General features: G+C 35.6%; 29 protein-coding genes and 1 pseudogene across 37 annotated transcripts in view; 15 read left to right on the top strand and 15 right to left on the bottom strand.

The window, feature by feature from the left end:
* LOC106373417 (EPIDERMAL PATTERNING FACTOR-like protein 2) overlaps positions 1–868 on the top strand; it is a 3,123-nt gene extending 2,255 nt beyond the window's left edge. The window contains exon 3 of the mRNA XM_013813594.3: positions 1–868. This exon is cut by the window's left edge and continues 1,916 nt beyond it. The gene's annotated coding sequence lies outside the window, so the exon portion shown is untranslated.
* Positions 869–2,609: 1,741 nt separating this feature from the next.
* LOC106373402 (probable hexokinase-like 2 protein) lies at positions 2,610–6,487 on the bottom strand. Of its 3 annotated transcripts, none has more exons than XM_048777924.1 (11): positions 6,076–6,487; positions 5,865–6,015; positions 5,528–5,782; positions 5,302–5,460; positions 5,136–5,234; positions 4,931–5,061; positions 4,759–4,840; positions 3,247–4,520; positions 3,046–3,090; positions 2,916–2,958; positions 2,610–2,806 (listed from the first exon to the last, which is right to left on the bottom strand). In XM_048777924.1, exons 1-8 carry the CDS (start codon positions 6,351–6,353, stop codon positions 4,203–4,205), a joined length of 1,473 nt encoding a protein of 490 aa, XP_048633881.1. In that variant the 5' UTR covers positions 6,354–6,487; the 3' UTR covers positions 2,610–2,806; positions 2,916–2,958; positions 3,046–3,090; positions 3,247–4,202. The 3 variants fall into 3 exon arrangements, with proteins under 3 accessions (XP_048633881.1, XP_048633876.1, XP_013669033.2); XM_048777919.1 differs by having other exon boundaries at positions 3,301–4,520; XM_013813579.3 differs by having other exon boundaries at positions 2,916–3,090.
* A 6,712-nt stretch (positions 6,488–13,199) lies between these two features.
* On the bottom strand, positions 13,200–19,508 carry LOC106373391 (transcription factor bHLH25-like). Its single transcript, XM_048777917.1, has 4 exons — positions 18,848–19,508; positions 18,222–18,752; positions 17,771–18,145; positions 13,200–17,642 (listed from the first exon to the last, which is right to left on the bottom strand). Exons 1-4 carry the CDS (start codon positions 18,875–18,877, stop codon positions 17,568–17,570), a joined length of 1,011 nt encoding a protein of 336 aa, XP_048633874.1. The 5' UTR covers positions 18,878–19,508; the 3' UTR covers positions 13,200–17,567.
* Positions 19,509–24,505: 4,997 nt separating this feature from the next.
* Positions 24,506–27,069, bottom strand: BNAA01G00220D. The gene is made up of 6 exons (XM_013797655.3): positions 26,825–27,069; positions 26,379–26,549; positions 26,167–26,284; positions 26,022–26,066; positions 25,376–25,938; positions 24,506–25,267 (listed from the first exon to the last, which is right to left on the bottom strand). The coding sequence occupies exons 2-6, from the start codon at positions 26,537–26,539 to the stop codon at positions 25,159–25,161; spliced, it is 996 nt and encodes a 331-aa protein (XP_013653109.1). The 5' UTR covers positions 26,540–26,549; positions 26,825–27,069; the 3' UTR covers positions 24,506–25,158.
* Positions 27,070–27,276: 207 nt separating this feature from the next.
* On the bottom strand, positions 27,277–30,949 carry LOC106436992 (phosphoenolpyruvate carboxykinase (ATP) 1). The gene is made up of 10 exons (XM_048777910.1): positions 30,710–30,949; positions 30,331–30,615; positions 29,594–29,944; positions 29,416–29,500; positions 29,231–29,331; positions 28,858–29,156; positions 28,602–28,775; positions 28,311–28,376; positions 27,698–28,215; positions 27,277–27,622 (listed from the first exon to the last, which is right to left on the bottom strand). The coding sequence occupies exons 2-10, from the start codon at positions 30,600–30,602 to the stop codon at positions 27,479–27,481; spliced, it is 2,010 nt and encodes a 669-aa protein (XP_048633867.1). The 5' UTR covers positions 30,603–30,615; positions 30,710–30,949; the 3' UTR covers positions 27,277–27,478.
* A 3,195-nt stretch (positions 30,950–34,144) lies between these two features.
* LOC106436853 (protein RMD5 homolog) lies at positions 34,145–35,849 on the top strand. 2 transcript variants are annotated; one of them, XM_013877833.3, is made up of 2 exons: positions 34,145–34,329; positions 34,527–35,849. In XM_013877833.3, the coding sequence occupies exon 2, from the start codon at positions 34,541–34,543 to the stop codon at positions 35,684–35,686; it is 1,146 nt and encodes a 381-aa protein (XP_013733287.2). In that variant the 5' UTR covers positions 34,145–34,329; positions 34,527–34,540; the 3' UTR covers positions 35,687–35,849. The 2 variants fall into 2 exon arrangements, with proteins under 2 accessions (XP_013733287.2, XP_048633863.1); XM_048777906.1 differs by having other exon boundaries at positions 34,242–34,329; positions 34,440–35,849.
* Positions 35,850–36,036: 187 nt separating this feature from the next.
* On the bottom strand, positions 36,037–38,882 carry LOC106436763 (heat shock 70 kDa protein 9, mitochondrial-like). Its single transcript, XM_022716385.2, has 5 exons — positions 38,653–38,882; positions 38,433–38,494; positions 38,287–38,365; positions 37,028–38,215; positions 36,037–36,947 (listed from the first exon to the last, which is right to left on the bottom strand). Exons 1-5 carry the CDS (start codon positions 38,725–38,727, stop codon positions 36,303–36,305), a joined length of 2,049 nt encoding a protein of 682 aa, XP_022572106.2. The 5' UTR covers positions 38,728–38,882; the 3' UTR covers positions 36,037–36,302.
* LOC106357919 (uncharacterized protein At4g37920-like) lies at positions 38,869–40,773 on the bottom strand. 2 transcript variants are annotated; one of them, XM_048777891.1, is made up of 6 exons: positions 40,515–40,773; positions 40,087–40,367; positions 39,852–40,017; positions 39,540–39,784; positions 39,277–39,464; positions 38,869–39,200 (listed from the first exon to the last, which is right to left on the bottom strand). In XM_048777891.1, exons 1-6 carry the CDS (start codon positions 40,690–40,692, stop codon positions 38,939–38,941), a joined length of 1,320 nt encoding a protein of 439 aa, XP_048633848.1. In that variant the 5' UTR covers positions 40,693–40,773; the 3' UTR covers positions 38,869–38,938. The 2 variants fall into 2 exon arrangements, with proteins under 2 accessions (XP_048633848.1, XP_048633852.1); XM_048777895.1 differs by having other exon boundaries at positions 40,521–40,762.
* Positions 40,774–41,089: 316 nt separating this feature from the next.
* On the bottom strand, positions 41,090–50,567 carry LOC106436527 (serine hydroxymethyltransferase 1, mitochondrial-like). Its single transcript, XM_048777886.1, has 15 exons — positions 50,312–50,567; positions 50,192–50,242; positions 49,973–50,059; positions 49,772–49,893; positions 49,587–49,663; positions 49,381–49,505; positions 49,197–49,289; positions 49,027–49,119; positions 48,756–48,953; positions 48,566–48,670; positions 48,427–48,492; positions 48,266–48,343; positions 41,653–41,764; positions 41,479–41,589; positions 41,090–41,382 (listed from the first exon to the last, which is right to left on the bottom strand). Exons 1-15 carry the CDS (start codon positions 50,396–50,398, stop codon positions 41,234–41,236), a joined length of 1,554 nt encoding a protein of 517 aa, XP_048633843.1. The 5' UTR covers positions 50,399–50,567; the 3' UTR covers positions 41,090–41,233.
* Positions 50,568–50,648: 81 nt separating this feature from the next.
* LOC106436609 (agamous-like MADS-box protein AGL21) lies at positions 50,649–55,254 on the bottom strand. The gene is made up of 8 exons (XM_013877657.3): positions 53,794–55,254; positions 52,155–52,233; positions 51,798–51,859; positions 51,551–51,650; positions 51,398–51,439; positions 51,221–51,304; positions 50,981–51,127; positions 50,649–50,899 (listed from the first exon to the last, which is right to left on the bottom strand). Exons 1-7 carry the CDS (start codon positions 53,973–53,975, stop codon positions 50,990–50,992), a joined length of 687 nt encoding a protein of 228 aa, XP_013733111.1. The 5' UTR covers positions 53,976–55,254; the 3' UTR covers positions 50,649–50,899; positions 50,981–50,989.
* A 5,457-nt stretch (positions 55,255–60,711) lies between these two features.
* On the top strand, positions 60,712–64,179 carry LOC106373382 (probable cinnamyl alcohol dehydrogenase 6). Its single transcript, XM_013813561.3, has 6 exons — positions 60,712–60,874; positions 60,979–61,092; positions 62,594–62,883; positions 63,206–63,429; positions 63,503–63,656; positions 63,748–64,179. Exons 1-6 carry the CDS (start codon positions 60,777–60,779, stop codon positions 63,954–63,956), a joined length of 1,089 nt encoding a protein of 362 aa, XP_013669015.2. The 5' UTR covers positions 60,712–60,776; the 3' UTR covers positions 63,957–64,179.
* A 1,352-nt stretch (positions 64,180–65,531) lies between these two features.
* LOC106436256 (cinnamyl alcohol dehydrogenase 7) lies at positions 65,532–67,330 on the top strand. Its single transcript, XM_013877432.3, has 4 exons — positions 65,532–65,787; positions 65,888–66,001; positions 66,170–66,837; positions 66,977–67,330. Exons 1-4 carry the CDS (start codon positions 65,702–65,704, stop codon positions 67,180–67,182), a joined length of 1,074 nt encoding a protein of 357 aa, XP_013732886.1. The 5' UTR covers positions 65,532–65,701; the 3' UTR covers positions 67,183–67,330.
* A 3,434-nt stretch (positions 67,331–70,764) lies between these two features.
* LOC106436165 (dof zinc finger protein DOF4.7) lies at positions 70,765–71,774 on the top strand. The gene has a single exon (XM_013877156.3). The coding sequence runs from the start codon at positions 70,891–70,893 to the stop codon at positions 71,617–71,619; it is 729 nt and encodes a 242-aa protein (XP_013732610.2). The 5' UTR covers positions 70,765–70,890; the 3' UTR covers positions 71,620–71,774.
* A 773-nt stretch (positions 71,775–72,547) lies between these two features.
* Positions 72,548–73,817, top strand: LOC106436073 (uncharacterized tRNA/rRNA methyltransferase YsgA). The gene is made up of 3 exons (XM_048777855.1): positions 72,548–72,878; positions 72,948–73,299; positions 73,389–73,817. Exons 1-3 carry the CDS (start codon positions 72,586–72,588, stop codon positions 73,758–73,760), a joined length of 1,017 nt encoding a protein of 338 aa, XP_048633812.1. The 5' UTR covers positions 72,548–72,585; the 3' UTR covers positions 73,761–73,817.
* Positions 73,818–73,843: 26 nt separating this feature from the next.
* On the bottom strand, positions 73,844–80,802 carry LOC106373374 (annotated as a pseudogene).
* Positions 80,803–80,988: 186 nt separating this feature from the next.
* LOC106435885 (probable glycosyltransferase At5g03795) lies at positions 80,989–83,016 on the top strand. The gene is made up of 5 exons (XM_013876853.3): positions 80,989–81,755; positions 81,823–82,109; positions 82,224–82,456; positions 82,528–82,685; positions 82,766–83,016. Exons 1-5 carry the CDS (start codon positions 81,291–81,293, stop codon positions 82,865–82,867), a joined length of 1,245 nt encoding a protein of 414 aa, XP_013732307.2. The 5' UTR covers positions 80,989–81,290; the 3' UTR covers positions 82,868–83,016.
* LOC106435983 (nucleobase-ascorbate transporter 11-like) lies at positions 82,883–86,325 on the bottom strand. Of its 2 annotated transcripts, XM_048777842.1 has the most exons (8): positions 85,671–86,324; positions 85,494–85,591; positions 85,260–85,430; positions 85,085–85,185; positions 84,876–85,011; positions 84,314–84,364; positions 83,942–84,229; positions 82,883–83,862 (listed from the first exon to the last, which is right to left on the bottom strand). In XM_048777842.1, exons 1-8 carry the CDS (start codon positions 86,188–86,190, stop codon positions 83,134–83,136), a joined length of 2,094 nt encoding a protein of 697 aa, XP_048633799.1. In that variant the 5' UTR covers positions 86,191–86,324; the 3' UTR covers positions 82,883–83,133. The 2 variants fall into 2 exon arrangements, with proteins under 2 accessions (XP_048633799.1, XP_048633804.1); XM_048777847.1 differs by lacking the exon at positions 84,314–84,364 and having other exon boundaries at positions 85,671–86,325.
* Positions 86,326–86,752: 427 nt separating this feature from the next.
* Positions 86,753–88,356, bottom strand: LOC106435796. Its single transcript, XM_013876754.3, has 2 exons — positions 87,748–88,356; positions 86,753–87,591 (listed from the first exon to the last, which is right to left on the bottom strand). The coding sequence occupies exons 1-2, from the start codon at positions 88,097–88,099 to the stop codon at positions 87,542–87,544; spliced, it is 402 nt and encodes a 133-aa protein (XP_013732208.2). The 5' UTR covers positions 88,100–88,356; the 3' UTR covers positions 86,753–87,541.
* Positions 88,075–89,621, bottom strand: LOC106419441. Its single transcript, XM_048777863.1, has 4 exons — positions 89,542–89,621; positions 89,288–89,468; positions 89,073–89,203; positions 88,075–88,860 (listed from the first exon to the last, which is right to left on the bottom strand). The coding sequence occupies exons 2-4, from the start codon at positions 89,306–89,308 to the stop codon at positions 88,551–88,553; spliced, it is 462 nt and encodes a 153-aa protein (XP_048633820.1). The 5' UTR covers positions 89,309–89,468; positions 89,542–89,621; the 3' UTR covers positions 88,075–88,550.
* Positions 89,622–93,257: 3,636 nt separating this feature from the next.
* On the top strand, positions 93,258–94,017 carry LOC106373365 (classical arabinogalactan protein 3-like). Its single transcript, XM_013813550.3, has one exon. It carries the CDS (start codon positions 93,348–93,350, stop codon positions 93,777–93,779), a length of 432 nt encoding a protein of 143 aa, XP_013669004.2. The 5' UTR covers positions 93,258–93,347; the 3' UTR covers positions 93,780–94,017.
* Positions 94,018–94,249: 232 nt separating this feature from the next.
* On the bottom strand, positions 94,250–95,713 carry LOC106435706 (putative clathrin assembly protein At4g40080). Its single transcript, XM_013876653.3, has 2 exons — positions 95,131–95,713; positions 94,250–95,028 (listed from the first exon to the last, which is right to left on the bottom strand). The coding sequence occupies exons 1-2, from the start codon at positions 95,562–95,564 to the stop codon at positions 94,386–94,388; spliced, it is 1,077 nt and encodes a 358-aa protein (XP_013732107.2). The 5' UTR covers positions 95,565–95,713; the 3' UTR covers positions 94,250–94,385.
* A 3,940-nt stretch (positions 95,714–99,653) lies between these two features.
* LOC106435248 (homeobox-leucine zipper protein ATHB-16) lies at positions 99,654–101,235 on the top strand. 2 transcript variants are annotated; one of them, XM_013876209.3, is made up of 3 exons: positions 99,654–99,948; positions 100,107–100,492; positions 100,573–101,235. In XM_013876209.3, exons 1-3 carry the CDS (start codon positions 99,891–99,893, stop codon positions 101,014–101,016), a joined length of 888 nt encoding a protein of 295 aa, XP_013731663.2. In that variant the 5' UTR covers positions 99,654–99,890; the 3' UTR covers positions 101,017–101,235. The 2 variants fall into 2 exon arrangements, with proteins under 2 accessions (XP_013731663.2, XP_013731599.2); XM_013876145.3 differs by having other exon boundaries at positions 100,089–100,492.
* A 4,708-nt stretch (positions 101,236–105,943) lies between these two features.
* Positions 105,944–107,146, bottom strand: LOC106435172 (F-box/kelch-repeat protein At4g39560-like). The gene has a single exon (XM_013876064.2). It carries the CDS (start codon positions 107,144–107,146, stop codon positions 105,944–105,946), a length of 1,203 nt encoding a protein of 400 aa, XP_013731518.2.
* Positions 107,147–110,183: 3,037 nt separating this feature from the next.
* Positions 110,184–113,103, top strand: LOC106435092 (protein SCAI-like). Of its 2 annotated transcripts, none has more exons than XM_013875966.3 (9): positions 110,184–110,823; positions 110,901–111,107; positions 111,176–111,418; positions 111,498–111,564; positions 111,628–111,822; positions 111,896–111,987; positions 112,086–112,277; positions 112,361–112,497; positions 112,578–113,103. In XM_013875966.3, exons 1-9 carry the CDS (start codon positions 110,335–110,337, stop codon positions 112,762–112,764), a joined length of 1,809 nt encoding a protein of 602 aa, XP_013731420.2. In that variant the 5' UTR covers positions 110,184–110,334; the 3' UTR covers positions 112,765–113,103. The 2 variants fall into 2 exon arrangements, 1 of the variants encoding a protein (XP_013731420.2); XR_007339068.1 differs by having other exon boundaries at positions 110,185–110,823; positions 111,896–111,991.
* Positions 113,104–113,805: 702 nt separating this feature from the next.
* On the top strand, positions 113,806–114,925 carry LOC106435388. Of its 2 annotated transcripts, none has more exons than XM_013876369.3 (2): positions 113,806–114,057; positions 114,308–114,925. In XM_013876369.3, exons 1-2 carry the CDS (start codon positions 113,821–113,823, stop codon positions 114,785–114,787), a joined length of 717 nt encoding a protein of 238 aa, XP_013731823.2. In that variant the 5' UTR covers positions 113,806–113,820; the 3' UTR covers positions 114,788–114,925. The 2 variants fall into 2 exon arrangements, with proteins under 2 accessions (XP_013731823.2, XP_013731756.2); XM_013876302.3 differs by having other exon boundaries at positions 114,028–114,178.
* A 40-nt stretch (positions 114,926–114,965) lies between these two features.
* LOC106435624 (signal peptidase complex subunit 1-like) lies at positions 114,966–115,586 on the bottom strand. The gene is made up of 2 exons (XM_013876561.3): positions 115,516–115,586; positions 114,966–115,360 (listed from the first exon to the last, which is right to left on the bottom strand). The coding sequence occupies exon 2, from the start codon at positions 115,356–115,358 to the stop codon at positions 115,083–115,085; it is 276 nt and encodes a 91-aa protein (XP_013732015.1). The 5' UTR covers positions 115,359–115,360; positions 115,516–115,586; the 3' UTR covers positions 114,966–115,082.
* Positions 115,587–115,848: 262 nt separating this feature from the next.
* Positions 115,849–117,167, top strand: LOC106435535 (histone H3.3). The gene is made up of 5 exons (XM_013876470.3): positions 115,849–116,021; positions 116,238–116,309; positions 116,409–116,485; positions 116,558–116,648; positions 116,737–117,167. The coding sequence occupies exons 2-5, from the start codon at positions 116,238–116,240 to the stop codon at positions 116,905–116,907; spliced, it is 411 nt and encodes a 136-aa protein (XP_013731924.1). The 5' UTR covers positions 115,849–116,021; the 3' UTR covers positions 116,908–117,167.
* Positions 117,168–117,486: 319 nt separating this feature from the next.
* On the top strand, positions 117,487–119,724 carry LOC106435007 (WEB family protein At5g16730, chloroplastic). Its single transcript, XM_013875888.3, has one exon. It carries the CDS (start codon positions 117,780–117,782, stop codon positions 119,538–119,540), a length of 1,761 nt encoding a protein of 586 aa, XP_013731342.2. The 5' UTR covers positions 117,487–117,779; the 3' UTR covers positions 119,541–119,724.
* A 4,507-nt stretch (positions 119,725–124,231) lies between these two features.
* On the top strand, positions 124,232–127,042 carry LOC111215815 (serine/threonine-protein kinase SRK2F). Its single transcript, XM_022719946.2, has 9 exons — positions 124,232–124,500; positions 124,648–124,722; positions 125,288–125,389; positions 125,475–125,528; positions 125,624–125,716; positions 125,808–125,900; positions 126,006–126,110; positions 126,218–126,316; positions 126,543–127,042. The coding sequence occupies exons 1-9, from the start codon at positions 124,381–124,383 to the stop codon at positions 126,843–126,845; spliced, it is 1,044 nt and encodes a 347-aa protein (XP_022575667.1). The 5' UTR covers positions 124,232–124,380; the 3' UTR covers positions 126,846–127,042.
* Positions 127,043–127,476: 434 nt separating this feature from the next.
* On the top strand, positions 127,477–130,891 carry LOC111215813 (RNA cytosine-C(5)-methyltransferase NSUN2). The gene is made up of 15 exons (XM_022719941.2): positions 127,477–127,731; positions 127,803–127,891; positions 127,980–128,046; positions 128,111–128,226; positions 128,311–128,377; positions 128,454–128,502; positions 128,576–128,661; positions 128,743–128,972; positions 129,041–129,096; positions 129,166–129,251; positions 129,319–129,411; positions 129,488–129,755; positions 129,825–130,225; positions 130,306–130,540; positions 130,614–130,891. The coding sequence occupies exons 1-15, from the start codon at positions 127,576–127,578 to the stop codon at positions 130,751–130,753; spliced, it is 2,139 nt and encodes a 712-aa protein (XP_022575662.2). The 5' UTR covers positions 127,477–127,575; the 3' UTR covers positions 130,754–130,891.
* The last annotated feature ends 2,080 nt before the right edge of the window (positions 130,892–132,971 follow it).

Genomic DNA, 132,971 nt, shown 5'->3' with positions numbered 1-132,971 from the left:
TAACAAATAATATATAATATTACTTTTGGTGTAAGATTTAGTGTTATTGTTGGAGGTGACAAAAAAAATTAACACCAAAACACCAAATTTGGTGTGATTTCAACACCAAATTTGATGTCATTGTTGGAGATGCCCTAATACCAACTAATGAAAAGACTCGAAAGAAGAGACAGAAAACTTCCACCTTACAATTGTATTATATAACATTCTGAGTATGTCTTTGTTAAATCAATTTTGCTAGTATGTGTACCGCCGACATGATATGTTTATACTTTGTAGAAGATTGATTGCACACTGTCGCACGATCGTTAAACCCATTAAAAGCAAAGTGACAAAATGAAAAGACTCGAAAGAAGAGACAGAGAAGGAAAAAATGAGAGTTCCAAAGCATAAAATACAATGGCCATTCCCATCTCTTTTTGTTTCTGTTTCTTACCGTTTGTTTAACTGTTTTTAATCTCTTCTTTGTTGCATCACTTCCTTGGAACTATGGATGCAATAAAAAGGTTAGAGATTTAGCCATTGGAGATAAAATCGTTAAAGCACACAGTTGACAAGGTACAATCACGTGGATGCACTTTGGACATATCCATAATCACTTTCTCTGTTTCAATGATCTATTTTGACGTCCATTGCTCCATACCTAATTTATTGTTCTTGTACGATACATACCTTTGTTCATCATAATATATGAGATGGTTAATGCTTCCACGTGCGATAGAAGTAATATTATGAGATCGTATATGAGATCGTGAATAGATTATTTCATTACTTCAAATAATATGGATGAATGGTCAACCATATTTCGTCGTGACCTAAAAGTTAGGCAGAGTTGATCACTCTGATACGTACTATATATATATATATATATCCAGTTTTGAATCCAGTATTTCACAGGATAAAGTTAAAATTTTGCAGCATAGAATTTTACCAAAAAAAATTTTGCAGCATAGAAGTTCATTTAAGCATATATTTATATATTTGTAGTCTAGACAAAACTGATTTAAATAATGCAGAGAATAATTATTTTGAAAGAGTTGAAGACAAATCTTACGTACAGGAAATAAATGGAGGAGATTCCAATGGTCCAATATAGATTTTGGAAAGTTCAAAAAAAAAATATATATAGATTTTGGTCTTTAATTTGGAAAATAGCAAACACATCCCAAATGTGTCTTCTTTTGTCAACATCTCAAATGTTTATATTCATATTGGTTTTATGTATATTAATAAACAATGCTTTCTTTTTTATCAATACCCTACACATATATTTTTTTTTTCTTTGTTTCTTTGTTGAAGGATATATATATATCTTGTCGGTTAATATGTATATGCACCAATTCGTTGATTCATTCCCAAGTTTACATTATTAGTGGACACACCTGTGGTTAATTAAATATATGAACACAACATGATAAAACTTGGAACTAATGGTATAGCCTCCATGACATTTTTACAACTATACCATCACAGCATGGCTCAACTCATATTGAAAAATGTCCAACAATGTGACAATATTAGATCGGTCTGTCTACTGTTATAAACTTACATGGGTTGGAATTTGAAAGAAGCTCCATGAAGGGTTCTTAAATTAGTTCAAAGTTTATATTGGACGGAGAAAATAAAACCTGCATGAGTACTATATCACTGTAAGATGAAAAATCCTTACAACTTTAATAAAATATGAGTATACTGTATACGTAATTTGGTTAGACTGAAGCAATTGGTTTATATTTATAATTTGGTTTAGGTTGTACTTTTATGCAGTTGATCCTTAAAAAAATCAGTGTAACGGGTCAGAAATGTTATTCATCGTAATATTTTCTTTAATCTCCGATATCTCCTTGATCCTTGATCTAATCGGATAAAATAATGATGTAAAATACATTTTAAAGCTGAATTTTAAATAAATGAAAAAAAAAACTAGACATTTGCGTGAGTGGAGCAAATAGGTCATTGTAAGGGCACTTTCATGGGGACCATTACGGCTTGACGAAGAGTCGTTGCTTAGAAGCGTCAATACGAGCTGAAACTTGCAGTGCGATCCGGTCTGGTCCAGTATTTTACTGGCTATGGTGTATAAGTTTTTTTTTAAAAAATCTATGTAATAAATGAGTTACACGGCCTAATTCTTGTGATAGATAGATCACACGAGTAAATGGTCCAAAATTTGTATAGTCGTTTTTCAAAATAAATTTGAAAAAACTACAGGGACCAGTATGAAGAAGCTACAGAGAAGAATTACATCAACAGTGAGAAAAAAAAAGAGCTGGTGGAATCTACTAATTAGTCAAATAATACCCAAGACAAGAGTGATGAGCAAAAATACTGATGAAAGCAAGAGTGAATCTAGCAAACCAGCAAAGCAAATCACATTCTGATATAAAGGAAGCAGAGGATGACACTTCAAAACAGTCGGATAGAGAGTTAAAATTTACAAAATTACTGACACAGACTTGACCCACATGGATCAAGAACATATCAAGTCCACTATGTAAAATAGTGTTCCTCAAGATTTACTGATCTAAAAATTTCTTCCTCAGTATACACTTATCACTAGTTCTGCATCAATATCTTGTTTACTGAGATTGAATCAGAGTCTTTAATGATGACACAAAACAAAGTAGCATATTCTTATATTCCAGCACATGAAAGGAGATTAGAATAGCAAATATCTGACAAAAGTTATAAAACAAATCCGATAAAGCATATTAAGTCCTAACAAGTGAACTAAGACGAGACTATTGCAAAGACGCAACATCTCAGTGCCCTTCGTTGTGCTTCACCTCAAACAGACCGTCTGGACCTAAGAACAGTAAAACAGAACAGAGTAACTTAAGAACCAAGACTTACGGAAAAAAAAAAAACATTCTTTGTCACATCTAAAACCCAATATAAACAAAAAAGTTACATACCCCAAGGAAACTCCTTGTTACGGATGTGCATATAAGGATACGTCTGTAAACAAAGAAAACAGAATGTGAAATGAGATAAAGCCATCAAAAGAGCTCCAATACAAGTGTTGTTAGCTTATAAGAGTGCAACTGAAAATGCCCAAGTATGTTATGCTCCCCCACTTTCCAGATTCATCTGTTAAACAACAACAACAAAAAAATCAAGACTTTGGTTTTACAAAAATAAAAAAAATCGAAGATTTGTTGAACAGAGAAACTGATTGATTCACAGAGTCTAAGAAAGTTTCAAACTTTTTGAATCTTATGTAAGAGTCAGAACAGGGGAATCTACCAAATCGTCTGGATTAAGTGAAATCGAGACGAATCTAAGAAACCCGGAGCTTACAAGCATCGTCAAGGCCGGCAGAAGATGAGAATCTTCGCTTGGGGGCAAGGGATGTCTTCGGAGCTGCGGTGATCGCTGCTCGGGAAAGAGCTGAGCGTATAATCGCCGTCGCCATTCTCCTGATCTCTCTCTCTCTCTCTGGAAGTGTTGTGAAAGGAACAGTGAGACTCAAGTGTAGAGTCAAGGGCTGACCCTAAGACAAACATTACTTGAAAAGCCCAATGGGCTTTGTGTTATGTGGGCTGTTTCATCTCACCATTATACTTGCAGTTACATATTATTACTTTTGTTACAACAGAGTGGGCTCTAGCATCATCAAAGCGCCCAAGATCATATGTTTTTTAACTCTGATCATTGATCAATATGTGGAATCTCACTTAGTCTAGTAATGGTTTTATTACCGAAAGTTTATTTAATGTTTCTATATCCAAAAAATCTAAGTTCTAGAGAAAACAGTTTATTACTCCTTACATTCCTTTAAAAAGTCACTTTACCATTTTTTCTTGTTACAAAAATAGTGTTGTTTTATAATTTTAGTGCAATTTATACTTATTTATTGATCTAATAAATAAATTTATATATCTCAAATATAGACGTAGTTAAATAAAACATTAGTGTATTTTAATCATTTTTTCATATGTGTGAAAAGTGTGTAACTGACACATTTTATGAATAGAAAAGAATAATAATTATATAAATTAATGATTGATAGTAGACTTTTAATATAGTGCAAGTGGACAAGTAGAAATACTAAAGAAGAAATGTGAAACTAACTATTTAAATAGCATTTAGTTTCTTGCAAGTGATGCAACAGATCGAAAAATAATATTTAGAAGCTAACATTAAAATAGAATTTAAATAAATAATGATATTCGCTCTGATTGTCATTTTTTGTTTCACATCTAGATTTTGACGTTACCGCAAGCGGCAAAGAAAAGGGCTCCGGCACCAGATCCACCGTGAGAATGTTCGATGACGACATGATCTGATAACTCGTCGCCAAGCATTTCCCAAACACTGCTATGAAGATAGTTTCTAAATACCCTGTAATGATCATAAAGTCCTCCTTCAACTATTACAATGCTCATCTTCTTCTCCAACCTTCCCAGCTTCTTTATCATCCCAACTATTCCTGCTCCTGCCACACGAGCCGCTCTTTCCGCTACTACATCGCACACTTCAACCACCACTTCTCTCGCCGCAAGAGTTGAGTCCATGATCTGCATGTTATATACATATGCGGGTAGTTCATACAAAAAATATTCAAGGTTTGCTTGTTTTCAGCACAATCTTTTTTCTTGATATCAATCAACATTGTTTACACATTGTAACATCTTCCCTTCAGTTTTTTATTTAGAGTTTGCGCTTACAAATTGCAAAAAGAACTTTGTTAAACATAAAAGCCAATACGTTTTAAATAAAATGACTTCAAATACAAGCAAGTCTTATGATACTTACCCCGAAAACTTCCTTGAGCTTTTTGTTTACGATGTCTCGGTCTTCAGATATATCTTGATGCATGGCAGCCATATCCGGCGACCTAAACACGTTAGGAAAATCTTGCATTATGTCACAATGATTGTTATAATCTATAGTTTTGTATAAGAGTCTTAGAAAGTATAGTAGGTACCCTAAAATGTAAGGAGTTTTGAGCTTTGGAGGCAGTATATCTCCAAATAGAGCAGATTCTTCAGACATTCTTAGCAAAACTCTTCTCACTATGTCCCCTAAGTATCCTCCAGACACCATCTTCTCAAATACCTTGAAGAAGCATAACCAAAAATATTCTCAAAACACACAAAACATGACTTTGTTTAACCAATAAGTGTTCTTACGTGGCTTCCTGGATTCAAGCTTTCCGCATCAAGAGCAGCATCAAATTCAGTTAGAGGAAGATGACAAGATCTGAAATCTCCCCACTCGGTGCTAATAACCTATACAATCGTACCATGCACAATCACTTGATGGTTATCAATGTGTGATGAAAGTATCTTAACTTACAATCTCTTGTTGCTCGTTTGGTATCGTTGATTTCCATCTCAAAACCTCTTGAGCTTGTTCGATGTAAGCAGCGTTGGTTCCCATACCTAAAGTAACCGCAGCCACAGTATCCTTGTGATAGTACCTTCCTCCAGCTAATATTCCTATTGTGTCATCCACCTGATCTCAAAACCAATATGCTCATTACATCATCGAAAAATAGTTATACATCTTTAGACCGGCTTACCAGCGCCATGTTCATCCGAATTTTCAGACCGTGTCTATCCAATGATTCATTCATATCATTCACAAACTCCTTCAAAACCTTGTCATCATCACCATCTGCTAAACTCTTTCTATGTATAGCCGAGATTGAACCTGATCTAATCTCCTCGACATAGCGTGTTAACGTAAACCCTAGATTCTTAACGTCTTCAGTTTCTTCGCCAGGATTCATCCCACGGAATTTAACTTGCTCCAAGGATATGAAATCGCACAACTCCTAAAACAAAAAAATAACTTCAGTTTCAACTTTCAAGTAACCTAGCGTGTAATCCAAGGAACCATCTAGATATATTGTATACCTTGAAAGAACCATTTAAAACATCCTTAGGGATCGAAATCTCCTGCTTATGTATATCGGAAATAGGCTCTTCGTTACCTCCTAAAGTTCCACGTAACAATAGAAGTTCCTTGCCTCGCAAGTTTGCTCCATAATGTAACCCCTTCTCATCACTACAAGTTAAAACACGTTACCATCTAATACTCTCAGTCTAAAACAGAGATTCTTCTTACCCTGAAGGGAGAGAACCGGCGAACGAAACGAGCATGTTGAGGGAACCGCGACTCTCGGCGGCGGTGGTGGCTGCGAGAGAGGCGGCCATATCGGCGACCATGGCTTCCGCCACCGTCCACAGCTTCGAAACCGGCGTAGCACATTCTCTAGCAAATTTCCTCAAAATGCGCTGCGTCTGTTTCCGCCGCCGCTCCTTCCTACGCATCCACCGACCTATTATTACAGCCGCTGCAACCGTTGCAGCAGTGACGGCCACAACCACCACTTTCCTACTCATTTTACCTATGCAGTTTTTTTTTCGTTATCCGATCAATACATTAATGATCTCACGAAGATAAGGTGCGTTCTCTTCATGTAGTATTATTGTTAGCATGTTTTACGTATCAAGTTTGAATCATTCAACTTTTTTTATTATTTACTTTTTCTTATAAATCGGTTTACTAAATTTTATTTTCGGGTCATCAATATAGTTGGTCTTTCTCTATTTTAAGCAAAGAGTAACTTATTAATTGTAATCAAACACATAGCAGTATATTATTAAAATTTGGTTTGATATCGATTTGTCTATAGTCCTGTTGGAGCTGGCATTATGTAATTTTTCTTCGGTTACAATTACAAACACCGTCTATTCTCCCGCGCGAGAAATTTATTTTGACCACCTCAAAATGTAATGTTTCCTCTTGTAAGAACATCCACTAAAAACTTCTTTAAATTAATCAAACTTAAATGACAAAACCAACTGTTGTAGTAAATCAAGCCCAACCTACTACTGATTAAACTTAAATGACTTAAACAAGCATCAAATTACAAAAGTCACATTGGTTGTTCATCTGTAACAAATTTAATTTATCATTTAAAGATGTTTATATTTTCAATTAGTTTGTACTCCCTCCGTTCCTAAAAGATCTATGTTTTAGAAAACAAAATATTTCAAAAAGATATATTTTTTACATTTTCAATACATTAATTAATAAAAAATTGTATTTTTCAAAAAATACAATTGTGTTTAATAAAATGTCATTGGTTAAAAGTTATTGGAAATAGTTAATTAAGAAAAACAATGTATTGAAAAATACAATTTTATATATGTTCTTAATAAATGTGAAAAAACTATAACATGGATCTTTTAGGAACAAAGAGAATATTAATCATTATTCATTCGTTTTTTTTTCAGTTTTGTGTCTTTCCTGTTGAGCTAATGTTTACATCCTAATCTACCCATTAGCTCAATAAGAGATACAGAAAACTGAAACAAAAAAATATAAATAATGAGAAATGCTTAACATTTTTAAATGACAATAGCATATGGATATGGGTGTTTTTCAAAACCAACCCATATTTTCAAGTCAAATCCAAAACCAACCCCTTTTTTTTTGTTCATACTATTCATCAATAAAATTTCTATACTATCCTTATGTTTTTGAATTATTCACAAAATTGCCATTTTTATTTATTTTTTTTATTAATTTCGAAATTAACAAAAAACCAAATACACCCTAACCATTTCTTCTTATTTACAAAAATGCCATCATCATCAATTTTTCCAACCACCATGAACCACCATTTTTGAGCTCTAAAGCTCTAGAATTCAATTTTCAACCACTTTTTTTCTCATTCTAACCCAAAAAACTTCATTTCCTCTCATTTCCTCTACATTTCCATCTAAAAAACTCTCATAACTATCATTTTCATAATCACAAACTTCATATTTTCGAGTTTCTTCATTAGTGAATCGTTAAAGATGCTTCTTTTTGCTCATATTTGGAGTTTGGACGGTTGAAAAGGTTGGAAACGAGCTTTACACATGAAAAATGTAACTATTTACATGGTTTTCGTTCTTTTTTCAGATCTGTGTCGCGACGGTAGACTGTTTTGTATGTCTACGCCTCCGTGGAGACTTACGATGCAGTCTATTTGTCAACGCACGGGTTAGTTTTGCAATTGACCAGACAAATTTTTTTTCTAACGCAGACTTCCCCAGTAGTCTCCGTCTTTACCTTTGACAACAAAAATAAAACTTTCGGTAGACTTACTAAGACGTCTACCTAAAAGAGGTTAGTTTTTCATTTGACCGAACTTTTGACTTTTCAAAATAGACTTCAACGGAACTCTACAGAATGTAGACTGCCACCGAAGTCTATAAAAGGTCAGTTTTGCATTTGACCAAAACTTTGACTTCGTGGAATAGGTTAGTTTTGTGTTTGACCAAAAAGTTTAAAAAGCAATCAAAAATTTATTAAATTGTAGACTTCATATGCAGTCTTCTTATCTTAAAAAAAAAATGTAGACTGCGTATAAAGTCTACTTTTTTATTTTGGTCAAATGCAAAACCAACCCGTCGGATTTGAGAGTAGACTTCACAAGAAGTCTACACACCCGTAGACGTTCATTTCAATCTACTGATTTGAAGTCAAACTTGGTCAATTGCAAAACTAACCTCTTTCAAAAAAATTCAAACATGTAGACTGCATATGAAGTCTAGTTCTGAAAGTCAAATCTTGGATGAATTCTGGTCAATTACAAAAAGTAACCTTTTTAAATTGTAGACCGAAAAGAAAGTCTACATGTACAAAATCACAACTTTTATTCAACTATAGAAAGCAACCCGTAAAATGGTCAATTGCAAAAACCAACCCAAAGAGTAGACCTATTTGACAGTCTACGTCTGTAAACTGAAAAGAACGTCTACATCTTCAGAGACTGAATATTAAGTTTGCATAGAAAAATCTATAAAAATGTGAATTTGTGTATTATTCATTAAATTTTTTCTAGATTTTTTGTTTGACAGTGTGTGTTAGTTAATCCTAATGGGTTTGAGTGATTTTGAAAAGAATTTTTTTTATAATTATGAAGGTATAATTCATTTGATTTGACAATGTTGTTAGCTAATAATTGTAGACGTATTTGTAAGTCTTCGTTTATAGTTTTGCTAGTAAGGCTGAGCTTGTTTCAAAGCTGAAGTCGGTGACTGTGGAATATAAATTTACATTCTCAGCATATAAGACAACGAAAACTCTGTATGTGGCTAAGTGTCGTGTTCAAGGATGTGGTTGGAAACTTAGAGCGAGTGTGAAGCATGGGCCAAAGACATTTTAGATGACAAAATATTCGAAAAGGATGAAGAATCAGAAAGGTTGAAGAATGTTCATTATGCATGATGGCTGTACACATGGTAAACTTCTTGAAATGACACAAGAAAATTATGATCTGGACAACAAAATTGAGAAGATGGTGCTAACCTATTTCTTACCAAACATCATTTAAAACAAATGACTCCGAATAGGAAAATACTCCTCTTATGCCTGTCACGAATAATCGACAAGTACGAAACTTGATCGAGTTATCTAAGACACACTTTGTACGCCTTTGTGTATCAAGCCTGCGCCAAATACACTAAAATTTTTTGGATTGACTATATGTTAGATAATAAGTGTAGACGTTTTTGTAAATCTACAAATGTAGACTGCAGTTGAAGTCTACGTCGTAAAATCTATTAAAAGTGTATTTGTGTATTATTCATCATATTTTTTCATGATTTAATTATTTTACAGTGTATGTTAGTAAAATTTTAATGGTCTTGGATGAATTTCACAATTTAATGTGTTATAATTATACACTTGATACTTATTGCAAATTGTTTTGATTAGTGTTATTCTTGAAAAATTTTGGGAAAATTTTGTATAGATTTTCTTCTTCTCACATGTGTGTTAGTTATTATTTTAGCTTATGGTGGTTTTACTTGTTTGGTTGGTTAGATCTTGTGAAAAAATTGATATCTAACAAAAAATTAATAATATCATACAAGTGAAAACAACTAAAAATGAATACAATGTTTATAGATTATGCATTAAAAAATTATTTAAAAATTAATATTTTATTATGAAAGTTATTACAGAGCAATATATTAAAAAGTATTCTTGAGTATGTTTGATTTTTCATAATCTTGATGCTTCAAATAAAGTCTTGGAAAAAGTACCTGCAAAATAAGATAGAGTTATGAGAAAAACATAAGATAAAAAATAAAATCATATTTTAGTAGACTTTTTATTAAGTCTACGTAAAGTTATTGTTTAGTAGACTTTAGTTGAAGTCTACACTAATGGAAAATTTTCATATCTAAAAGTGTGCATTTAGAAAATTTGAAAATACTTTGTTCTGGAAAATATTTCAAAAATGGTTTTTTGTCATCCTTGTAACAAAGCAAAAAGATAATGTATGAATCTATAAATTTAGTTCATTATAAACACAAAATATCTTATAATGAATATATGGAAAGCTTACATTTTTGGGAAGATGATTTGAAAACATTGGAAGAGAATACCTGCAAAATAAAATAAAATTATGAAAAATAAGATAAAAACTAAAATCATATTTGAGTAAACTTCTAATGAAATATGCTTAAAAGTCAAGGGTAGTAGACTTCATTTGAAGTCTACCAGCCGTAAGTTTTAAGTAGATTTCAAATGAAGTCTACTCTATAAAAAAAAAATAGATCTGAAAAATAAATACATTAAAAATATGAAATAAGTTTAAATCTAAAAAACTTTTAAAAATATGATTTAATAGACAAAATAGTTATAAATTAAAGACATATTAATATGAATTTTAATATGTAACTTTATTTGAATATAAATACTAGAACACATATTTTAAATCTATAGATGTAAACCTTACATTTCTAGGAGGAGAAGAGAACAACTATGGAAGAAAATACCTGCAAAATAAGATAAAATTATTAAAAAACATTGAAAAAAAAATTAAAGTCATATTTTTGTAGACTTCCAATGAAGTCTGCTTAAACTTTGTGGTTTAGTAAACTTCATATGAAGTCTGCAAGCTTTAATAAACTTCTTTAGAAGTCTACACTGTCTAATAATTTTCAGATCTGAAAAAATTTATATATTTTGAAATGTGAAAATAATTTTAAATCTGAAAATACTTTACATAATAGAATTTATAAGGTAAACTAGTAGCAAATTAATGTAGAGAGCTTGATCTATAAATTTATTTGAATATAAACATGTAAATACATATTTAAAATCTATTAATCTAAAACTTACATTTTTAGAGGAGATGATGAAATCCATGAGTGATAATACCTACCAAAAAAAGATAATATTGTGAGAAATAAACATAAAAATACACATTTAAAATCTATAGATCTAAAACTTACATTTTTTAAAGGAGAAGATGAAAACCATGAATCATAATATCTAAAATGACAAGATAATATTGTGAGAAAGACTTGAGAAAATTTTAGAGAGAAAGAAGATAATGAGAGAGATTTAGAAACAATTGAGAGAATTTTAGAGAGAAGAGAGAAAGTTTTAGAGAGAAGGGAGAGAGTTTTAAAAACTTGTGCAGCCACTTTAGAGAGAGATTGTATAAATTTTGTTTATATAGGGAGACAAAAATGTAACTAGGTTAAAATTTACGATACTGTAGACTTCGTTTGAAGTCTACTAAAATTAAAATTTTGGAGTAGATCTTACCTTAACATAGTAGACCTTTTTGGAAGTCTACTATAATAATTTAATTATTGTTGTTTATTCTTTATTATTTTAATAATTTTAATATATGATTTATTAAATTTATTTTTTTATTTTTTAATAGTTATAGTATATGATTTCACTTTTTTATTCGTAAGGAACTTAACTTAGTTTAAATATAATGATTTTTTGTAAAACAAATTGAAAAATATAGACTGAAAAAGACGTCTTCAGATAAATAGACTTTATTGTAGGTCTACGAAACCCTAAACCACAAATCTCAAACCCTAAATGTTTTGCTTGATAATCAAAAAGTCTCATTTATACAAAATATAAACCACTAAACATTAATATGCAGATTTAAGTTAATAAAACAAAAAAAAAACAAAATCTAAAATCTAACCTTTGAAATCAACTACTAAAAGACATAACATGTTAGAACCTTTTGTTTGTAAACTATGAACATAGTCTAACACATGATAACCAAATTAGTATATATTCTTCAAAATTGTTCGATTATATGAAATTTTAATTTATTTACTTCATATTATCCATTATATTGATGATTAGTTAAAAATATCACAATAATTATTTTTTATACATTTTTAAAATTAAATTATTAGATCAAATTAGAGTGTAGACTACAAAACAAGTATATAAAGTAGACTTCGTAGGAAGTCTATATATATGTAGACTTCTTTTTACGTGTAGACTTTCAAAGGATAGAAACGTAAAATACATTTCTGTTTTTTGTTTGGTCATAAGGGTTAAATAGTACTTTCACTACACATTTAGGTTGGTTTTGCATTTGACTGAAAGTGGGGTATACTTTTACATTTGACTTGAATATTTGGGTTGGTTTTAGCAAATGTCCCTATGGATATGGAGTTAATTATATGCACGTGATCTCACGTGATGTAGCACACATGGTGCGATGCCTGCCACATTTTCATTTTCAATAAAAATGAAATTTTTTTTTTGTAACTTAAAAAAATGACAAAGTTGAAGGAGAGGAAAACCTAATTTTTGAAGTTCTATGTAAATGTGAATATATTATCATAAAAGCAAAACTTTCATTTTTTAGTCGAGTAGTATGATTTTTTTTTTTAACTAGAAAAGCTATGCATCAGCATGCATGGTCAAAATCATACCACTAGAAATCATATCATTGATATTAATGTATAGTTTCACATTATTTAAATTGATACATATATAGAGCAAAAAGTGCCCCGGTTTGATAATGATAATTATAGGCAATTCCCACGTTTTAATTCCATCTTTATATATTGCGAAATAGTACTTCCCTATTTTCAACATTATTTCAGTAATGCGATTGGCTACTGCAGTACGTAATATGTCTTATTGAGCGTGTCGTCATACCATGTGGATGTCGACATTTAGAAACATATATATATTCAGATGATAATGTCACTATATAGTGTTTTATAATTTTGATCAGGTCTTAAGTCCTAACTAAAAAAATGTTCTGCATTGATTTTAACTAGAGTCACGTGAAACACGCGATTCTTTGTTACAACTTAACACCACAACGGTTTACTCCTTACCAGTTTATTGATTGCTACACATTAGCTACCAAGTTTTCGTTTTCTGGAGGAAAATGATGATCAACTAGTGAAACTGTAATTTTTTTTTTTTTTGAAATGTCGCCTGTCTGTTACTACTTAACATGTGTAATAAACAGCTTCTTATTAAACTCATTACGAAAAAAAAGAAACAACATAAATGATTTGATATCAAATATACCTCCACTTTATGGAGTCCATACAATTTACGATACGAAATTTTATCGTATTTTCCCTATGTGATACCTACATTTAGAACAATCATTCTATCGCTTCACGCCTAACTAAGGACATAAATATTTCTTGAGTTATAGAGTTGTGGTCAGCACAGATTCAGGGAGAGGAAATAAGAAAAGGCGTTAAGGTATTAGAGAATTGATCAACCCAAACAAACTCATTACTTCAAATATTATACCGTTCTTTAATATCCTCTACCTTTGCACCCATTAATACCATATGCAATAGGTAAATACTCTGAACAACATTGTTAGACCATACCTGGTACGATAACATTTAATTTAGTTTGAAAATATTTTTGTAATGGCTGCCATTTCAAGTTCAGTTGAAATGTTATTTCTCTAGCTAGTCTTAGATCGACAAAGACAAACACTACTAGACCATAACTTTAATATATATATATATATATATATATATATATATTGTTGGTTAAAGTGATGTAATGGTTACGGATTGGTAGTGCGATCTGGATAGGATATGCCGTCCAAAGAACCATATAACAATAAGGACAAATCTCGACGGTGCGTCATGTTCTTGCTTAATTATATTTTATCATCATATAATTATAATTTTTACATCTTAATTAAGTATTGGTAAGATTACTTCGTCATTGAGTTGAACCACTCTTTTCCATTTTTGGGTTATATATTACCACCATTGAGTTGTCTGGACCAACAACGGAATATCCGAACTCGGCAGATGTATTATTGGTTTCACCTTAATTTGACATCATCGAGCCTGCAAACAAGAATATACTAAAATAGTGATATCCCACGTTTTAGATTCAATTTAATATGTATTTGGTAACCCGGTTCTTAAGGAATTTTCCTTTTTTATTTGTCTATTCTATTTCACTTAAATCAAATTAGTTGTTTTAATATCAAAAGGCAGAGAGAGAAACAGAGAGTTATCACAACTGACGACAGAAAAAAAGATAGGTGAGTTGTCACGTGAAGGATGAACAATGGGTTTAGACAGCAACCCAGATTCCATGAAACACGTGAAGGATGGAGTCAACAACTTAAGATTATGAATTGTAAACTTGAAAGAGTCATGTAAAATTCTTCTAAACATAATTTCCTTCTAACGAAAACTTAATTTCTTGCTTCTATTTTGTAAAACTTATAGAATTATATTTTACTCCATAGAATTCTAGTAACTATATAAAATTCCAAGTCCTTTCTCAAAAAAAAAAAAAAAAAATTCTATCCAGTTATATTAAATTCTAATAAGAGCATTTTTAATCCTAAGAGTCCATTAGATATTTTTTTTTTCTTTTTTATCTGATTTAAAAAACAAAAAAAATATATTAAAAACTAACCAATCGCGGATCACCACGTGTCAGTGAAACCCGCAAATATTACAAGAACTTTACGAAACTTCCTCTTGCAGAAAAAAGAGGAAGGGGTGGGTTTTAGTTTTTTGTGGGACCCACACCCCTTAAGAACCCCTTAAAAACCAGGGTTAAAGGTGCCTTAAGTAACATAGCTATATAAATTCTAATAACTACATATAATTTTTCAATAAACATAGATCATGCATTATGTTTTATATGTTATTCTTGTTATATCTAAAACTGTCTTACATTTATGTGCATCAATAAAATCACATCATTCATATGTGTAAAGAAGATAGACTTGTTATCAAAGTTGACATTTAGGGGAGTGGGGACTGAAAGCCCTTGATGTATTTTTTAGGATTAGAAAAATCACTTTTAGGATAAATATGTATTATTGAAAAGAAAAGTTTTGAGATTGATATAAATATGAATCTAAAATATTATAAAATTATTCATTCATATAATAATATATAAACTCTAAATAGGTATTTGCTTCAAAACATTTTGTTTGTTCTTTGCTTTCTTTTAGTCTGATTAGCATTTGTTCGTAACACTTATGTATGTATGAAGAGTCGCAATGTCCTTGACCCTGCTCAAGCAATCCACAAATAGCTCTAAATTGTTTAACACACTAATTTACGGTATTATTGCAAAAATGGAGATGATACGGTTAAATATTTTTGGATAATATATCTCTAATAATAGTTATAGTTAAATTGTTATTTTTCTAAAAAGAAAGTCAATAATGATAATAGCCACAGTAGCAATAATTATAAGAATAATAAGAAAATAACAGAAAAACAAACATCATAACTAAACATTATTTATTAGTAATTTTGAGCATAGTTCCTAATAGATTTGACAGTAGATTTATTATGTCCAGCATGTCAGTATCTTCTTTTAACTATAAAGTAGTGTACTTTCTGCTGTATACATCTATCGGGTTAGCTAGATTCACCTAAATCTTCACTAGATCATAATATATATTGGGACAAATGTATACACATCTACAGTTCAGTTCCACTTGGATGTAGTTTTCACTTTTCAGATGATAACAGTAAGCATATTAGATGAATCAAACGTAAATATAATTCTTACGGTGACAAACGATAAGAAACGAAAATAACAATACAATACTTAAAACACACAAATATCAAATTTGACCAATTGTATTTATGTTTCTGAACGACACAAACAAATAATTTCTGATAATTTATACTTATTAATAAGTTTAGGTTTTTCACTTTAAAATCAAAAGAAAACTCGCTTATACACCATAGACTACTAAACTATTACTTATTGTTTTGGAGTTACATATTTAAAACGTTTTTTATATAACAGATATATAAAGATATTTAATAACTATAACTGAAATAAAGAGAGGTTATCCACATTCCTAATCCATGATCTTTGCCCAATTTGTTAGTGGCATCCTCTTATCTTCTTGTCCTAACACGGAAGAAAAGACTTGGTCGTCCTATAGCACGCATTTCTTGACTACATTATCCAGTTGAGAAAGTATCTCGTACATATTAATTTTTTTTATAAATATAATACTATTATCTACAATGATTAGATGTTAATATTTATTCATTTAAATAAAATCATATAATTAACTACTATAATTTTAAATAAAATAAATAATAAAGATTCGTTATTGATATGTATATTCTTTATCATTTTTATTTTTTATTATTAAAATAAATTTAAAAATTCACTAAAATAACTATTTTTAATTTATTTACACAAAAAAACTCTTAAAAAGGAAAATGACGAAAAATGGTTTTATGAAATAAAAAATATACACTTATATACTAAAAGTTAATAATTTAAATTTAGGGTTTGGAGTTAAGTAGAAAAGTTTCAAATTTAAAAAATTAAAAATAAAAATTAAAAATTTCAAAATAAAAATGACTATTTGGTCATTTTCTTTTCTGAAAACTATTTTGATGATAAAAATTTAATAAAGACTATTTAAGAGAATTAATCATAAATTAATTAATCACATTTACTATATAATATTACCTCGGAACATATACCAATATTATTATTATATTTTGAAGGAGTGGATATGTATTAATTCTTCCATCGGCCTGATGATCTTGAATTAATCTTGAAGCTTAATGATTTTTAAGTGATTGTTCTATTTTATTTTATTTTATTTTATTCTTCGCCCTATTTCTTATTTTATTTTATATTTTATCAAATAAAATACACAGAGCATTCTGCAAAAAAAAATGAATGATAGCTACTTTAGTCTTTATCCATCAAAATTGACTGAACAAAAACATATTATTATCTTGCCGCGTGGGTTATACTTATAGCTTCATAAAGAAAAAAAAAAAAAGAAGAAGATCATTTCCCCTAAAAATTTATAGAAGAAAAATGTAAATATTACAGATAATAATAAAAAATTATGATAATATGTACTGTATGTTTCTTTTTTTTTCCAAAATGTGAATTTCATATTAATATGGGAAGAGTTTAGTAAATTTTACAAAAGTTTTAAGACCGCTGATACATCACAAAATATTAACACAAGCGTAAGTAATTTGTTATAACATTAAAAAAACATACAATACACAAGAGGAAACATATATAACATGAAAGATAGATGTCAAAAGAAAAATCAACATTGTCTCACACTGAATTAGACAAATGAAAGTGCTTTACATCTTTATAAATTCAGATAACAATACGTATGAGAGAAATGATTCTTCAACTTTCCAAATCACTTATCAATACAAACAACTTTCTCATGGCAAAAGTCACTTACGATTTTTTCGATATGTAAAATAAGTCTCCCAAAGAAATCAACGTTTTAGCATGAAATTTGAAACAAATCACAAGAACTTCGATAAAGCGGACCTTAAGCTCTTTACAACATCCATGAGTGTCATGTCGAAATCACTCTCCTTCTGCAAAAATACATTTACACTAAGCGGTGTTACTCTAAAACTAAGACCTTTTTTTTTGTCACGAACTCTAAAACTAAGACCAAGTTCTTCGTTTATATATGCGTGTGCCCGATTATATTAATGCATACCTTAGCTATAATGGTGATATCAAGTGTTGGTCCAAAGGGCAAAACACTTGAGTTGGTTATTGAGAAATTAAATTTCTCAATCTCGGCCATAATCTTCGCAACATGGCCCTTTTGCTTCTCGCAAAGGATCTTGATTAGAACATCTTTATCCGAGAACTTTACTTCGATCTCGGGAAGTTCTAAGCCCGAGGAGCCGTCTTCACAACACGAAGACGAAGATGATTGATTATTATCGTCCAAAATCAACTTAGACTTCTTCACAAGAACCACTGATTCTAATCTTCTTTCTCTTTTTTGTTCCTCAAACTCTCCCACTCTTTCTTGGAGATACTTTATATGCTTTAGTGCATCTCCCAACACAGAAGCCTTGTCCATCTAATACACATAATTTCAAAGAATTAACAATAATATTCTCTTGAATAATATAAGAGAGATTTGATGTGGCATGTACCTTTTTAAGGCCAGGAACTAGAGCAGAAAGAGCTACAAATCGTTGAGTAAGTTTCTCTCTACGTTTTCTTTCGGCGATTATGTGGTCTTGCGCGTTAGTTTGGTTTCTACACAAAGGTTGAGCCCTCTTTGTCCCTTTTCGATTAATCGGCTCATTCATCCGGTTTGGCGGCACTCCATCCTCAACTTTGGGGTTAATGAATGAGTCTAGATAGGTGGGAGCGTACTCATGATCCATACCATTTGGAGAGGCATTCTCGAAGGAGAGAATTCTTGAGGAAGGCTGATGATGAAGATAAGTTTTTGAGTTAGGAGGAAGAGGAAAAGAGGGTGGTGGTGGCAGTTTTGGTGATATGTAAGTTGTCTTGAGGATCTTTGATGGTTTTATTTCGATCAAATCATCGTAAGAAGGATCATTAGTGGGGGCCATAAGAGTTGAGAAAGAGTGTGGAAGATTGTGTTGAGCTTCATGGATCTCTCCCACTCTTGAGTTCATCTGGTATTGTTGAATGATGCTATTTTCTTCTAATTCCTATATCATCACAACAAAACATAATAATATGGTGATTTGATAGATGACCACATATGATTTTTGATATATATAGACGTTTGTGTCTGTATGTATACCTGCTCAGAAAACCATCTTGTGGAGAACATATTATCTTCTTATCAGTGAATCAAAATCTGGAATAGACAAAAAATTGTATTTAAGTTAAAAAAAAACGTAAGTAAACCAATAGATCTTGGTTTATTCATATACATGATCTGACATTTCTAAACCCAGGATCAAGAAACATTAATAAGTGGTGTGATTTATTTTTCTTGAATTCTAAAGAAAGGCGTTTAGTTGGTCTAGCCCTAGAAAATTGAAGAAGGTTATATCCAAAACAAAAAAAGTTGGAGAATGTTGAATTGAAACTCACCTTCTTCTTGTAAGTGGAGAGAGAGACAGAGGTATTGAGGGGTTTGTGTGTGAAGTTGTATATATGTATATATAGACACAAGTATGGAGTAATTTGCACGTGTGAAGGGCCTAAATTTACTATATAGAATTTATATATAAGAATATTCCGTTTTTTCCCATTTTTGGGGTTTCATAACTAATAAACCAGAGATATGCATGTGTGAGCTATATTACCTCTAATAACAACTGTATTAGTAGTTTTATACACATTTGGTTTGATTAGTAAACCCAGTACTGAATTTACGATACAGTATCCTTTACCATTATCCTTTTTATCTTTTTTTTTTTGAAACACACCATTATCCTTTTTATCTTTTGACACCATTATCCTTTACCATTATCCTTTTTATCTTTTGATACAATTTTAAGCAGTTACCACCCGGAACTCTATTGTTCAGTTTTGTATCATCAATCACCGGTTGTACATATGAAACCGTAGTAAAACAAATGTTATATTTTTGTTCCTAAAAGAACCAATAAGAAGGAATGCATTACCTGATCAAATATCAAACATTCTTATCATAAGAGATTAAGAGAAAATAAACAGATGAGGACTGAGAAACTCTACATTAATCCAAAGCAAATGGTGGGTCCAATACCATTGAATATATTCTAAACTTATAAACCAATCTTCAGTAATCTCTACTTTGTTGTGCAAAACTAAATGTGGCAGGCACCAACCAAAGATCTCCCTGGGATTTTATGGGAATTTTCTATGGTATTGGTTAGACATTGTTAAGTTATATAGTTTCAATTATTTTCTTTTCAAAAAAATAAATAAAAGAATACTATATATAGGGCAACAACAAAACAGTAATTTTAATTTCCAAGTATAATCATATATGATTGAGTATATGTGTAACCTTTTACTTTTGATGAAAATTAGTGTCTCTAGAAAATGAATCTACACACAACTTCTTAAGCACTAAGTTTTCAATCAGCTCTAGTATTCCATACACGGCTAGGTTAAACATGACAGTACACAAAGATTGAGTATCTCGCTAATCAGACGTTACATGGATCATAGATAGTCGATTATCTATCTTATTAAAACTCAAGTACAAAATTGGAGTGTTTGGAAACTTGAATAGGACTTTTAAAAATTTGGAGTGTTTGGAAACATGGATTGCAGTCTTTAAAAAAAAATATTTTTGTTTGAAAACAAGGATAGTAGTATTAAGAAAAAAAGTAATGGGCTTATGTTTTTTTAAAAAATTGAAAGTTATCTAGGCCACTTTTAAAATATACCAAAATGGGTCAATCTAATTCCCTAAAAAAATTTTTCTAAACTAACCATAAAACAAAATTTAAACTTTATATACATATTTCAAATCAAAATAATAATTCAAATTTGATTTATATCAAAAATTGATTCAAAAATATACATATATTCAAAAATGGATTTTTACTAAACTATTTTTCAATAACCATTATAAAAAAATATTGTCAATATATATAAGAAAAATATAATACAAAGCCCAATTTAAAATACCAACTCAAATTATGGTTTTCATATTTCATATTAAGTTTTAAGAATATAATATATGTAATTATTTATATGATGGTATGTATAAAATACTATTAATTATATGATTACTTATATGATGGTACATATAAAATACGATTAATTATATGATGATAAAATACGATATATAATAATGACTAGGGATGGGCTTTTGGATACCCATACGGGTTTAGTTCTGATCGGTTTGTATTTTGGGTTTTCGGGGTCAAAGATTTCAGCCTTATTAGAATGTTTCTAAATTTTGGTTTGAGTTCGATTTGGATCTTTGCGGGTTTGGTTTGGGTTTGGATAACTAATTTAAATTATTTTTAAAGTCTTAAATCATTATATATTTTAAATTTCTCAAAATGTATAAATAAAATAATATATTACGTATAAATTTGAATAACATATGTCATAATACTTAAGCTTAACATATCAATTGGCTTGCTTTAAAATTTTGGATATGAAATCAATAATTATTTTAAGTATTTTTGGTGATTTGAGTATACTTTAACTATTTCAGATATTTACTTTTGACTATCTATATATATTTTCAAGTATTTAAACCAATTTAAAAGTATCATTTTTGATGTTTTATATACGTTAAATCTAAAAATAATTAATATATATAAGTATATAAATCTATTTTTAGATAAATTCGGATACCCAAATACTTCGGTTCAGATCAGATTCGGTTCTCTAAATAACAAAATTTTGAATAATTAGAATATTTAATCAATTTATGTTTGGGTTTGGTACTATATCTTTGGATCGGTATCGGTTATGTTCCTCGGATTCATTTTTTCAAATCCTAATAATTACATGAAAAACAAATATCAACATATTTTTCAAAATATACACCCGCGCGCCTGCGCGGGTCAAAATCTAGTATATATTAAAGATACAAGCACTTGCTTTTTTCAAGCGACGCCCAACGAGCTTGAATTGAGTTTTGGTGCGCCACGAAACTTCATGCGTAGCAGCGGAAGATATCAGGATATTGATTCTCCATTAAGGTATTAATTAAGTTTAAAAAATAATTTAATTGAGCTTAGAAAATTTCACCTATTGATTATTGAGTGGGATCATAATAATAAAAGATGCCACTGAGTTTAAATAATGAAATGACATGTACAAAAGAATATATATATATATATGCTTATCATATAAAAGTAGCATATATATGTGCGTCAGTTAAACGTTATCGCCGCTCAAAAATTCCTAATACTTCCTTAAGGATTGTTTGATCAAAATCATCATTTGAGTTTAGCTTGATCTATATAGACCAATATAAATCATTGACATGTTATTGTTTGTATTGTATATAGTCGTTAACAGAGAGACAAGACACATGTGGACAGTTTCTTGAGCTCTTGTGTCTTGTGCAAACGTGCTAGTCTGAATATAGTTTAAAAAGGTTTCCATATATCATGACATCACTTAGGTAAAAAATGTTAAGATTCTTGTATTATTTAATATTAAATATTTATCGAAAATGTTAAACTTCATAGAAATGCTAAGCTAGGCAAACAAAATTAAAAGGCACGTGAGCTATTAATTATTGAACTAGAACTGCCAGTTCAGTTTCAGACTTACAGGCTAATCTCTCTCGCTCTTTGCCTCCCCCATTCATTTACTCAGGCCCATGATAGAAGCATTTTGGCTACTGCATAAAAAAAGGTTTACACTTACTATTTACAATTTTAAATCAGTTTTATTCCTTTTCAAAAGCTTCAAGTACATATACATTTTTTGGGTGCAAGTACATACACATGATTACGATATGTTTTTAAATTTCATTTCATATCTCCAGATCTATATACTAAATTACTTCTGATATATAATATATTTCTCTGGATCCGTATCATTGGCTAACGTGGGCGCCTAATTATTTTTGAAGTCAAACCCTAAATGGAAACGAAAGAAAACAAACAGATACAGACAAATGTGTATAGAATTAAAACAGATAAACATTATTATAAAAGCTTTAAGATACCTTTTAGTGAGACTACACCGTTTAACTATTTATTTTCTCAGCCATTATGTGTTGGTTGATGAATTTAGAGCAAGTTGGCCCTATAATTGATGGATTTGCTGTAGATTTGTTGTGGTTTGATAGCAATGTTTAATCATAATCCTTAGTTTTTTACCTAACAAACTTATTAACGAACCAAAAGAAATCTTCAGAACACAGTTTCAGAATGAAACCTACCCTAAAACATTGTTTTGGTCCATATGACAGAGAAAAAATCATATCATAAGAGCTGTGATATAGATGAACAAAACTTGAATATGCAAATACAATTACCAGCATGAAGCACCCAAGGCCGCTTAGGGCATAAGGCAAAGGAGCATGGCCCCGGCGCTCAAACATTTTTTTTAAATAATTAGGAATAAACACTCAAAATTTTTAAGTTATCTATAGATAAATACAAAAACTATTTTTTTTAATCCAATGGCTCATTAATACCTTAAGCCGGCCCTGGAAGCAGCGTGCTTTTATTCATGTGATCATGTCTTCTGTGCATAGAAATATTCAAACCCATTTTTGTCCTTTATTCTCTTTCATTGTACTGATGCCTTCACTTTGCCTGCTTCATTACAAAGACAACCCACTTGCAACAAGATCCTTAAATGGAGCTACACATGAGACATTGGATTCTGCTATATACTTGCATCTCATTGGCTTCCTTAAACTGTCACACATATCAACCAAACAAGAGTGATCTATAACCTGATTTTTTTTTTTTTTGCTAAGAATCTATAACCTGAAATTGCCGTGTAAACATTCTTCAACTTATCAGATTATTCTATATATACTACCCCCTTTCTTTCAACTTGCAGTGTAAATATTCTTTTTGAGCATGACCTCTGTTCAGCGCACATCACTATTCAAATGATCTCTGGTTTAATTTCTATAAGCTTTCTTTTAACTGGATCCTCAAAAGCGCCTTGGCAGCGTTAACAATAACCTCGAATCTTTATCTACCATAGATCATCAAAGCTTCAACGAGCAAAACCATATTTTGAATACATATACAACAACCAAACAAGCAATAGCCGCATGTAAACTGAGTAACAATAAAATTTGAATCAACCAAAGCACTGATCAATAAACTTATTGGAATTTGAGTCCAAACTCAATAAGATCGGGTGAAACAGCATTGCTTATATGTAAACTATTTTATGTCTCGTCACAAATGCGTAACTCTTTCTCAAACATTGGTTTTATGATTATCTGATAACCATCATTTGAGTTAGTTTGATCTTTTTTCTTTCAGAACCCTAGACATAAAAAAATTGGAATGTCACTGTTTGTAAATAGTACACGTTATCAAGAGAGAGACACAGGCCTGGAGACACATGTGGACACTTGCATGGGTCTCTTGTGTCTTGTGCAAACGTGCTATTCTGAATACAGTAAAAGAGGTGAGTTATATATAATAATTTAAAGAACAATCGAAAGCGTTGAAGAACCACGTAGAAATGCTAAGATAGGCAAAGAAATAACACGTGGGCTATTACATAATCAACTAATAGAGAACAAAAGCCAGTTAATTTACAGCTAATCTCCTCTCTTCTCCATTACTAAGCCCCATGATAGAAGCATCTTGGCTACTGCAATCAAGATCTCGTATTTACTACAATTTACATAAAATTTCAATATAATATCCCAGTACCATAACTTTTCAACGCTCCAACTATATATATACATTATTAGGGTATGATTTGGAAATTTTATTTCATTTCTCAAGAATTAATCCGTATCGTTGGTTAAACTACGAGAGCGTAATAAATTTTTAAAGTCAAACCCTAACATGGAAACGAGTTGTTAAAAAAAAAACATGGAAACGAAAAAGAACAAACAGATACAGACAAATGGGTAATAGAATCAAACAGAGAACCTTATCTGCATATGTCATGCAAGAAACCCTTCAGTGAGACTTGATTCTTTCATTATTATTATTATTTTCCACAGCCATTATATGTTGGTTATGAATTTAGAGTACATTGACAATACAATTGATGGATTTGCTATGGATATGATGGCACTGTTTCATCCTAATCCACAAATGTTAAACCTAACAAACTTGAAAATGACCTCCAATCAGCTGCTAGTGGATAACATAAAATTTGATCGCTATAATTAATAGAGAAAGAAAAAAATGGTATAGCATTCCAGAGCTGTGACACGGGAACAAAAATCTGACTTGTAGCTAATATACTGCAATATTGATCAATCAATTAAACCAAAAAGTGTTTCTTCTTCATTCTCTTTTTTTTGTTGTATTAATCTCATTGACCAACATTTATAACTGAGCATCCCACAAGATCCCAAATTTGAAAAATTCTACGTGTCATTTGATGAGCTCCTATGGCTTTGTTTCGGCTATAACAATCATATTAACAAGAAAATAAAAGTGATGATGTATAACTAATAATAACCCTGTAATAAACACTAAATGATCAATGGCTCAGCTTCTGTTTCTTCTCCTTTCTCAAGACTCTTTCTCGCCTTTCCTCTTCTTCTATCAACCGTAGTTGTTCCGCGTCTTCTTTCTTCGCAAGTTTCTCACTGTTATCAATCAAACAAACAAACATGAACTTTGGTTTCCCGGGAAAATATTCAAAAACATCTTAACCATTGCTGGTAATAGAAAGTTAAAGATATGTAAATATGTACCTTCGTTTCTCTTCCTTGATGATATCTTCTAAGGTAGCTTCCATGCCTCTATCATCATAATCATCTAAATCACGCCCGGCAAAACGATCAGTCTTGCACATCTCTCTAACCATTCTCAACGCCTCTTCATCTTCTTCTGACACTTTCTTCTTCTTTAGTTGATGAGCTTGCTTCAATGGTGGTTTGCTAATCATCCGGTGGTGTTTCAAAGAACTTTCGGTTTCGTTGGAATGAACCTTCCTCTGTTCTATCCTTTGTTCTTTAGGAACAGATGTCAATGGCTTTGATGAGGAATGTGGCTTCTTAGTTAGCTTCTTTCTATGGTCCACTGGTACAGATTTTCTTGTAGGTAGTTTGGAACCTTGTTTATGCGTTTTAGAGCTTATTACAGAACCAGGCTTTGTTTGTGCTTGACCTTTAGTAGATGAACCTGGTCTTGAATGGCTTCCTCTGGAAGTTGGTAGAGAGCTTGGAACCTTTATGGGAACAGGAAGCTCGGCATCATCAGAGAAAAGGAAAGAGTAGTCTCTTGATTCTTTAAGTTCCTTAGCTTTTCTTTTCAACTGTTACAATAATAAAAGGCAATTTATATTAGCAAAAAGTATATACCTCATCAAACATCAATGATTGCGTTTGGAAAGTTTACCTCCTTAGCCTCTGAACCACTCGTTTGACTAGAACTCTTCTTCTGCTGCACGCATTACACAAAAGCAATTTTATTAGCATGTTAACAAGACTTGCAAAAAAGTATGAAACAGAAACAGTTTCAATGTAAATGTGATGAGACTTACAGTTTGGATCGAGTCTAGCGCTTTAGTGGCAAGAAGCTCGTCTTTTAAGAGTAGTTTGCTTTCTTGTAATACTCTTGAAGCAATGCCAGGCTGAGAAGGACCAAAGAAGGAACCAAACCTATAAGACAAAAAAGAATCAGAGTTAAAGAAATATTCAATTCTTGCTTAATTATATAACACACAAAGTAGAGCATCGAGGAAATATAACTTACTCATACGGGAGTTTTCTTTTTCTTGGCATTGAGTCTGAGGTTGGAGGACGATCGTTTCCGTTTTGAGTCTTGTTCCTGATGGATTCCTTAATACGTTGACGAAATTCAAGAAACTCTGCTTCAGAACGTTGCTTAAGTTCTCTAAGATAGCTTGTTGACATAATGATTGACCTGCAAGTAAGTAGAAACCTAATTAAGAGAGATCCTTTGATTTTCAATACGTGTGTGTTTTCACATTAAACATCATCAAACAAGCAAAGCAAGTTTATAAAAAAAATTAATCTACGAGTAGAAGATCAAACAAAAGAGAATTAGGGTTTTCTACGTGTTTCTGTTTCCTCAACACATAAAGCTCGAATACGAGTTAACAAACTAATGTTAGTGTTTAACGTATGTACGAGAAGTGCGATACAATAAAGAAACGAACACTGGAAAGACTAACTTACTTTGAGAAACGACTTGCACACAAAGGATGTGACGGTCTCCGAGGAAGATCGAATAAGCTTCTTCTTTTGTTTTCTTTGGAGAGATGAGATTATATTAGTCGAGACTCGAGAGAGTGAGCGAGATAACAAGAAAATACAAAAAGGTATATGGTGAAGCTTTTATTTATAGGCCCAAGAATTTCCTTTTCACTAAAACTTACATCTGTTTTCAATTTCCTTTTCTTTTCTTTAGTGATAATAACGTTATAAATCACTTTTATATATTTTAATTATACAAGTTTACATAATATAATGTGATTAATAAATTATATATATACTTATACTATCTATTTTTGCATTTATTAAAATGGACCAGAACTTAATACTTTGTGCACGGTGAAACTAATTTCCTCTTAAATTTTTCTTGTTCATTGGAAAATAAAACAGAAGAATATCTCTCGTAAGAGACTAAGGAAAAAATAAATGACGACAATATATGAAAATCAAATAACATAAGGTCATATTTCATATCCACCATATTTGGAAGTTCTTTTGCTCGAAAGTAACCACTTCATATAAAATAACTCGGACAAAGAGATACAACACACAAGTCACATTTTATTCTTGATAATATCTTCTTCTTGTTTGTTTCGACAACATCATAGTAGTTCTCTCTTAAAAGATAGGACCAGCAGCGAGAATCTCCTCCGTGAGCTTACCATCCACACCAATCTTGTGGTTAGCGAACGTCTCAAAGTTCTTCTTGAACAAACCTCCCAGCTTCAACAGAGTCTCCTTATGTGCTTTCTTATCAGACCACTGCAAAAACAAATATCATTCATCATCAGCTACCAATTCTAACAAGTTAAAGAGAGTTTTTTGGCAGAAACTAACCGAGTTGATCGGATCCAAGATCTCTGAAGGTATCCCTTCGATCTCAGTTGGGATTTCAAACCCAAATATCTCCGTCTTCTTGTAGTTCGCCTTCAACAAGCTACCTGAATGGATTGCATCGATGATCTTCCTAGTATACGCCAGCTTGATCCTGTTTCCAACTCCATAGCTGCCACCGGACCAACCAGTGTTAACGAGCCATCCAGTAGCGCCTTGCGTCTTCATCTTCTCGGCCAACATAGCTGCGTACTTTGTAGGATGCAGCATTATGAAAGCTGCACCAAAGCATGCTGAGAATGTAGCTGTTGGCTCCTTGATACCGTCCTCTGTCCCAGCAACCAGAGCAGTGTAACCACTAATGAAGTGGTACATGGTTTGCGCCAGGTTCAGCTTGCTCACAGGTGGGAGAACACCAAAGGCATCACATGCCAGAAGAATCACATTCTTGGGGTGTGGACCAACGCAAGGTATTTTCGCGTTTGGAATGAACTCAATAGGGTAAGCAGCACGTGTGTTCTCTGCAAGACAAGGAGAATCAACGATGATCATTCGGTTGATTGTTAAAAAAAAAAGTTGAGAAAAAAAATAAGAAAAACATTATTTATTTTTTTACCGGTAACGGATTTATCAGAATAATCCACTTCTCTGGTGTGCTCATCAAACACAACATTTTCCAAAACTGCATACAAAGATAAACAAAAAAACTCTATTGTTATCTCCAATGTTCTAAAAATCGCTAGCCGCTTTATAGAGGACTACCGGCTAGGCATGCGTTAGCAAATTGTAGATTTGTTTTATATATTTTATACATTTATATGACATTTTTAGTTTTTAAGTTTAATTATAAAGTTATTGTGATGAATTATCAAAATTAAACAATCCAATAGATTTGTGTGTTCTTTACCTGTTCCAAACTTGATAGCGTTCCAGATATCAGGCTCCTTCTCCCTAGAAAGATCAACGCACTTAGCATAGCATCCACCCTCAATGTTCGAGACACCAGTCTCAGTCCAACAGTGCTCATCATCTCCTATCAGGTACCTGTTGTGATCAGTAGACAGCGTTGTCTTCCCAGTCCCTGAAACAAAAAAACAAAACAACCATCAATCTCAACCGCAGTCCCTTATCTTCTTCCCTTCACCACCACACTACCACTATACCTGAGAGTCCAAAGAAGAGAGCAACATCTCCCTCTTTGCCCATATTGCAACCAGAGTGAAGGGAGAGGATCCGACGCTTAGGCATAAGGTAATGCATCACGCTGAAGAGACCCTTCTTCATCTCACCAGCATACTGAGTTCCCAGTATAACCATCTCCCTCCTACTGAGATTCAGGTCTACGCTAGTGGAGGAAGTCATGTAGTGAGTGTAACGGTTACACGGAAACTGCCCAGCGTTGTATATAGTGAAGTCCGGAGTACCGAAGCTCTCAAGCTCCTCGGGAGTTGGTCGGATACACCTGCCCAACGGCGGAATCAAGAGGGGGACACATTGTTGTTTGTAAACAATAAAAGGAAAGGTGTTTTGACTTACATGTTGTGCATGAAGAGAGAGTGGTAAGCTCTAGCTGAGACGATTCTGACTTTGATTCTGTTCTCCGGGTCCCAGTTCAAGAACTGATCATTCACAAACACCTAACAACCCCAAACAGTAACAGCTAGTTCATTAACTAAGACCAAAACTCAAAAGCTTACAGAGGTTGTGTTTCAAGTTTATACCTTTTCCAAGGAGTTCAAGTAATCAACAGCTCTTTCTCTGTTCACCATGAAGGTATGTTCATCCATCTCGATATTAGGCGAACCCCTAATTCAAAATTTCGAAAAAGATCAAATCTTTGAACATTCCATCAAAAACTGAAACAGAGGAAAACAGAGGAAAACAGAGGATAATACTCACTTTCCCCACCAAAGCTCGCCCTCTGTCGTGGCATCTCTAACGACACGCTTATCCCTCGGAGCACGACCAGTTTTCGCACCGGAAAGAGTCGCCAGAGCTCCATTGGAAGTGATGAACGAGCCTTTCTCGTACTTGATAGCCTGCTCGTAGAGCTCTGCAGGGGAGAGGTTGTAGAGGACGTGGGTGAATTTCAAGGAGCTGTCACTGACTGCTCCTAAGTCCGGAGAGAAGATGGAGTGATGCTGGCCGTGTGCGTACGCCGGAGTAGTGGAACCGTCGGCCTTCTTCTCCGCCGGATCTCCTCTCACCACTTTGGGTCCAGACTCTCTCGTCAACGACGCCAATGATGCACTGTACACGTCAAAATTAAAGTTACGTGTCAATTTATTACACGTGTCATGTACTTAAATATTTCATCGGGTAACTGTCGCTGTGGCGCATTAAATTCTCTTTAAATAATCCTTACAACAAAATAAATAACATATTGAGTAAAAAACGTAAAACGAGTAACGCTTAGATATTTTTTTAATAAATTAAATATAAATATATCTGGCTATAGACAATTCTAAAAATAAGAAAACAAAACTCCTGATTTTGTTCTGTTTTTTATGAAAATGATGGACACGAAAACGCAATATCTTGTTTAATTCGATATAATTTTTTTTTTAAAAATAAAGAAAACAGCCAAGAAAATGGTTATAAAAATTTGTAACGTCATGTGTTAATAAATAATGGACCTGATAGACTGGAGTTGAATCTTCTGGCGCTCCTCCTCCGAGACGGCGGCGAAAGCGGCGGCGCCGCTCTGGTTAATAGGTGTGGTGGGAGCAGAACGCTTCTTCTGCAACGAGTGAAGCTCATCGATCGTCGTTGCCTTCACCGTCGGACCACTGTCATCGTGGCATATTTCGCTACCCCTCTTAGCTCCCGTCGTTATCTTCGGCATCGCTGGTCCTTTCGGGAAGCTGAAGCCTCCGTCACCGTTAGCATTTCCGTTACCTGCCGACATCTTTTTCCGTTACCTACAACAACAGACAAAAACATATTAACTCCTAAGTCTGAAGTCTGAACGTTACACTGTAGTTACAAATCACTGTCGACGTTAATTATTATTACCGGGGGAAGGAAGAGAGATCACGAACAAGAAGACTTGAGAAAGATCAAAGAGATTAATGATCAGAGGAGAAGATCATTTGAAGTGTATGGAAGAGACGATGAAATGATGCGAAGTGAAGAGAAGCCAAAGTGGGTTTTTAAAGGTTGGATTTTTTAAACCATGGTTAGAATTTAACCTTTGATCAATGGTTGAGAGAGTTAACTATAGTTAAGATCTATCCTAGGAGGAGCCCATTTTAATATTTTATTTTCTCTTCTTAACATCATAGCCGCTGGTCTGATAAAGATGACTATACCATTTATTATGGGCCCCCACGCGATAATGTAAGATAGTTTTGCTAAATTTTTTATGAAAAAAAAATATTTATAAATTTTTTTGTTTGAAAAAACTTGATAGCTCTCCTACGGTTGAAATCCACGTAGTTGGTATGAAATTCAACTTTAGTTTGGGAATCAACAATATTTGACTTTGTTAACTATTATTAAACCATATATAAAAGATATTTATCTAAAATAGTTTTGATGGGAAATAAATCCTTAAGAAACCAAGTTAACGTGTAATAAGCAAGCAGCTTGGCGTTGCTCCAAAAAAAAAGGCAAGCAGCTTGGTTTTATTCAACTTGTTTTTAAAAAGGAATAGGAAAAAAAAAATCTGTGAGTTGCAATGATTTTACTTGAAAGTTTGATTCATTATACAATAATTTTTGCGTCATTTTTTCAAGTTGTTTCCTGATATCGCAAGTGTGTTATAATTATCAAATGAACCCATCCGCTTTATGCTCATTACCGTGATATTTTGCCAATCTGATAAATTTGTGGAAAATGTATATATAACTTTAACTGACTTCAAACAACAAGTTGTTTGATTGTCTTGTTGCCTAATCGTTTCTCCTAGGTCACCTGCTGTTTCTCCCGATTACCCGGACGTTGTAACTTTCCGATGCCCAGTTATGGGAGATTATATAAAGGGAAGAAAATATTGTTTGATAAAAAAAAGAAGACAAATCACAGGGAACTTTGGGCTCAATACCAAAAATAAAAGAAAAGTAACTCCTTATTTTAGTTTAAGAAATTAACAAAAAAACCTTTATATTGAATTTTAATGTTGCTATTTACAGTAAAACGACCATACAATTGCATGTGAAATCATTTTCATGATGTTAAGCAGACTTTATGTCTTAATAGACATCAACAAATTGAAAGATAACTAATATTGTTCCAAATAGTTCATGTTTAAAAATTAGTATTTATATTTCGACTTGTCATATTTTATCTATACTGATAAAGTAGAATAGTATTGAAATTCGCTTGATCGTTTTAGCGGAATATCAAAAACGATTATGTTTTAGGAGATGGGCACGCATCTCAAAGCAAGTGGATTCGTAGGAAGACACGCAAGGCTGAAAACACGTATATGCATACGAACACTAATTTATATCCCTGTAATTCGATATGATCAGGAACATACAAGTACAAGGTTACGCTATGATTGTTAATTTACAATTACAAGTACCTTCATCACGTGTCGTCTTGGTATTGATTATTTATGTCAAATCACTTGATTGTGTCAATTATCAGTAATGATAGAGTCTAGCTTTCTGAGCCCGAAAAGTGAAGGAGAATAATGTTATCAGAGACGTAGCAATTTGCATGCAAGCATGGGCGCAGGGTAATGAGTACAAGATAATAAACAGACTGTAACCATTTCAAAAAGCTGGGGCCAAGAATCTACCCTTTGGATTTAAAAACAAACAAATAAAAGTCTTGTGATGGCTAAATTCGTATTAATTGTGAAATGAAAAAGGTGTATGTAATTGTCATAAAGTAGGCGCTACGTAGTATCACAATGTAACACGGGGTTCGCATTTTGATGACAGAGATGTTTGTATGACAAACTTATCTTTAGCTATAAAAATATGCATAAATATCCAGTAAGATACAAATGTTTATTGACTTTTAATTACCGCAATGACTATATGGGGTTAAGTTTGAACTTTGAAGAGTTTAGGGGAGATTAAAGTCTTTCGTTGGACTTGAGCTTTCCATGCATGAGTTTATTGTTGTTAAAGGAAAGAGAAGAAGTCTCTGGTTGGCACACATGTTATCGCGATGGAGAGAGATCACAATTCACAACTAACGCGAGAGAGAGTCCCATGAAAACTTCATGAGTTTTTTTTTTGGTTGTCGGTCTTCGCCGTGACCGATAGATGCTCACATCAATGATCTAAATTCAAAAAGAAAAGAAAAAGTTATTATTAATTTAAATATTAATTCAATGCTGAATATATTAGGAAAGCTATATGCTACATATTTTGTCAACTTTTGAAAGAGTATTGAGTTTGGTAACTATATTTAATATCCTTGTAATTAAGAAACATATTAAACTACATTAAAACTTAAAAAAACATTTTTCAAAACAAAAAACTTAAAAAACATTAAATCTGCTAACCAAAACAACCAATTTTCTTTTTACATTTTCTATTATGAATGATTACATAGCTAAATGACAGTTCTTATAAAGATCCATAGTGAAGGTATGTATATAAATGATTCATGTTTCTTGTATAATAAAATTAAAAATGTCTTATTTAAATTCTAGTTTTCTTCTTATATTCAAGTAACGAGGTAGGTTAAATGAGTTTAAACTCGTTTACATAATGGTAAAGACTATAGATTATAATCTATCTAACAAAAAATAAACATTTAATTGATATCATGTGAACCCTGTTTATTTTAAACCACACAATATCTAAGGACAGAGCTTCTTTTTTTTTTGTTAAAAAGGACAAAGCATTTTAAACAGCACTCACTATTGGGCATTGGTACCTTTTGAACCAATAGTAGAAACCTAAAAGCAAAGAGTTCAATACTAGTTGTTTTCCATCTTGGTCATGAATATCTTCTTGAAACTTGTTAATGGAATCCAACGCTTAAACATGTGGAATGGAGTAGGTTAGTAGTATTATTATGTAGTATATACTCTTTTTTTGTGCACTATTATTATTATGTATATACTCTAAATTTAACTTTTTGATTCTTCCATTGGTTATTTCTCATATTAAATTGTAAATTTGTAAATATTCCATTACAGATTCCAAGTTTGTCTCCTTGCGGGGGAGGCTTATTCTTTTTTTTCTTTTCTTGCGTATCTCAATATTTTCACACTGCACACAAAAAGAGTTTTCTACTGATGTCATAATTAAACGCATTATTTTCATGATTTTCTGTTTCCGTTTTCAGGGTTGCTCATTGTTAAAATCAATCACAAAAACATAGACTAGTAGTATGTAAAATAAGTTAAAAAAAAAAATATTTGGACCTCCTCTGACTAACATTTGGGCCTCTAAAATAAGTTAAAAGGAAAATATTTGGACCTCCTCTGACTAACATTTGGGCCTCCTCTTCCGCTTATTAAAATAACAAAAATGGGCCAGTCCAGAACAAAATCCATTACATGAATCCAACGGTTGAGATCCATTGGTCACCAATAACATTGCACGTTATCGTTTTCTAGAAGCCGTAAAGATAAAATAATAATAATCTGGTTTCCTCCTTCGTTCGACGGTTCGACGACTTTGATCCACACCATCTTCATCTCCTCACCCCTCGATCGATCTCAGGTATCGTAATCTCTCTGATCTTCCTCTCGATGACTTCCTTCTCCGCTTCGTTTCCTCGATTTCGCGAATCGTTAGATAGAAACTGACGTAGATCTTTTGATTCCTTTTAGATTCTTCGGTTAAGCTTAGATTCGATTTGAAGATCATTTAGATCCGAAACGTTTGTAGTATTGCGATGAAGAATCTTTGATTCTCAGGTACACATTGATTAATGGAGTTAAAGAGCATCAAGGACGCGTTCGATCGCGTCGCGAACAAGCACAAGCTCTCCCACACCAAAACGCACGAGATCGTTCATATGCTTTCTCAAGAACTCGACAAGGCGTTGAGCTTGATGCAGGATACTCAGCTCGATCACAAATCCATCCTCGTCGACGCCAAGAAACTCTTCACGGACAAGTCTCCAGCCGCTCAGCTCGAATCCGCTGAGAAAGAGCTCAACGTGGCTCTCACCAAGTACCCCAAAGTCCTCGAGAAGCAGCTCAACCCCGAGATAGCGAAGGCTTATAGAACCAATGCGGAGTTCGATACTCATGTGGTTAACCAGATCATCGCTAACTTCTTCTACCGTCAGGGGATGTTTGAGATCGGTGACTGTTTCGTCGCCGAGACTGGCGAATCTGAGTGTACTACGAGGCAGTCTTTCGTGGAGATGTATGAGATACTTGAGGCTATGGAGAGGAGAGATCTTGCACCGGCTCTTAACTGGGCAGGGGCTAACTCTGAAAGGCTGAAGCAAGCGAGGTCTGATCTGGAGATGAAGCTCCACAGCTTACAGTTTTTGAAGATATCTCAAGGCCAAAACTCGCAAGAGGCTCTCAGCTACGCGAGAAAGCATTTTGCTGTGTATGCAGATAGCTGTCTTTATGAAATCCAGAAGCTTGTTTGTTCTCTCTTATGGGACAAGAACCTCGAACAGTCGCCGTACTCGGAGTTTCTCTCTCCCGTTCTGTGGGACAATGCGGTGAGAGAGCTGACGAGGCAGTACTGCAACCTACTCGGCGAATCATCTGAGAGTCCGTTGAGTGTGACGGTAACGGCTGGTACGCTAGCTTTGCCTGTGCTGTTGAAATACATTAACGTTATGGCGAACAAGAAGCTCGATTGGCAGAGTGTGGAGCAGCTTCCTGTGGCCGTGGAGCTGCCAGAGGAGTTTCAGTTTCATTCGGTGTTTGTCTGTCCCGTCTCCAAGGAACAGTCGAGCGAGGATAATCCTCCGATGATGATGTCTTGTGGCCACGTGCTTTGCAAGCAGACTATCACCAGAATGTCGAAGAATGGCGCCAAGACTTCTTTCAAGTGTCCTTATTGCCCGACCGATATAGACTCGACTAGGTGCAAGCAGTTATACTTCTGACCGGAAGATTTGGCGTCGGAATGTATTGCTGTGTTCTGTTTCGTTGAAGGTTTTCATGTACAAAAATCATCAGGGAAGTTTTAGATAATTCGGACATCCCATCCATAAGAACGTGTTTGTGTTTGTTCCAACTTTCTAAATATAGAAATTCTTTACATTTCCATAATTAGCTTTTACTACTGTTTCAAGATCTTTACGCTCACTATTCAGTTTGTAATTTTTCTTCTTGGCTTCAGACCTTTCAATCTTTCATTTACCAAATCCGAAAAAAGATCAAGTTGATTTGGTATTAACGAGCTTTTCTGAAGAGAGTTGTTCAATGTATGCCACTAACGGATCAGCTGCAATAATTGAACTCTTTCAAATAATCCGTCTGATAATTGATTCAATGGGTCAGAACATTATCCAGTCCGGCTAACCGGTTAAGATGATAAAAACCAGAAACCAAACAAAGTAACCAAGAACTACATCCCAAATAATGAATTGAGTATCAGAGATTTCAAGAACAAACTCTCCAAAGACGTTTTAAAATACACAAAACTAATCAAATCTGTGAGGGATGAAATAATGCATGTCAACTTATTTGGAAACAAACCGTATGAACCGGTTTGCTACCTCACTTCTTTGAACCGCTCGCCTCTTCGAATTCAGCTTCAGGTGTCTGCTCAATCCCGCTTGAACCTTCACCTTCACCACCAGAGGTTCCAGACGAACCGGATCCCTTGGACATGTGCTCTCCAATCTTCGACACTGCCTTGTTTGCAGCTTCTAGCTTAGCCTTTATGTCCTCGATTTCTTCACCAGCCATTGCTGTCCTGAGGTCTGACACTGCAGTTTCAATCTCAGAGGCAATCTCAGCAGTAATCTTCTCTCTGTACTCACTCAAGCTCTTCTCAACGCTGTAGATCGTGGTATCAGCTGTGTTCCTGAGGTCGATAAGTTGCTTCTTCTCTTGATCCTTGTGTGAGTTAAGCTCAGCTTCTTTCACCATTCTGTTGATCTCATCGTCTGAGAGACCACCTGAAGATCTGATTGTGATCTGTTGCTCTTTATTCGTTGCTTTGTCTTTGGCTGAGACAGTCACGATACCATTTGCATCAATGTCAAACGTAACTTCGATCTGTGGCATTCCTCTAGGCGCAGGTGGGATCCCAACGAGATCAAATTCTCCTAGACTTTTGTTGTCAGCTGCCATCTCACGCTCTCCCTGAAGAACTTTGATTCCCACTTGCATTTGGTTGTCTGCAGCTGTGGAGAAAACCTAAGAAGCAAAACCACAATTAGCAATCAATACACTGTAAGATTCAGTCACCAACTACTATCTTCTCCAAGATCATTTACCTGAGACTTCTTGGTGGGGATGGTGGTGTTTCGGTTGATCAACCTAGTGAAGATACCTCCAAGTGTTTCGATACCTAGCGAGAGAGGAGTCACATCCAAAAGGAGCAACTCTTTGACATCACCACGGAGGATACCACCTTGAATAGCAGCTCCCATGGCAACAGCTTCATCGGGGTTAACACCTTTGCAAGGACTCTTTCCAAAGATCTCAGAGACTATATCTTGCACTTTGGGAACACGGGTCATTCCACCAACAAGAAGAACCTCATCGATTTCCTTAATCGAGACTCCAGCATCCTTCAAACAGTTTTGGCACGGGCTTCTTGTTCTCTCGATCAACTTGCTCACCAGAGCTTCAAACTTGGACCTGGTCAAGGTTATGTTCAAGTGCTTCGCTCCAGAAGCATCTGCGGTGATGAAAGGCAAGTTGATCTCGGTCTGAGACGTGGAAGAAAGCTCGATCTTAGCCTTCTCTGCAGCTTCTCTCAGCCTCTGGAGGGCGAGCTTGTCCTTGGTCAGATCAATGCTGTCTGATCTCTTGAACTCAGAAACCAAATACTCCAACAAAGTGTTGTCGAAGTCTTCTCCTCCCAAAAAGGTATCTCCATTTGTCGCTTTGACCTCAAAAACACCGCTTGAGATTTCAAGGATAGAAACATCAAAAGTTCCACCACCAAGATCGAACACAGCTATAACACCCTCCTTGTTGTTCATCCCATACGACAACGCAGCAGCCGTCGGCTCGTTGATGATTCTCTCCACATCAAGACCCGCGATTTTCCCAGCATCCTTCGTCGCTTGCCTCTGCGCATCGTTGAAGTAAGCAGGAACAGTAACAACAGCCTTGGTGATGCTCTTCCCGAGGTAAGACTCAGCGGTTTCCTTCATTTTGGTGAGGATGTTAGCACCAATCTGGCTGGGAGAAAACTTCTGCCCGTTGGCCTCAACCCAAGCGTCACCGTTCAGCGCCTTGACAATCTTGTAAGGAACCATTTTCATCTCCTTCTGCGTCTGGGGATCATCGAAACCTCTCCCGATCAAACGCTTGCTCCCGGAAATGGTGCCTGTTGGGTTGGTAACACCCTGGCGTTTAGCTGGTGTTCCAACGAGAAACTCACCCTTCTGGTTAATAGCAAACACTGATGGTGTGGTTCTTGTTCCTTCCGCGTTCTCAATAACCCTAGGAGTCTACAAAAACCATATCCAAAGTCAACACCTTTCCTTTTTTTTCAAAAACTTTAAAAATACAAAGTCAATACCTTTCCTTCCATCACTGCTACACAAGAATTGGTGGTTCCCAAATCAATACCGATCACATCATTCCCAATAGGCCTCGAGCTGGATTCACAAAACAAGGATGAGAACGAGAAGACAACACTACAAAGAGAGATAACTTTGAATTTACCAGAAAGGCCTGGCCAAGTGACCTAACTTCCCGATCAAATTCGACTTCCCATTTGAAGCAATCTGCAGATCCAATACCAACACTGTTAGCTTCTAGATTCGAAACGATTCAATCCATCTGATAATTTCAAACGCTAATCCATTTCCGATTACAGATCCGAGAAAGTGATCTCTCAAAGCGAAAAAGAAATTAAGATCGAGAGGGAAAAAAAAACACATACGGATCTAAACGCGGAGGCGGACGCCGTTTGGACTTCACGGCGGCGGAAAGCGCGTAGAATCGCGACGGAGGCCATTTCTTTAGCTTGGAGGAAGGGTTTAAGGTCGGAGATGTGAATGTATGGCTGCGCGTAGGGTTTAAGTGATATATAGGAATAAAAATTCGTGGGCTACAAGTCATGTTGACTTTTCTCCACGACTAGTATGGGCCAGGCCCATCAGAAATAATAATTTATTAAAGGAAGTCCTTGTATTTAGTCTTAATTTCAAATTTCGCTGTTTATTCTACTAAATTACACTCTCCCCCCTCCTTTCAGTCAAAAATTCATCAACGGAAGTAGTAGTGTCTTCTTCCTTCTTCGTGTTTCCATCAGCCACAAACGTCTTCTTGTCCAAATACTCCTCTTCGATGGTGTCTTTGAGGACGAACAGCCGCTGGATAACGATAGGTTGGCTCATCTGTTTAGCTTCTCTGATGTCAGTCTCTTCTTTGTTGAGATGGTAAGCGTCGAGCATTATCTTTATCCACTTGTGCAGCTCCTTTGGCGTCCTGTGTGTGTGTTTCATACTCTTTGTTTAGAATCAGATGATACAGCAAAGGTTTTGGATGTTCAATGTTTACTTACGTGTATAATGCTTTAGGGTCCTTGGCTTCATGGTCATCCCCAGGAGAGAATGCTGTTGCTAGAGCAGAGAATCTTTCTTCCGGGTCTGTTATGTTGAGCAAGTACTTTAACAGTTTGATCTCTTTAGGCGTGATGCTTCTAAGACTGCTCTTTGTAGCTTTGTATAATTGATACATTATGTCTTTCGCCTGTTCACAAAAGAGTAAAAGAAGCTTCATCTTTGGTATGAGAAGATTGTAAAGATCAAATATTTTTTTTGTTACCTCGTTTGTAACGGTTTGAGACTCTTTAGCAGCAGCATAAGCAGAGTTTATTAACAAAATCAATGAGGAATCTAGTTCCTTGGCCTTAGCGAGGCTTCTGATCTTTTCACAGGCAGTATCCACGGAGGAAGAGTTTAAGATATCATCAAACTTTGCTTGAGCATTATCTAAAGTCTCAACGTTCTCCAGTGTATTGTCATAAGCACTCACAGCGGATAAACATCTAGCTGAAAGCCTAGCAACAGCTGCATCAAAAAAAGTCATGAAACTGTAGGAACCAAATAGAAACATAGTTAGTGTCTTTAAGTATACCATCTCTGTCTTCTAAGCCATCAAGAGTTTCTGATAACAAAGCAACGTAGCGAAAAAACTCTCCGGTGAAGTCTCTACGTCTCTTGGCAGCGATGGCGTTTATGTCAGTTGGGTTCTCTTGAATCTCTTTCAAAAGATCATTGTGCTTCTCCATTTCCTCATCTATCTGCAAACCAACACTCTCATTAGCTCCTAAGTACTAAACAGCTACTTACAAACCAAGATTGATACTAACCTTTTTGACTTTACTCTCAAGAGAAACAAGCTTCTGCTTCAATAAGGAATCAGTTTCGGTATCAGCTCGTGTTCTGCAACGCTTATAGAAGTTGACACTGTACTTGTTCCACTCATCTCTTAACACCAGATACTTCTTCCACTCTTTAACTTTGGGTTTCTCGTTCAAGAAAATGTCAATGATCTTGTCGCAGAACTGAGCCATGGTGTAGCCTTGAGCGACCTCAACTTCCATCGGATCCTCAACAACTCCAACCTCAACAGTATTTTTCACTTCCGTACCTAAAACACCATTTTCGTTTTCATCAAAAAATCTTCTATAATATGACAAAACCCATTTGTCTAAATCCACAGATGTTTTAAATTGGAACCTAAAGGAAAGAACTTTTTGGTAACTAAGCAGAAAAGATGAGAACTTTATGAGCTTACTGGTAGTGGTGCTGACAGTGTCAGTAGCAAAGGTGAGACTTGAGGTTTTGCGTCTCCTTCTTCCTCCATTGATGAAAGCAGAGAAAGGGAGAAGAAGGGTTTGAGGTTTACTGGGAGGGTAAGACAGTAACTTATCCGCCGACGAGAAGAAGATTGATGTTTCCAGTAAATTCGCCATTTTTTCTCGGACTTGTTCGTCTTGGTGACAGAGGATAAGAAGAGAGACAAGGGTTGTCTTTGTGAAATAAAAAGATATTTTGTAATGTTTTACAAAATTTTGGGGCAGAACTGTAAATACTAACACAACTTGCATCATCTTGCAATTTTATAAAAGTGTGATATAGTAACACCTGAAGATACAAATAATTGAATTACAACATGTTAATCCATTGTAAAAATCATTTCATAAACCCATATACAAAAGTATCATATGTTTTAGATAATCTCTATTGTATATAATATTTTTTTTGGTATAGAGTTGTTTTAACTATGCATCTTCATTTTGAGTCTGACCATCTCCACCACCTTCAATGTTGCTAGTATTGAACTGCACACGAGGCTTGCCCATACTGAAATTAAGAAATCTTGCATCCATATTGAAAATTCAATATTTTTCACATACCATAAGATAGAGTACATGCATCATATTATCTATACATTACATGGAAGTTCAAAGCATCATCATAATAAAAGACTTGTTTGTAGGGATAAAGACATATTCAGTTCTTGTACTTCATGGTTTCTTTCTCAAACCCAATAGTTGGGAACTGCTTAGCGAACTCCTCCACGTCGTGGCGCAGCTTGGCAATCTCTGATTGAATGGCTGAAGATGATTCCATTGCTGACACAAAATCTTTCAGCTTGGTTCCTGTATTTTTTATAACACAACAAACGAGTTATCTAGCATTTGCTTATATGGAACAGAAAAACATAAAGAATCATTTGATCAGAGAAATGAATCAACCTTGAGCTTCGGATTTGACTTTGAGAGCCAACTTCACAGCTTTGTCAAAGTATTCAGCTACTTTGGCAAAGTCTTCCTCAACAAAACCTCTGGAAGTGAGAGCAGGTGTACCTAAAATGGCAGAGAAATTTCAGGGTGAGGTTTCAAAGGAAAAGCATAAGTAATGATTCTTACCCATTCTGATTCCACCAGGAACCATGGCAGAAACATCTCCAGGAACAGTGTTTTTGTTGGATGCAATGTGAACAGCTTCCAACACTTTCTCAACTCTAGATCCATCAATTCCCTGCAAACCAAAAAAAAAAACAGATAAATAAATTTTTTTTTTTTTTGGGCAAACATTGCATTCATTATAACTAGAGTTTACTCTCCTAAAGCGGAGTTCATTACAGAGCTCATAACAGAGCCAGCGAGAGCAGATTTTGCCACCAAATCTGCTTCGGAATTGAAATTACGAGAGATAAAACTAAAGGAGATGACCTCAAAGAGAGAAACATAGTGATAGATATCAAACATGATACCGAACAGTTCAGGAAGATGCTCTCCCGCCTTCAATAACTTGATGAGGGAAGAGGAATCAGAGAGAACCGCCAGGGATCGGACGTTTGAGAACACGGCATTAGAGACCGCGCGATGAACGGCAATGGCTTCCGCCATGATAGCCGATGATACATGACCACAAGCTCCGGAGAAGGCCGGAGGATGATTCAGAACTTCACCCGAGTAGACACCTCCTATACCACATTTTCCGGTGTTGGCATCCCACGCTGCGTCTACATTAACCACCAGAGTGCCTTGTGGGAAAATAGGTGGGGGGCTAGGCGATCGAAGCTGATTTGGGTGGAGAGAGATAGCTCGAGGTATCGACACCTCATTAGTAAATTGTGCCTGAGCCCATTCCTTAGCATCCTTAACACTCTTAAGCACTATCTCTTTGGCTGAGAAAACCCGGTTCTCATACAGGAGGGAGTTTCTTGCTTTCCATAAATTCCAAAGGACCCATGGCCATAGTGGGGTAGTTACTCCCACCGGTGGAAGTGGAATGTACCTGGTTCCTTGTTTAATTAACTCTGTCATCGAAGAGAGAAGCCTCGGAGGTCGTTGCAGTATTGGCATTAGGCTCCACACTTCCTCCGCCAGCGGACAGGTAAGAAAGACGTGGAGATCATCTTCCTGGCCATTGCACTTCTTGCATCTAAAGCTCGCAATACCCCTCTTTTCTAGATTTGCACTAACTGGTATCGCCTTTTTCACAAGCCTCCAAATAAAATCTTTCAGCTTCGGTGCAGTTTTGACATTCCAAATATGCTTGAGCCACTCAACCGGATCATCCTCGGTATTAGGCATTCTTGCTCCTGTCATACCAATGCCATAACCAGTTTTTGTGGAGTATTCCCCTGACTTCTCAGGTAGCCAGCACAGCTCGTCCGAGGAAGGTGTGGAGCTGGTCTTTATCTTCAAAATAGCCTCCTCATACTGGGGTACCAAGCTCCTGATTTTATGGACTTCCCATTTATTTGTAAGTGGACATAAGAGTTCGCTGACCTTAAGTGCTTGGCTTTCTTTCGTCGGGGGACCAATAGGCATTGTCGGTTTGCTGAACGATAGCCACGGGTCATTCCATAGACGTATTGTCTCTCCATCGCCCACAACCCAACTCAGTCCTTTTATTAACAGCTCCCTGCCTGCCAGAATACTCCGCCATCCGTGGGAGGCAGTCGATGATATAGTGCACTCTAGGAAGGTGGATTTCTTTGCATATTTACCCAACAAGACCTTTGCTAGTAAAGAAGTGGGGTTCTTGAGTAACCGCCATCCTATTTTGGCAAGAAGAGCGTCGTTAAAAGTTTCAATATCTCGGAACCCAAGTCCTCCTGCATATTTTGGAAGTGTCATAGTATCCCATGCTACCCAGCACATCTTCTTCTTATCCGGACTTGCGTCCCACCAAAAGCGTGTAAGCATAGACTGAATTTGGTTACATAGAGAAACCGGCAGTTTGAAGCACGACATGGCATAACAAGGCATTGCCGCTAGAACAGACTTGAGCATGATTTGCTTCCCGGCGCCTGAAAGATATCTCGATGTCCAGCTGTGAGCCTTCTGTCTTATCCTGTCCAGAATAGAGGCGAAGATGTCCCTTTTCCGTCGACCAAACTGTTCTGGCAGCCCCAAGTATTTACCTATACCACCTTCAGTGGAGATAGACAGTGATTCCTTAACCCGAGCTTTCACTGCAGCTGGGGTTTTAGCCGAGAATGTGATCGCTGATTTCCGTGGATTGATCATCTGTCCCGAGACTGCCTCATATGTCTTCAAAACCGTAAGTAGCCGTGACACACAAGAAGGTTTGGAGCGGCAGAAGAACATTGTGTCATCGGCGAAGAGTAGATGGTTTACCGGTGGGCTGTTGCGAGAGACCCGAACCCCTGGAAGTGATCCATCAGCTTGCCCCTTCTCGCATAGAGCGGATAAAACTTCCGTACACAGTATAAAAATGTGGGGAGAGAGGGGATCGCCTTGACGTAATCCGCGAGATGGTTTAACAGCTCCTTGTGGTGCACCATTAATCAAGAAGGAATATGATACTGATTCAATACAGCTCATAATCCAAGAGATCCATGTCGGATCAAACCCGAGCTGGATTAAGACTTCTCTCACGAATCTCCATTCAATCCTATCATAAGCCTTACTCATGTCAGTTTTCACCGCCATAGAGCAACGCTTTTTGGCCTCCGATGTTCTCAGGAAATGGAGAGTTTCATGGGTAATGAGTACGTTGTCCGAAATGGATCTTCCCGCTACAAATGCCGATTGCGTGTTGGAGATAAGGTGAGGCAGTAACGGTTTGAGGCGTCTGGTGAGTATTTTAGCAATGATCTTGTAGTGAGTGTTACACAAAGCAATCGGACGATAGTCTGCCACCGTTCTCGGACCCGTCACCTTTGGTATAAGTCGGATGTGCGTCTCATTCTGTCGCGGGTGAAGGTGGGATGAGGTGAAGAAGTCTCGAACGTCCGAGATCACATCCGCACCTACAATGTGCCAGTAGGACTGGTAGAAAGTTGCTGAGAAGCCATCGGGGCCTGGCGCCTTACCCCCATTAATAGATTTCACTGCTTCTCTAATTTCCGAATCGCTCGGTATAGATGTTAGCCTCTCATTCATTTCCGGAGTGACCTTTTTGGCGAGCAGACCCTGGATTTGTGAAAAGGATTCATTCCCATTCGTTGTGAATATTTGGGTGAAGTAGCCAGAGATAACCCGAGCTATTTGTTCTTCCTCATAAACTGCTCCTCCCTGCACATCCTCAATCACCGAAATGGAGTTGATGGTTCTTCTTGTCCTAGTCGCTGCATGGAAGAAGCCCGTATTCCTATCACCCTTTTTCAGCCACTGTATCCTACTCCTTTGCTGCCAGAATTGTTCCTCGGCCAGGTACGCTTGTCTTAGTTCAGAATTGAGCTTTTCAATCCGTTGAGTATCCGGGTTTGGACTTGATAGAGCAATCTCAAGCGCCTCTTGGTTCTGTTTGATGACCTTGTTACTCTGGATTTGTTTCTCCTTAGCCCAATGTATGATGTTTCTTCTGCAGTTATTCAACTTTCCAATAACAGAATCTAACGGTGATGAGTTCCAGGCTTTTTCGACCACCTCCGTCACTTCTTCTTGCTCTGTTAGTGCTCTGTTAAATCGGAATAGACCTCTTCTTTTGGTCTTATCGGCATTGAAGTAAGTTAGCAAAGGACGATGATCCGAGCCTTCAAACCGTAAATAACGGCATCTTCCCAGCGGGTAAGTTTCGGACCATGCGCAGTTGCTCATGGTTCTGTCTAACCTAGACCTTATGAAGTGCGTGTGTCTGTTACCTCGCCAGGACAGTTCTTCTCCCGAATGTTTAAGGTCCCAAAGACCGTTTTGAGCAACGAAAGACCGAAAGGCTGTGAAAGAACCCTCCGGTCGTGTCGGGCCTCCAACCTTTTCTGCATTGTTGAGTATGTCATTAAAATCGCCCGTGATCAGCCATGGATCGTCTCTTCCTTGTCCCACTGCGCTTAATTTGTTCCAGAATGCTGCTCTATTCTCCGCGGCAGGAGTACCATACACAAAGGATACAAAAGAAGAGGTGCCTTGATATATAATTCTCGTGTCAATAAGGTTGGGAGAGGACTCGAGAATTGTAATATCAGTATCATCATTCCATAAAAGGGAAAGGCCGCCGCTTAATCCTATTGGAGGGACCGAAAAGTAGTGTGCAAAGTGCAAAGGTTGTAGCTTCTTATTAATGAAATCATCATCGTTCTTCGTTTCCATGAGAAACATTACATTAGGAGCCATATGTTTATGGATCTCCTTAATACGCCGGATTGTCTGGACACTCCCAAGTCCTTGACAATTCCAGCTGAGAATGGCTAAGGAAGAGATTTTTGATGGGGCCGAAAATCCACCCCTCCTCTAGTACTGCCCGGTATGAACACCGTAGTTGGCTGACTGATCTTCTTGCGTTGCTTACTTGTTCCTGCCTTATCACAAGGTAAATCTTTTTCTTGTTCAACCACTAGCTTCCTTCTTGCAGATGTGGCGGAACGTACCCCTGAAGTTTTCCTTTGGGTAAGGCCAAGTAGAGGGCTTCTAACAACCCGCTTCCGAATAGGGTTAACCCGTCTTTTACTTGCCGGTTTGCTCTGAGCCGCAATCGGGATGTTGGCTCTTCTAGTTTTTGCTCCGGAAGCACTAGACCCTAGTCGATGTGTTGCTGGGATCCTTTCGGACTCAGTGGGAATTTCCCCTGGGGGATCCTGATCCATGGGGACTCCCTCATCTACTCTACCTTCGACCTCCTGAAGTCGTCCATTCTCAAAGCTAGGAGCCTGCCTAGTAGTCTGTTCCTTCGATTGATTTGATCCAGAGAGGCGTTCCAGTGCTGATCTGCGTTCCTTAGAACCTGATTTTGATCCAGCTTTGGTATTAGATGGCCCTCCGAGCCGTTCTTTGATGGTTCTCGTCGGAGTAGTTTCTGGTCTAGCTTCTGCTGGAGGTGCTTTCTCTAAATGGAGTGGAGGCAGTGTCCTTAGATCTGAAACTTCTGGTAGATTAGACTGCTGGTGAGCAGATGATCCCACGCTAGGCCTGTTTCTTTCCACAACTCGATATTGAAAGGACGGTGCCTTGCTTCTGACGTAACAGGAGTTCGATCGAGCAGTTCGAGATATGATGGATTGATGTCTACTATAATCCTCTCGGCGATCAAAGCCAGATCTAGCATTGACTCTGTATCTCTCATGATGTCCATAATTGTCCCCATCCTGTCTCGAGTTTACATGGAGATCCTCCGGCCTTCTGTAGCCTCTTCTATCGTCGTGTCTCCTCTTCTCCGCTTCAATTCTTTGCAACGCAATGCTCTGCGTAATCCCGAGTTTTCTTTCTTTTGGAGGTAGGGCATTTACGGGTCTATGAGGGCAATCAACTTCCTCATGAAATAGGGAGAAACATGTAAAGCAGTGCTTCTCGATCTTAATGTACTCAAATTCCACCTCCGTAACATCCGCAGTTGGCAGCTCTATATCCATAGTCATCACGAGGGGTGCAAGCCCATTCATTTCCACCCAGATTCTAGCATCTTTGACATCCTTGATAGTACTTCTTCCGAGTTCACTTCCAATAATGCGGATAGTTCCTTCATGCCAAAAATGCAGAGGGATACCGTGGATTCTAACATTAAAGGAGATCTTGGATGGGAAATTCTCAGAGACTACCGGTTCCCATCGTTGGAGCAGCAACATCCAACGTTTGTAGTGGTATGGTCCTTTATCAAGGACCTGGAGGAGATCATACTCAGAGTCAAATTTGAATTGAAATTTATCTAGACCCAGCGGTCTTCCAATTATTCTCCCTTCAAGGTTCCAGACCTGAGTCATGAAGTCGATGACAGCTCTAATAGGTTTCTGAACTTGGAGATTCGTTAACCTGCCAATAATAGTAAGACGATTGGCCTCTATGAGATCCTCGTGGTCATTTGCCGGTATACGCACCGGAGGACGTTTAGATGGGAGCTCCGAAGGGGCCTGCCCTTTTCCTTTCTCAGATCTACTGAATCTTCTCTCCATTCTTCAGCAGGTGGAGTAATAAGCCGTACAATTACTAAAACACCGAACGGTCGTGAATCTTGGGTCCTAGGTTGTTATAAACGACCAAAACCAGTAGACCAACCGTTTGTAATCAATGCTCTGGTGATAAATGCTTCTCAAAAAGTTAGGTAGAAGCTTTTAACAGGATTTAGACTGCAACTTTATAAATAGGAGGATGAGAACGAGGTTATATCAACCCAAGCTTTGAACCTTCATCAAGTGTCTGCCATTACTAAGATCTACTTTTCACCAGGAGAGGAGGTCGATCCAAGCAGTAGATAGCCAGAGGAAGGAGGAACCGGCACAGGAGCGAGGTCCTGGCTGACCCACCGACGTCGTCGGGGGCTGAACCCGGTGAAGTTCCGTTCAGAAACCCTTGCTGGTCGGGGAGGCTGGCTATGGACCAGTGGATAATTCCAAAAGGGGTTAGACTTTTTGAATTTCTCAGGGAATAACAGAGGGTAAAAGGTTGCAGAGGGAAAGAAACGTGGGATAATAGGGGGAGTCAACTAGGGACTAAAGGATAAAGACTTTTCTCTACTTTAGTGCCTGGGAGAGAAAATCAAGAGACATTGTGTACTATTGTCAAACAGATAAATAATTAAATAAAAAGGATTTTTGAAGTAAGAAGATAATATAACAAATAAAGATCAAGTGACCTTGGGCTTCAGGTTCACTAGAACCAGATGGTTGTCAGTTCCACCAGAAACAAGTTCATAACCTTTCTCCATCAGAGTCTGCATCAAAAAATAAGTAGACATTCTATAGATAAAGTCAACAGTAAATAATGTACATATATGGTTCTTTTTTTCTTATTCACCTGAGCAAACTTTGCAGAGTTACTGAGGACTTGCTCTTGGTATGCTTTGTACTCTGAAGTAGTTGCCTGCAATTTAAAAAAAAAAAATCATTAAAGAAACTGCAAGTCCAATAAGAAATTTTAGTTCCATTCAATGTACCTGCTTTAAAGCAACAGCTAGTCCTGTAATAGTGTGGTTATGTGGACCGCCTTGAAGACCAGGGAAGACAGCTTGATTGATCTTGTCTTCAAAATCATACAAAACCTTTCAAAGAAACAACCAAATGAATGAGATATTATAAAGAGTATAGATAAATCTCACAAAACATTTTAGTATTTTGTTTATTTACCTCTTTGCCTTGTTTGTTAATTTCCTTAACACCCTTTCTGTAGAAAATCATGGCTCCGCGAGGTCCACGTAGGGACTTGTGAGTTGTGGTGGTTACAACATCTGCATACTCGAACGGTGAAGGGATTACACCAGCTGCTACCAAACCGCTTATGTGTGCCATATCTGCTAGCATCACAGCTTTTTGCTTGTTGCACACCTGCCAACAGAGTTAATTGGACTCAGAACTCAACTCTTGATTTACAATAGAATATGATATTGAATAATACTACCTTGCGGATGCGGGCATAGTCATACAATCGAGCATAAGCACTTGCACCAGCAACAATCAGTTTTGGCCTGAAAAGAGTAGCACTCTTCTCCATCTGCAGATCAAAGATTAATAAGCTGTATGATTAAACAATATGAAGTAGTGTTGTTACTTAATTGAATAATAATGAACCTGGTCGTAGTCGATAAAGCCAGTGCTCTCGTCCAAGCGGTAGGGCATAGTTTCAAAAAAGATAGACACAGCAGATATCTTCTTGGTATCAGTCTGCATGAGATACAAAGAGAAAACAAACAAACTCTTATAAATCAGAACACATAATCAGTTTCATTAACAGGATAATAATTAATGAAGGTACCTGGTAACCATGAGAAAGATGACCACCATGAGGAAGATCAAGTGCCATGATTCTCTCATGAGGCTTCAACAATGCAGTGTACACATGGAAGTTGGCAGGTGATCCAGACAAAGGTTGCACATTCACTGTATAATCAACATGACTCAGAATAAGCCATCAAAGGATCATACACAAGTCAAATACAAGAAATGAGTTGGTCTAATTACCTCCCCACTTCTCAGGGTCTAACCGGAAAGCTTCAAGAGCACGCTTCTGGCACAAGGTTTCCGCCATGTCTATGAACCTTCAAAAAGAAGTCAAGATTGGTCAAACAACCATGTCTACGATCTGAAACTGAATTTGTGACTCTAATTGCAAAACAAAAAAAAAAAAAAAAAAAGTCTGAACATACTCATTTCCTCCATAGTATCTAGCACCAGGGTACCCTTCACTGTACTTGTTAGTCATCACAGAGCCAACAGCTTGCATCACCGAGACAGATGTGAAATTCTCAGACGGAATGAGTTCAAGTCCCTTTGATAACATTAATCATTACAAAGATCAGTCCAAGTTACAGAAGGAACAAGATATTAAGAGAGACTAAATTAATAACCTTCCATTGTCTAGCTTTCTCATGCTCAATGATGTCAGCAATCTCAGGATCAACTTCCTCCAAAGATGCGTTAAGCTGTTTTGGCCACTGCAAGGAACAAAAGAGGCAGAACTTCATTAACCTAAATCATTGCTTGAACCGCAAGGAAACTAATCAGCAGCTGGAGATTAATTAAGAGAAAAAGGGTTTAAGGAGAACAAGGAAGAAGCAAAAGCTTACAGTGACACGAGACCTCTCCTTGTCATCAACAGCTTCACTTGGTAAAGAAGACTGTAAGAAACAACAACCACAAATCAGAAACACAAGATTCTGTCCTGATAGGATTCATGGGGGTGTTACCATGTAGCATGAAGATGATCTGATAAGAGGACGAATAGGTTTGTCAACTGAAGAAGAAAGCCTCCGAAGAGCCATAGCCATCGCCATTCTCACCAACCTCTCTGCCTCTCTCTCTCTGGAACCCTAGAAACAGATTTGAATTATGAAAAAGAATCAAGTGGGCTTATCCTCTGAAGAGAGCATTGTGGCCTCTGCTTTTGGCTGAGCTTTTGGTGGTTGCAAAAGTTTTTTGAATTTTTTCCCTCTTTTTTTTTTATATTTTCTTTTTATTTTGTTTTGTGGTTTCTTGTCATTATCTCATGTCACAGTCTCTCTCCACCAACGTTTCCACTCTATATGGTTATAAAAAAAAGACAACATATTAATATATACTCAGGATGAGTATAACAAACACCGGTTTACTTGTATTTCTTCTGTATTATATATGCTTCAATTATATAATTCAAATGCACAAGAGAATGAGAAAAATATATATATGATTGATGAGAAGAAACATGCTTGGTTTCTTGAGGTTTCTTCTTTGTTTCCAATTATTCAAACCAAAACTTTGGTTTGTTCTTCAACATCATGGTATCTTCGAACTTCAATCTGTGAATTTTTTTTACATCATTAATTAGTATATAAATATGCCTAAAGTGTTAATGTTGTTCATCAAGTTATAAATTCTACCACATGCTGTTATTCGCTTCCTCTTGGTGGGGTCTCATAATCGGAATGCTCCGGTTGGCTTAGCTGCAGCCGAATCTGAGTGTGTGATTCATCATCCGCGACAACTAGTTCACGGTGTGTAAACCCGTTTGTGTTTGTTGTATAAGCCTGCAAGACCCATTAATGAAGGTTGAAGCTATCACTTTGAAGCTATAATATAGTTATTTCCAAGTAAATGGACTTTGTTTATATCTTTATAACCTTCTTGTAGAGCTCCACATTTTCTTGATGAATCCTTTGTACTTTTCTTGACAATTCAACATTTTCCTGATGTATGAGGTACCTCTGCACCCACAAACCAAAATATTACAAAATAAGAATTAACATATGTTATTTTTTGGAGAACTTATATACTGATATGTAAAGAAATATGGTGACCTTTTGGCTTAGTTCTTGGATTTCATGAGTCAACATTTGTTCCTGTAAAATCCGGGAAAGCAATAAATTCTACTGAAATCCTTTGTGCTATATTATCGATCTTTGAGCAATAGACTAAAAAGTAGAAAACCAAGGTATTAATATAGCATATACCTTTTTCATACGAACTCCACGCAAACTTATCTCAAGTTGATTCTCAAGATTGTTTAGCTCGTTGACGCTCAAACCATTTAGTTGTTCCCCCATAATTTGTCTGCTTCATAGCAAACATGTAATCACAATGTATACGTAAGAGTTCTTCTTTTCTTTGTTCATGTATTTTCCGTGGATATTGTGATTAGAGACTAGTTATTATAATATGATATATGTTATACTTTAGTGGTATAGTTCAAAGGAATACCGATGGGTTTCTTGCAAAGCATGCAATTCTTGCCTTAGAACTGCAGCTTCTCTCTGCCAAAACTACAAGTAACACAATAACTCATCAAAAACATATATATGACGTTAAATTTCATTTAAAATGAAAACGAATTGTCTTTAGATACAAACTATATAAGCTTATCCAACTCTTGACGTTAAATTTCATTTAAAATGAAAATTCTCTTACAAAGTGACGCCTTGATCGTAGCAAAAGAAGCAGACATAACTGATTAATCTTCGAACTTTGTAAATTGACTAAATTCTCGTTTCAATACACACGATTCTAAAAACCTTTATCAATTTAATCACGTATTCTCATGTTTGTTTATATATGTACCTTTACTTCCGATGCGGGGTTTAATAGTTGTTGTTGTTCAATCTTGCTCTTGTTGTATCTATCAATAACTGAATTCATGCTGTTCAAAAGATTGGATGTTAGTAACTTGATCGTGGTGTATATCATATCAAATTATCACAGTAAAAAATATATCAGAAATTTTCCATGAGAAGTTGACGGAGAAATCTTCCAACTCCTCCATTGAAAAACCTTTCATACATAAAACTCATAGCCTTAATTTTTGTATTGCTATATATAGTTATCCTTAGTATGTTCTATACAGACAAAAGAGTTCTCAGGTTTTGTAATAGGCTATACAGACAACATAAACATACGCGCACGCACAACCTTTATATAAATTACATATGTAAACTAAATAGTATGTGTTTTTTTTTTCCAAAAAAAAAACTGCTTAGATGTGTATAGCAATACCTTTGAAAATATATAATTCTGAAGAAACCAAGGCCCGGTCATAAATATAATGGAATCACTGTGGCAGAGTACTTTTTAAACTAGATCCAAGAAACAATAATGTGTCAGGGCATATCATGTAGTCAGTTGGTTTCACGAACGGTGAACTCAACTATGCTAAGTTTCATATATTTAATGGTTCATGAAATCTTTGATACTTGAGAAAAAAAACGATAAAAATCTCGTATATAGGTGATCTTCGCTAGATAATCAAGGAAATTATCAAAATTTTATTTCACATTTATAGAACTCTTTTACTTGGCTGAACAAATAAATCTGCAATCATAAAAATCTGATTTTATCAAATTTTCAAAAAATCCAAAAACTCAAATAACTAGACTAAAAAAATAGTTGTTAATATATACTATTACAATTGTAAGTATATCCATGAATATAGACGCTCAAATTAATTTTATTTTTCTCTACGTTTATTCTCTTGATAAGAGTTTCTGATGAATAATTCAGATGATATCATGGTCCTGCATATAGTGTTAATATGCAACATAATTGATCTTTCATAATAAATAGTACTAAAATATCTAGAAGATGTTTATGTTTACAAATAGATAATTCTGTTAACGGATAAGAATAAGGCGTCTCCTAGTTTATTGATTTTGAGTAATTAAGCTCCTCTCCACACCAATCATTCAATCTTGTGATCTCAGTTGTTAAACGCTTTTTCCATAATATACTGATGCTTGAGCATTTGCTTGTTTTCTCATTTTCAAAACATTTCTATATTTGGAATAGGCAAACAATGAGCCTTAGCTACAAGTCATTGTCCACGCATGTATACACACAGTCACTAGCATATTAAGCCAAGTTTTTTTCGAACTAAACTTAAGTTTTCATATTCAAAGCTATCATTCTTCTTCAAAGCTCCTCATTTTCAATTTTATTTGTTAAAAATAAATTAAATTTTGTCGGCGATTCATACACATATCTTATTGTACATATAGTAAAATGTAACATGTTCTACCGACCGCAAGATGCAAAAAAGGTCCACCACAAATGAGTAAATCACACAACTAAATCTCAAATATACCCAACCCGTAGCATAAAATTATATAAGTCCGTATATATACGCACACATACACGCTTCCATATATATATCCACACAATCAAGAAGATGTACAGATTTGAGATTGAATAACTGTAAAAGAGGAACCTGGAGCTGGAAAAGTCATAGAGCTTTCCGGTACTAGAGAAGATGATGAGACCGACCTCCGCGTCGCAGAGAATAGCTAGCTCTTTGGCTTTCTTGATAAGACCCTTTCTTCGTTTGGAGAAAGTGACTTGTCTACTCGTAGAATCATCGATCCTTTGGATCACAATCTTTCCTCTTCCCATCAATTTTATTCTCTAATTGATTCTCCTCTGGTTCTTCTCTTTTCTAGGGTTTTGTTTTTTGTAGATCTTACCAAGACCAAAAGAGAAACGTAGACGGAGAGGGCGAATAAGGGGAAAGAGAAAGGTAGAAATAGAAAGAGAGTAAGGTTGAGCCAAGAGTCAACAATCTATTCGAGGAATAAACTAAGGATATATATATGCACACACACCTCTTAATTCGAGACATTTTTGGTAGATTAAATATATGGTAAGTACCAAGTTTCTAGTACAAAATAGTATTTGTGTATAATTTTAATAAAGGTAGAGAAAGGAAAAAGAAAAGCAACTAACGAAATAGAATGAAGTTCTTGTAAAGTTCCTAGGTTAAGAGTATATATAGATATAGTTCATATGTGTGTATATATATAACTTTAATCACTGATTCTTTTCATAGTTTAATTATGGGGGATAGTGGAAACTTAATGGAATTGTTTGGATAAAAAGGAGTGAAATAATATTAGACGTATAGTGTGATTTAGGTAAATTTCCATTATCAATAATATTTCCTTTTTTAACATGTCCGTACATGTTTATAGTTTATTTTTAGTCTTTTTCAGATGTCATGTGGAAATACTGAATGGGCGCATCACAGGACTGCGTCCCTCTGACAAAAAACACTTACTTAATATTTTGCTTTTCTTATTTAGTTATTTTTATTAGTGATAAAACAATCTTTTAAGATATTAAAGACCTTATTATGATCATAGGAAAAAGTAATATTTTTAATGGATATGTACGAAAGATATTTACCCAAAAAAGTAAGAAGGTAGATCGAACAAAATACATAGTACAAATAGCCCATATGCCTTTCTGTAAAAATACTAATTGAATAAATTATTTTATCAATGAAAATAGTATAAGAGAATTTATTAAATACACGTGTCAGACAGGAACTTGGAGTTGCGGCAATTCACTTTATTAATTGTTCTGTCGTTAGTTTCCAAATATGGTAAGATATTTAGTAAATATCACATAACTAACATTTGTTAATTCCGACGCCTTAATGCTTAATTTCTACTATCACATAAAGCATTTTCCCGTCTAAAATAGTAGTACTACTTTACTAGTTATGAAAAGTGACTTTCATCGATCTCTAACCCAACATTTTAGTGTTTGGTTATATTTACTTTTAATATACCGTCGTAGTTGTAACTGTAGAACTATAAAGTGGGTACATAATTAAAAATTTCACAGAAGAGTTTATGAACTCAAAAAATATACAAAGAATATAAGAATTGTAAGAAACTCCGACGACCGTTTTCAAATTGTTTATTTGATTCGGTATGATGTAGGCATACATTTAGCATCGTTACTCGTAAGTCATGTCCAACTAATCGATTGGATGCATCTTATTTAATACTCCTTTGGTTTACCTTTGGAAAAAAAACTTGATATACTTTAGTAAAAGGCGAAAGAATAGTTCGCTTTGTGTAATATATTACACCCAAAAAAAAAACTTTAATATATAAACATCAACCGAGAATCGACAGCATATTGGTTAAAAACGAAATAGTATACGAGGTTTTGTCGAATCGAGTCTAAACCACAATGAACTTGGTTTGATTTTAGAAAATCTTCTTTAAGACCGAGCTAGACCAAATCCAAGCCCTAATCAAATTCATCAAGTTCATACCCATGAAATTAGAAGATTTAAGTGGGACCCAAATAGCAACATGGTAATAAAGATCAATAAGGACCACGTGGGCTCGACTGCTTCGAACCAATCACATCTCGAATCTCAAACTCAACTGCGAATTTTGCTCTTTTTCTATTAAGAACGAATCTTAAAATGCTTCCAAGTGACCAAATCCCCAATTATCGTCATCTTAAGATAAAAAGATTTAGTTTCACTTCATGCCAGGTGTCAATCATCAGGGAATCATTTCGGTTTTACCAATATTAATCATTATTATCTTTAATTTGATTAAGTTTCAAGCTTTGGTTTTCTAGATATTTGAAGTTCAGAAAGAAACTTTCGACAAATTCATTCTTTGTTTAAGATATTTGAAGTTCAGAAAGAAACTTTCGACAAATTCAAGCTTTGGTTTTCTAGATATTTGTAGTTTGGGTTTTTGTTTCTTTACTGTATAAGAACCATTATTAAAGATAAAATGTTTGCACATAACTAAACAGAAAATAGAAAACATGTATATAAGCTATAATCAGGACGGCTCTGAAATTTTGGGGCATGTGGTTGTTTCTATATAAATTTTTTTTTTTACAAAATTAAGAGCATAAATTCTTCTTAGGGATCTATTTGTATATAATTTATTTCAAAAAATTTAGAAGACTATTGCAAATGTTTCACCTAGCATGGTCTAGGGCCGACCTTGCAATCAATAAGCTAATTGCAAAACACCAAAAAATAGGTTTCACAGATGACCTAAACATTGATTAAAATAGTTTGCTTACGAAAGTTTTTAGTGTTTATCACCACACCCATACTGACAACCTGTTCTTCAAATATCAGATGTTCATTAATCATGCACATGTATATGTATATTCTATAATGAAATACCTATTATGTTTATTTAATATATAGTTTTCTCAGGTGATTCTAATTGTAACTCTACAGTTTACACAGCTTAGCTATTTGTCACAGCACTTGAGCGTGTATCAAATCAAATTTTATTGTTTTTAGCATAATTAATGCTCAGTTAGATGGAATTTTTAAATCTGCGATTATGTTTTTTTCTTTTTTTGAAAGAGGTCAGGTCATTCTAGTCATGCGTGTATGTTATACATGATAACTTATATATCAATCAAAAAGTGATGGTTTTTAGACCCAAAAAAGTGATGGTTTTGGCGTGTTAATAAAGCTTGGAGATTTGTAATCCACTATATACCTTTGTATGGTTACCGTAAATTTCCATATTTTCATGATAACCTTTTCCAAAACGGCATGTTTAGAGAAATGTTAAATACCTGTTAGTTATAAACAATATATTTTCTGGTTAATGCTATCTAATTCACGCGAGAGGATACTAACTCAGAGTGATAGTGTGAATGATAATAAACCTTATTTAGATTATTGATCAGACCAAGAAAAGAAGATAAGAGGTGTTGTCCCTTTTGATGTTTAAAAATGAAATCCCACATGATCTTTCGCGGTCTATAAAGTTTTTAATTTTATCCTCTTTTATAGATTTCCGAAGATAATTATTATAGTTAGCAATTGCAAAGGTCGAGCTGAAAGAAATGGCATTGGAACTTGAAGACTGGTGGTAATTGTACCAAATGTTCCAAAGGTGTTGGCCATTATTTCATTTTTACATTCTCTGATTGTAATTTGTACTTTGTTACAACAGATGCGATGCCCGTTTAATTTTAAGTCGGATACATTTTATAACCAACGCAAATCTATTGGTATTGTTTTATTTTTTGACAGCCAAATCAATTGGTATTGAAAGTTGAACCGCAGCGGTTGCGGTTGCGGTTGCGAAAGTTTGCGGATGCGGATGGTTGCGGTTTCTAGCGGTTTTAAGAGATTTGTACGACTAGTTCTGCGGTTAGAAATTGGTGCGTTTGCGGGATACTTATGACTGGTTAACTACCAAATGCAGCAGCGGTTAAATAATAAATTAATAATATTTACATTTTATACAATTATAAAAATATCAAAAATAATAATATTATAATAAATATAAAAGTTATATTTAGAATGTTATACTTTAAATTTTTTAAAAATTATAGAAAATATTTTTATTTTAAAGTTTTATAATATTAAATAAAATATAATAGATATATTTTAGCATTTTTATAATTCTAATTTAATTTTTTATTGAATATTTTTATGTTTGTATTTATATTGTTTTGGAAAAAAAAAGAAATTTTTTTTATCCTCCCGCAACCGCAAACGCCAGCTGGAACCAGCTTTTGAATTTATGAAGTTCTGAGCGATTTGGAACGGTTTGGAGCGGTTTGAGCGATTGTTGCAAAACGCCAACAACCGCTACCAACCGCAAAAGCTGCGTTTGCGGATGGTAGCGGGAAAACCAGTCATACCCTTCAAAAAAAAAATCGAAACTTAAGAATACACCATAATTAAATATTGTGAGTCAAGATCAACGGTAACACTAGTTGAAAATGTCATCATAACTCACTAGCATATTAAAATTTTATAGTTTAAATAATGATTCCTTACATAGTTCTTAAAGCACTCCACGAAATGTGAGAGCATGATTTAAAGCGATATAGTGTGTTCCATAATTGAGTTTAGCTCAAAAAGGAATTGACAATTAATTTTTACTCAGTGCATTTGTCATTTACAAATAATTAATTCAATCGGTCATAAGATATACTTTTTAGTTTTTACAACATATGCCCCTCTAACAGAAATATACAAACTTAAATATTTGATCGATCTGGATTTCCTTCAGAGCAATCCTACCTATACAATATTTATATGCTGGAAAAAGAGTTAACACTAACGTTAGGTGAAGTGTGGATGATACTTAAAATAAAATTCTGGAAGATGTCATAATATATGCATATATATATATTTCTTGTTTATGAAGAGATGTCATAAAAGAATCACTCACGGTGATACATAAAAGCTATAAAATATCAGAAATCTAATATATATATATATATATATCCACTTCAAATTTTGAATATCGAAACATCTTGTATTTAAATTAAGATATTAAATAATCAATTGTCAAAAACTACATAGAAATCCAGATATTAATTTTTAAAAGTAAATATCTTAACATTATATTAATTTCTCTTTTAACATATGTAGCATGTATTATATACATAACATATAACATATATCATGTCATAATAAATTAATATTAATATATATAATTAAATTTATAAATTATTTATATATATAATGTAATTAATGTAAGATGTAGGCCTGGGCGTTTGGGTACCCGTTGGCGTTTGGGTCGGGTTTTTCAGATTTTGGTTCTTTTTTATAACATTTCCTAGGTCCCATTCTAGTAAATTTGCAAGTACAGGCCGGGTTCAGATATAACACATCGGGTTCGGATCGGTTTTGTATCACATCATAGAACCCATAAAGTAACCATATATCATTCGGATTCGGGTTATATCGGATCGGTTCGGATATACCCGAAATAAAATCTAAAATCTAAAAGCAAAATATAAGAAATATATACTTATTTATATATAATTAAGTATTTAAAGTAGTTATTTAAATTTTAAATACTTATTGTTAGATACCATATCAAAATAAATATGAAATTGAATATTTGAAGTATATATTCATGTTTCATATAATTACATTGTATATTAGTTTGGACATTCGGACCGGTTTTTTTGGATATCTTTTTGGATTTTTTTGTTTTTTTCAGTTTTTTTGGTTACCCGTTCGGGTTCGGTTAATAACACTTCGGGTTCGGATATTTTTTGTACCACCTTACGAGATCCATTCATGTATTTTTTACATTTCAGACTGGGCCGAGTACGTATCAGGTTTTTTGGTTCGGATTCAGTTCAGATTTCAGATTATGGATTTTATGCCCAGACCTTGTAAGATGTGTTTAGTTCTAGTTTGATATAGATGTCCCAGTTCAGTCGATCCAAATAATCGATAATATTACATTGATATAGTATATTACATTTATCAATATAAATTATGTATATATTGATTACATTAATATATAATATAATCAACATACGTTATAAATATTATATTAATATAATATTATTAACCAAGTGGTCCTAACTTAGTGGTAAATGTATTTCAGCTGGGATTTTTGCCATGGATTCGATCATTTTTCGCCATTTATAAACATTTTAAGTGGCAAAAAAATTCAGATTTTTATGAGTCTCTTAATAATTAACCTTTGGGTAGATAGTATTTGAGATCGCACCAAATTTGTAAAAAAAAATATTATTGATTATACTATATCAATATGTAATCAACGTAAGAACTTCCCTTATTAGTCTTATGGCCCAAAACCCCTAAAGCCCATAAGCGGATAAGCCTAAACTTATTTATCCATTCCATAGTGTTTTCTGTCTACCAAAGTCTTCAATCAATAATGTAACCTAGATAACTTCGTACTGTTTACTTCGGATGGAAACATTAAAAAGTATTTACACGTAAATGCTGACAATATATCTCAGTTTTAACGAAGTTTGATTTTATGACATACTACTAGTTGGAGCACACAACAGAAAAGTCCAATAATACACACTTGCGAGCCCACTTCCCAGTGACAGTGAGTATCATATTCACTTGAATCTTATGATACAAACATATTTTCATACAATAGTATACAGAAATCTTGGAAATGAGACGTGTAAGCAACGTATTGGGGATTGTGTCATGGCTTGTCGACTTTGTGTCAAACCAGAACTACACACATCGACTGGATTTGGTTTCAGTCAACGAAGCTAAACCCAATCCTATTTTCATGACCAGTTTAATAGGTCTTGATATTGCGATCGGTAGTGATAACTTTCAAAATCGAACAACTATGTGTATCTGTCAAGTAACACTTTATATGAAAACACTAACCATCATGATAGTATATTTAAATATAGTATTTTATATTATTAAATATGTGGTTAGGAGTACATATATGAAAAGTAAAAAAAATGAATGACTCATGTCGAATTTTATTAAAATTTAGTACATGCTATGGTTTGTGTCATACCAAAAGTCAACACAATAGTTCTCAAATCAAACGACAACGTTTAGATCCTATTCATTCCTATATATAATAAAGATAGGTTGGTTATTTGGTCCAGTAATTGGTCGAAATTAGAGAGAAACAAGAGTGAGAGATGGAGAGATTAGGAGAGAAATATCAGAGCGTAGAGGCGTTTGGTTGGGCCGCGAGAGACTCCTCAGGCCATCTTTCTCCCTTTGTCTTTTCTAGAAGGTAAGCTGAATGAGTACTGATGAAGATGTTACATGATATTTGATAACTGATAAATCAGTACTGTAACCATGATGATGAAGATGTTACTGATGATATATGCGCAGAGAAACAGGAGAAGAAGAAGTGAGAGTGAAGGTGTTATACTGTGGAGTATGTCATAGCGATCTCCATTGTCTCAAGAACGAATGGCATTCCTCTATTTACCCTTTAGTTCCTGGGTACGCAACTCCTTGTCTTTCTTCTTCTCAAAACATATTTCTTTATAGTTTAAAAAAAAACATATTTCTTTATAGATTCTTTACATATGTACGTAAGAAACAAATTATCACTGCGTTAAAATCAAGCGTCTATATAGTCCAGTAGTGCTTTTTCTTTTCTTTTTCATTTTAAGATTGATTTCCAATAGATCACAAATTTGAGTTTTGAACATTAAGCAATTAATAATCTGATTCAAAACACTTGTCAAGAAAGCCAAAGTTTGGTTTGTAGTAGTTTCAATAGTTTATGATTATACCAAGAGCCTCTTGTTTGGTTCATAATGTTGAAAATATATAGATAAAATTTACTTTTGTTGGTTTCTCTTTATGAATTGCTTAGTTTAACCTGGATTACATTTTACTAATCAAAAGCGTACGATTGTATACATTGGGTATTGGTGATATGATATTTTGCCATGTGTTTCAGAAAATACTAAAATAGTTGATTTGGTTGGTAAAATTACTTATTAGAGCAAAATAATCATTGAGTGGAACCAAATGTGGCGATTTTCTGTTTGCCCACTGTTTATAGTGGAGCACTTACCTAGCTCTTTTCGTTTGGCTAAATTAAAAATTATTAGTTAGATAAATCAATTATCACTCTCACCTAAGTTTTGCCAAAATGACTAAAGGAGCACTCACCTCCATTATTACCACCATTACTTAAAGTTGACTATTAGTACTAGCCTTTCTTCTTTTGTTAAAGTTGACTTATTTGCTTATACTCTTTTTTTATCAAAAAAGAAGAAGCTTAGAGCATATACAACGGAGCCTTTTAAAGCTGCCTCTTTAAAAAAAAAATAGTTTAAAATCATGCGGATCTCACCATAATTTAAAATCACGTTTCTTCTATCTCTTCTGTAAAAGGTAAGTTTGGGAAGGTTTTGCCACTTTTCACGGGTTCTACTGATACGTGGCGATCCGCAATTGGTTCATTTTTAATTTTTTTTTTAAAAAAAAATCAAAAAAAAAAACCCCTAAGAACCATTTACCGTTGCACATGCTCTTTATACACTTTTTTTCTTTTGTTCTGATAAACGATAAGCATATAGTAATTAGTGACTATTATAAATGAATATGATTGTCGATACAGAACTTCAACTTAAATGATCAAAATGAAATTCTATCTCTTTTTTTTCCTTATTGTCTACTTTTCAACACTTTAGTTTGAAAGTTTGTATATATATAATTCAAATAAGATGATAGAATTAGCCTAAGTTACAAAAAAAAAGATGATAGAATTAAACAAATGACTCAGCCAGAAATTCGTCAGATCATGGTAAAACTGATCTGACTAAACTTTTAAAAGAATGACTACAGTTTTTTTTACAAAGATCATACTGTTTGTTATCTTTTGAGTATTATTTTAATTCTCCTAACAAAAAAACATTGTCCTTTCAATAACATGCAATGTTTAATATCACTGTAAGATATACACAAAACGTGTGATTATATATTGTAGCCACGAGATCGTCGGAGAAGTGGCTGAGATAGGGAGGAAAGTGAGTAAATTCAGTATTGGAGATAAAATCGGTGTGGGATGCATAGTAGATTCATGCCGCGCGTGCGAGAGCTGCCGTGAAGATCAAGAAAACTACTGCACTAAATCAGTCGCAACCTATAACGGAGTTCACTACGATGGAACTGTTAACTACGGTGGATACTCCGATCACATCGTTGTCGACGAATGTTACGCTGTCAAAATTCCGCACACGTTGCCTCTAGCTTCGGCCGCACCTTTGCTTTGTGCAGGTTTATATCAGTTCAAAATAATTACGTTTCATTTTGTTGATCACTAATTCATATATTATTTGTCCGCATTATATACATCTTGGAGACTTCTTTAGCGAAAAATAATATGCACTTGTAGACCAAGTTCGAGTTGAGATGAACCGTTAAAGCCCATAGCGAACAGTGAGGCCTATGAATTCGATATACTTATTTCAGATACCGAAATACATATGATATTTTCATTTTTTTATTCAAAATATACACATTTTATTTTAAAAATGTTTCTAAATTTGTGCAATCTTTGTAAGGTGATACGTAAATGTTGTTGATCTGTTATATATAGGCATCTCGATGTATAGTCCTATGAAGTACTTCGGACTGGCCGGACAGGGGAAACATATCGGAATCGTGGGGCTAGGCGGTCTCGGTCACATTGGGGTGAGGTTTGCTAAAGCATTTGGGAGTAAAGTCACAGTGGTTAGTTCGACCGCTGGGAAATCTAAGGATGCTCTTGAAAATTTTGGAGCTGATGGGTTTTTAGTTAGTACTAATGAAGACCAAATGCAGGTGAAACATAAACTATATCAGTTTAATGTAATACTTATATCGAGCTTTAATTAGTGAATTTGTATTATGTCAGGCTGCAATGGGAACTATGGATGGTATAATCGATACTGTTTCTGCATCACATCCGATTTTACCATTAGTTGGACTACTCAAACCCAACGGTAAACTTGTTCTACTCGGTGCAACGGAGAAGCCATTTGACCTACATGCATTTTCCTTAATCCTGGGTATGCATATGACCCTAATTAGTAGAGAACTATATTCGTATGTTTATTCAGCCTCTAGAACATTAAATAAAATAACGCCGTGATTTAACAGGACGAAAATCGATTGCGGGAAGTGCTATTGGAGGAATCAAAGAGACGCAAGAGATGATTAATTTTGCAGCTGAGCATGGAATAAAAGCAGAGATTGAGACCATATCCATGGAGTATGTGAACACCGCCATGGATAGACTTGCAAAGGGAGATGTTAGATATCGTTTTGTCATTGACATTGCGAACACGTTGGCTGTTACTCGATCTTAAACTCGATGTTCTATGTTTACTCACATGTTATTAGTCTGGACTTTTAATAAAATAGTCTCAAAAATGGGAGCATTTGTTTTCCAAATAATCTGAATTTGATCAAATGAATGTAGTTCAAGTGATTGTCACTAGGACGAAAATGAACGGCTTGATTTTCAAAAGCTAGGATGTTTAAAATAAATTTGATATATTTTAAATATACTATTTGATTTTTAACTTTTGATGTGAACTTCCAGCTGTATATGAACAACATGTCAAAGATACGATCATGATTCCCATATATTCCACAATCCCATAGTTTTAGGAAATTATTGCTTATACCTAATTCTCGTGTATGTAAAGCAGAGTATCTTGTACAGAACATTAGTTTCCTAAAAACAAAGGGACTGTGGAATATATTGGGATCATGATCGTATCTCTAACACAACATCACATAGTTATTGAACTAGTGGGTTTCATGTCACATAATTATTTAACGAGTGGGTTTCATATCTATTATCTATCTACCCTGTTTTTTTTTTTTTTTTTACTTTTCTATTTTGACTTCCTGTTGAGACAATACCATATAGTTATTGAAGTAATGGGTTTAGTGTCTATCTTCTATCCTGTTTTTCCACTTTTATTTGACTTCTTGTTAATCAAATTTGTACTTCTTGTTAAATTGGATTAATAAATTCTATTCATACTATTATTTATAAAAGTATGAAATCAAGAGAAAAAAGAAAAGAAAATCTTTAGTTCAAAAAAACAAATCTTTATAACATGACTTTTTCTTGAGTTTTGTCTTAATAAACTAAATTTAAAATTTAAGAAACATATTGTTTCACTACTACTTCTTTATTTATTATTTATTTTATATCATGTGAAAACCTTTTTTTTTAAGTTCTATTAATTTTTTTTCTTAATTATGTGTATTAAACGAATAAGATATTTACAAATATTCATAAATAAGTGCAAATATTTATAAATTTTGTATATTTGGTTTTCTGGATACCAGTATTTTTAGAAACATAAAAATAGATATCTATAACATAAAAATAAATCAAAAATATTAAAAATTTGATAATATTTACTCCTGCCCACTCTTACTCGGAATGGTCCACCACTTGACTTGTCAGAGTGAACTGGTCCTGCAAGAAAATGAATTATAGTGTATGTGGTTTAACATTTTCCACGTGTGTATTAAATTTTGCTATGAATATAACAGTTCAAAGTTTTTTTTTGGGCTAATTGTTCACAGTTTATAGCGGGAAATATACTGACCTTAAATTTTCCATGAAGCACCTTGTGACATTAGTAATTTAGTTAAATGAGTTAGGATTTATTTGTTTAAAATACATTTTTATCTTTGCGTTACGACAAAATCCAAAAATTTATAAATCCATGACTTTTTTACCGCCAAAATTATAAGTTTATGACTAGCAATTGAGTTTTATTAATTCATGTTCAGTTGGAAAATTTCAACTATGTTTTCGAATCTACTCGAATGTAAAAAGCATATAAAAGAACTTTTTATTATGTATTTTTTCACTATGAGGTTAGAAATATAACTCCCGGTAAGCATGTTTTGTTCCACATGCATGATAACAATAATAAACTTTAAAATAATTATTATTGGTCCTCACTCACATTGGTTCAACAAGGCTCTCCTATATTAAACCTGTGTCTGTCCTCATTATCTGGACACTTCTCAATAATTATTGTCACCTAAAAACTGAGTTCTATTCTCTTGTTGTTTATCCATCATGGGAAAGGTTCCTGAGACGGAAGCGTTCGGATTGGCCGCGAAAGACGAATCCGGAGTTCTCTCCCCTTTCCGTTTCTCAAGAAGGTTCCAGTTTCTTCTTAATAAATTAATTTCTATACAAACTAGTATGATCCTAATTAATTTCTTAATAAAAATTAAGTTTTGGTGGAACTAATGTATATAGGGAGACGGGAGAGAAGGATGTGAGGTTAAAAGTGTTGTTCTGTGGAATTTGCCACACTGATGTATGTATGGCCAAAAACGAGTGGGGATTTACTACTTACCCTCTCGTCCCCGGGTAAGAAGACACCACTTTCATATTCAAAAGTAATCATCGATTAATATCAGATTTTATTTAAGTATAAACTAGTAAATCTAACAAACCTAATGCTCTTTTTTTGTATGAGATCATGAGTATTTGTGTATATTGCACCGGATGAGACATGTAATGATGACAATGTTTCAGGCATGAGATTGTTGGCGTGGTAACTGAAGTCGGAGCTAAAGTGACTAAATTCAAAGCCGGAGACAAAGTCGGAGTTGGTTATACGCTCAGCTCGTGCCGGTCATGTGACACCTGCACCGATGACCAAGAGAACCACTGTCCAAAAATGATCATGACGTCCGGAGGAAAGTACTACGATGACACCATGACTTATGGTGGTTACTCTGACCACCTGGTTTGTGAAGAGGATTACATCATCCGTATACCCGAAAATCTCCCGTTAGACGCTGCCGCACCGCTACTCTGCGCTGGGGTCACGGTTTATTCACCGTTGAAGTATCACGGACTCGACAAGCCCGGTATCCACATTGGTGTGGTGGGACAAGGCGGTTTAGGTCATGTAGCAGTGAAATTTGCCAAGGCTATGGGTACTAAGGTTACGGTTATTAGTTCGTCAGAGAGTAAGAGAGACGAGGCGATTAATCGGCTTGGTGCGGATCTGTTCTTAGTGAGCCGTGACCCGGAAGAGATGAAGGATGCAATGGGGACTATGGATGGTATTATTGATACAGTATCTGCCACTCATCCGCTTCTTCCGCTTCTTGGTTTGCTAAAATATAAGGGAAAATTAATTATGGTTGGTGCACCCGATAAACCACTTGACCTTCCAGCTTTACCGCTCATCTTAGGTAAGAGCCTATATGTTATATTTAATCATGATCTCACATGATTACTTTTTCAGACAGGCACACATGCACATATATGTTTTCATGACGAACTACTGAATTATATAGCCAGTCTATAATTGATTTATGTGTATATATATAGGGAAGAAGATGGTGGTGGGAAGTATGACAGGAGGGATAAAAGAGTCTCAAGAGATGGTTGATTTTGCCGGTAAACACAACATAACGGCAGATATTGAGCTTATCTCTGCGGATGATGTCAACATGGCTATGGAACGGCTAGAAAAGGGGGATGTTAGATACCGTTTTGTGATTGATGTTGCCAACACAATGAAGCCTACTCCTTAGTTACAAAGCTTAAAAACTTAATTAATTTCCTGAAAACGTCTTTTTCTTGTTTATTTTGTAGTAATAAGTTCCGAGTTGTTTGTTGAAGAAGGCTTAGTCTGTATCACTACTACTGTGTTTTTCAACTGAATCAACTTGAATATTATTATGTGCTAGCTATATTAAAAAGATTTTTTGGGGGAGTTAAATTCTAATTGTAAGTTTTGGCTGGAAAATTATTAATTTGGGGTACTATTCTAGTGTGCATGTATCTTGTTTTTGTGGTAACATAGTGCATGTATCTTAACATTGTAAACACGTTTTAGTTAGGAGTATGCTGTGTGGACGAAACTATTTGGGAGCAAAGCAAATACGATTGGAAGACATTGCTCAACGATAGACCACACAAGGCCGTATCTGAAATTTCAGGGGCTTTAAACATTATTTTAAAATATATTTATTAATTTTTTATCGTAATTTGAGAATTTAATCCTATATAAAAAAATTCAAAAAAAATCAGGGCCCAACGTTTCATCCACTGTGTCTAGATCCAGCCCTTAAACCGCGAGAACCAGCACACAGTACAGAACTACGGATACAATCAATCATATAGCTTTGAAGTGATTAATGAGTTTTGTTTTTAAAATTTATTCGATTTAATTTATACAAATAAAATGGGAAATAGGCCGTCCTCAACGCTCCCAGTTGCTCTGGCGTACAGACTTGTCGGTGTTAGAAGACGAGAACCACGTGAGAGTGGGAAAAGAATAATTAACGTAGTATGGATTTTTAATTACGCTCTGAGTATGAAAATTAGATAGACTCGAAGTCTCGAAGAACCACATATTAATGGTTATCGGGAATAAGCACAATTTTGAACACCTTCAGTAGAAAGGTCTTTATCCGTATAATAAATATAATAACTTAGTTTCAAGGAAACTAAAACTAAACAAGACTTTTTTTACAAGTACTATCGTGAATAGATTATCACTAACTTCTCGTCTGAAAGCTGTCACTGAGAATTTAAATTGTATAGTATTTTCTTTCTTTTTCGTTCAAAACATGCATGTTTAATTTTTTACCAAAAAAAAACATACATGTTTAATACTTTTAGCTACTTACATACTCCCTCCATTTTTTAATATAAGTCGTTTTACAGCTATGCATGTAGATTAAGAAAACCATTAATTTCTTATATTTTTTAAACAAAAACATCATTAATTATTTACCTAACCACAATTCAACCAATAGAAAAATAGAAGATATATTACTATTGGTCATACAACATTAATTATTAATAAATTTTACATAGAAAACCGAAAACGACATATAATTTGGAACAAAAAAGTTTCTCTAAAACGACTTATAATAAAAAACGGAGGGAGTATTCTTTAGATTTTATACGACAGGTAACATAAAAAGAAATCATACGTTTTATTAGTTGAAGAAACGACATGTTTGTGTCGCTTAGTGCTGGACATTCGGGTTTTCGGTTCAGGTTGGTTCGGTTTATTCAGTTTTCGGATTGTTCGGGTTGGGATGTTTAGGAACCGTTTAGGAATCCGACATTTTTCGGATCGGTTCGGATAATGACGGGTTCAGATCGGGTTTCTATTTTTTTTATAAAATCCGAAATGGAACCGTATTACAAATAATTCGGGTTTGGTTCGAGTTTAAAGCCCAAAAAACCGAAAAATCTCAGAAAACCCGATCTAAACCCGGAAAATACTGAAAACATATCCGGGTTATTCGGGTAGTTCAGATTTTTTTAGATATTTTTTATATATATTAAAATTAAAAATAATAATTTTTTTAATATATTCAAAATATCCGGATACCCGTTCGGTTCTCGGTTCGGTCTCGGTTCGATTTTTTGGATTTGGAAATATAGGAACCGTTCGGTTTTTGTAATTTTCTGTCTGGTTTCGGTCTCGGTTTTTTCGGATCGGTTCCGGTTCGGTTTTCGGGTTTCGGATAGTATGCCCATGACTAGTGTCGCTATTAGCCAAAACTTGGCGATTGATATGGTTGTAATAATATATATATATATTTTTTATAAACCTTATCGGTTGATCCTCGGAAGTAATACACTTAGTGTTACAGAGTAGACTGGTTACCACATTGTTTGATCCAAGTTTGAAATACTTTCTGACTAATGTTAGAGGGTGAACCGATCATTTGTTAGGATCTATCGTGTAAACCATTTATGCCAAAGCCCAAACTCAGACTAGTCAAATGATGATAATTTAATTTTCAGAAAAAATCAAATCCAAAACTGACGTGGATACACACCAAACCCAAAAAAAATTACCACTAGACTACCACCGGCTATCCATATACTTTCTTGTACTAGTTTCTTTGAGACTTGTGTCTAGTCGATAAAGTGGGGAATGACATTGAAAATATATTTAACTGTGAATATATGGTAATGGCAAGCATGATAGAAGAGATTAAGGAGACTCAAGAGATGATAGGTATGGCGGGGAAACACAATAACACGAGGGATATCGAGCTCATCTCTGCAGTTATGTCAACACCACCATGGAACGGCTTGAGAAGGCCGACGTTAGGTACCGAATACCGATTCGTGATTGATGTTGCCAAAACATTGAAGCCTTCATCCTTAATAAGAATTCTTAAGAATTGAAGTTCCCCAATGCTTGTTTTTTTTTTCTTCTTGTAATGAGTTGTCAACCTGAAAATAAATTAATTATTACACATACAAGACAACTAATAACAAAATAAGTGAAAAGTCAAAGAGGATAATAAATGAAGTGTACGACTTGTGTATCGTTTGCTTCCAACAAGAGAGGAGACAGTGAAGTTCGAGTTTGTTCCCAATGCGAAGCACTCCACTCCTTGATATGGCTTCTCTTTCTTTACCTCGTACCTTTTACCTCACTTCTCTCTCTCTCTCTCTTCCCTAGATCGACCTTATCTTGTCTTTCATAGTATACTACTATTTTCACAAGCATAAGTGATACATACAAATGATTCAACCTCCTTCAAGGTAAACTTTCCTCGACGGAGTGAGTTATCCCACATTGAACAATGTGTATATGTAACCATATATATTCAGGTTATGTGTAAATTCCTAGAATGATGTTATATGGTGAATTTATCAATGGAAGATCAGCCTCAATATCTCTTTGACAAATAGATCCACATAACAAATCTAATCGTGATAGATAAGTTAACCAATGAGGTGGATAGAAGTAACTTCACAACTATCATTATATACATGCTTTGTTGAAAGAAAAAGGACAAATGTGATCGTGTGGTACAAACAAGTGAACGGTGACACATATGAATTGAGAGGTCCTTGCTGTTAAACCGCATCAACCGCTATCACCGCTTATGTCTACGATTTAAAACTATGAATTTTTAATTAATAATAACGAATGTTATTCGTATTTGAATAGTATACCATTCAGAAGAGACCATCACTTATGTAATTTACTTATTTACGTGAATTTGGTTATACACTTGTAAGTTGTAACCATTTTTGTATAGACTATACACTTGGTTTCTACATGGTTGTAATGGAAACTTAAAAAAAAAAAAAAATTTTAAATATACATACGATGTAAGAGGCATGCATGTCACAACACTTGTATATACATCTATGTGTGTTCATGTATATATATAGACATATGAAGACTCATGAAAATCACAAGAGCCAGTCTCTCACTCTTGCCCACATATTGAACCATCTCTCCTTAAGAATTCATGATGACTTCATCCCATCAGAGCCACACCACCAGCTTCAACCCCCGGAGGATCAAGGCTAAGGCGAAGCCACCACATCAGATCAGTCGCATGGGACCGTCACCGGCGGCGCAGCCGGTACTTAAATGTCCGAGGTGTGATTCCGTCAACACCAAATTCTGTTACTACAACAACTACAGCTTATCTCAGCCACGCCACTACTGCAAAAACTGTCGCCGTTACTGGACACGTGGCGGATCCCTCCGTAACGTACCCATCGGTGGCTCAACCAGAAACAAGAACAAGCCTTCAAGCCTCCAAGTCATCTCTTCTCCTCCTCCGATTGTAGCGTCATTGTCGTCTCACGAGCTCGTTGATGGGTTTCGTATGAACAGAGCGATGATAGACCCTCCTGCAACGGCGTTTCCAGGTGGATTCTCTGGCTACATGTTTTCGTTGGATCCTAACTACAATCTTGCATCTTCTTCTATCGAGTCTTTGAGTTCTTTAAACCAAGACTTACACCAGAAGCTTCAGCAACAGAGACTCTTCACTTCCATGTTTCAACAAGATTCTCCACCGGTTATGTTTCATAACGTTGAGCTACTTCCTCCTTCGACGGCGACAACGGAGTGGGCCTTCGATAGATCAGCCATTAGGGGAGCAACAAGTGGCAGTAATGAAAACAATGGTGAACGTGAGGGTAATTTAGGAAGTTGGTACTATAATCCTAATAATTCTATGCCCTAGTTCATTCTATTAATTCTCAATGTCATTACCATTATTAGTCTCTAAATGTTGTAGCTAGCTTGCAGAAGCTAGATGAAACAAATTCATCAGTATTAAGTTTCCCCTCTTGTAGTAAATTTTAACATAATAATTTGGTTGAAAACTGATAGTATTCATCTCTGCATGTAACCGCTTAAACATGACAGCATATAAATATATTATTTATAAAAATTTATATGATATTTACATATAATAAGATGAAGAAGCAAGAGGAACGTGAAGTAGAAGAGGACAAGTTCAGCTTTAGGCAGAGACAAGCGAGAAACTCATGAACTCTCTTATGTATATATGTAAGACATTCTCATGGATCATACATCCATCATCATTGAGCATTTGATCATGGGAAACCTTTACCTTCAGCAATTTCATTATCTTAGCAATATCATCATTCCATCTTCTATTATCAACAAAAATGTTAAACATTAATTTCAACCAAAAAAAAATTAATATTAAACATTAACACATAAACGTCACTATCTTCAAACTCCATCTCTAAAATTAAAACTATCTAATACGTTCTCCTTTTTTTAATGGATGAAGCTTTAGAGGTAGACACATATATTAAAAAAAACATTTAGTTTTACATTTTCTTTAAAAAAAATACATCATTAACCATTAATCTAACCATATATAATCTGACCAGTAGTAAAATATATTATATTATATCATTGGTCACATAACAAATGAATAATAAATTGAAAACGTTATCTAATTGAACATAAAAAATTCTCTAAAATGTTAAGTATTTAGGATGGAGTATATCTTTAGGAAGCTTTATTAAGTACACCCGGTTAAACCGGCATCAGTTTAACAAGGCCGAGAATGAAGGCCATTATTGGGCCTGGACCTTTAATGTAATGGGCTTATTACAGATATCCCCTGTCGAACGTCATCTTCTCCGCGACTTCACCGGAGAAGACAACAACAATGCACTGCGGATGTGCTTTCGCTACACCAGCTCTCTCTCCACGTCTTCCACTCGAAATCAAAACCTCACTTTCGAAGCTCCGAGCTTCGTCACCCCGAACCCATATTCAGATAAACCATTCCGATGATCTCACAGAGAAATCTCCGGCGACGAGGGTTTCGTTACCCTCTCACGTGAGCTCCATCACCAGCACATCAAACCCTTTTGTCAAACACTGCTTGAAGCTCCGCCAAAGCGCCTCTTACCGCCACGCCCACGGCTCTGTTCTCGTCGTCGGAGCTATCCCAATCAGGTGAGTAAAGTAATCTCCTTTTATGCTTCATTTGATTTAAAGGAGATAACTTTAAGACATTTCTTACAGGGAAGTGTGTATGTTCCAAACGAACAAGCAAGGAGTCGCCACTGAGATTGAGTGTCTACTTCTCCACGAGGAAGCTCAGGTTCCACAAGGGTTAGAGGGTTTAAGTATACGCATCGTTCGAGTTAGCTCTTTAGTGATGAAGAAACTCTCTGGAGTGCAGTCTACTGAGTCTGTTGAAGCCATTGCCTTGATGAGAATCCCTAGCAGCTTCATCGATCTTGAAGATGATAAAGACATTATAACGGATTGTAAGAAGTGGTTCCCTTCTGCTCACCGAGTTCTTGTTCTTGACAGCATACAGGATCCAGGGAACCTTGGAACATTGATTAGATCAGCTATGGCTTTTAATTGGGTATAAATAATTAATTCAAATACCAGATTGTTATTTATATGAATCTCTAATGAGAATCATAGTTTATGTCTTGTTAATGTTTTGAGTAGGATGGAGCATTTCTGCTTCCGGGTTGTTGTGATCCGTTCAACGACAAAGCTCTGCGAGCAAGCCGTGGTGCTTCCTTTCAACTCCCTATAGTTTCTGGAAACTGGAACCACCTTAAGCTTCTACAACGTGAGTTTCAGATGAAGCTATTGGCTGGCCATCCAGCTACTCAGAAACCAGTTTCCAGACTTTCCTTAGAGTTTGCTCAGTCTTTAGCAGAGAAGCCTTTATGCTTGATCTTAGGGAGTGAAGGGCACGGTTTGTCTGAACAATCACGACAAGTGTGTGAGCTTGTGAGCATTCCCATGGAAGGGGAGTTTGAGTCTCTTAATGTATCTGTTGCTGGTGGTATTTTCTTGTTTATGCTTCAATAAAATATAAACTTGAACACATAAAATCTCATGATGCTATAATAAATAACAATTTCATAATTTAGAAAAAATAGAATATCATAATCAGTAAATCTCCACAAAAAAAAAATCATGATCTATACAATCTCCTAAAAATTCTGTAAAAAAATAAAAATAAATTTCTTGTATAAACCATAGCAATTTCATTATTTAGAAAGAAAAAAAATGAATATCAAAATCAGTAATTTTATAATAAAAAACCTGAGCTATACAAACTATAATCTCCTAACAATTCTGTAAAAATAAATAAATAAAACCAAATATGAACTTGTGTGAAGCTAAGCTCTAGAAATCGCTTCAAGACGAATGTAGTCATACATAAGACCTTCAAACGGTCCAGTCGCTTTAGCTTGACGTAGATAAATCGTGTTGGTCCCGGTTCTTAGTAACCTTCCAGGAACATTGACGCTGTAAAGCCTATAGACTCCGTGGATTCCATGTCTTGCTATAGCATTATCTTTTCCGATGTTACCCGTTGAGAATAATGGCCTCGAGTACTCGTTGTTGAACCGTACTTGTAAGTTAGCTCGTGCAGCCGAGGCTAAAGCTAGTTGCAATGTGTAGCTACCTTGCCGGTTCACATATGGAAGTTGAAACACGATCTGCCATGTCGTTGGTACATAGGTTGACTTATCTATGTTCCTGCAGAAAAAGAATCGAATTAAAATGTTAAAAGACTTGATCAGAAAACATTTTTTGATTAAATATAATATATTTACCTTGTGACATGAGCGTAGAACCAATTTTGACTATAGTTACTAACTCCAATTGTGTAGACAAGGTCATGATTTGGATATAACTCTGTGTATCGTTGCCATAACCCATACTGCCTAAACCTGTGGAACAAACAGAAAAAACCGGAATCATTAGTACCAAAACCGGTTTTGGAACAGAGCGAACCGGGATCATGAGGATTGAAGGCTTACTTGTCAGTGTGGTTTAGGTATAAGGGGTTCATTGTATCCTTGTATGGTTCCGGTACAAAGTATTCTCGAGCGGTTCGATCCGGTACACCAATCTCCCACAACGTTGGACCGTTCCTAGGAGGCTTAAACACAACTCTATCGAGACTAATCTCTGAACCGGCCGCTACGTTAACACGGTTTTGGTATTGGAAGTCTCCGATAAAACCGGGTACCCATCCGTACAGATTGTAAGTTCCCGGTCTAACGTTATCAATCGTGAAATAGCCGGTTTCGTTCGTCTGTGTCCAAAATTGATATCCCTGGGAAAGAAAGAAAAAAATAACGATCAATATATGTAATTTAACAAGTGAAACCAAATTTAAGAAAGAGACATCAAAGAGTGATGATGGCATACCTTAGTATTTGTCTGCCATGAACCAGCTTCTCCCGGCGGTGCTAAACCGATGTATGCAGATTGCGCCGGAGTCAAGAATCTGAAAACGTTTACCAACATAAAAATATTAGTAAAAGGTCAAAGTAAACAACTGTTCAAAACTATGTACCTGTCGTTGACTAAGAGCCGACCGGTAACAGTTCCTCTTTCTTGACGAGAAGGAAAGTCAGAAGATGCTACAAAATCATACGGCCAGGCTTCAACTTCTTCTTCGGTCTGAAGATTAATACAACGAAATTAACGTCCCTTTCTTTTACATGTTACGTAAATAAAATTTTAAAATATATAAAAACAATATCTTATAACAAAATTAGTTACCTGTCGTTTAGCATCTTCCCATAATGAATGTCGAGGATTGTTGCCGGTAGAATCAGAGTTTAAGTAAATGAAAACAGGTCCGAAGACCTTTTTCCACGCTTCGCCAGTTTTGTACGTTGTCTCCATGTCCCGACCAACATAATGCCCGGTTGTAAAGCTCTGCGTTGAGGAATATAAAAAAAAAACGCCTTTTTCTCTCCCTTATCTCCTTCCTAGCGAAAACCCTAGTGCAGCCGCCTCGTTCCTTTAGCTCCGACGGCGGTGGTTCCGTAGGCCGTCGTCGGGAGCTTCCTTTCCTTTTTTCCTCTTTGCTCCACCGGCTCGTCTCCTCCTCTTTGCGGTCTTTGTCGAAGCCCTTGTTCTGTTCTCGCCGCCTCAAGTCTCGTCTCCATTCGCGGTGGATCCGTGAGGCTTGGTTCCTGTGGTGACAGATCTGGTGTGACGGCGACGCTTTCGAGCTAGGGCAAGCCGATGGAGTCGGTTTTCGTGGGTGGTTGGCATCCTGAGTCTCTTCGTTGGAAATCCCTGTAGATCTGTAGGTACCGAGGCGGTGGAGAAGAAAGTGCTTGAACCGGCGTCGATCTTTTCTCCCGTCTGTTCGGATCTCCGGTGTATCGCCAACATTTTTCTCGGACCTAGGGTTCCAACCAAAAGTTCGATGGCGCGTGGAGTCTTGGTGAGGTTCCTTTCCCAGCGGTTCTTCATTGTTTTACCTCCGCCCGTGAGGTCTCTGCTTGGCCTGGATTGTGTCTCGGTTTCTTGGTTCGTCCGGTTCCGCCTGACACTGGAAGATCCTGTGACTGGTTCTCAGTCGTGGGTGCGTGTGGAGAGCTTCCTTTCTCGGTGTTGTCGCCCGGGCTTGGAGGCTCTGTGGCAGCGCGTGTCGAGCCACGAGACTGCATCCGCGTCTCTTATGGTGTCTCTGTCTTCCGGTTTCAGGCCCATGACTGTGGCAACGCGTTCTTCGCTCTCTTCTCCCATAATAATTGTCATCTGGTGGAGGTTGATTCTGTGTTTGCAGGCCGGTCTTTTGTGTCTTCAAGGGCTAGTTGAGCACTCGAGCACTGGCTACTTTGAATGTCGCTTCTTCCGGAGGAGGTGTGCCCGACATGTCCTATTACTCTACGTGTGTGGTGGGTTAAATGGGTGTATACGGTCCCGGAGTTGGAGGGTTGGTGACAGCAATCTCCAACACTCTGTTCCGAACGACGGCACCGCCTGTTTTGTGGACTCCTCTTCGTGCTGTCGGTGAGGCGATTTCGAACGGGCTAGCTGTTTCGTGGATGCATTTCTCGGTGATGGTCTTGATGATTGGGTCTCTCGGAAGCTGTAGGTTATCCCGTTGCTTCAAGGTTTGAGCCGCCTTTCTCTTTGGGAGCTCGCGGCAACCGGGGTCTCGCTCCTCTCATTCCTTCTCTTGGGGCATTAACGTTTTGCTATCTCCAGTTCGCTTGAAGGACTTTAGTCTGTATTCTTAGAATAGGCTTGTTCAAGATGCTCTGTTTAGTTTATTTTCTGCATTCTGTTTCTTGTTTCCTCTGTCCTTCTGTAAAAAATGAAAAGCTTGGTAATATAATTTTAACATTTTACCAAAAAAAAAAAAAAAAAAAAAAAAAAAAAGCTCTGCGTTATTAGATTAATTAATTATTTTTAACAAACTACAATCGTGTTTTCCTAATTAGTTTTGAAATCTAAGAGTAAGTAATTTTGTATCAATCCTTACGCTGATGGCCGTGGGACCAACGTGAGACGTGAGCTCCTGCTTGCTAGGCCCACCCGAGCGGTATTCGCCGCTCGGGGAGATGAGCCAGAAACCGACATGGGACTTGGTCGAGATCCAACCATGCACCTTGTTGTCCTTGACCTCACATGAGTACTGGTATTTATCATCCACCTATAATACCATTCGATTTAACATTCAAATATTAGAGATTTTGTATAGAATAATAATTAGGATTAGCAATCCGAATGTGCTTAACCATATACAAACTTTATATATATAGATTTCTATCCCGTATCCATCCAATACTACATTTAAACTAAATTCTGTATTTGATAATTACCTGGTTTTTGAACCTTAGGTCAGCAGGATTAGTCAATTGTACAGCCTCTTTGTAAGCAAGAGCCTTGGCATGGCCACGGTGGATGTCACGGTCATTGTCGGTTGGCATTTGTCTTTGCCGATCATCTGCCACCACCATGTAACGGAATCTACAAATATATATATTTACACCAAATATAAATAAAATTATGTATATCAAACAAATAACATGAACATCGTTGATTTTTCTTATGGTGAAAACGTATTAAATACCTATCAGTGTTGAGTTTGAATACTATTCGAACTTGACCCATCTCGACTTCTGGCCATTCGGAAAGTCTCTCGAAGACTCCGTATGCGTAGATTCCTGACGTATTTGTTCGTATAATATACCTTTTATCTATATTTAGTGGAATATGTTTAGAACCACCATTCCATTTTCTTGAGAATGAAATCTCCACTTGTTCTTCGTTTTGAGTTATAACTCTAAAGTTGGTTCCTTCAATTCTGATAAACAATGAAAAACAGAGTTAATAAATTATGAAGATTAAATAATCTTTTTGAAAACAAAACAAATTGTCAAACCGAGCAAAAGTAATTACATGCTCTGTCAGTGAACATGTGTTACAGTGTTAGTTTTATTAAATACTTGTTCAACTAACAATTTCAGACAAAGTTTTAAAGTAAGTATTTAATTACCCATCCAAGCCCCGAATGTTTTCTCCTTGCCATGTTATGTCCCAGTACCTAACATTACACCAGAATTAATTAAGCAGGGTTATTTTTATGTACTTAAATCAATATAAGTTTATGGAATACTAAATACTTACCCTCGAGTTCGGACATGTGGATTAAGAACATTATCGATTCCTTTGTATTTGATGCTAGTTATAAGTCCTTGAGGACTAGAGAAACTGACTCTGATAATCCCATTGTCCACTATCACCTGAAAAAGGTTATATAATTTCTTTAACATATATATATCTGCATGACCCTATAATCATTGATCAAAAGACATGTTGTATATACCTCTCTAGCTCCATGTCTGTTTCTTATCTGCTGCACTGTTGGAGCTCTTGCACTTATTCCATCTAAGTTCCTGTAAAAGTTTAGTAATCACAATTAAATAACGTCAAAACGCTCGATCGGTGCACTTGCATACAATTAACGGAGGTAATTATGACAGACGATAGAGATTAGAATTTTTTTCTAATGTTAGACACAAAACAGATAATTGCATAAGCTTCAAAGATTTTTTGGTTAATCCAATTTTTTATGTCAAAATCTAGAATATCTGTGAACTCATACGAAAATCATAATTGCTGGCATAAAACAAAACTAAATATCCATGAGATTTGAGAAACATGTGAACTTTTTTCACTTGCATAGATGTTGATATATGCGATGAATGTGTATGTTTGACCGTAACGTAACATATCATGAAGATAAATATAAACTGACCTTGTTGGCTGAGAAAAAGCGATTGGAAGAAGCAACAGAAGGAAACAGATCATCGACGAAGAAGCTATCTTCTGCAAAATCATCTTTTCTTTTCCAAATCTCAAAATCAAGTATAATGTTAGAATAAGATATCTGCGGAGACATACGTATATATATATGCGTGTGGTTTAATTTTTTGTTAAGCAAAGTCCTAGACTAAAAGGGAATAGGTATACCAAAACCTAACTAGGAGTTACTTTGACTGCTGACATTGGAGTTCTAATAGGACTCGGTTTCATAGAAGAATATTTGAGTTTTTTTATCCTCTTTCTTTTTTATTTATGTTGGGCTTCTGATTTCCCAACAATTTCCTTTCTCATAATAGATATTTTAAGATTTACAATAATTTTTTTAATCGGTTTCTGATATCTTTGGAGTTTTATTGTGAAAATTTGTATAATCACAGTGAACAAGTTGTAACGTTGGATTTGATTGCATGGTGTAAATTTTGTGGTGACAAAGCTATCTGAAAATGTATTTTATATTTAGCACGCACTTTTGTTTAGTGAACAATTGTTACTTTCATGATAATATTTATACGTACACATGAAAATGCTATTAATAAAAAATACATTATTTGACTAAATTTTTATAAGCATTCTCATGTGTATTATAAAAATTTAGTCAAATAATGTATTTTATATTAATAGCATTCTCATGTGTACGTATAAATAATTAAATATTATCATAAAAGTAACAATTATTCTCTAAACAAAAGTCTTAATTTATTAAGTATTTAATAATAATTTATAATATAAGTTTAAACCTGATTTCCTTTTCTCTTCTGTCAAAATATCATTTAGTGAATTAAATTTGGACCTTACGTCAACCATCATTAACAAGGAATTTTCTTTGTGAATTAGAATTTAAAATTTTCTGGTTTGGTTCAGATGGTCGGTTGAGATGCAGTCTAACGTTAATGGTTCTAAATACATAGATCCGTTGAAATAGATCCGTTGAAATTTGATGACTCTCTCAATTAATGGTTCTCATTTCTCAAGGGGTTTGGTTTGCTTTGAAGCTCAGTTTGAAATCTTTTAATAATCGACTTGCTTTAGTCTTCATTTCCAACCTCCTCTTCTTGTTCAGAGGCTTTAAGTCTTGATTCTCATCTCTGCATCCTTCCCCTGTATCTTTTCAAAGATGAATGAAAACTCAATCTCCTCCGCCATAAGCAGCAGCAGGTCAATAAGAATCTCGTTTCTCTCGCTTTCTCATAACTAATCGTAATTGTTTCTAACTAACTTAATTTTCTTCTCTCAGTTTCAGTTCTTATCGATTGGAAGTTGAAAAAGCTCGTATGAAGATATCGAATTCACATCTTCCTCAGTAAACTAAATGGTAACACTTTTGAACCCGAATCTGTTATATTTAAAAAAATATTCCTCTTACTTATTTTAAAAAAACATAACCTAAAACGTTTTCACAAAAATCTGAACTAGTGATTGTTTTTTCAAAATGCTTCCATAACCTAAAACTTTTTTATAAAAAGGGGAGAGATTCTATATATGGTTTGATCGATTATGGAGGAAACATACGTAAAATTCGTGACAACGAATAGAGTATGATATCCTGTCGTTAAGATTGTTAGAGATACTATGCTTCATTTGCTTTGACACTTATGGTTACTATGCTCTTCCTAATCAAGTAAACTTTTGTATAAAAAAATTCCCCTTTCTTATTTTAAAAAACATTAACATAATTATTTTTTTTAACTTTTAAATAAAAAATAGATTCTCGCCATTCGGGACACCTTAAGTGGTAAAAAAACACGGATCCCGTAGTGATTAGTCATTATGTTTTTCCTAATCAGCCTAGCTATTATAAAAGAAAACTCATCTTTCTTATTTTAGAAAACATGACGTCTTTATTTGCTTGTGTGATTGTTTTGCTTGCATTTTTGAGTGTTTGATTTTGTTATCATGCCCTTTTTTATGTGAGCTTAGAACAACTTGCCGACAAAAAAAAGAGAGAGAAGAAGCTTAGAACAACTAAGTAAACACTTAAAAGTACAAGTATTAACAAATCACAGCAAACATATACATCTAAACCACAAAGACATATATCCCCCACAAGATTGCTTTCTCTAATGTAAAATATTAATGTTAAATATCTGTGTAAATGAATAAAAATGATAATAAAAACATAAATAAGAATATAATATATTTTGAGTTATTTAACCAAATAAACCCATGTTAATAAGCATCATTTTTTCCACATGTGAGCTCCATCGAGACAAAGGGGACAGCTTTTAGTACAGATCCAGTCCGGTCCGAATGACGATCGTCAAACCGTCGCAGCTCTCTTCCTCCTCCTCCTCCTCCTCGCCGCTGTGTTCCCTCAAAGGATCACTCCTCACCCTCGCCGTCCTCACTTTCCTCTCCCTCTTCTACCTCTCCCTCGACTCCCTCCGCACCTCGCCGCCGTCTCCCATCGTCGTAGGCGCCAATCACCTCCCACACACCTTCGCCAAGGAAGAGGACGAGAATTACTCCGACGTGTACCACTCCCCGGAGTCGTTCCGATCCAATTACGCGGAGATGGAGAAGAGGTTCAAGGTCTACATCTACCCCGACGGAGATCCCAACACGTTTTACCAGACGCCGAGGAAAGTCACCGGCAAATACGCCAGCGAGGGTTACTTCTTCAAAAACATCAGAGAGAGTCGGTTCCGCACTTTAGATCCGGAGGAAGCCGATCTCTTCTTCGTCCCCGTCTCTCCTCACAAGATGCGTGGCAAAGTAAGAATCTTTACTTTTTTATAAAGTTTGAATTCTTTATTTGATGCTTTATTTTTTATTTTGCCAGGGAACATCGTATGAGAATATGACTGTGATTGTTCAGACATACGTTGATGGGTTGATAGCGAAGTATCCTTATTGGAACAGAACGTTGGGAGCTGATCACTTCTTTGTCACGTGCCACGACGTTGGCGTTAGAGCCTTCGAGGGATCTCCGGTTATGATCAAGAACACGATTAGAGTTGTGTGCTCGCCGAGCTACAATGTTGGTTTCATTCCTCATAAAGATGTTGCCTTGCCTCAAGTGCTTCAGCCGTTTGCACTCCCTGCCGGTGGAAACGATGTTGAGAACCGGTAACAAAAAAAATAAACTAATAATGTTAATAGTTTGCATAGGCAAATGTTACTAATAATGTTAAATAGTTTGCATAGTCAATGGTTACTAATAATGTTAAAATGGTGTTACAGGACGACGCTTGGGTTTTGGGCTGGTCATAGGAACTCAAAGATACGTGTGATACTCGCACGTGTGTGGGAGAACGACACTGAGCTCGATATTTCGAATAATAGGATCAACAGGGCTACGGGGCATTTAGTGTATCAGAAGAGATTCTACAGGACTAAGTTCTGTATTTGCCCTGGTGGTTCTCAGGTTAACAGTGCTCGTATTACTGACTCAATCCATTACGGTTGTGTTCCTGGTAAGTGTTTCTTTTGCTCCACTCAAAAAGAGACTAAAAAGTTAATGAATCTTTGTTGTTTTTTGGGGCAGTTATATTGTCAGACTACTATGATCTGCCTTTTAATGACATTTTGGATTGGAGGAAGTTTGCGGTTGTGCTTAGAGAGCGAGATGTGTATGACCTTAAGGAGATTCTCAAGAAGATAACACAGTCAGAGTTTGTTTCGTTGCATAACAACTTAGTCAAGGTAAGAGATAAAAAATGTTTCAGCCTTTTATTCAGTGTTGTATAACAAGAAGCTGATGATTGGTCTTTGTTGATTTGCAGGTTCAGAAGCATTTCCAATGGAACTCACCACCGGTTAAATTCGATGCGTTTCACATGATCATGTATGAACTGTGGCTACGCCACCATGTCATCAAGTACTGATCAAATACTATTTTCTTTTATTTCTTTTTCCTACCACGTAGATACGGTCCCAAGCTAGTATGTATACCTCTTGTAAGTTTTTTAAATATCATAGCTTATGACAGTAAACATTACAATAACCTTTGAGGAAAATTCATTATTCTTGTGTATTGTGTTTTTTTTTTTCATTAGAACCTTTTCTTCCATATATTAAGTAAGAACATGTGGGTCTGTCTCTCTATAAGCTAATGAACAAAAAACAATGAAAGTGGATCTTCAAACATCTACTAGCAACATCTGCAACCGAAAAACTGAGCAACTCTTCTTGGCAAGGAGTAATCAGCTTGCATTGCAGGGTCCAACTCCATGTCCTCAGCTCGTGACCACACATAGACTCCCTTCTCTTCCTTACTACCCGGTACAGTGTTGTCCAACACGAAAGCCAGTAGAAACGTTACAACCATATTCATCGACATCACAGCATTCATCGCAAAATCCAACTGCATGATGCCCGTTTGGAACGGTCCACTTGAAGCGGCTCCAAAGGATAGGTAATAGCTCGGTAGTATCAGACTAGATAGTGGTTGATACTGCTGGAAATAAGCAGGGATGGATAATCCAAGAAACAGTGAGACCCCAACTATGGTTATGTTCCTAAAACTCGCTGTTTGTGTGTACCGGAGATTCGATAGACCTAGAGCCACTGTAAGTGCCCATATAAAGCATAACACTGAAGCAGCCAAAGCCTGTGGTATTGAAGCAAGAATTGCACCTAATTTTCCCACAAATGAGAAAAATATCAAGAACAAAGCTCCTATTGGCAAAGCTCTTCGGTTAGCCACCTTGGTGATATTAATTGTATGAATATTTTCGGTTAACGTGGTTGAACCGGTACCAGAACCCCATATTCCAGCTAATAAACTGCAAAAGCCTTCTAATGCAACACCTCTACTCACAACACCACGTGTAGGTCGCTTAGCATTCACTAACATAGACGTGGCATGGTACGTTCCAACCTAACAACACAAGTGTACACATTTTAGCAGCAGTGGTGGCAGACACATGTTGGCAAAAAGAGGAAATGATTATACTTACCGAGTCCACCGATGCAACCAAAGACGTGAAGATCATAATGATACAAGTTCTCATGTGAAAATACGGAAACCCCCATTGAAATGGATAAGGGATTCTGAGCCAAGGAGAAGTCGTCCAAGCGTTGGAAGCATCTGTTCTGCAATGCTTCATGGTGTACGCGTGTTTCTTGCATTCGTTTATTAATATGTTAGAGCTTGGTATGTCGGCGTTGCAGCCTTTATAGTCATATGCACCACCAACTGTTAGAAAGAATGCGTATGTCCAGACGATCAGAGCACTAAGCGGCACCTGGCAACATGATAAGCAACAAAAAAAAAAACTCTTTAGCTCTAGAATAAGATAAAAGTTATACAAATAGATGAATATACATACCGCATAAATTCGGAATATGCGATGACCAAAGATTGATACTCCACGAAGATACTGAAAGAAAGTTTTCTTATCAGAGAGACAGAAACATGACTCATGTTGTTAGGCCTGCGGGTTATTACCCGAATGGAACTTGCCAAACCGAAAGTTCTCGGTGAGTTCGGTTGAGTTCGGTTTAGTTTGGAAATTAAAAAAATAATCAGTTTTCAGTTCGGCTTGGTAATCAGTTATTTCGATTTTCTGAAAAAAAATTCAAACAGTAGTAACGGTAATCGAAATTTCAAACTGAACTAATCAAAAATCCAAATCAAACTAACTAAAATTAACCGAATATTTTTGAATTTTATTCAATTTAAACAAAAATTTTAACTGAACTAACAGCAAAACCAAAGAATTCGGTAAAAAATTTTGAATCGAACTAACAGAAAACTGACAACGAATTTTTTCGGATCACTTCAGTGAGATTTTGAATAACCAAATTCTGAACTAACCGATCGGAATTAACCGAAGAAACCGAACCCGCATGCCTACATGTTGTTATTCAAGTTGTGAGGCAGATCCTTACCAATGTGCAAATGAGAAGGAGAACTATTACAGGAACGCTGATCTCAACACAAGTGCCGGCTTGTGGAAATCCATAGCTGAAGAATGCTAATCCTACCGCAGCTACTGTTGGTGCTACTACAACAGGATTAATAAATCTGGAAAAGGAAACATAATAATAATTAAAAGAACAATAATAATTCTAAGATTTTTCTGGATTGTAGAATCAACCTAAGAAGGAGAGACATGAGACCAGTGGATCCCAAAATGCACTGGAACAATGAACCAACGATTATAGCTCCTTGTAGTTCTCTCATTATCTCCCGAAATTTCTGCTCAAACACACACAAAAGTTTATCACAAAATCTCCAAGAAAAACAAATTATTTAATTTTTGCAAAGCTTACATGCTCAGTGAGGTTCCTAAACTCCTCTGAGTTGATGACAACCAAAGCTGGAGCTAAGTAAACAAAGGAGCTTCCTTGAACTAAAGGCAGCCGAGTACCGAAATAACAATGAAGTATGGTCGTGATGCCAGTAAGAAGCAGCATTGTTGAAATCACCGCGGCTGTATCTTTCTAGACATCATAACAACAAGTCAAGAACCAAACAAAGAATAAGAAGGGAGAAGAAGAACTTACATCAGAGCCATCCATGGCTGGGACAATGACAAGAGGTATAAAGACAAGTGAACCGGCAAGTGATAGATAGTGTTGCAAACCGTAGTATACAAGTGGACCTGCATTAAAAAAAAAAAAAGAATTAACAAAAAGAATCTTCCCGAACATGAATTCGGACAATATGTGTAAGAAACTAACCGTAGCTAGAAGGATTGTCTCTGAGACCGTACTTCATTACAATGGGCTTAGGCCATCCTCCACCTTCTCCTTCTCCACCTCCTGGATAGTAACACCCATTCTCCAAATCTCTACTGATCTTCCCTCCTTCATTCTCCAACGGTGTCTCAGTGTTTGATCCTCTCTCTTCCTCTATAGACCCCGGTTTAGACCCGGGATCAGATCCGATATCGGATCGTCTGCTTCGGCCAAGAATCGGGTCGAGATCGGTTTGACGTGACGACGCTCGATCTATTTGATGATGATCTCTGCCTTTTGGCAAATCAAAAGCAGCGCTCTCAGTCTCACCGAGCTTGGTGCTGGTTTCGCCGGAGTAGTCGGAGACAAAACCGGTTTTCTTGGCCCAAGATCTTAACTCTACCGGGTTCAGCTCCTTTCTCGGTAAGAAGGGTTCTACTCTCTTCAAGAAAGCACCGAACTTCCCCTCGCCACTGCCGCTTCCTTTGCTCTTACTCGGATCCAAACCCGACCCGGACTCCATTGTTTCTAGATATTCTCAAGTAGTAAGAGAGAGAGAGTAGAGTAGCTTACTTATGAAGTGTGAACTGAGCTTTTTAACTTCAGTTCTAGCTTCTTCTTCCTTTTTGCTTATTTTTGGTTTTAAAAAGGTGAGAAACAGAGAGTTACGTAAGTTATCATTCTCACTCATGTCGGCATCAACCTATCAGCGGTTTGTCTTTACGTGTAGTAAATTACTAGACTACCCCTTAATGTGTAAATGCTTTCACATTTACCAAAATGATGCAGAGGGATAATATAAAGTTTTCTTTAAGACTAAGTATTCAACATTAGCCTGCTTAATGATAATCTATTAGTTGACGGTGGTTGCTTTTTAGGCACTGTGGTTCCCAGATGTATACACAAAGGACATAAAAATTATCATTATTTTTTTGTGAAATTGTACTTTTTCTTTATTACTTATATACTTTTGATGATGTTTTGAAATCACACATTCAAAAGCTAGATCCAAAGATTGTTAATAAGAATCCATCCAGGACAATAGGACATACAGAATCTGGAGAAACTATTACTGCTTCACCAAATTACAATATAAATATATTTTTTTTATTCCTTTTTTACATCAATAAATACATTTTTTTTACAGTGGCATTACCTTAGATACAAAAATATCAGTGGTAGTTAACCAATTACATACAATCTGATATTACTTCAAACTCAGTCTTGAGGAAGAAGAGAGTTAACATGATACAAGACAACATTGGAGTATATGTACATCACTCTGTTTACATTGAAGACTTTTTACATGAATTTTTCCAAATTCAGGATGAATAATCCCCTTCCACACCATCAAATCTTGATATCAAACTTTAACATTACTGCTTCTTCTTCCTCCAATCCAATCTCATATTCCTTTCTTTCCAGCTTAATCCTTTCCTAGGATCAATGTTTAATTGTTCTCCACCCTCTTTCATTTCAATGTAACCAACTTTCATCAACTTAATATGAACCTTAAAGCTGCCTCTTCTTCAATAGCTTTTCCAATCCCACACATTAATTTTTAAACTCTTTTTCTTCTTTTTCAGGGATCAGTATAAACAAATACCCTTCATCTTAATCTGAACAATCTAACTACTTGTGCTTCTTCTTTTTTCTCTCTTTTTCTTTTTTTTCAAGATCAATCCGTTATCCAAGATCAATATAAACAAAACACATCATCTTAATCTAAACCGTAAAACTACTTGTGCTTCCTTTTTTCTCGCTTTTTCTCCTTTTTTTCTGGTTTTCAGGATTTATGTAGTAACCAAAATGGTTCTTCAGAGCGTTGTTAGTTAACTAAAACTACTAACTAACTACAAAAGGACTAGACCTGGTCAAAGGTTCCGCAGAGATGAAAACCATTGATCCATGTAGTTCTTCCCATCTGCACATTTGATTTGGAACAAAAAACAAAACTGATTCAGAAAGTTTGCACATTAAATTAGGACAAAAATGCTGAAACATCAATAGCAAAGAGCTACACATATAAACAACAAGCATGAGCCTTTAAATCAACCCCAAGAGAGATAACAGTTCATACCAGGAGACAAACCACTGGGAAGATTCTTGACAGCAGTCAAGAGCTGTTTATTACCAGACCCTTCAGAGACAGCTCTGTAACAAGGAACCAGAACTAAGAAGCCACCATCATCTCCTTCCTCATCGCTTTGAAAACCAGGTCCAAGCGGCTCAGTCCATCCAACAGACCACTCATCAACAGCAGCAGCAGCAGAAGAAGCAACAGCTACAGACTCTGAGCCAGACGAACCAAAGCTCTCAAGCTCCAGCTCCTTCCGCTTGATAACCTTTCCTTTCCCTCGAGCTTCGGTCTCTTTCTCCTTCTTACCACCTAACAACCACCATGGCCAAGTCGGTATCTTTTTCTTGATCATTTTTCAAGAACCCAGTTTTCTTGAAATTCCACCTCAGAGACTGGTTCAAAATTGACAGCCAAGTAATTGAAAAAATGGTCTAAAATCTACGACGAATTAGAAAAAAGGTCAAAACTTTCGAGCTCGACTTCCCAGGAAAGAGATGAGCTTTGCTTTAAAAATTTTAATCGATCAGACAACAAAAGTTTTTAAGACCAAACTATCCTCCTTATCCCTCCCCCTTCCGACCAGATTTGTCTCTTCTACTCAAGAGCTAGTCTGCTTCTGCAATTTATAAAATTTGATTTCTCCAATCTTTTGGTTTTAGTTAAGATCCAACGGCCACAAGTTTCATGATCCAATCATTAAACTACGATTTGATGCAAAAAAAAGACTATATTATTTACTTTAATTAAACAAGAAATAAGGGTAAGAGTTCCTATCTACCGTTGATTCATGGACAAGTGTATCCTTACAACCGTCCAAAATTGATGATGTGTCGTATTTTATCCAATGTAGAGATGTCAAACGGGTTGATCCGTCCCATCCCGTCCCGTACCGCAGCGGGCTCATCTCTTTGCGGGTCACGGCGGGCCAGGCCCGCGCGGGTTGCGGACTCCAAAAGGTCGTCCCAAGCCCGTACCGCCAAATGCACACTCCTTTGCGGGCTGTCCCGCGGGACATACGTTAATGTAGTGTATCCGATCATGCTTGGCACTTCAGGCCGCTCCAGAACACTTTCTAACGCTCCAGAACACTTCCTGATGCTGCAGGATGCTGCCCTACACAACCAAGCTCACATAATTAATAAAAATGAAGCATTTACTCCTCAAACTCTTCAAAATCACTATATATATTGTTCTTTGAGTCCATTACATTTCATATAAGTTCTTGAAGTTAATTTTGTCTATTGAAATTATAAATGCATGTCTAACTTAGCATCAACCTAATAATCACGCTAAGACAATTAGTAAAAGTTCACACTTCAACTTACCAACAATAAACGAGAAGATCAAACAACAATGGACTGGTTACTGTCCGTGAAAAGCGAAGTCTCAACCAATGTGGAATAGTCAATACACTGGTCATCATCTCCAAGACCAACTTGTACAAGACGCTGTGCACCTGAAACAAACCAAGTCATCATGTTAGAAAACAATAATACAAACACATCAAAACGAATGATCAAAACAAAGAAATAAAACAAACCTTGTTCAACAAGAATGTCATCTACAACTTTGGCAACCTGCAACACATATTGTCTGTTTCCTAATCCAAAAACACCATACTTCAAGTACTTGAGCCATTATCCTCTGTCTAAGAAGAAGAAAGCCATATCCTCTTTCTTCAACTTCTCCTCGTACTCATCATCATCAGCATCATAATCGTCCTGTTAAAACAAATCAGAACCAGATCGAAATAACAACAAAGAAATGTTTAAGCTTTATTAAAGGGTATTATACCAAATCAACGATTTTGAATCTGATCTCTCGTATCTTGCTTTAGCTTCTTCTCCTAAAGCCTAAAAATTTATCAAAAAAAGTTAGCTTTCATCATCTTCACTCTGTTTTGAATCAAAGCTCTGTTTTGAATCAAAGCAACTCACTTTAGCAAACCCTTCAGCAGTTCCCGTCTGTGTACCGAAAAAGATTGTAACTTTCTTCCTCCCATCATCAACCTCGTCATCACCAATGCATGTAAAGAAGCTTTGCTGATGCAGCTCGAGCACGATGTGGTCACCGGAAGGCGGAAGCACTGTCGCCTGTCAGACATCGAACAGGAACGGCCATCGTTGGAGCTCCGTTTCTTCTCACGGTCGTCGTCGAAGCTCCAATGCCTTTCACTCTCTCTTTCTTTTCGTTTTCAGGTGAAGAAAGTAACGGAATCGACGAAGCTTCCAGATGCGGTTCTATGGGCCGTCCCGCGGTTAATGAGGGCCGTACCGCTTTGGACCCGGAACCGAACAAGCCCTGTCCCGTAAGGCCCGCTTTTTTGCGGGTCATGAATGCCTAGGCCCAAACCCGCCCCGCGACAGGTTTAAACGGGCCAGGCCCGCGGGACAAGCCTTCTGTTGACATCCCTAATCCAATGTGTTGCGTGTGTTTGAGGCCCAAGTTATGGACACGTGTCAAACTCATCTGCCTATGGTTTTGTTTTTTTTTTTAACTCGTGGGTTATTAATTACGAGGAAACTCTTATGATTTTTTTTTTTGAATGAAAAAACTCTTATGATTTAAGAGATAAGATTCATACTTTCGGTGAATCTTCTAGAAATATTGCTGGCAAATCCGGATTAAGTTTACACGTAATTATTTCCCTTTCTCTAATCAAAATTTTCGTTGACCACCACATCTTTTCAACAGCTTGTGGTAGCCTCGTTGGTGTTGTTGTGTTGTCAAGAAATGAAAGACACCAACTCATGAACGAGCACACACCGTATATGACTATGAGAGAAATGATATAAATTATTTATTCATAATTTGCTATCACACATCAAAACCATTTCATTAGCCAAACTATACATTTTCTTAAATGTTGCATTGAGATTTTTTTTTTTAGTTAATATTACCATTTCAAAGTACGTCTTGTTTTCGATGCACACTACTAACAATCCTAAAATAAAAAAATACCATTGGTTTTTAATTAGCTGATTTTCTGTTTGTAAGTTATGGATAGAGATGACTTTGTGATGGGGAATAATAGCAAGAGAAAGACAAGCCGAAACAACTCTCACTGATGAATGATGATAAGTTAGAATATCTCTGTCTTAGCTAAAATAAGACGAAAAGAAAAGGTCGAGAGTTTCATATTTTAAATTTTCAGGGCTGAAGAGTAAGCTTAGTTAACATCAAAATCTTCTAATGTCAAACCTCATCACTTCTCTTTTGTGTATGTATAATTTTTGTATTGGTTCCTTGTTTACATATGTGCTAATTATCCTATATTAGTACTTACAGGAGGCATATATAGTAAAAAAATCCGATTGTTATAGTTGAATAATTCGATTCTGTATAAAACGTTACATAGTCGAACTAAAAACGGAGGGTAAATAATAATAGATTCTGTTTGTGTAAGACATATTCTCTCACACATACCTTGACGTATGTATGTAGGAATAAAAATACATGTGCACGTAAACGTAACTATCCTGCAAGTTTATTAACGATAACGTGGAAGTTGCAGTTAACATCGTCATCTTGCACAGGAAATTTTTTGCGCGATCCTACCCTTGTTTTTTCTTTGTCAACGATCCTACCCATTTAAAACCAAAAAGACAGAAAAAAAAATTACAGTGGGCCGACATGTCTATAAGCCCATGATACATATAGTAGGCTTACTGAAGCTGCATAGGCTGTATGAACAAAGAAGGGAAAGAGAAGAGCAAGGAGTATTGGAGGTCAACATAAGCATAAGGATGGAAGGAAATGCCAATACTGAGATCACAAAGAGGATGAAGGAAGTAGACAACGACAAGACAAATTAAAGGAAAGAAGTTTGGAGCTGGTGAAGATAAAACAAGCTAGGAAGGAGAAGATGAAGAATCGAACCAGGGTTCATGAACTGAGACGGAAATGGTACAAGAGGTTTAACTATGTTTCAAATTGAGTTGATGCTAAGCTATCATTAAAACAAAATATTAAATGCTAGAATCCAACTAGTTTCTTTCCATTATCAATAAACATGATTTGGAGAATACTTAGAAAAGGAATGATATTGGGTGTATTAAGACATATGCTAGCTGATCAAGCATGGGAATCAAAAAATTTAGTTTACAACAAAAAAGTTGATGGCTGTAACTGGTAAATCAAGAAAGGAATACATGGAATAAAAAGGGATGGAATAAGATGAATGGAATGCAGTAGAAAAATGGAATGGATTCATTCCATTTGTTCCTTATCAAAATTGTTTTGGAATGTTTTACTTTGTATTTTGATTAGATTTTTTTGGAATTGATGGAATGAGCATTCCATTCCATTCATGTTAAATGGTAAATTTTTTTATGGAATTAATGGAATTGATCATTCCAAAGCATTCCATTCCAAAAATGGTCAATCCAGTTGCAGCCGATACTATGATCAATAATGCACGAAGGTATATATATATCACGCAGACTGTAAGGCGCCGGCTTGCAATGCATGCATTTTGCAAAGATGTAACAGCGCTACCCTAGTTTAAAAACCCAATGAACCACAACTCATGGTCATCAACAGAGATTACCTGGATGTACTTTTCTGCAGGTTTGACTGTACTTGTCGAAGGTCTAACCGATTTAAGTTGATGTAACGGGACACTACTAAGTGGTTAAATAAGATACAATGCACTAATTAAGCATATAGTATGCACATGAAATGTGGTAATAGAATTCAAATGTGAATATAAGGAAGAATAGTATATACCTTAACAATAGAATTCATAAGTTTAATTTTGTTGGTTTTAGAATTTCGGTTTAGTTTTTAGTTTGGCTTTGGTTTAGGATGAAGGACTTCATCATACACATTGCTCATAATAATATAGATGTCATCATCATACACAGATAATAAGTTGCTTGTCTGCCTCGTCTAGCCTTAGTGGGAACCAAGTAATTGCGCGTGGAATTGACTCTTAACATAAACAAAAGATATTCCAAGCATATAGGTTGTCACGAAATATGTCATTTTGTTAATTCGATGTAAACTAGTCTAAAATAAATTGCTACAAAACTAACGAGTTATTACTTGTTACATTGCAAGATGAATAAAATTTCTTCCATGTTTCAAGCCGCCAAACGTCACGATACATGGTATATATAAGCTTAAGAAAAGCCAAGGTCACTATAGATCAAGCTGCATTGACACGGTAAACCAGAAAGTGAAGTTATTTACAACCTGTCAACAATAGCTAATTACCCATTTTAAATATAACACATGGTTATCTACAACTCTTAATATATATATTATATGCTTCCGGTTAGTGCTCCTCCATATAGATGGTTCCTCCAGAAAACTTCCCAAATCAAGAGACTTGGTAAACACTCACTGCTTTTGAAATTCCAAATCAATAAACAAATACTTATAAGAGGTGTGTATCTATGTACGTGCTTGCATGATTAAACTGTCCAGATACTAAATAATAATTTTAAAATCATTGTGTTTTGCAGGATTAAATATAATCTTGTTAACTATATATATACAAACCCTTTTCTTCATTTCTCCACCACCAACGAAGACAAAGAGCTTTTCTCAGTTTCTCTATCTCTACAGACAACGAAAGAAGTTTGAAACAGAGATCGATGGCAGCTCTTAAGACAATGCAAGCTCTGATCTTCCTTGGTCTATTGGCCACGTCCTGTATGGCTCAAGCTCCGGCTCCAGCACCCATCATGGTTCTCCCACCGGTAGAGTCTCCCTCTTCTCCTCCTGCTATGACACCAACCGCTGAGCCACCTTCTCCGGTACCGGTTGCTTCACCACCGGTTATGGTTCCCGAGCCAACTCCAGCTCCGGCGACTCCTCCCACCGTCTCACCAACGACTAAGTCTCCCAAAACTTCCCCTGTCGCTTCTCCCCCGAAACCAGAAGCTATGGCTCCAGGCCCATCAGGCCCAACGCCATCGCCAGCTCCGGCTCCTGAAGGACCAATCGCTGATTCAGCATTGACTAACAAAGCTTTCCTTGTGAGCACTATCATTGCCGGAGCCTTGTACGCTGTCGTTTTGGCTTAAGAGAGCCCTGAGTATATTACACCCTTCTCTATTTATCATTTGGTTGTTCTTGTCATAATTTGTTTGAAGATTTTTTCTCTGTTGCTCTAATACAGTTTGTGTTTCTTCCTCTTTGTTGGTGTTAATGTTTTATTTTTCTTCTTCTTTATAACACTAATGGACCATGGGATTAACCTCAGGATGAGTTTCTGATTTTAATTCTGAAAAATCTTAACTATGAATTATGCGTTTTGATTTTTTGGCACATTCTTCACAACCATATATGTTCATTAGGTCCCCATATAGAAACATAGTAATGTATATAATCCATTATTTTTTAAAAAATTAATGAAAAGACAAGCTTAGGTGTATTCTAATTTCAAAACTCGAATCCTTCTTATTACATCAACTTCCCACAAACAAATGTAATCATCATCTACGCCTTCACTTTTATAGTGGCTGCATTAGAATATTTTCTGAAAATAGTGATCAAAATATAACTTTCTTTTTCTCTATTGGAAATGTATCATTATTCTGTTTGATATATTTAATTTCTCTATCTTCCTGTCACTGAAATTTTGTTTTACAAAAATCACAGGACATCTGATCTGACCCAAAAAAAAAAATTCACAAGACGTTCAAAGTCGTTTGACTAGAAACTGGATAATTAAACCGATCAACACTCGAAAATCTACCGGAAGAAAACCGAACAGCATCACCATAACCAATAACTAACCGATCAGTAAACCGAGCCGATTCATAACCTTTTCCTCTCCTCCCAATTTGCTCATTACTATCCTCTAAACCACCAATCATGCCCTTGACCTCACGAACCAAGCTCCAGAACCCATCGATCCAAGCTCTCTTCCAAATCCCACGGAATACAACAGACAATCTTTCTTTACAACTCTCGAGCCTCTTCAAAGCACAGACAAGCTCGATCCTATCTCCAAAGCTCAAAATGCTGGACCGGTCTTTAAACTCGTTGAGTCTCGTGTAAAGCTCGTTGACCGAAGACACGTAGTCCTCTCCTACCAAACGAATGATCTTGTCGGCTAGAGATTTGCCTCCACAGAAGGGTACATCCGGAATCTTACATGCTTCTTGTAGTAACCCGACCAGCGCGTAGATTTCACGAAGCAGATCAGTGTTGGTAAGAGACGAAACCATTTCTTCGTACTCGTCTTTGTGGATCGCGCTCGATGTTGATGAAACAAAGAAGCCCATGATTCTCGAAGTTGATAACAGATGCTCAAGATACAAAGCGTACCTAAGATCAAAATTCAAACATATAAAAATCAGAACTTTTAAATTTTTTATTACATAAAAATTTAAAAACTTTAACATAAAAATCAAAACTTTATTAACTTACCATCTGACCCAAGAAGAAAGCTCCCACATCAGAGGAGACTTCTCATCTCTAAACCCAGAAAGCTTCAGATAGTTCCGACCACCGGAAGCTGGAAAAACAGAGAGCTGGTCTTGGAGTATGAAGCGACCGTGTTTGACGATGTGATGAATAATGATTAATGATTTGAGAGCGACGCAGGCGTCTTTGGTTGTGTGGAGACGGTTCATCACGGCTTCGACGGCGGAAGCTGCGGTGGCTCGGGAGCCAGTTCCGGCGGAGAGGAGAACTTCGAGGTGGCGATTCGCCGGGGGAGTTGAAGGGTCGTGAGTGGTGGCGCGGAGGACGGAGAGATGGAAAGAGAGGGATTTGCTTGTTGGGTTTGAGGAGAGGAGAGCAGCTTTGCCTTGAGAAGCTTTGTCTTTGATCATTCCTATTAGAGCTGTGATTCTTCCCATCGAACAAAGCTTTTAGCCTTTGAATGATCTATGATGATCGAGAAAGATATACTATGACTTCTTGTGTCTTTGCTGATTAGTAAAGAGATAATATAAATATAATATTTATTTTGGGTCAAGAATGGAAACTGTTTTTATTTGATTAGATGTACCAACGACATGGGTCAAAATAAGCAAATATATTTTAGAGAATCACTCAACTATTCTTTTTTTTTGTTCGAGTTCTTACCAGACTTCTTTCCATGTTCAAACAATTTTAAAATGGAATTTTATCTTCTCCTTATTTACCCATTCTTTAAAAGGGTAAAGTACGTTTGTACAAAATCAAACTATTCAAAGTAAGGCAAAAAAAGATATTTTCAAAGTGCTTATTATGGTCAATGTGTTAAAGTCCACGTCGAAATGCAGAATGTAATCAGTTTTGTTATCATGAAGGTTACATGTATAAAATACGAACACTGCATTTTTTACTTTAAAGAGGAAAAAGTGCAAAAAGAGAAAGTGATCTCGAAGAAGCTTCAAAAGGGTAAAAGATTATACTAATACTTTTGACTTTTTGATGAATTTAGAAAAGTTTTTTTCTTTAAAAAAATGGAAACTAGGCAAATTATTGTCTTTGGTGCCTTGGGCTAATAATATAAGTTCGGTTCTATTAGTAATTTATTTTTGTCACCACTTGTTTAATGAAATAGTCTAATCCACTAGATTTGCACTTTGCCTATATCAATCCACATGTTCAATGCTTATACACGAATTGTTTGTCTCTACGATAGGGGTTCGAATTAATGAATGCTTTAATGTCAAGATGTATATCGTACAATTGCCTTTTCCTTGATTTCAGACAAGAATATACTACAAACAAACACACAAAACCAACATAAGTTGATAAGCGGTGTGTATAGACTTAGCCAAAACGAAAAGAAGTTTCGTATTAATGGCCTCACCAACAATCCTAGGAGGCACATAAATTTGATTCACGCCTTCATGGAGCTATTACTACTGAAGTTTACCGTGATACATTGTTGGATCGGATATACACACAGTTGATAAGGATAGAAAGAGAATTGGCTCTTGTATAATCTAAAAGAGTTTTAAAATATTTTTCATTTTTCATTCAGATATTTTATGGAAGTGCAATAAACAGATCAGGCCTATAGTAACTAGTATAGTTTTTGAGGTCCATTATATTAGACTGGGTCATAAATGTACAGGCTTGAGTCTTGACATCTAATTATTTATAAGTTCTATCTAACATGTTCCATTTTCTCCCATCTGGACAACGTGGGTCGACAAGAATTCGATCCTAATCGAGTCTAAATCTAGTTAAGCTTCCTTGAAATTGAATAATTGTTGGATCTGTAGTCCTAATCTGTAGCATGCCAAACCTGCTACATAACTGGGCTTCAATTAAAAGGATAATCCTCGAAGCCCATAAATAAGCACGTCGTTCTTAAGTTAACTAAAAGTTAAATGACATTACATTGCTTGGTACAAAAGTACGTACAGACAAGTAAAAAAGGTTTCCCTCTCTCACGTTGAACATGATTGTCCGGAAAAGGAGAAGTAAATCTTATGTAAGATTGAACTTTAACCTTCTTTATGACTTGAGAGACTTACTGAATGAGACACTTTTTTCTCTTTTTTTACTTCATTAGACACATCTCACTTGAGGGACACTTCTTCCTCTCCCTTCTTATGTGTTTTGACTCATATACCCTTTTGCTTTGGTTAGTGATGAGTTAGTTTTATTATATAAAATTACTGTCAGCTATGTGGGGACCAAAATAGGAGCAACGTGTTTCCTTAAAAGAGAGAGTTATATACTTTGACTCTTTTTATATGTAGCAAAAGAGTATTTTATACTAAAAGTAACTTTCTAAATTTCCCAACATATTATATGTGTCATTATTTTATATCATACTGTATAAATAAATATATAAAAACATAAAATAAATTATTACAATTTTTCTTTATATTTTGATATCCATATGTATATATATGTATTTTAATATTTATCAAAATTAAATTTAAATTACATACTGTCTATTTTGATACTTGTGGACACACTTTTGTGGATACATTGTTGATGGACACATTTAAAATAGTCATGGACATGTATTTGTGGATAGCTTTTTGGTATTTTGTAGATACATTTTTGATAGATAAATTCAAAATATCCACTGAATGGCAGAGACATTTAGTGTACAAAATTTTATGGACAAGATTTTATGGACAAAAATCTCAATCTTACAAATTTTATGTATAAAATTTTGTGGACAAGATTTTTGTGGACAAAGTTTGTAGACAAATCATACAAAGTTCAAAGAACCAGTCCCTGATTCGACGCCTTTAAAAGAGACCTTAACAAATTGATAGAAGCTTGTAAGACTTAATGACTGCTTCAAGCTGAGCCTGAAGATGTTTCAGCATGTAAAGTCCAAACATATTTAAAGCATATCCTAAATCCAATTAACCAAACAAAGATAGCATGTTCAATAAACAGATGAAGCCAATTTTATTAATCATGAGGAAGAGTTTATAATCAACAAGCAAGAGCTTACATCATCCGTAAAATCTCTAATAGACACATCAGAAAACATAATCACAAAACATAATAGGCATGAGAGCTTGTCATCGTCTTTTCCACAACGGAGGTGGGACCTGCTCGTCGTCGCGTCCTCTCCATACCGGATCTCGAATCTGTTGGCCGTCCTGTCGTCCTCTCCACAACGGAAGTCGGACCTGGTTGCCGTCGCGTTGTCCTGTCCATACCGGAGCTCTCGGATCTGCTCGTCAGCTCTCATGTCCACAAAATCTCAGAGATTCGATTCAATTGAAAAAGTACAACACAAACAATTAAAAAAAGAAAAAATATAGAAAAGGTTAGGGGTTTCAAGGAGAAAGGTATTGAAATCGGGCGACGGAGAATGAAGGAGAAAGGTGATGAGATATGAAGAGATAAATACGAGATTATACAGTCACAACCGCTGTGAGCCTTCTGGATTCATGGTGTTTTACAGAGAAATTGAAGACGAAGAAGAAAAGATTTAGCAGAATTATGGTTAGTAAACGAAGGGGCTGGGAAATTGGGAAAATTAGATCTGAATTTCAAAAAGTAAAGCCAGAGAGAGAATAAATGATGGTTTCCGAAAACTCAAAAATAAAGAAACTGATTTGTTGAACTATTTTTAAAAATATGGAAAGTGACAGCTTAGTTAGTGAGGAGAGAGTTTAGTTAGTTTGAGGGCATGTAAGACATTACACAATAAAGAAGTATGCCTCCAGCAACAAGTGTCCTTTTGTGTAAATTGAAAGACAAAAAGTGTTTTAGAGAGTAAAAAATTCTTATGACTTCACCATTCATTTTAGTAACACATGGTATAGTTTTGAAAGAGCATTCAACAAAAACAAAAAATATTCTAGAGAAGTTTCATAATGATTATTTCAATCGTAATCACAAAATTGTAAAGTGGATTAAAATGTTTTACACCTGTATCAGTTCACTTGTCTTTTTGACGGTGGCATTGTTTGAGCCCATAGTTTTGGACAGATTCAAAGAACCAAAGCCATGTTGTCAGTCTTTGTTCCCTTACCCACAGCCTTTTTCCACACTTTTGCGTTGCCAATAATAACATACATCCAACATAATTAATACCAATGTTTTAATATACTGAACTCAAATCGAATAATATAGGACTAAATATACTAATCCTTATAATTTAAAATACTATCTATTCAGTTTAAACTTTCTTCAGGAATGAGAAAAAATTAGTATAAATTTCATTTTGTCATCAAATCTTCTGACGTACCTTCTGACGATTTTCAGAGGATTGTTCGGCATATTAAATCTATTAAATGAATCTTACGTATCTAGTTTTCGCTGTTTAGCTATTTTATCTGAATTGATAAGTTTAGAAATTTGAAAGACCCTAAGCTGCATTATGAAATTATAAAACCCATAGCGTGGTGACGTATCACAGATTCCCTTTGAGCCAAGCCGAGTCGAGTCATGTAACCCTGCTGCCGTTTCATTACAAACTTAACCCTAGTTACATTTTAACCCAAGCTTGGTTTATTTAAAGAAAAGAAAGTGTGAAACCAACTTGTTCATACTGAAAAACGAAGAACACTTGGTCTCTCTCTCCCTCCTCCTTTGCTTCTAAATAGCCCAACTTGGGAGCTTCTCTTCGATTTCTAAATTCTGTTCCTCTTAAGTCTTTTCTTTTGTTTGTGGGTCTAAGTGAAGAAGCTGAACATTGTTGTAATGAGAATTTAGAAACATAAAATAAAAAAAATTCTAGAAGACATTAAACCCTTTTTGGTGTCATGATGAAAAGACTAAGCAGCTCAGATTCAATGTGTGGTCTAGTCTCCAATTCTCCAGGTGCTTACCATTTTTGTGTTTTTTTCTCCTTTTTTAATAAATTCAGAAATTATCATTTCTTATTCGAATTTCATTTTAATAGCAAAATTATCATAATCTCTACTGTTTAGATCTTTGCTTTAAACTGACAAACTCATTAGTTACTTGCCTTGCCACAGATGAGCAGAGTCCACGAGGGTACGGAAGTAATTTCCAGTCTATGCTCGATGGCTACGAAGAAGACGGCACAATAGTCGAGGAATATTCCGGCAACCACCACCACATGGGCCTCTCGGAGAAGAAGAGGAGGCTGCGTGTTGACCAAGTCAAAGCCCTCGAGAAGAATTTCGAGCTTGAGAACAAACTCGAGCCCGAGAGGAAAACAAAACTAGCACAAGAGCTTGGTCTTCAGCCTCGCCAAGTAGCGGTTTGGTTCCAAAACCGCCGTGCACGGTGGAAGACAAAACAGCTCGAAAAAGACTACGGCCTTCTCAAGAGCCAGTACGACTCTCTCCGCCACAACTTCGATTCACTCCGCCGCGACAACGATTCTCTTCTCCAAGAGGTGACAATTCAAATTCAGACATTAATTAATAAAATAATAAAAATCGAAACTTTTTTTAAACGGTTTTTTTTTTTTTGCAGATTAGTAAAATGAAAGGTAAGATCAACGGAGAAGAAGAAGATAACTACAACGTCAAGGCCTCGACGGAGAGTGATGTCTCCGCCGTGAAGGAAGAAGAAGATCCGATGCCTTCGTCTCCTCCTCAGTTTCTCGAACATTCAACCGGTTTTAACTACCGGCGAAGCTTCACCGATCTCCGTGATCTTCTACCGAACCCCGTCGTCGAAGCTGGATCTTCCGACAGCTGCGATTCGAGCGCTGTTCTAAACGAAGAAACCAGCTCGGAGAATGGGAGATTGACACCGCCGCCGCCGGCGACGGTCGCCGGCGGAAGTTTCTTGCAGTTCGTGAAAACAGAGGATCACGACGAGTTTTTTAGCGGCGAAGAAGCTTGTGGCGGCTTCTTCTCCGACGAGCAACCGCCGTCTCTGAATTGGTACTCCGCGTCTGATCACTGGACATGAATAGTCGTTGATCGGAGGAGGAAGAACGATCCATGTACTGTAGCTCTGTTATCACTCTTCGGAGGATAAAAAATGGAATAATGAAAAAATAAGGGGACTGAAGTGTTAATTAACAATATCGGGAGGGGTTTTCACGAATAGAGAAAAATTCAGATAAAAGTTACTCCTCTAGTCCCAATTGTATTCCAAAGTTTACCCTTATAGTTTTCATTTGTCTAATTTAACCTTTAAATAAGAATTAGATGGTAGTAGATGACGAGATTAAGCATATAACTCATGATAATCAAAGTTTACTAATGGAGTTTGAGACTTGAAAAAGGTTAAATACAAATATGTAGTTTTTGATTAATCAAACATAAATTAAATTTCAAAAATTATGTATTATCGAAATATAAAAGGGTGTCAATTAGGCTCTTAAAAGAATATATGGAGTGAAAGTGAAACTGAGACAAATATGGGAAGAAAATGGAAAATGATGAAAGAAAAGACGTGTGATTTATTTTCTCCATAGCCGCAGCTTTTCTCCCCACGACCACGACATCTCTCTTTCACTTTCCTTTCTTTCTTTAAACGTAACATCTTTTTATTTTCTTTTTTGCGAAAACTAAATTCAACCCACGAAAACGACCTTGAACTAGTGGATACTGATCACGACAAAAACAAATTCAATATATTTCATATTTTTACTCCTTTGTATATGAATCAAGGTTAAATCTGATGTGACAATCAACAGTAAACTTAAATCTACATCGATGACTTCTTGTGATCTCTTCAACAAAAGACGAATACATGTTTCATTGATTTAACATGGAATCATTGATTTTCCAAATATTATCTTTAAGATTCTACGACAGTATAAATGATCTGTTTTCTGAAGAAAATAGGGTCTGATAAATAACTTTGGCGAGATTATCAGAATAGTTCTCCAAATCCAGAAAGTGGCTTTTAGAAATGGTGAAGAACCTGATGATTTTCGTAAAAGGTTTTTGTGTCTGCTATACATTTTGATTATAGTGAAAGACTAAAGTTATTTACTTATTTCCATAGAAATGAAAAAAAAAAACTAAAGGTGAAGATTAAAAAAATAGTTAAAACATAGGATTGGCTTGTGGAATGCTATCATCATCATCAATCAAGGTGCTTTTGTTTTTATGATTGTGCGTACGTGTTTTTAAGTGGAAGCATGGGACATTGTTTTTAGTGAATGATGAAAACATTCTGACACGGTCAGTAGAAGCTTTTACCATTGTCACGGATCATATCTGAAATTGAGGCATTCAAATCACAACATGACGCCAAAAAACACTATTATTACAATCTTTTTTGTAATCTTTTTTAGCCTGCTAGGGTTACTGAAACGTTTTTCTTTACAGCTGATTCGATAAATCACGGTTTTTTTTTATTTAAAAAGGCTTTATAGTGCATATATATTCAATTTCACCATGTAAAACCCACATACATACCAATATGCCATCGGAAATAGTGTAACTAATTTTAGAAACAATGGTAGGGTGTTATATTTGCACTGAACATACATTTTTTTCCGATTACCAATAAAAACATATACATTTTTCCTAATATGCTACATATTTATATATAAATTAGTATGATAAATTATCAAAATAAAGTTGGACAGAAAAATAGTATATACTTTTCACTTTGTTTGCTATACTGCCAAATGGCACAGAAAAGGAATGGGGGCCTACACTGTAGCTTATTTTCTCCCTTTCTTTATACGAAGCTGTGAGGGAAATGGGTCCTTCACCCATGTGATATGGGGCCATGAATGTTTCACAGAACATGTCTTTTTCCGTCATCGCCATTTGTCACTATAGAGCAAAATAAACAATTATTTTATTTATTATCTATAGTTTTAGTTTTATATATGAGATATATCAGAAAACATCGCAGGGATAGCTGGAGGAGGATAGACACGTCTACAGTGCTCTCTTCTAAACCCTCCGATCCATGAAGATCTCAAATGTTTCATCTATTTACGGCCGTCTATATCACTACTTTATTCACCAAAGATAGAGCATTGGTTTGGTATGGAAAGAGGTTAACAGATCAGTGCCCGAACAAAGTATTTTGAATATTTTAGTTTGGTAACCTACATCAGTTTAGAAATGTTAATTTAGACTTGCAGGATAGGTAAAATGTTATACTTTAATTAGACAGGTTTTGCAGACATCTTTGTGTGAAAAACTATACAAAATACACTTTCTGATGCTTAAATTAGACATAATCCATTGAAAACAATTTGTCCTAAAGTATGAGGGAATTGCATGAAAAACCTTGTTCAAGGATCTGTCTTCCTATATGCCATAATGTGTGTTTGTCTTTGTGACTGTGTGAATAGAGCTATAGAAAGTGAGATTTGGATCCAACGTTACCTACACCTTTGACTTTGGGATGGATTCTAAGGAGAACTTGGTTACATTTGTCTTTCTTCGGATGGACTTTCTCCCATCTTACCTCTTTCTCTTCGATACAGAATCAAATTCTTATTCATTAAATTATAGAAAACGAAACAATTTTATCTAAACCTTGTTCAAGGATCTATCTTCCTATATGCCATAATGCGTGCTTGTCTTTTTTATAAAATGTTCTGTTTTTCCTATATGTTCATATCGACCGGCGTTGTCAAAACTCAGTCCACATAAACAAATATGTCCACAATGCTTCGCTCTTTTTTAGATATTTTTGCTTAATAATTAAAATCTAGTTGTGTTAATTATATTGTTTTTTATTCAGGCGGCGAACATTTTTGTTATGTGCTTCACTTTCTCCTAGCAAAGATCACAGTTGTTTCAAGAATCTTTGCAAATCGTTTAATTATATTTACACGCAATAATCTAAACCATCCAAACTTATTACTATTGTATAACTGTAGTCTTATGTGGGTGGTGGAATATATTTACATTATTCGATGGTAAATATTTGATGTCATAGATATATGTAGTAACTCTATCCATGGAACATAATTTAATGCACAGAATTCAATGTACATTAGGAAATGAATATACCCAAAGATTAAAAAAAAAACAAATATATAATCGTTGACGAACGAGTTATAATTTTGATAGCTATTGAACACTAACAAACTTGACTGTTTCAAAGACAGGTTGACATTTGGTAAAGCAAGTTGTAATTGCTGCGTTCAAAATATGTGTGAACTTTAGATTGAGTCTGATTTCATAACAAAGGAATGAGTTGTTTTTTCTTTGGGCATAGGTTAAGCATAAACATCATGAATATGTTTTGCTAACTGATTAATTGAACTAAACAAGAAAAACATAGCTTTCTCAATTAAAAAAAAGGTCGCAACAAAATAATGGATATTACGTAGTTGCTACACATACTTTAATGTCCCTTTAACCCTATACGTATTTTCTATTCTGTTGCGTATGAAGACAATCGATCGAGTTCTATCTTTTAATTAAGAATACTTAAATCTGTTGTTATGTAAACGAATATAATCGCCTTTTTCTTATCTCGATATGTTATGTTTTTCAACACTCTTGTGTTTCTCAGGACCCACTAGTGGAAATTCAAATATGCTTTGATGGTGAAAGGCTTTTCAATTTGTATATAAATAATTAAATATACATAAACACGCAAATGGGGTTTAATAAAATAATTTGTGAACATATAATTATAAGATGTGATGATTTTCAAAGGTCCCTCTCAGCTATCAACGTTATTTCTGGAAAATTTTATAACACTCAAATTTGGAAACATTTAATTAGCTGATGTGATCCTTTGAATATATAGAGATTTTAATTTTATTTTAGAGTACAGCAAACTTTTTTTTTGCCAAATAAATGCAGCAAATTTTTAAATTAATACATGTGTAGTACTAGTTTATGACTTAGAGACTATTCGATAGTTCGACATGAATACCACTCAATCCTAATAAATTGAACTCCCCTAATTCTCAAACGCAATACCATCTAAACAATATAAACTGCACTAGGAATAATCTTATGCGTAGATTAAGATAAATTAAAATTCTATATATATATATAACTAATTATATTATAATGAAACTCTGGTAATAGGTCGTTTGATACATCGTCATTGATTTCCTTAATTTTCTAATGTTTTCCAAAAAGAAAAATACATTTACGATTAATAAAATGTAAACAATCAGCACTAGTGCGATTATAAAGAAATGAAACAAAAGTGATAAATTACAAACTAATACTGTATTGTATTAGAAAGAAAAAAAAGATTCGAATACGATTACAAATACCCGTGGTAGGAGACAGCTTAAATACGGCTCGCGTCGGCTTAAGAGTGGGAGAATGAGCAAATGGCTTTTATCAAAACGACGACAACTGACCTCGTCTAAAGATGAAATGACACGCGTTTATCAGCCTGTGGGTCTTAACTCCTATAAACTAGTTCGAGTCAGCACAGATGGAACATACCTTTTATTTGCTGCAGATGCTTAAAGTCAAGAGTCATATGTATTTGCTGTTGTTTTGATATTAAATTTTTTTAAAAAAAATCTGATAACACAAGACCTTGTGACAGAACTTTTGTTTGTCAAAGGGTTTTCATAAGTTTATCCAATAAGATGATACCAAGTTACTTTTGTTTGTCCTTTTAGCAACAACAACAACATCACTAAGCAATACAGTTGTAATTAAGTTAACTAAGCAAACGAGATAGTATGGTTGCAAACGCTTCTAACAAGCTCATAGTCGAGTCAATGTATACACCCACACAAAAATGATAAGTAAAGAAACCAATACACAGGCTATAAATTAAAGTATTTTATAGTTACATGAAATCATCACATAATTACTACAATTATGCAACGATAGAATGGGATGATGAAGTTGCCCCAGAGAAAAGTTTTTGTTTTAAAACACATAGAAGCACAATGAAACACCTTGTGATGATCAGATGTATATAGAGTCTAAACATTGACATAAGCAGAATGTAAAACCTCAAGGTGACTCGAGGAATGGCCTTTAACTCCAGCAACAGATTGCAACCACTCAATCTTACCGATAATCTCACCTTTGTCATGGAGTCTTTCAAAGGAAATCTCGGCACACCAGATATCCACTTTCGTATTCTTAGGGTTATACTTGAACCAAAAGATCAAAATGTTGGTACCGAAAGTTCTCAACAACTCATCACACGGTGACGTATCCCAAATAAAGCTAGCCAGCGGTTTGTAAAAATGATTATGTAGAGCCCCTAAACCCTCGACTTTATTCCAATCCGAATCCTCTGGCTCACTCCAATACATATTCCCGTAGTCATCACAACTGTATAATACATTCTCTGCCATACTAAAACAATAACTTTTGGTTCCTATCTTCGAAACATCAACATCCTTCATCCTTCTTCCCCATATACCTTCGTTGGGAGAGTAGTATAATAGGTTTGGTGAATTCCAGAAAGGCACTGGGTAAATCTTCTCACCCATCACCATGGTCTTTTTGAATGGGACATACTCTTTTACACTATCCGGCACTGGCGGCAAAGTAGTCCACGTTTGAGTCTTTGGGTCAAATACCTCTCCATAGGTCTCATTATGGCCGCAGCCTCCAAACACGTATATCTTCCCATCAACGACTCCAGCAGCCGCCTCACATCGAGCCACTTTCATGGAAGGGACTTGACGCCACGTGTGAGTCCGACAATCCAAGAGCAACACACTAGAAGAAGGGGGGTCCGAAGAACGGAAGTACTCTCTCTTTCTCGTTATGGACCCACCGATTACATATATGCCACAGTCAAGCGACACCACGGAGAATCCTTTCAAAGGGTGAGAAGAAGGGCAAGGAGGGATAGGGGTCATGAGCCTGTTCACGGTTTTTTCACGGCTGATGATGAACCAACGTGGGGTTGAGTAAGGACCGTGGATGCTCAAGCATACGTAGAAGCAGCTGTAACCTAGCTGCGAGCGAATCTTGTAGAGCTCAGGGGAAGCCACGAGAGAGCGGTATCTCTTGGAGACGCGAGATAAGGATGCATGGTCCGATCTCGAGAGTAGAGCCATGCAGCTCAAAGCCACCTCATCTGGCAGCGACGATAAGGAAAACGACGGAGACATGGATGGCTTCTTCTTCTTATTACGCGGTGGTTCTTCAGAGAAGGATTCGGACATTGTCACCACTTCTTGTTAACGTTTTTTTGAGAAAATTTACTATTTGCAAATTAGGGTTTACATATAAAAGAAGAGAAGCAACTCTACAATTGCCTTTTTCATATATCAACTTTCTGCTATTCTATTTGATTAGAAACCCAATAAACATGGAATAGAGTACTTATTGGGCTAGTTAGCCCAAACTAAATCAATAGAAGCAAAAGGATGTGTGATGTGATAACTGATAAGCACCGTTGTTTTTCATATAGTATAGTTTTAATACAATTTTAATCTATTATTTATACAAAAGCCTAATAGGTATCCAAGGTTTACTTTAGTGCTAGCTGAACTTTCATTCTTTTTTTTCTTTCTTTCCTCGTTATCACTGCGCACCTTCTTTTGATCTGGTGGTGCAAAAGCTTTTAAATCCACTTTGTGCCAACTAACAGTATGTTGACATAATTATTATAACAATCTTTACTTCTTTCTTCTGCCTTCTTTTTTTACTTTGACACTAGTATGTTCTTGGTATTGACTTCACAAATATGTTCTTTTGTTCTTTATGTTTTTCCTTCTTCTCTATCTTTACCTTCTTTATAAACACTTTATCACGGCTGTCGAATAACTTGGTATATAGCCACCTACGACCAGTCCATCAAGCTAAACAACAAAATATTTAAATATACATGAAACTCGATAACATATCTTCTCACTGTTATATTATGATGTGGAATGTGGAGTGTTATATATAAGACAAATAATTATATAGCGCTGGGTGAGGATTTTAAAATTATTACTATTTTTAATGATTTATTAGCTTGGAGTTTTTGTTTGTTTTTTTAGTCTAATGGAATGTATTCATGTGATAATGGGATGTACATACGAAGCAATTAACTAAAACTTGTCCAATATAGAGGTACATTTTATAATTAGCAAATAAAGTTTCCGACCTAATAAAGCTTTTAACAAAGGCGACGTACCATTTGGTCCGCCAAGCAAATAAAATTAGTTTAGATTTCCTAATTTATGTCAAACAAAGTAGGACCAAATTGAAATATGAATATTCAAAATTTAAAAATAAATAAATAGAGTTCAGACAACTAACATCTAACCACTACTATAAAAAGTTAATGGAAACATGCCCCACTGATATTGTAATTTGCAGGTGTAGAGACAAAATGTTTATATGTCATCTTTGTGTATACTCGTTTTAGTATAAAATATACTTACTTTACTTTCATTTTCTACGAACTCTCTTTTTTTGGTCAACCAGCTAAAGATTCTCTTTATATTAGATAACCACATAATTAGAACCCAAAGATGAATCTTAAGCAGTTTTTATTCATTTATGCAATGATATTAAATCAAACTCAACCCTTGAAAAAAATAGATTTCTTATCTTCTTAGATTTATAAGAAAATCTAAGAGCATGTTTGATGGAGCTTTTATGGTGATGTTATTTCTTAACTTTTAATTAATTTCTTTTTAGTTAAAAATTAAGAGATGGGTTCTTATATTCTGTTAAGAACCTCACATTAAGAACTTCCATTAAATATGTTAACTAAAAAAGTTAAGAAACAGATTCTTATATTCCGCTAATAATCTAATCCTAAGAATCCTCAATAATCATTGCTCTAATGTTCTCAACAATACCCAAAAATTGAGAATCAGCATCACGACAGGTCACGTCGGTCCACCTTTATAAATAAATCTCAGTATATGTGATGATTACACCATTAGCTGAATTTGGAACAACACCCGGAAAGTAAAAAGAACTAGTGATCAGTATTAAAAAGTCAACGCCTTTGTTATGCATATTCCAACTAATAACACTTTCCCCTAGGGTTCCTCTAAATAATCGAGTTGGTGTTGTAATAGATGTTTGCCACTGATTCACCGAATCATCTTTCACGAATTCGGCAAATACAGCCGCATATAATTACTCGTTGTTAAGGGAAATATAAAAAAGGCTTCTCGCCATGCCGTGCGTCGGCATATGATAAAATGATATATAGCCATATCATGTGCAAGTTGCTTGTTGCTACCATCATTTAATTTAAGAACGTATTACTGAAGAAAACTAACTAAAAAAGATCATATAATTTGCCTTGTTGCCACGATTAGTATAGGGGTCAGTTAGTTAATTGTGGAGATTGAATAAGAAAATATTATCTACTCTAACCAAGTAGGTACGTACGTTAATTAAGGACATTTACTTAAAGCCTTAAACTATACAATGACACTGTATGTACTGCGAGTATCATCATCGTGTACATATTTTGCGTTGATGCCAGCTCGTCTTACCATGATTACACAACACACGGGATTTTATGATTCTGCAAATTCTTTTGTGGGTTCGTGCGCACATGCGTTTTTGCTCATAGCGATGCATACTCCTATCTGCAATAATACAGCTAATAGCATTATTAAATGTTTTGGTACTGAAATGAAAAAGGATGAATAATGGTAGTTTTATGTCACGCATTTGCTAAACTAAACCTTGATGTAATAAAATTCTGAATGAAAATAGTATCGTCATAGCTAATCATAGTATTTCTACATAAGAATAATATTTTAATAATTATTTTAAACATATAATTTTTTCTTAAATGATACTATCTCCGAATAAAAATGTATATTTTTTTAAGGTAATTCATACATATTAAAAAAAAATTATTTTTGTCTACTACGGACTTTTTAATTAGTTTAAAATTTTATTCGATTGTCAATAAAATTTAACCACTTGCATTTTTGTTCATATCTTATTTTAAAACTAATACATTAATCAAAAATAGAACATCATATATTTATATACATGAAAAAGAGCTAAAACATCATACATTTGGAGTGTACCTTAGATCTATTATTGTTTTTTCTCTCAAAATTCACAGGTTTTGAACTAACAATAAATGTTAAATGAAAGATTATTATTAATCCCAAGGATTCTACTGTTTTTTCAACTGCTTCTGTAAAGGTGAAGAACTAAAAGGAGGAAATAAAATAAAAATGGAAAAATAAGGAAGATAAATTGAAGCAATATTAAAAAAGAAAAGGAAAACCATATTTACTCTTCTCATCTGTTCTCTCTCTCTCTCTCCACCGCCAATCTCATTAAAGTCTCTCTTTTTCTCTCTCTCTCTTTCTCTCCGCCGATGGTAAACGACGGCGACTCTCACCGCAACTAAAAGGGGCAACAAAACAGTCGCAAAATGGCGGAGGAAGACGTGTCGCGCAATTTCCGAGCCCTGGTGGAGAACGCGGACCGCAAGTTCGCGAGAATCCGCGATCTCCCGGCCTTCGGGCGAGCGCAGAGCCACTACTTCCACAAGGTCTTCAAGGCCTACATGAAGCTCTGGAATTACCAGCAGTCCCACAGGCCCAAGCTCGTCGCGTCGGGGCTGAACCGGTGGGAGATCGGCGAGATCGCGAGCCGGATTGGGCAGCTCTACTTCAGCCAGTACATGAGGACCAGCGAGGCTCGCTTCCTCCTCGAGTCCTACGTCTTCTACGAGGCCATTCTCAAGCGGAGGTACTTCGAGGAAGGGGAGGAGAGGAAGGATCTCAGCGCGAGGTCCAAGGAGCTGAGGTTCTACGCGAGGTTCTTGCTCGTTGCGTTGATTGTTGATCGGAGGGAGATGGTTTTGCACTTGGCTGAGAAGCTTAGGGCTTTGGTTGATGACAGCAAGTCTAGTTTTAGGGTAAAAGATTCAATCTTTGATTTGCCCTTTTGAGAATTGAGCCTCTGGTTGAATAAAGTTTTGATCTTTTGGTGCAGGAGACCAACTTTAAGGAGTGGAGGATAGTTGTGCAAGAGATCACTCGGTTTACTAAAGCTGACGTGGACTTAACTTATGTCAGGCCGCTTCGTTACTGCGCTATGCTTGATTCCTATCCAGCTTCTCAGACGTACCTTGCGAGGTTCCACGCTAAGAAGCTGTTCAAGTTTCGTGATGCTCTATTAGCTAGCTATCACCGTAACGAGGTAAGCAACCACTGTTTCTTTTTATGGAACCTAAGAGTCATATCTCTTATATGGGTGCGTTTCCTTAGGTGAAATACGCTGAAGTGACGTTGGATACGTATAGAATGATGCAGTGTTTAGAGTGGGAGCCTAGTGGGTCTTTTTATCAGAAGCGTCCTGTTGAGACGAAAGAGAATGGTTTTGTGGTTGATCATACGTTAACATCTGGGATTATAGATATGAAATTGGCTGCTGATATGGCTGATCCTTCGTTACCTCCTAATCCTAGGAAAGCTGTTCTTTATCGTCCCACAGTGTCCCACTTGCTTGCGGTGAGTTTTTTTGTGTGCGTCATATAGGAAAAAAATCTTTAGGAGTTTCTGATTTTTTTTTGCCTTTATGTATGTTCAGGTCTTGGCAATGATATGTGATGAGCTCTCTCCAGAGTGTGTGATGCTGATATATCTATCTGCTTCAGGTTAGTTTTTTTTTTTTTGTCACTTTGGAACTTCTTGATGTTAACATGGTGACGGTTATCCAGGTGGTCCTGCTGCTCGTGAGAATGTTGCGCAACCGGAGAACGCTGTCGGTTCAAGCAGAACATCAAAAAGCAAGGTGCTTGGCCGAGCTTCCCAAGAACAGAAGAGTTATAAGTCAGAACCTCATAGCAATGGACACAAATCTTCTGGGGGTTATTATGATGATTATCTTTGGTTAGGTCCTAGAGGAGGCTCTGGTACGTTGTTTTCCTCGTATTTGGATCCAGAGAGCAGACATTTCTTATTCACTCACTGTTTTTTTTTCTTCAGGTTCAAACAACCTTTACCCTGGTGATCTAATCCCTTTTACAAGGAAACCGCTTTTCTTGGTCATTGATAGCGACACTAGCCGAGCATTCAAGGCAGGTTTGTCCTAACTTAGTCTTATCATTCTCTCAGGAGATTCATATAGTTGTTCTTTGTCACTGTGCGATATTGGCTGACGAATTGGGAGCTACAGGTTTTGAATGGTACAGAGAGAGGAGAGCCTGTTGCTCTACTTCTTTCTCCTCTGAAGCCATCTTTGGAGAACCCATCATCTGCTGATGATACAGCAGCAGCACTAAACGGAAGTCAGTTTACTTTTTTCTTGACAGCTCCTTTACAGGCATTCTGTCAAATGCTGGGCCTCTCGAACTCGGATCCCGAACCTGTAAGTACCTTTAAATGAGGCAAAGCATATGTTATCATGATGTGGTGGCATTGCTTCTTACCATCTTGATCACATATCTTCAGGAGGTTTATGATGAAGCAGAGAGCATACTATCTGCTTCTTTCTCTGAGTGGGAAACGATCCTCTTGACTTCCAAAGTCTTGAATCTAGTCTGGGCTCAGGTCTTGCCTGATCAGTTCTTGAGACGGCTGATTCTCAGGTGAGTCTTATTTTTTCAAAGTTTTGGGAATCATAACCACACAAGGCAGCTTCTCTAATATTACCTTGGTTGTTGTGTAGATTCATATTCTGCCGGTCTGTACTCACTTCCTTGAGCCGCACAGAGAATGATGACCCGTATTTACCACAATGCCACCCAAGTCTCCCAGATTCGCTCTCACCGGTGTCTAAAACGGTGCAGTCCACAGTAGAACGGCTAGCTGATCACTTGGGTGTTGCCAAATCTTTCCACTTCAACAAGACATAAAAACTAGAGAAACCTATGAGCCTCTCTCTCACTCTCTATCTCCATCTCTGTGGTTGGAGGTTGGTAGGTGGAATAGGTTGTATGTTCACTTTTTTTTTATAGAAAAAGTCTGTATTTTTTTAGGGTATAAAGGAAGTGTAATTTGGAGATTGAATTTTTTTTCTTTCTAGTTTTGATGATTCTTTAGTTTTGTGTTGTTCTTTGTAAAAGATTAGAACCCAGGTAATAATTTACTAGTCTCTTTTCCTTCTCTCTTCTCAGGATGGTTTGTTTTGTGTATCTGAGGATATGAGGTAAAACTCTGCATTGCATAAATAAAAGTGTGTCATTGTTTCTTTATGATCATGATGTTTAGTATTGACTCGGTATTAGGGGTGGGCGTTCGGGTTCGGATCGGGTATTTCGGATTTTCGGGTATTTCGGTATAGAGGTGTAGAACCCGTTCGGGTATTTCTGTACTTCGGATCGGGTTCGGGTATTTTTAGTTCGGATTCGGTTATTTCGGATCGGGTTCGGATATTTAGATTTTGAAAAAAAAAAAAAAAATTTCATTTCTCATGTTTCTTGTATTTAAAAGTATAACTTTCAGTTAACTATTTTTTTATTTTTAATAGATTGAATGGTTAATAGATTTGGACATAACATTTTAAAACTAAAAAAAACATTAATTTAGTTATTTTTAAAAAACATTTGGATGTAACTTTTTGTTAATTTTTGAAATAAAAAACTTGACATGCATTTTAAGTGAATAGCAAATCACTTTTTTCCGTAATTGTATGTATATCATATGAACTTAAAGTATGTGTAGTATCAATATAAATATTTTATATAAAATAAGAGATGTAAACTAGAAATATAAAGGTTAATTATACATATGTTCGGTTATCTTCGGATATCCATTCAGGTTCGGGTATTATCCGTTCGGGTTAGGATATCCAATTTCTCCGTATTCAATACCCATTCGGGTATTTTGCTACTTCGGTTCGGATTTCGGTTCGGGTTTTTCGGATCGGGTTCGGGTGCCACTCCGGATATCGGGTAAAGTGCCCACCCCTAATGTTTACTCAACATTTGAGCTATAGAGAAGAAAGAAAAAAAAGATTGAAACTTAAAAAAGACCAAAATATTTTAAATAGCAAGGGAGAAGATCCTAGCCGTTTAAATATTGATGGTGTCTCCGTAAGATTGAATCTTAGCCATTGGTCTAATTTGTTAAACCAACCGGTTGATTTCGATTGTCTTCTAGTTCTACATATCTCGCGAGTGGAGAGGAGGAAACATGGCGGATTCCAGGTGTGTTTGGTTTCGTATAATTTTTTCAATCGGACTTGACCTCTTAGAGGTGTAGAGATTTCGAATGAATGAATGATCTGTTTTGGATAATCCGATGGAATGCAGATTGATTCATATCTGGGTATTGGTTTTAGCTCGATTGAAGTTATAAAATTCATGGCGAGAATTAGGATTTCGCTTTGATTTTGAGTTCCAGTAGTCATTTCGATATGCTTAGATTCTATTTGACCTCTGTTTTTCTCGAGTGCAGATAGACTTAGCAGCTCCTACTATCATAGCAAAGATCATTTTGATTTTAAATCCACAATCCGCGATGCTGCTAACACTAAAGCCCTTTGTGCCCATCACTCTAAAGCCTCGTTATTCATACATCATTCCTCATCACCATCATCATGTTAGTTTCTGCAAATCCCCGTTAAAGCTCAGAACGTATGCCCAAAATGGCGGTGGCAATAAGGAGTCTTCTGGTGGTGGTAACAGACCGGTTAATGATGAGGACGGTGATGATCCTAAGAAAGATGGGTTCCCTGGTTTCAGTTTCCGGTTGGGGGATCTACTGAAGCCGGATCAAGATAACTTTGCGGCCGTTGGATTAGCTGGAGTACTGACATGGGCTAGCCTTCAAGTCTTGTCGCAGCTCTTCTTCATCTCTTTTGCTATCCTTGTCGCTGCTCTCAAATATTCTTTCATCGCTGCGCTTCTCATTTTCATTCTCGTCACTCTCCTCTAGCTCTCTTGTAATGGCACGGATTGTAGAGTCTATAATAGCTCTTGCTACCATTGCTCTTTTTCTAGTGATTGATTTGAACAATTAGTAAAAACTAAAAAGACATGGGCTTGGTTCTGTTCTTTACAGACAACGTTTAAATTGTCTTCTTACATAACAATTAAGCAAGGATGTCTCAGAATCAATCGAAATTATTATGTCATTTAGACTATCTTATTCATAAGCAAAATCCAGAACATGTCTTTTTTTTTTATATCAAAGGTCTAGAAAAAAAAGAGAGATTACAAAAGACGATTTGCTACTTTTTAGATGACTTCTTCTTCGAGCTAACAACGACTTCCGGTTTAGGATGCTTCTCCGCTTCACTTGGTTCCAACCACTTGAGTGGATGACGGTTAAAGAATGGCCAGTTCGGCACCGTGATCAACGTCGTGACACCAACCCCTCCCGCGTAAATCAACATCATCGTCCTAAACGACGCCGTCGTGTAACCAACGACGAACGCCACAACGGCGGCGATCAAGAGCAGGATCTGCATCAGCTGCTCCGCTAGTTTCTGTCCTTGCCAATCCATAACTGAATCAACAACACCAACCAAAAACGATTAGATCCTTCGAACTGAATCCAGATTTACAAAAAAAAACACGAAATGCAATTGATAATCGCCGGATTCGAATCTACAAGAACAATAAGCAACAAACTAGAATCAGATCTCGTCAGAGAATCCATACCTGGGGAAATGATGCGAATCTTCTCGAAGGAAGTGAATCTGGGCGAAGAGGAAGATGACGACTCCGAAATTGGTTTTTAATGCAAAATAAACTAAACCGGAACGTAACGTGCCCGTAGGATTCTACAATTAATGGGCCTTATCTTTAAGCCCATTATATTTCTACATCAGAACGGTTGATGTCATCGATCCGTGACGTTTAGAATTCGACCAATAGAAATCAACCACGTAGGATTAGCGATCCTCGTCAAACGTGTAAACGGTAGATCTGAACCGTTGACTGGCTGAGAGAAAACACATATTGTGGTATTTTAGTCGGTACGATTAAGAAACACGAGAAACACACCGATGAGCGATAACAACCGTCGGATCGTCAACTTGCTTTTGACATCGTTGCCTATAAATAAAATATCAACAGCCCTACACGCGAGATTACTTTCATTATTTTCCCTTTTCGAGATCGGAGCACTAATTTGAATTCAGAGAAGCGAAAGCGACGCAGAGAAGGTAAAAGTTCTTTTCCCGAATCCTCAGATTGTTTCTTCGTTAAGCTTCGGTAGTCGTTTGATTAGCCGATTCGTCTTCTGGATTTAGATTGTAGGTTAAGGAGGAATGATTTCGCTATAGATTGTTAATTTAGGTTTAAACCTTATTGATGATTTGTTGATTTATCGATTAAAATGGTCATGGTGTAAATCTTAGTATTGTTTGAATGGTTTTCAGATGGCTCGTACCAAGCAGACCGCTCGTAAGTCTACCGGAGGAAAGGCCCCGAGGAAGCAGCTTGCTACTAAGGTATGGACTCTCTCTCTCTCTCACGTTTGATCTGTGTCAGCTTAACAAACACATTGTAGAGATTTTAGGTTTTAAACGGATGATTTTCAATATTTACAGGCCGCTCGTAAGTCTGCACCAACCACCGGAGGAGTCAAGAAGCCACATCGTTACAGACCTGGAACTGTTGCTCTTCGGTATGTTATATGTTTATCCCACAATTGAATATATATTTAGTTTTGTGATTGATCTTTGGTTGTTGTTGGTAGTGAGATCCGTAAGTACCAGAAGAGTACTGAGCTGTTGATCAGGAAGCTTCCTTTCCAGAGGCTTGTTCGTGAGATTGCTCAGGATTTCAAGGTAACTGTGCTTGTTCCACTATTGTAAATTGTTCGTGTTCATTGGTTGTGTGATCCTTGATTCATATTTGATCTTTGTGATTTTGCAGACTGACCTGCGTTTCCAGAGCCATGCGGTGCTAGCACTCCAGGAGGCAGCTGAAGCATACCTTGTGGGACTCTTTGAGGACACTAACCTGTGCGCCATTCACGCCAAGCGTGTGACCATCATGCCCAAGGACATCCAGCTCGCTCGCAGGATCAGAGGAGAGCGTGCTTAAGTGTTGTGTTGTTCGTTTCGTTGGGTCCTATTATGTGAATGTTGGGGTTTGTTCTCTAAATAGACGTAGCTGGATTTTAGATAATGGTCTTTTAAGAAGGCCTTTGGTATTAGTAAGACTTGGAAACAATGATGGTTTGTTGGTTTTTTCTTATTTTCTTGTCCCAGTATGATTTGCTTTTGTGTATTTGCAGCTACGTGTTTTGTGAACCTTTCGTTGTTGATTCTCATTTCTAAAACAATTAGTATTTTGAAGTTTAATGACTTTTTTCATTATATCTTTTTATTGGTTATGAGTTTATGCACCGGCTTAGCTTTGCAAACTGTAAAACCAAATAAACCATTTGTACATATTACCTCGCGTAATTAGTCCGTGTGAGCGTAATTAAGACAAATCACAAGAAACACACAGATGGCAACTTTGCTTTGCTGTTTTGGTAGTGGATCAAACTCTTTCTCTTGCTGTGTAAGGGAGAGGTCAAATTACTAGTCCTAATGTTATTTTCTTCCAGTTGTTATCTCACCATTCTAAAGTTTCAATATCTCATGTGTTTTGTCAACAGCTATAGAAGACTCTGTGTGATGTTATATATTTGACCTTTATTATAATATCAGATTATGAAAGTAAAATGAGTGAATGGTTGGCAAGGAGAAAACCATCATCTTTGGAAATAATAGTCCGAATTGATCGGCTCTCGTTTATTTTGTTGCCGATAAAAAACAAATCTTTCCGCTACAAAAAAGGAAGTAACGTTATTACTTTTGACCAATAGATTTTTCTCCAACCCCTTCAAATAAATTCTCTAATCAAAATCCAAGACTTGGCTCTTCTTTTATAATAAAAAAACAAAAAAAAACATTGATAATCGTCAAATGGGAGAAGTTGACGAGAAACCATCTATTGACGCAGCCTCTCCAAGGTTCCATTCATCAAACAAAGTCGCTGATATAAATACAGAGCTTTCCAAGATGAAAGCCTCTTCTCTCGAAAGCGACGTCGTTTCCTTAAAAGCCGCGCTCTCGGAGAAAGACGCCTTGTTGAAGAATCTCCAAACCGAGGTCGAGAGATCCAAAGAAACAGAGAAGAAGCTCCTCTCTTCGTTAGAAGACCAATCACGAGAGCTAGAAGAATCCAAAGCAGAGATCGCTTCGTTAAAAGAGAGGATCGACGGATCTTTCCACAGCCAAGACTCGAGCGAAGACGACAGCTCGGTTCAAGACTCCGACATCGAGTCCTTAAAGATCGAGATGGCGCAGGCTCACGACGCCGCGGAGGCTTCTTCTTTGAAAGTATCCGACTTGCTCGAGGAGATAAAGGCTGTCAAGAACGAGCTTAAAGAAGCTACCGAAGCTGAGATGACGAGCAAGAAGGCGATGGATGATCTTGCCTTGGCGTTGAAGGAAGTAGCCACCGACGCTAGCCAGGCTAAAGAGAAGCTCGCGGCTGTTGAAACAGAGCTAACGGCTGCGAGGTTAGACTCCAAGGAGTGGAAGGAGAAGCACGAGGAGGTTAAGAAAGAAGCTGAGCTGCTCAAGAACACGAGCGAGAGGTTACGTATCGAAGCGGAGGAGTCTCTAACGGCTTGGAACGGGAAGGAGTCTGTGTTTGTTAGTATCATCAAGAGAGGAGAAGACGAGAAGAGTTCTCTTCTCGATGAGAACAATAGGTTGCTTGTGGCGCTCGTGGCGGCTGAGAATCTCGGGAAGAAGGCTAAGGACGAGAATCAGAAGGTTAGAGATATACTCAAGCAAGCGATAAGCGAAGCTAACGTGGCGAAAGAGGCGGCGGGGATCGCTAGGGCTGAGAATTCGAATTTGAAAGATGCCTTGCTGGACAAGGAAGAGGAGTTGGGTGATGCTATGCGTGAGATTGAGAGGGTTAAGGTGAATGAGTGTGTTGCTAATGAGAATGTGAAGAAGCTGAAGAAGGTTTTGTCTGAGTTCGAGGTGGCTATGGAGGAAGAGAGGCATAGGAGCTTGAGCAGGCAAGACTCGTTGCAGAAGGAGGTTGAAGTTAGGGTTGAGGAGAAGGAAGAGGAGAAGAAGGAGAAGAAGAAAGAGAAGAAGGAGAAGAAGAGAGAGCATAATAGACAAGATCATATCGATAAGAAGATGATTGGTAAGACGTGTAGCTTTAGTCTCATGAAGCTAGCCCACGCTCACAACCATCACCACCATCACAAGCACAAGGTGTCTGTGGAGGAAGAGACGGCCAAAGGGCAGGGAGATACTAGTCATCATACGGATGATAGCGGCGAAGGGAACTCTCCGAGTTCGGATTCGTATCTGTTCAAGGGCTCGATCTTTGACGTGGCGGAGACGCCACATGCTGGAGGGGCGCAGACGCATCACAAGAGGAGGTCGTCGTGCACGTTTTTGGAGGAGGTGGAGACGATTAATCCGGAGGATTTGGAGAGTTTGGAGGAAGGGGAGTTGAATGATAAAGGAGCGGTGGCGGCGGCGAGGAAGAAGAAGGCGTTTATACGGAGGTTTGGGGATCTTTTGGTTAGGAGGAAGAGTTTGAGCTTCTCGCATAAGAAGGAGTCTTCTACTGATTCGCAGGATAAGCAGCAGCAGCCTCAGACGCCTACGTCACCGTCTCTGCCTCAACCGCCTTTGTCTCCTGAGCCTTGAAGACCAATGTGTTTGATATGTTTTTGCATTTTGATACGACATTCTTGTTTGTGTTTTTACTTTCTACAGGTTGAGTTTGCGTGAATCTTTTTTTTGTCTGTACATAAACAAACCATAACGAGTTCGTATATGTTTGTTGTAATAAGGATTTGATCATTTTAATCTGCAATGTTTTTGTCTTTTCCTGTAACGTTTGAATCAAAAGGCAAAAGCTTGTGAAATGTGAACTAAGGCATTGTGATCAATCAGGTTCTCTGTTACCGGTTTGATTAATCCGGTTCAATGTGGTTAAAGTGCAACTTACAATAGAAAGATTCCTATACATAAGAAAATGATATCACTTTATTCAAATGTAGAAAGTAAGATTCAATTTGTTTTGTTATAAACAAGTTGAAACAACATTTCTTTCGTAATTGTCAGTACCACTATCAAAATTTTCAGTGCAAATGCCTGTGGTGGTATTGCACTTTTATCACTTGCTTCATGCTATGTGTATTTGGCCACTTACCCAATTTGGCTTAGTGATTCTGCTATTCGCTTTATCAAAGGCATTAACTTCCATAAGTTCGTGATATCTGAAAAAAAAATATTAAATGTGAAACAGTGAAATATACAGCTAAATAAAATTTTAATACATTTATACGTATGTATGATGATATTATTAGAGTACGATATCTTGAGAAAATAATAATAACATATGAAGGAAAGGATAGGTATATAATAACATGATGATGTCTATATTTCTTGGCCATATCACAAGAGATCACTGTGAGGATTTGCTGAGCTGTTCCGGTCGAAAAGGTGGCTATAAACGGATTTGCTATTTTCGATTATTTTTAAATTATGCTTAATTTGAGAAATGTAAGATGCTTAAGCAAGAAAGGATTACGCTAAGAACAACAGAAGTATCAGAGATAGTTTATTTGAGAGAAAATCACAAAGATATTTAGGGTTTACCATTCTTAAATTAAAACAAAACTATAGGTTTCAGTAATCAATTAAAATATTTATTTGCTTTTTTAAAATATCATGTTAGAATACTTATTAGCTATCACAATGATGTGCTGGTAGATATGTGTGGCATTCGAAATGTAACTAAAATCAACGCACGTCAGTATAATTCAGCAGTTGACCTGTTAAACCAGCTTAGTATAATTAGATAAGTTCATTTATTTATTTATAATACTATCTATATGAGTTTGTTGATGTTTTATTGGCTTGCGGAAAAGCATTACGAATCTAAAATGTATGCCATCATTGTCACAGCTAAGAAAAAATTGGTGTTTATCTTTTTGAAAATAGATAACAAGTAAGTTTGGCAAAATATTTCTTTTAAAAAGAGAGAATATATACTATACTAAAAGGGGGATATAAGCCATGGAGAGGGTGTCCACATAGGATAGAAAAATCAACCAATCAGAGAATCCGAAATTGCCATGTCATCTCATTTATTTTTCGTAAAAAATAAAAAAACAATGCGAATGTGAGAATCGAACCCGGGTTAGTATGATATATATATAGGACAGTTACCACTAAGCCATTGAAACTTTCTTGGACACATATACAAGAACCACTAAGTATATAATCACAAACTCTTATGTACATTTACAATAATATGAATTCAACTTTCAAGACTCCGATACTTTGTTTTTTAAAAAAATATAAGTAAGTGACTAAGCTAATATATTCTTAGAAAGTGTGAGAACGTTGACAAATATGAAAAAGCATAGATTTTTGTTTTCGTGACAAAGTTAAGAATTTTGTAAAAGTAAGTTTAACATATAAATTTTTGTCAACTTTCAAGACTCCGATACTTTGTTTTTTAAAAAAATATAAGTAAGTGACTAAGCTAATATATTCTTAGAAAGTGTGAGAACGTTGACAAATATGAAAAAGCATAGATTTTTGTTTTCGTGACAAAGTTAAGAATTTTGTAAAAGTAAGTTTAACATATAAATTTTTGTGACAAATACGAAAAAACATAGATTTTTGTAAAATTTTGACAAAACAACTCATAACATACTTCTCTAATGTCTTAATAAAATATTATTTAAGGGTGCAATAATTAAATATATTAATTCAATAAATTTTGTAATTTATAGACAAAACAATAACACAACAAATTTTGAAACATTTGTTTAACCTATCGATTTTTTTTCATGAGAATCCAACTAAACAAGATAAAAAAAAATTAGATTTACAAATATTTAATTACCATTTTATTCAATTTTTATTAATTTCAAATTATCATAATGTATCTTTTTGAAGTTACAAATATGAAAAAACATAGATTTTTGTACAATTTGACAAAACAACTCAAAACATATTTTTCTAATGTCTTAATAAAATATTATTTAAGGATGCAATAATTAAATATATTAATTCAATAAATTTTATAATTTATAGACAAAACAATACCACAACAAATTTTGAAACATTTGTTTAACCAATCGATTTTTTTTCATGACAATCCAACTAAACAATTAGATTTACAAATATTTAATTACCATTTTATTCAATTTTGATTCATTTTAAATATTAATAATGTATCTTTTTGAATTTACAAAAAAATAATGTTCTTTATTTATTACACTAGCATTATATATAGATTCTATATACACAAAATAAATATAATATAACAACATAAGCTTGCTTTCCCCGATTCATATGAAAACTTTTTAAGTTATCCACCAAAGCAAATTAATTAAATCAATGAAATTGTTAAAATACAGCAAATTAGTATATAATTTTATTTTAAATTAAATTATTTAAAAAATGTATTTTCGTTAAAACAAAATAATAAATAAGTAAAACTGATTTGATGGTAATTTTTATGATATATATATATATATATATATCAATTCTGTGAAAGAAATAGAAGCTTAATATGGAAAAAAATCTTAAATACAAAAACCTCTAAAAATTAACAAAAAAACTAATAAATTAAACTATGATATCACTTAAAAGCTTCTTAGACCATATTAATAAAATATTTAAGCGATAATTAGACAAATTTGATTTTTTTTCCAGCAAAAAGTTTATTATTAATTAGCATCAGTTATTTCAAGATGTTTAAGAAATGGTGGACAAAAAAATAGGATGGACATTAGTGATATATGAACTATGAATAGTACTTTGTGAAGCAGACTTAGATAACATATCTGCACATCCATTTTCAGTTCTTTTTGATGCTTAAATTCAATTTCTTCAGAGTAGTTATTCCACAAATAGATCGTATGAGATATTGTTTTGATATGTAGATTTGTTTTTTCAATGTTAAGAAGATTGATAACTGTAAAAATGTCTCCTTCGTATATGATATGTCTATAACCAAGTCTCCAACATGAGACAAGTCTGTTTAAAAAGTAAATAATTTTATTTTTCTTATATTATATAATCAATATATATTATTTACTGATAATAAAAATATAGTTATTCATCTATCACAAATATCTATGCAAATATGTGAATCAAGTACAACAATCAAACAACATAATGATTTCCACAAAGAAAATTTAAAAAATATATTTATGTTATGTAGTCATATTTTATATATTTTTAAATAATGTAATACAATATTATACATTATTTTTTAGAATTGAGAAATGCATATATCAGTTAGACAAATTAAGCGATAATTAGACAAATTTGATTTTTATTTTGTGAGCAAAAAGTTTATTATTAATTAGCATTACTTATTTCAAGATGTTTAAGAAATGATGGACAAAAAAATAGGATGGACATAAATGATATATGAACTATAAATAGTTTTTTGTAAAGCTGACTTAGATAACACATATGCACATCCATTTCCAGTCCTTTTTGATGCATAAATTCAATTTCTTCAGAGCAGTTATTCCACAAAGAGATCGTATGAGATATTGTTTTGATATTCAGATTTGTTTCTTATTGTTAAGAAGATTGATAAGTGTAAAAATGTTTCATTCGAATATGATATGTCTATAACCGAGTCCCCAACATGAGACAAGTTTGTTAAAAATTAAATAATTTCATTTTTCTTATATTATATAATAAATATATATTATTTACTGATAATAAAAATATAGTTATTCATCTATCACAAATATCTATGCAAATATGTGAATTAAGTACAACAATCAAACAACATAATGATTTCTACAAAGAAAATATAAAAAATATATTTATGTTATGTAGTCTTATTTTCTATTTTTTAAATAATATAATATAATATTATACATTATTTTTTAGAAATGAGAAATATATATAATATCTTATCCGCGCGTAGCGCGGTTAAAAAATCTAGTATATACTAAAAATGGATAATCGCAATCACTCAATTAGGTGATAGGTGTCAACTTCTCAAGCCCCGGAAGATATTTAAATGTTTCTAATAATTAATTTTCTTAAAACGCGTATTCTTTGTTGACAAATAAAGAGTATAATCAATTTTCAGAAGAACGTACGAACACTTTAATAGCCATGAAAAGAGACCTGAACTGAACGGCTTGCGAGTCACCACCTTGTCCCCGTGTCTATTGCTCATGTTCTTGAAGAGAAGCACGTGTCAAATGGGCCTATTGTTCGACAAAATTGGACGGCCCAAAACTCACAGGGGCCTATGACGAGAAAAGCACGTCTGCGTTGGTGCTGACTGTATGTATCGGTGCTTACGAGTTGATGTGTATATAAATAAATATGCTACCTATATGTAACTGAACCAAAACAGAAGCCGTATTCTCTTCTATCTTCACTTTAATAACCTCGAAGGAATAAAAAAGAGAGTAACCAAACCAACAAGTTGTGGACAGAGACCCCATAAATAGTCTAGTTTCCCTGTTCTTTGATTCGATCATCATCGATGGAAAGGTACGACATACTGAGAGATCTTGGCTCCGGCAACTTTGGAGTTGCAAAGCTCGTCAGAGAGAAAGCCAACGGAAAGTTTTACGCCGTTAAGTACATCGAAAGAGGCCTTAAGGTATTTGTGTTTCCTTTCCCTAAAGTACTCGTTTCTTTTTTTTTTTGGTTACACAAGATTTATGCGTGAATGAATCGATCTTTTTTCATGAATAGTTTTCTTAGTTTATTTGATCAGTAAATGGATTAAGGGGTTGCTTTTGTACAGATTGATGAACATGTACAGAGAGAGATCATAAATCATAGAGACTTGAAGCACCCCAATATAATCAGATTCAAAGAGGTATTGTTCATAGTCTGGTCTGGTCTATAATCCAGCGTTGTCCAGAGAACTCATAAACCAGAAAACAAAATAACTTGAGCCAAATATGTCGATGATAATAGACTTAATAGTTCATTGGTGGTTTCATCTACTTAGTAAGATTTGTAGATATGTTGGGTGATTTAATTAGTGTTCTAGAATATGGTTATTAACATCATCTGGATTTCAATCCAGCGTTAAAATAAAATCATAGATAGCTAGCTGGTCATGTAAATTATGTGTATCATTCCATATGGTTGGACTTTAGACCTCTTCTTCTTAGAGAAATTTTGTATTAAATTTCTTTAAAAATAAATAAATATGTCCATGTTACAAAAAAAAAAATAATAATAAATATGTCTTATTCTCCAACAGTCCAGCATTCAGTTTCATATGCCAGCGTATGTATAATTAGTCATGGCGTTGAAAATTCTTATATTAAAAATTCAAGATTATATAATAATAGAAGCAATCTGTAGGTCGGCTTTGAGCTTGAAGAAATCAAAATAGAATAAAATAAATGTGTTGTATTTTGTTTATTTTGCAGGTTTTTGTAACACCAACACATCTTGCCATAGTAATGGAGTATGCAGCAGGCGGTGAACTTTTTGAAAGAATTTGCAGTGCCGGTAGATTCAGCGAAGACGAAGTATTACTTAATTTATCACTAACGTCCATAATCCAATAGTGATCTTGTGGCTAATTATATTGATTAGTCTTTGTTTATTATTTAGGCAAGGTACTATTTCAAACAACTTATCTCGGGAGTTAGCTATTGTCACGCTATGGTACGTATTACCACATTTATTGTTATATGAACTTTATAAAATTACATCTTCATATAGTATAATTGAAGTGTTATGTAACAAATTTTTACTTGCAGCAAATATGTCACAGAGACCTTAAGCTCGAGAATACACTTTTAGATGGGAGCCCCTCGTCGCAGCTTAAAATATGCGACTTCGGATATTCGAAGGTATTGTTACACATAATTTAGCTCATCTTCACTGATCAGAACATCAGAAGGTATAATTGACAATATATAAATATTTTATAATTGCATGCAGTCATCAGTTCTACACTCTCAGCCAAAATCCACCGTGGGAACTCCGGCTTATGTTGCTCCGGAGGTCCTGTCCCGAAAAGAATATAACGGGAAGGTACGTAGCAATCATTTACCAACTAATATTTGAATAAATTAATAACATCAACTTGTTTATATTAAAATCATTAAATCATTATATAATGTTACTTTTAATATATAGATTGCAGATGTATGGTCGTGTGGGGTAACATTATATGTAATGTTAGTTGGTGCTTATCCCTTTGAAGATCCAGACGATCCAAGAAACATTAGAAAAACAATTCAGGTACTTCTAAAATTATTATAACCGAACGTTTCATTCCACTAGTTAACTTTAAAGATATTGTCTTGCATAAATTTAAGAATAATTAACTAATAATGTATACTTTACAGAGGATATTAAGTGTACATTACACCATACCGGACTACGTCAGGATTTCCTCCGAATGCAAGCATCTCTTATCTCGTATCTTCGTTGCTGACCCTGACAAGGTAATATGAATGAAAACCTAAACCGATAATGTAAGACATACCGGTTTAGTTTGGTTAATTTTTTTTTTTTATATACATAGATAAACCAAACCAATATAAACTAAATCATAATGAAAGTTCAATTAAAAACCGAAATGAATCTTAATTAATATATCTACAGTTATTTGGATTTTAGATACCTTTAAAACTATGCTAATACCGGGTTTCTAATTTGAATCCACGATAGAGAATAACTGTACCGGAAATCGAAGAACACTCCTGGTTCTTGAAGAATCCAGGGCCGGTTATCTCAGATAAGAACATAGTGGAAGATGAAGAAGAAGAAGAGAACTGTGGGCAGAGTGTTGAAGAAATAGTGAAGATAATAGAAGAAGCGAGAAAGGATGTGAATGGTAAGAATGACAATGGTGGATTAAGCTTAATAGATGGAAGCCTTATTGATCTTGATGATATTGATGATGCTGATATTTATGACGAGGTCGATGACGATGATGAGGAGAAGAATGGTGATTTCGTATGTGCTCTATGAATTCATATCCATATTGCATGTGTATGTACGTGAATGCATGTATTTTATGTGTGTAGCTTGAGAGTATCCGAGGATTTGGTGTTGCATGTATTCGTATACTTATAAGTGGAAATAATTAACCACTAGTACGTTTCAAATTTTTAAAAAAGTTTAACCACTAATAAAGTCAAATAAAGTAGTATAAGATTTGTGAGTCATTTAATTTTTGCTTATTTATTTACATTTTTTTAATTTTAATATATGATCCATCCCATTAATTTCTAATTAGAATCTAGAAACCACAGTATGTGTAATTGAGTATTCTGATAATTCCAAAATTAAGTGTAATTGAGTATTCTGATAATTCCGAAATTAATTTACATATCCGTCATGTGAATATATATGGTGGCTAAGCTAGATTCAAGTAATTAACTTTTTTTTTTATTGGAACATCAATTAGAAAGCCAGTTCAAAAAAAAAAAAAAAACATCAACTAAAAAAAATAGATTTTTGTTAGGTAAATAAAAATAAAGAAAATAGATTTAATACAAACAAACCATGCGCGCCTAAATATTGCGAGTGTGTTTAACTGTCAAGTGTCAGCCGACAAAAAAAAAAACTGTTAACTGTTAAGTGTTTAACCATTAAACTGTTTTTTTAAATAAAAATAAAAGGAGAATCAATTAAACCCTAAACCCATCTCTGTGGACGCCGCCGGCTACACAGAAACTCGGCGACGGAGTCAACAACCATGGGAAGAGGAAGACGACACAGAGGCCGTTCACATCGAAACCAATCAGAAGACAGCAGAGAAACCGCTCCAAAACCTCTCAAACCCGATGCTCCCTTCGATTCCACCATCCAAAATCGAACCTGGTCGAATCTGGACTTCGAGGAGTATTACAAGGTACAAAGAATCAATGGATCTCTAATCAAAGTACATTACATGGACTCAGATGTCTTGTTGTGTGTGTGTAGGAGCAAAGGATAGTGAGAGCAGAGGAGTGGGATTCGTTCATTGAGATTCTTCGTAAGCCGTTGCCTGCTGCCTTCAGAGTCAACTCCAAGTAACCAAAGTCAAACCCTTTTTTGAAATATTATTATTATTATTAATAAAGGTTTTGTGATTTTGACTAAACATTTGCTCCTTCTTAGTGGTCAGTTTTGCGATGAGATTTTGTCCATGTTGGAGAATGACTTCGTGAAGTCTCTTCAGGCTGAGGTAATAAATCTATAAACTATTTGTTTTTTTTTTTTTAATTTCTTGAAATGCTATTTTGGTTAAGGCTGTGGAGAGTGGTGAAGTGGAGGCGATCAAGCCATTGCCTTGGTACCCTAAGAGTCTTGCTTGGCATTCTAATTTCTCTCGCAAGGAGATTAGAAAAAACCAGACTCTTGAAAGGTTTTTGTTTTAATCCATGTTGGCTTCAATAGCAAAATCTTCATTTTCATAATGCTTACTCGTTGTGTTAAGTTCATGATTCAGGTTTCATGAGTTTTTGAAGTTGGAAACTGAAGTTGGGAACATGACCAGGCAAGAAGCTGTTAGCATGGTATGCTCATTAATGCTCTACTAGTGTTGTAACACTCTTTTTTTTAATTGCATGACTCATCAATACAATCACGCAGGTGCCTCCTCTCTTCCTTGATGTGCATCCAGATCATTTTGTCCTCGACAGTGAGTGATTTTTCATCAATTAGACATTACTTGAGACAGATATGGGCTTAAACTGATTCACTTGTTTGAACAGTGTGTGCTGCACCTGGCTCCAAGACATTTCAGCTTCTTGAGATAATTCACGAATCAGCAGAACCAGGATCTCTACCTAATGGAATGGTTTGTAAATTAATACTCATTTTTGGTTGTTTGATAGATAATTTTCTTACTTTTTTTCCTAATTGTTTTCGGTTGAATCAGGTGGTGGCGAATGATGTTGATTACAAAAGATCTAACCTTCTTATTCACCAAACTAAGAGAACGTGTACGACCAACTTGATAGTTACTAACAATGAAGGTCAACACTTCCCAAACTGCAACTCTAAGAGAGCCTTGTCCATTGGTCAGCTTCTCTTTGATCGTGTCTTATGCGATGTACCCTGTAGTGGTGATGGAACTCTGCGCAAGGCTCCAGACATATGGCGAAGATGGTCTCCAAATCTACATTTTTTATTCCACTTGCTTTGATTTTGCTTAATATTTATTTATTTCTGCATAGGAACTCTGGATCAGGGAATGGACTTCATAGCCTACAAGTTGTGATTGCCATGAGAGGTAAGCTTAAGATGACCTGACTTGCAGAATCTTATGTTTTGATTTATATATACACTCTCTGGCTTTCAGGTTTGTCTCTGCTAAAAGTTGGTGGGAGAATGGTATACTCAACCTGCTCAATGAACCCAATTGAAGATGAAGCTGTTGTTGCTGAAGTAAATTCATTACCTTCTTTCTCCATAAGCCTGATTCTTCTGGATGCTGATTGATTATATTGTTCAGATTCTGAGGAGATGTGGAAGCTCTGTTGAGCTTGTAGATGTCTCAGATAAGCTTCCTGAACTTATCCGTAGACCAGGTCTTAAGAAGTGGAAGGTAAACGAAATGTCTATGTGTATAATTATAAGCAACGTAAGTGTTTGCTCATGCTTGTATATGTGGGGGGATTCAGGTGCATGATAGAGGTGGCTGGTATAGATCTTACAAAGATGTTCCAAAAGTGCAGAGAGACGGAGTTCTAAGAAGCATGTTCCCTTCTGGTAAAAGCGATAAAGACTCAACAACAGGTGGTGGAAGCAGCTCTGGAGAAATAGCTTCTGATGAATCAGCTGAGGAAGTCTGTGATCTTCCTCTTGAACGTTGTGTGAGGATAGTGCCTCATGATCAGAACACTGGGGGGTTCTTTATCGCAGTGCTTCACAAAGTTTCATCTCTACCAGGTGAGTTTTAAGATCTTTTGAAAGTGCTTTACCTCTCTAATTGATTCTTTAATATTAATTTTCTTGCAGATTTTCAGGAGAAGAGAAGGTATACCAGAGGCAGAAACTCATCTGAGAATAAAGAGGAGATAGTTGTAGGAGAAGAAGAAGCTTCAGACAATGGCTTGAAGCTTGAGAAGGAAAGCACCATCAAAGAAGTGCCACCACCAGTGAAAGGGAAGTGGAAAGGCCTTGACCCTGTTGTTTTCTTGAGAGATGAAACAGTGATCAACGGGATCAAGAGATTCTACGGCATCAACGATGAGTCTTTTCCTCTCAACGGCCATCTCGTGACTAGAAACAGCGACACGAGCACCAAAGGCAACGTGAAGAGGATTTACTATGTTTCAAGATCGGTTAAGGATGTTCTTGAGCTTAATCTTGCAACTGGGGAGAAGATTAAGGTCGCATCTGTTGGCCTCAAGATGTTTGTAAGCACCACATTTTTATTTTATATACCAAATCTAAGAAGTATGGGTCTTGCTAAGTTTTTAACTGGTCAAAAACGCAGGAGAAACAATCTGCGAGAGAATGTGAAGCTGGCTGTTGCTCATTCCGGATAACTTCAGAGGGATTGCCTGTGATCCTTCCCTACATGACCAAGCAGTTACTTTACGCAACAATGGTGGATTTCAAGAATCTCCTGCAATACAAATCCATCAAGTTCATTGATTTTGTCCATCCACAGTTTGGCCGGAAAGCAGCAGAAGTAGCCGAGGGATACTGCGTTGTTGTTCTTGTTGATGGTGTGTGTTTCATTGTTAAGTTAAGAAGATAGTCATGTTGGATATGTTTTTAACGGGTTCTTGGTTGTTACAGGTACTCAGAAGGACGGGTCTGAAGCAGTCAAAGTGAGTTCATCAACAATAGCCATTGGATGCTGGAAAGGCAAAGCCAGCTTAACCGTTATGGTGACGACAGTGGACTGCGACGAACTTATCCAGAAACTTGCTTGCTGATATATGGAGACAGCTTAAAGCTTAAACATCATTAAGATAAACTCAAGACTGTTAGTATCATTCATGTATTTCAAATCAAAAGCTATTGTTATTATATTGCGTCTTTCTTACTATCAGTTTAATGAATGAGTTTTGCTTTATTACAAAAAAGTTGCTTGTTAGGACAAAGACTTGCATTTGTAGCTGTAATATCAATGGAGACGGCTTGAAGTTGAAAACTAACATAACTGAAGACTGTTTGTTTCACATTGCAATCAAAATGTCTTATGACATGCAAGAAAGTGTAGTTTAAGAAAAATGAAAAAAATAATGCATTTTTCAGAATTTAAAATATAATTAGAGTATCCCTAGAAATATAAGCATATTCTATCAAGCAAAAGTTTTGATCCGAGGGCTAGTATTAAAGGATTCACTGTATCGAGTAAACTACTTGCTTAAAAAAATTAATGTGTTGTGGCATTCTCTTAAATTGCATTTATCATCCAAGGGAAAAGATTATCAAATAATTTAAAAAGGCAACCAAAAGACTCTAGATTAATGTCGAAACGTAACTAAATAATTTAAGAAAAGGCAACCAAAAGACTCTAGATTAATGACTAGCCGTAACGTAACGGTAACATTATTTTCCCCGACCTATATATATATATTCTTCTTCATTCGATCTAAACTACACAGTCTACACTACACTCCATTACAATCCAAATGAATTGGTCTTTGACCCCAATGCTTCGGTCCTGGGGACACCAGCCAGCCAGCAACAATACTAGGTTAGCTCGTTGGTGACTCATTATCTGTTAGTTTTATAGTCTTCTGACTTGTTTGATCTGATGGTGTTTCAGTGATTTGAGAGTGGGAAGGAAGCAGAAAATCAAAGAAGAAGCAGGTTAAGATCACTTCATTGAAATTCAGAACTGAGAGGTATGAGTTTCTCTGATCAAAAATATTGAAAAATTTACGGATTATTTGTAGAAATTGAGTGAGTCCTGACTGTTTGGTTGGTGTTTTGTTTCTCTGCAGCAAAGAGTTAAGGTGAAAGAGGAAGAAGTTTGCCAAGAAGATTCAAGAGATAACAGATGGTGGAAGAAAAGATGAGAATCCCCATTGCTCAAGGTACCTAATTTCGTTTCTGTTTTTTTCAAATCTTTTTTTTTTTGGGGAGATTCTATATTTACTTGGATTGAGAAAGGAAGAAGCTTATGTGTATATTCATAGTGTGGAAACAATTAGAAACTAGCGTCCCATCATTTGATTGATAGTTAGAGCTTATGTTCCATTTGACTTTTACACTTATGAGATCACTTTGTTATTTCTATCAGTTCTTGGCAAATATTCTATATTTACTTTGATTGAAAATGGAAGAAGCTTTATGTATTCATAATGTGAAAACAATTAGAAACTAACATCCTGTCTATTTGAATGATTGTTAGAGAGGTTAGGTTCCATTTGAATTTACACTTATGAGATCACTTTGTTATTTCTATCAGTTCTTGGCATATATTATATATTTGCTTAGATTGAAAATGGAAGAAGCTTATGTGTATCTTCATAATGTGGAAACACTTATGAGATCATTTTGTTATTTCTATCAGTTCTTGGCAATATTCTATATTTGCTTAGATTGAAAATGGAAGAAGCTTATGTGTATCTTCATAATGTGGAAACAATTAGAAACTAGCGTCCTGTCATTTAATTGATTGTTAGAGAGGTTAGGTTCCATTTGACTTACCACTTATGAGATCATTTTGTTATTCCTATCAGTTCTTGGCAATATTCTATATTTTCTTAGATTGAAAAGGAAGAAGCTTATGTGTATATTCATAATGTAGAAACAATTAGGAACTAGCATCCTGTCTATTTGAATGATCGTTAGAGAAGTTAGGTTCTATTTGACTTTTACACTTATGAGATCGCTTTGTTATTCCTATCAATCCTTGGCAAATATACAATTTTCCCCTCTTGTTTTCAATGTTTTTTTTTTTTATTTTGCTTGTTTGCAATCTCATGTGATGATGATGTGCATATATTTGTTTGTTTCCGTGCAATCATGTGATGAGGAAGGATCTTGTGAGTTTGCCGGCGAGATTGGAGATGGTCAGGAGGAGCTTGAGAGTGAGAGCTGATGGATGTGGAAGAAGAGCACCATGCTTTTGTGTGTGTGCGTTGTGCAAGCTGTTACAGTTACCCAATGGTAATCGTCTACAGTTTAGTATTTGATGCA

This window comes from Brassica napus, chromosome A1 (assembly GCF_020379485.1).
Source record: "Brassica napus cultivar Da-Ae chromosome A1, Da-Ae, whole genome shotgun sequence".
Classification (NCBI taxonomy): domain Eukaryota; kingdom Viridiplantae; phylum Streptophyta; class Magnoliopsida; order Brassicales; family Brassicaceae; genus Brassica; species Brassica napus.
This window is presented reverse-complemented; position numbering and strand designations above follow the sequence as displayed.

What these genes read in the sequence shown, in the direction of transcription:
- LOC106435535 (XM_013876470.3), top strand. Translation starts at nt 116,238, where the DNA reads ATGGCTCGTACCAAGCAGACCGCTCGTAAGTCTACCGGAGGAAAGGCC. An exon ending in GGAAGCAGCTTGCTACTAAG is followed by an intron (nt 116,310 to 116,408) that starts GTATGGACTCTC and finishes CAATATTTACAG; the next exon opens with GCCGCTCGTAAGTCTGCACC. An exon ending in AGATTGCTCAGGATTTCAAG is followed by an intron (nt 116,649 to 116,736) that starts GTAACTGTGCTT and finishes GTGATTTTGCAG; the next exon opens with ACTGACCTGCGTTTCCAGAG.
- LOC106436763 (XM_022716385.2), bottom strand. Translation starts at nt 38,727, where the DNA reads ATGGCCTCCGTCGCGATTCTACGCGCTTTCCGCCGCCGTGAAGTCCAA. An exon ending in CCGCCTCCGCGTTTAGATCC is followed by an intron (nt 38,495 to 38,652) that starts GTATGTGTTTTT and finishes TTGGATCTGCAG; the next exon opens with ATTGCTTCAAATGGGAAGTC. An exon ending in CACTTGGCCAGGCCTTTCTG is followed by an intron (nt 38,366 to 38,432) that starts GTAAATTCAAAG and finishes TTGTGAATCCAG; the next exon opens with CTCGAGGCCTATTGGGAATG.
- LOC106435092 (XM_013875966.3), top strand. Translation starts at nt 110,335, where the DNA reads ATGGCGGAGGAAGACGTGTCGCGCAATTTCCGAGCCCTGGTGGAGAAC. An exon ending in CTAGCTATCACCGTAACGAG is followed by an intron (nt 111,108 to 111,175) that starts GTAAGCAACCAC and finishes GCGTTTCCTTAG; the next exon opens with GTGAAATACGCTGAAGTGAC. An exon ending in TTGAGACGGCTGATTCTCAG is followed by an intron (nt 112,498 to 112,577) that starts GTGAGTCTTATT and finishes GTTGTTGTGTAG; the next exon opens with ATTCATATTCTGCCGGTCTG.
- LOC106435388 (XM_013876369.3), top strand. Translation starts at nt 113,821, where the DNA reads ATGTTTACTCAACATTTGAGCTATAGAGAAGAAAGAAAAAAAAGATTG. An exon ending in GGAAACATGGCGGATTCCAG is followed by an intron (nt 114,058 to 114,307) that starts GTGTGTTTGGTT and finishes TCTCGAGTGCAG; the next exon opens with ATAGACTTAGCAGCTCCTAC.
- LOC106436527 (XM_048777886.1), bottom strand. Translation starts at nt 50,398, where the DNA reads ATGGCGATGGCTATGGCTCTTCGGAGGCTTTCTTCTTCAGTTGACAAA. An exon ending in ACTATGCCCGCATCCGCAAG is followed by an intron (nt 48,954 to 49,026) that starts GTAGTATTATTC and finishes CTCTGTTGGCAG; the next exon opens with GTGTGCAACAAGCAAAAAGC. An exon ending in TAGCTGTTGCTTTAAAGCAG is followed by an intron (nt 48,493 to 48,565) that starts GTACATTGAATG and finishes TTTAAATTGCAG; the next exon opens with GCAACTACTTCAGAGTACAA.
- LOC106419441 (XM_048777863.1), bottom strand. Translation starts at nt 89,308, where the DNA reads ATGACATTCTTGTTGAACAAG. An exon ending in TGACATTCTTGTTGAACAAG is followed by an intron (nt 89,204 to 89,287) that starts GTTTGTTTTATT and finishes GGTTTGTTTCAG; the next exon opens with GTGCACAGCGTCTTGTACAA. An exon ending in GATCTTCTCGTTTATTGTTG is followed by an intron (nt 88,861 to 89,072) that starts GTAAGTTGAAGT and finishes TTGGTTGTGTAG; the next exon opens with GGCAGCATCCTGCAGCATCA.
- LOC111215815 (XM_022719946.2), top strand. Translation starts at nt 124,381, where the DNA reads ATGGAAAGGTACGACATACTGAGAGATCTTGGCTCCGGCAACTTTGGA. An exon ending in GAAAAGAATATAACGGGAAG is followed by an intron (nt 125,901 to 126,005) that starts GTACGTAGCAAT and finishes TTTAATATATAG; the next exon opens with ATTGCAGATGTATGGTCGTG. An exon ending in TCGTTGCTGACCCTGACAAG is followed by an intron (nt 126,317 to 126,542) that starts GTAATATGAATG and finishes AATCCACGATAG; the next exon opens with AGAATAACTGTACCGGAAAT.
- LOC106373391 (XM_048777917.1), bottom strand. Translation starts at nt 18,877, where the DNA reads ATGTTCTCCACAAGATGGTTTTCTGAGCAG. An exon ending in CAAGATGGTTTTCTGAGCAG is followed by an intron (nt 18,753 to 18,847) that starts GTATACATACAG and finishes GTGATGATATAG; the next exon opens with GAATTAGAAGAAAATAGCAT. An exon ending in TAGTTCCTGGCCTTAAAAAG is followed by an intron (nt 18,146 to 18,221) that starts GTACATGCCACA and finishes TATGTGTATTAG; the next exon opens with ATGGACAAGGCTTCTGTGTT.
- LOC106435983 (XM_048777842.1), bottom strand. Translation starts at nt 86,190, where the DNA reads ATGGAGTCCGGGTCGGGTTTGGATCCGAGTAAGAGCAAAGGAAGCGGC. An exon ending in AGACAATCCTTCTAGCTACG is followed by an intron (nt 85,592 to 85,670) that starts GTTAGTTTCTTA and finishes TTTTTAATGCAG; the next exon opens with GTCCACTTGTATACTACGGT. An exon ending in TCCTTCTCATTTGCACATTG is followed by an intron (nt 84,365 to 84,875) that starts GTAAGGATCTGC and finishes ACTTTCTTTCAG; the next exon opens with TATCTTCGTGGAGTATCAAT.
- LOC106373382 (XM_013813561.3), top strand. Translation starts at nt 60,777, where the DNA reads ATGGAGAGATTAGGAGAGAAATATCAGAGCGTAGAGGCGTTTGGTTGG. An exon ending in ATTTACCCTTTAGTTCCTGG is followed by an intron (nt 61,093 to 62,593) that starts GTACGCAACTCC and finishes TATATATTGTAG; the next exon opens with CCACGAGATCGTCGGAGAAG. An exon ending in CTAATGAAGACCAAATGCAG is followed by an intron (nt 63,430 to 63,502) that starts GTGAAACATAAA and finishes GTATTATGTCAG; the next exon opens with GCTGCAATGGGAACTATGGA.
- LOC106373402 (XM_013813579.3), bottom strand. Translation starts at nt 6,353, where the DNA reads ATGAGTAGGAAAGTGGTGGTTGTGGCCGTCACTGCTGCAACGGTTGCA. An exon ending in GCCGGTTCTCTCCCTTCAGG is followed by an intron (nt 6,016 to 6,075) that starts GTAAGAAGAATC and finishes TTTAACTTGTAG; the next exon opens with TGATGAGAAGGGGTTACATT. An exon ending in TTTTAAATGGTTCTTTCAAG is followed by an intron (nt 5,783 to 5,864) that starts GTATACAATATA and finishes TTTTTGTTTTAG; the next exon opens with GAGTTGTGCGATTTCATATC.
- LOC106435007 (XM_013875888.3), top strand. Translation starts at nt 117,780, where the DNA reads ATGGGAGAAGTTGACGAGAAACCATCTATTGACGCAGCCTCTCCAAGG.
- LOC106436992 (XM_048777910.1), bottom strand. Translation starts at nt 30,602, where the DNA reads ATGTCGGCAGGTAACGGAAATGCTAACGGTGACGGAGGCTTCAGCTTC. An exon ending in CGCTATCAAGTTTGGAACAG is followed by an intron (nt 28,377 to 28,601) that starts GTAAAGAACACA and finishes CTTTGTATGCAG; the next exon opens with TTTTGGAAAATGTTGTGTTT. An exon ending in TCTTGGATCCGATCAACTCG is followed by an intron (nt 27,623 to 27,697) that starts GTTAGTTTCTGC and finishes TTGTTTTTGCAG; the next exon opens with TGGTCTGATAAGAAAGCACA.
- LOC106435172 (XM_013876064.2), bottom strand. Translation starts at nt 107,146, where the DNA reads ATGTCCGAATCCTTCTCTGAAGAACCACCGCGTAATAAGAAGAAGAAG.
- LOC106435796 (XM_013876754.3), bottom strand. Translation starts at nt 88,099, where the DNA reads ATGATCAAGAAAAAGATACCGACTTGGCCATGGTGGTTGTTAGGTGGT. An exon ending in TCCCAGTGGTTTGTCTCCTG is followed by an intron (nt 87,592 to 87,747) that starts GTATGAACTGTT and finishes TCAAATGTGCAG; the next exon opens with ATGGGAAGAACTACATGGAT.
- LOC106435885 (XM_013876853.3), top strand. Translation starts at nt 81,291, where the DNA reads ATGACGATCGTCAAACCGTCGCAGCTCTCTTCCTCCTCCTCCTCCTCC. An exon ending in CCATTACGGTTGTGTTCCTG is followed by an intron (nt 82,457 to 82,527) that starts GTAAGTGTTTCT and finishes TTTTTGGGGCAG; the next exon opens with TTATATTGTCAGACTACTAT. An exon ending in TGCATAACAACTTAGTCAAG is followed by an intron (nt 82,686 to 82,765) that starts GTAAGAGATAAA and finishes GTTGATTTGCAG; the next exon opens with GTTCAGAAGCATTTCCAATG.
- LOC106373365 (XM_013813550.3), top strand. Translation starts at nt 93,348, where the DNA reads ATGGCAGCTCTTAAGACAATGCAAGCTCTGATCTTCCTTGGTCTATTG.
- LOC106436165 (XM_013877156.3), top strand. Translation starts at nt 70,891, where the DNA reads ATGATGACTTCATCCCATCAGAGCCACACCACCAGCTTCAACCCCCGG.
- LOC106436609 (XM_013877657.3), bottom strand. Translation starts at nt 53,975, where the DNA reads ATGGGAAGAGGAAAGATTGTGATCCAAAGGATCGATGATTCTACGAGT. An exon ending in TATGACTTTTCCAGCTCCAG is followed by an intron (nt 52,234 to 53,793) that starts GTTCCTCTTTTA and finishes TCTTTTGAACAG; the next exon opens with CATGAATTCAGTTATTGATA. An exon ending in GCTTTGCAAGAAACCCATCG is followed by an intron (nt 51,651 to 51,797) that starts GTATTCCTTTGA and finishes GCTATGAAGCAG; the next exon opens with ACAAATTATGGGGGAACAAC.
- LOC106436256 (XM_013877432.3), top strand. Translation starts at nt 65,702, where the DNA reads ATGGGAAAGGTTCCTGAGACGGAAGCGTTCGGATTGGCCGCGAAAGAC. An exon ending in ACTTACCCTCTCGTCCCCGG is followed by an intron (nt 66,002 to 66,169) that starts GTAAGAAGACAC and finishes ACAATGTTTCAG; the next exon opens with GCATGAGATTGTTGGCGTGG. An exon ending in AGCTTTACCGCTCATCTTAG is followed by an intron (nt 66,838 to 66,976) that starts GTAAGAGCCTAT and finishes GTATATATATAG; the next exon opens with GGAAGAAGATGGTGGTGGGA.
- LOC106436853 (XM_013877833.3), top strand. Translation starts at nt 34,541, where the DNA reads ATGGAGTTAAAGAGCATCAAGGACGCGTTCGATCGCGTCGCGAACAAG.
- LOC106357919 (XM_048777891.1), bottom strand. Translation starts at nt 40,692, where the DNA reads ATGGCGAATTTACTGGAAACATCAATCTTCTTCTCGTCGGCGGATAAG. An exon ending in TGGCTTAGAAGACAGAGATG is followed by an intron (nt 39,785 to 39,851) that starts GTATACTTAAAG and finishes TTTTTGATGCAG; the next exon opens with CTGTTGCTAGGCTTTCAGCT. An exon ending in CTCAAACCGTTACAAACGAG is followed by an intron (nt 39,465 to 39,539) that starts GTAACAAAAAAA and finishes TTTTGTGAACAG; the next exon opens with GCGAAAGACATAATGTATCA.
- LOC106435248 (XM_013876145.3), top strand. Translation starts at nt 99,891, where the DNA reads ATGATGAAAAGACTAAGCAGCTCAGATTCAATGTGTGGTCTAGTCTCC. An exon ending in TCTAGTCTCCAATTCTCCAG is followed by an intron (nt 99,949 to 100,088) that starts GTGCTTACCATT and finishes CAAACTCATTAG; the next exon opens with TTACTTGCCTTGCCACAGAT. An exon ending in ACGATTCTCTTCTCCAAGAG is followed by an intron (nt 100,493 to 100,572) that starts GTGACAATTCAA and finishes TTTTTTTTGCAG; the next exon opens with ATTAGTAAAATGAAAGGTAA.
- LOC106435706 (XM_013876653.3), bottom strand. Translation starts at nt 95,564, where the DNA reads ATGGGAAGAATCACAGCTCTAATAGGAATGATCAAAGACAAAGCTTCT. An exon ending in CTTTCTTCTTGGGTCAGATG is followed by an intron (nt 95,029 to 95,130) that starts GTAAGTTAATAA and finishes TTTTGATCTTAG; the next exon opens with GTACGCTTTGTATCTTGAGC.
- LOC111215813 (XM_022719941.2), top strand. Translation starts at nt 127,576, where the DNA reads ATGGGAAGAGGAAGACGACACAGAGGCCGTTCACATCGAAACCAATCA. An exon ending in CCAGACATATGGCGAAGATG is followed by an intron (nt 128,973 to 129,040) that starts GTCTCCAAATCT and finishes ATTTCTGCATAG; the next exon opens with GAACTCTGGATCAGGGAATG. An exon ending in CAGGTCTTAAGAAGTGGAAG is followed by an intron (nt 129,412 to 129,487) that starts GTAAACGAAATG and finishes GGGGGGATTCAG; the next exon opens with GTGCATGATAGAGGTGGCTG.
- LOC106435624 (XM_013876561.3), bottom strand. Translation starts at nt 115,358, where the DNA reads ATGGATTGGCAAGGACAGAAACTAGCGGAGCAGCTGATGCAGATCCTG.
- BNAA01G00220D (XM_013797655.3), bottom strand. Translation starts at nt 26,539, where the DNA reads ATGTCAACAAGCTATCTTAGAGAACTTAAGCAACGTTCTGAAGCAGAG. An exon ending in AAAAGAAAACTCCCGTATGA is followed by an intron (nt 26,285 to 26,378) that starts GTAAGTTATATT and finishes TTTGTCTTATAG; the next exon opens with GTTTGGTTCCTTCTTTGGTC. An exon ending in ATCAAGGAAGAGAAACGAAG is followed by an intron (nt 25,268 to 25,375) that starts GTACATATTTAC and finishes GATTGATAACAG; the next exon opens with TGAGAAACTTGCGAAGAAAG.
- LOC106436073 (XM_048777855.1), top strand. Translation starts at nt 72,586, where the DNA reads ATGCACTGCGGATGTGCTTTCGCTACACCAGCTCTCTCTCCACGTCTT. An exon ending in GTCGGAGCTATCCCAATCAG is followed by an intron (nt 72,879 to 72,947) that starts GTGAGTAAAGTA and finishes CATTTCTTACAG; the next exon opens with GGAAGTGTGTATGTTCCAAA. An exon ending in CAGCTATGGCTTTTAATTGG is followed by an intron (nt 73,300 to 73,388) that starts GTATAAATAATT and finishes TGTTTTGAGTAG; the next exon opens with GATGGAGCATTTCTGCTTCC.